Raw genomic sequence first — 144,179 nt, 5'->3', positions numbered from 1 at the left:
AGGTGCCATAGAACTTTTTTATTGGAATCTAATACTTCCTCGAGTAGGTCTACAAAAAGTGCTATGACTGAGATCTGATTTTGATCGTCAAAAAAACAGTATGTGTTTTCAGATCGATTCTCATATATTATTGAATATCTACGTTTATCATAATGTGTTATCCTCAAGTCAAGGACCATACAATAAATTCCATATCCAAGCAGCTCAATCTAGATTATTCATAAGCAGATGTCATCCAGGACTCAAAACATAGGATTTACCAACATCGTTCTTTGGGTCAACAGATAGGCTTTAGTCCTTGGCATTGTAACAATTTGAAAGAATCCCTTGATATACAATATCTACATCTTTCATTTTATGTAAAAAAAACTCTCATACTGTAGTTATGCTCTCTGTATAGGGTTTATAATCATTTCAATGTGTATGTACTTCTCACCTTCCAATTTCCTGGTGTCTGATACATTAATCACTCACTCTGTCATAGAAGAGGTCATTTATGTAGCTCCTATCTCATACTATTTAAATTTGTACCTTTTGAAATGACATCATCTTGGGTTTTCTCCCCATGTCCTGAAGCACACTATAATTTATGTTCTGTCATCACAGTAAATGGTTGGATTTCATCACCAGCTCTAAATGCCAGCAGGCTTATAGTATATATTTTTTTCAGCACAATTGCGACACAATAGCACCTCCCTTTTAAAGCCGCATCTCTCGGTTTTGCTTGTGGTTATCAAGTTAAAATCTCATCAAGCCGCCACAATGTTACACTGATTAAGGCTAAATGATTGATCCTCTTGAGAGTGAAAGCTTAACTGATTGATATTTCTTGTGCGGCACAGAAGTTGTCATTCGATCTCTACGACCCTCTTACCTTTTGTTGTGATACCAGGTTTGTTTTTGTTTTTTCTAACTCACTGGACTTTATCATTCCATGTACAGGCCAGTGTGTATTAGTACAGATTGTACACTGACCAGTGCAAATGACAGAAATACTACAAGGAAGGCTACTTTCTGACAACCGTTTTGAGGGGTCCTGATTGTCTGTGGTTGCTAGCTGGTGACGTGGGCCTCAGTGCGTCAGTTGAATTTAATGACCTCTTGCCACTACTGCACGATAGTGAACAGAGGTGCCATGGACGCCAAGGACTTCAATCCATTGAGATTATGGATGGACTTTTGCCAACGCTGTGACAGAGTTCTGAGAGCATTCTGGGTACTGCGAGAAGGTGACATGGATGTGTCAAGAGAGAACAAGAAGAACTGCCTCAATGCCAGCCGGACTTATCAGATCCCTGTGAACCTGGCTTGGAAAACAACATTATCCATTTCAATGAAAAAGATTAGGCACAATGTTACTTCTTCACCCTTCTCTTCCTGAGGTATTAAATTTTTATTTGATTTACTTCCTCCTTCAGATCAACTCTAGCCCATCTCCTCATGATGCCCGAGTTATACATTTCTAAATGTTTGGCTCTGAAACTACTTATAGAGAGGGAGAAGGAGGAAACAGACAAAGGCTGTAAGAGGTGGAATATATGGCTTCCTCTGTGATAGCCTATATCTCTTTGGAGAGTTTCTGGAAACAAAAAAACACATACCCGTCGAGGGGAACACAGCGCGATGTAAGGCAGTGAATGTGTTTGATATAAGATGTCTCCGATATTGTACTATTTCTGCATTGCCTTTTAACCATATTTATTTAACCCCAGATCCCAGCACGAAAAACAACCCTGGTTGCAGTTTAACAATTGCATGTGTGCCATTCATTTCACAATGTTATTTATACTCGACAGTGAGGGGGGAATTATTTCGTTTTGGATTCTGCATACAGAGTATGATGCCCATCAATCAACCAGAGTTATGGCTAGATATAAATCAAGAGTTTGTTTGTGGCCCCTCATTCATTATGACATAGCTTTGAAAAGCCTGGCAAGATTCTCTGCAATCATCGTAAATGCTAAAGTGCACACGGAAAAAGGGACAAACCTGTTATTTCCCACACTTACTAAGTAACTCTATTTTTGTATGATTTCTCAAATGTTTTGAAAGAGTGGCAGTCTTTAGAGAGGCGTCGAGATACTTCGGCAGCATCCAACTAAAGGGAGGTGGTTTATTGACTTACCCAAAATGCCAAGGAGCAGGTTAGAACAGATGGTGTGAATTCATACACCTTTTTCACGTCATCCCCCAAGGCGTATAGTGAAGAGAAATGGAGCCTTGAATTCTTCCATCCACAAGCAAAAGCAGCAGAACTGGGGAGCAGTAAAGATATCCTTAAAATGGTCAAAAAAAAAGTCTGAAAACAGACTGACGTTCAAATCAATCTTGATGAAAAAAAGGGAATTTAAAGAAGAGGTACAGGTAACTGCCAAAATAAAGGAAACACTAGCATAAAGTGTCTTAGTAGGGCATTTGGCCACCACGAGTCTCCAGAACATCTTCAATGCACCTTGGTGTAGATTCTACAAGTGTCTGGAACTCTATTGGAGTGATGCGACACCATTGTTCCACGAGACATGTTGTTGATGTTGGGGTAAAAACTCTGTCTCAGGCGCCAATCCACAATCTCCCATAAGTGTTTAATTGAGTTGAGATCTGGTGACTGAGACAAACACATGCGTATGTTTATTTTACTATCCTTGTGGTGACCAAACTATTGATTCCTATTCAAAATCCTGTTTTCCCTAATGTCTAACCCTAAACCTTAACCTAAAACTAACCTTAACCCTAACCGTAGCCCCAAAACCCCCTGAACCTAACTCCTAACCCCTAAACCTATATTGAACCCTAATTCTAACCCTAACCTTAAACCTAATCCCTAAGCATAAAACAGTCTTTTTCCTTGTGAGAAATGGCGAAATGTCCCAATTTGTCCAAATGTTCCTTGTTTTACTATCCTTGTGAGGACTTATGGTTCCCACAAGGATAGTAAAACCAAACACACACACACACACTTTAAACCCCCTATGCTCCTTTGAGACCCCTCTTTCAAAGTCACTGAGATCTCATCTTCTAGCCATGGTAGTCAAAATAATGGGAAACTGAGCATTTTTATACATAACCCTAAGCATGATGGGATGTTAATTGCTAAAGTAACTCAGGAACCACAAATGTGTGGAAGCACCTGCTTTTAATAGACTTTGTATCCCTCATTTACTCAAGTGTTTCCATTATTTTGGCAGTTACCTGTACATTACATTAGTAAGTGTAAAACTGTATTGAATCTACTATATCGTCCTTTGTTTTAGCTCTGCAACTAAACATTCTATTGAACTCTTTAATATACTGTCTACACCCCCAGGCCCAGGCACTTTATGGGCAGGATCCTTCCTCACTAGAGAACTCCACTACATTCTCATGCTTAAAGTCCATTCCTCTGACCCTGAGGTTTCACTTATCATCAGTAACAACACTCCTGAGCATGGTCTGTTCCAGTTCACATTCATACCTTTACGATGCAGCTGGCAAATGCGATATCCTTAGCTACGGTATGTCATAGTCCAGCGTTAGCCCTCCAATGCTTCCTCTAGCTCTAAATAATGAATGGGAATCAGTTGTGCTCGCAGAGCAAAGATCCCACCTGAAGATTATACCCCGTAGCCTGCTACTGTGCCCTGACCCCAGCGTGACTCCACCAATTCACACACAACAACTTTACTTGTGAGGAAAGGGCAGAGCCCGTGTTAGGGTGTTGTCAGGTCAGCGGTTATGAGGTGACCACATGATGAGTCAACACCTTTGCTTTTCAGGTCAGTGCTGATGCTTGACGATGAGCGTAAAAAAGGCAGATGTCGCTGACTCGCTAGTGGATTAGTGACCTAAAAAGCGCTCTTCAAAAATAATCATGCCTGGAGGGGGAATCTCAAACTTTTATATGTTTATTGAAAGACTTGTTCTGGAAAATAGCTTTGTGGAATGTGGAGAACAGGGGAGAACACGAGGTCAAGCTAAATCGCTTGAAGATGCACAGTCAGGAGTGAAAGAGGAATGTTGAACGTGACAGAGGTATCAACGAGACAGTATGTGAGGTCACTTAAAAACATCCTCCAAATGTCAGTGTTTCTTCCGCTATAGTTCTTCACAGCACTTCAAGAGTGCATTTGTGAATGAAAGTAATGACACGCAAACATGCCATGAAGGCCATGATAAAAGTGCCATGAAAGAATGACTTAGGTCCATAGTGAGATTTAAACTTTCATGTCTCGTAGATGCTTTTCACCATGTTCAGTAGCTTGTCACAAATACCTTATCTAGTGTTCACTCTTGGTTGTGAAAGGAAGCATGGATTGACGTAATGAAGGCCTTGCCTAAAGTTCCATGGAAGTATGATTTGTGAAATGTAAACTTTCATGTCTCTTAGATATTCCCTGTGTCCCGTGACATATGACACATGCTGTATCTTGTGCTCACTCTTGGTGGTTATATTCATACAGTTGCATGAAAGTTAGGGTTCGGTACATTGGGAGATTGAAACATTCCTGTCTCATACCTTTTCTCCTCCACACTGCTCAGTATTCGGTACATTGGGAGATTGAAACATTCCTGTCTCATACCTTTTCTCCTCCACACTGCTCAGTAACACTTGAAGAATAATAATAATACATTTAGGGGTACTTATATTTGTCCTGTTACAAGTGTGTCATGGAAATGTGTTTCTTGCATATCCCAACTCCCCCTGAGACACCCGCAGGGAGTGGGGTTACAGCCAGTGTTGTAACGTTGGGAGAGTGTTGGGTGTGGAGTCAGACGCAGAGAGCAGAAGGTAGACGGGAAAAAACGCTTTAATGTCCTCAAGCACAGTAACAGGGAAAAACATGGGTGAAGCCCAAAACACAGGAGCAACAAACCCCAAACCCACTGTTACCAAAATACCGGACAGCGAAAACCCAAAACCACTTACCAAAACACAGGGGCAACAAACCCCAAACCCACTGTTACCAAAACACAGGCGCAACAATCCCCAAACCCACTGTTACCAAAACACAGGCGCAACAAACCCCAAAACCACTGTTACCAAAACACAGGCGCAACAAACCCCAAAACCACTGTTACCAAAACACAGGCGCAACAAAACCCAAACCCACTTACCAAAACACAGACGCAACAAAACCCCAAAACCACTGTTACCAAAACACAGGCGCAACAAAACCCCAAAACCACTGTTACCAAAACACAGGAGCAACAAACCCCAAACCCACTGTTACCAAAATACCGGACAGCGAAAACCCAAAACCACTGTTACCAAAACACAGGCGCAACAAACCCCAAACCCACTGTTACCAAAACACAGGCACAACAATCCCCAAACCCACTGTTACCAAAACACAGGGGCAACAAACCCCAAACCCACTGTTACCAAAACACAGGCGCAACAATCCCCAAACCCACTGTTACCAAAACACAGGCGCAACAAACCCCAAAACCACTGTTACCAAAACACAGGCGCAACAAACCCCAAAACCACTGTTACAAAAACACAGGCGCAACAAAACCCAAACCCACTTACCAAAACACAGACGCAACAAAACCCCAAAACCACTGTTACCAAAACACAGGCGCAACAAAACCCCAAAACCACTGTTACCAAAACACAGGAGCAACAAACCCCAAACCCACTGTTACCAAAATACCGGACAGCGAAAACCCAAAACCACTGTTACCAAAACACAGGCGCAACAAACCCCAAACCCACTGTTACCAAAACACAGGCACAACAATCCCCAAACCCACTGTTACCAAAACACAGGCGCAACAAACCCCAAAACCACTTACCAAAACACAGGAGCAACAAAACCCCAAAACCACTGTTACCAAAACACAGGCGCAACAAAACCCCAAAACCACTGTTACCAAAACACAGGAGCAACAAACCCCAAACCCACTGTTACCAAAATACCGGACAGCGAAACCCCAAACCCACTGTTACCAAAACACAGGCGCAACAAACCCCAAAACCACTTACCAAAACACAGGCGCAACAAACCCCAAAACCACTGTTACCAAAACACAGGCGCAACAAAACCCAAACCCACTTACCAAAACACAGGCGCAACAAAACCCCAAAACCACTGTTACCAAAACACAGGCGCAACAAAACCCCAAAACCACTGTTACCAAAACACAGGAGCAACAAACCCCAAAACCATTGTTACCAAAACACAGGCGCAACAAAACCCCAAAACCACTTACCAAAACACAGGCGCAACAAATCCCAAAACACTTACCAGATCACATGCGCAACAAAACCCCAAAACCACTGTTACCAAAACACAGGCGCAACAAACCCCAAAACCACTGTTACAAAACACAGGCACAACAACCCCCAAAACCACTGTTAGCAAAACACAGGCGCAACAAACCCCAAAACCACTGTTACCAAAACACAGGCGCAAAAACCCAAACCCACTTACCAAAACACAGGCGCAACAAAACCCCAAAACCACTGTTACCAAAACACAGGAGCAACAAACCCCACAACCACTGTTACCAAAACACAGGCGCAACAAAACCCCAAACCACTTACCAAAACACAGGCGTAACTGTTACCAAAACACAGGCGCAACAAACCCCAAAACCACTGTTACCAAAACATAGGCGCAACAAACCCCACAACCACTGTTACCAAAACACAGGCGCAACAAAACCCCAAAACCACTTACCAAAACACAGGCGTAACAAAACCCCAAAACCACTGTTACCAAAACACAGGCGCAACAAATCCCAAACCCACTTACCAAAACACAGGCGCAACAAAACCCCAAAACCACTGTTACCAAAACACAGGAGCAACAAACCCCACAACCACTGTTACCAAAACACAGGCGCAACAAAACCCCAAAACCACTTACCAAAACACAGGCGCAACAAAACCCAAACCCACTTACCAAAACACAGGCGCAACAAAACCCCAAAACCACTGTTACCAAAACACAGGAGCAACAAACCCCAAACCACTGTTACCAAAACACAGGCGCAACAAAACCCAAACCCACTTACAAAACACAGGCGTAACAAAACCCCAAAACCACTGTTACCAAAACACAGGCGCAACAAACCCCAAAACCACTGTTACCAAAACACAGGCGCAACAAACCCCAAACCCACTGTTACCAAAACACAGGCACAACAATCCCCAAACCCACTGTTACCAAAACACAGGCGCAACAAACCCCAAAACCACTGTTACCAAAACACAGGAGCAACAAACCCCAAACCCACTGTTACCAAAATACCGGACAGCGAAACCCCAAACCCACTGTTACCAAAACACAGGCGCAACAAACCCCAAAACCACTGTTACCAAAACACAGGAGCAACAAACCCCACAACCACTGTTACCAAAACACAGGCGCAACAAAACCCCAAAACCACTTACCAAAACACAGGCGCAACAAAACCCAAACCCACTTAAAAACACAGGCGCAACAAAACCCCAAAACCACTGTTACCAAAACACAGGAGCAACAAACCCCACAACCACTGTTACCAAAACACAGGCGCAACAAAACCCAAACCCACTTACCAAAACACAGGCGTAACAAAACCCCAAAACCACTGTTAAAAACACAGGCGCAACAAACCCCAAAACCACTGTTACCAAAACACAGGCGCAACAAACCCCAAACCCACTGTTACCAAAACACAGGCACAACAATCCCCAAACCCACTGTTACCAAAACACAGGCGCAACAAACCCCAAAACCACTGTTACCAAAACACAGGAGCAACAAACCCCAAACCCACTGTTACCAAAATACACAGCGAAACCCAAACCCACTGTTACCAAAACACAGGCGCAACAAACCCCAAAACCACTGTTACCAAAACACAGGCGCAACAAAACCCAAACCCACTTACCAAAACACAGGCGCAACAAAACCCCAAAACCACTGTTACCAAAACACAGGCGCAACAAAACCCCAAAACCACTGTTACCAAAACACAGGAGCAACAAACCCCAAAACCATTGTTACCAAAACACAGGCGCAACAAAACCCCAAAACCACTTACCAAAACACAGGCGCAACAAATCCCAAAAACACTTACCAGATCACATGCGCAACAAAACCCCAAAACCACTGTTACCAAAACACAGGCGCAACAAACCCCAAAACCACTGTTACCAAAACACAGGCGCAACAAAACCCAAACCCACTTACCAAAACACAGGCGCAACAAAACCCCAAAACCACTGTTACCAAAACACAGGAGCAACAAACCCCACAACCACTGTTACCAAAACACAGGCGCAACAAAACCCCAAAACCACTTACCAAAACACAGGCGTAACAAAACCCCAAAACCACTGTTACCAAAACACAGGCGCAACAAACCCCAAAACCACTGTTACCAAAACATAGGCGCAACAAACCCCACAACCACTGTTACCAAAACACAGGCGCAACAAAACCCCAAAACCACTTACCAAAACACAGGCGTAACAAAACCCCAAAACCACTGTTACCAAAACACAGGCGCAACAAATCCCAAACCCACTTACCAAAACACAGGCGCAACAAAACCCCAAAACCACTGTTACCAAAACACAGGAGCAACAAACCCCACAACCACTGTTACCAAAACACAGGCGCAACAAAACCCCAAAACCACTTACCAAAACACAGGCGCAACAAAACCCAAACCCACTTACCAAAACACAGGCGCAACAAAACCCCAAAACCACTGTTACCAAAACACAGGAGCAACAAACCCCACAACCACTGTTACCAAAACACAGGCGCAACAAAACCCAAACCCACTTACCAAAACACAGGCGTAACAAAACCCCAAAACCACTGTTACCAAAACACAGGCGCAACAAACCCCAAAACCACTGTTACCAAAACACAGGCGCAACAAACCCCAAACCCACTGTTACCAAAACACAGGCACAACAATCCCCAAACCCACTGTTACCAAAACACAGGCGCAACAAACCCCAAAACCACTGTTACCAAAACACAGGAGCAACAAACCCCAAACCCACTGTTACCAAAATACCGGACAGCGAAACCCCAAACCCACTGTTACCAAAACACAGGCGCAACAAACCCCAAAACCACTGTTACCAAAACACAGGAGCAACAAACCCCACAACCACTGTTACCAAAACACAGGCGCAACAAAACCCCAAAACCACTTACCAAAACACAGGCGCAACAAAACCCAAACCCACTTACCAAAACACAGGCGCAACAAAACCCCAAAACCACTGTTACCAAAACACAGGAGCAACAAACCCCACAACCACTGTTACCAAAACACAGGCGCAACAAAACCCAAACCCACTTACCAAAACACAGGCGTAACAAAACCCCAAAACCACTGTTACCAAAACACAGGCGCAACAAACCCCAAAACCACTGTTACCAAAACACAGGCGCAACAAACCCCAAACCCACTGTTACCAAAACACAGGCACAACAATCCCCAAACCCACTGTTACCAAAACACAGGCGCAACAAACCCCAAAACCACTGTTACCAAAACACAGGAGCAACAAACCCCAAACCCACTGTTACCAAAATACCGGACAGCGAAACCCCAAACCCACTGTTACCAAAACACAGGCGCAACAAACCCCAAAACCACTGTTACCAAAACACAGGCGCAACAAAACCCAAACCCACTTACCAAAACACAGGCGCAACAAAACCCCAAAACCACTGTTACCAAAACACAGGCGCAACAAAACCCCAAAACCACTGTTACCAAAACACAGGAGCAACAAACCCCAAAACCATTGTTACCAAAACACAGGCGCAACAAAACCCCAAAACCACTTACCAAAACACAGGCGCAACAAATCCCAAAAACACTTACCAGATCACATGCGCAACAAAACCCCAAAACCACTGTTACCAAAACACAGGCGCAACAAACCCCAAAACCACTGTTACCAAAACACAGGCACAACAACCCCCAAAACCACTGTTAGCAAAACACAGGCGCAACAAACCCCAAAACCACTGTTACCAAAACACAGGCGCAACAAAACCCAAACCCACTTACCAAAACACAGGCGCAACAAAACCCCAAAACCACTGTTACCAAAACACAGGAGCAACAAACCCCACAACCACTGTTACCAAAACACAGGCGCAACAAACCCCAAAACCACTTACCAAAACACAGGCGTAACAAAACCCCAAAACCACTGTTACCAAAACACAGGCGCAACAAACCCCAAAACCACTGTTACCAAAACATAGGCGCAACAAACCCCAAAACCACTGTTACCAAAATACCGGACAGAGAAAACCCAAAAGTACTCAAACACCACTAACGTAAAATAACCACAAGCCCGCACAAACACCAGCGGGCTAAACAAACTTAAATAATACCCACCCCAAAACCCCAACAAGGATCAGAGGAAAACAATTAGACAAAAACAAACAAAAAGGAAAAAGGGATCGGTGGCAGCTATTAGACCGGCGATGGCAACCGCCGAGCGCCAACCGAACAGGAAGGGGAGCCACCTTCGGTGGGTATTCGTGACAAGTGTCCCTATTGCCCCTGGAGCAATTTTGGTTTAGGTGCTTTGCTAAAGGGCCCAGTGACAGATTTTTCAGCTCCAGGATTCAAACCAGTGACCTTACCCAATGCTCTAAACCCCTGAGGCTACCTGCACTAGCTGTACAGTATCTATAGTGCTTTCTCTTGGTTCTTATCTAACATCTTTAATTTCACACAGTGGGAATATTTATTGACTTCCTAGTTTATTATCTGAAAGCCAGAGAGCCTAGGTGGTGTAGTGAATCTGTTCGTGCATCAGACACATTTCGCGGTTCCTGCTGTTGTTGTTCTGTTTCACACGTGGACTGTTTCATATTTCTCAAGTGTCGAGACAAAGAAGAAAAAACACGTCTCTCGCTGACCCAGTCTGTAAATGTGAATGTTTTTCCCTCCATTATTCATTCACGCTTGAGTTTCCACCCTCCTACTACATGTCTCTCACCAATGATCCCCTGTGCTCTTCCGGCAAATACCTGCAAATATCTTTCCGTACCCTTATTGTGGCAATTCTCCAAAAGTCATTTTCAATTATGCTTCAATGGTTTCTGTTATTAGAGGAGAGATTATTCTACAGCTAGTGTACCTTAGGGGTGAGAAGTGTGTGTGTGTGTGTGTCTCAATGCTTCTGCGTTGTGTATATGTTCCAACAGATGAACACTCTGACAGCTTGTACAATGCTGGTCCCCTTCCTGAGATAAGGTATGCTGATGGTAGCAGGGATTAAGATTTCTTAACAGCTTCTACCCCCCAAGCCATAAGACTCCTGAACATCTAATCAAATGGCTACCCAGACTATTTGCATTGTACCCCCTCCCCACCCATTTACATTACATTTACATTTAAGTCATTTAGCAGACGCTCTTATCCAGAGCGACTTACAAATTGGTGCTTTCACCTTATGACATCAAAACCACCCCCACAACATTTTTACGCTGCTGCTATTCTCTGTTTATTATCTATGCATAGTCATTTTAACTCTACTTACATGTAGATATTACTTCATTTACCTCGACTTACCTGTGACCCCGCACATTGACTCTGTACCAGTACCCCATGTACATTATCGCTCTTCTGTTATTTTACTGCTGCTCTTTAATTATTTTTTCATTTTTTATTTTATTACATTTTTAACTGATTTATTTTTACTTAACACTTAATTTTGGTTAAGGACTTGTAAGTAAGCATTTCACCAATTACCTATTGTAATTGTCACATTTGACAAATAACATTTTATTTGATTATTAAAAACTGTATTTGCTGCCTTTGCCCTCTACCCCTTCCTCTACTGATGCATTCTCTTCATTCTTTTCCACCTCTTCATTTTCTCCATGTCTTTCTCTCTCTCTCTGTTTCTTTCCGCTCTAGCGGAATGGATTTTCATAGTCATCACAAAACTTTCAACTCAGCTATTGTCTCTGAACTCAAAATGACGGCAGTTTGATGATGGGGAGGCTCTCATGATTTGTCCCGGAGATGTGATTGTTAATGGTGTACATTAAGGGGTTTAGATTAGCCTGAGACAATGTGCTATCACAGTCCCTTTTACTGTGGGCCTTATTATCAGATAACTGTTTCTTTATGGGCCCCCGACTCTGCAGAACATTTTCTACTACATTCTCTGTGTTGACTGCCCTTCTCTAAGTTGTTTTTCAAGAAGGTAGAGATGGTTTTCTTCTTTTTGAAGTTGAAACACATTTTATTCCAGCATCTCACAATGTGATCTGCTATGAGGAATGATAATGAAGAGTTAGAACAGTTTTGGTGTTGAATAGTTCGTCAGCTTTTTTCCCCCTCAATTATTCACCGTATTTCCCTTTCAGTTGGTAATTGCTTGACCTTTTCACATGAACTCTCTTCATCTGTCTCTTTTTAAGATCACTAGCCCAACAGTCTCTCTGCTTTCCAGTACCATCTGTCAGAGCAATGAATGTAGGGCATAACCCACTTCATGCCCACTGCGGTTTGCCTCTGCCAACCAAATCTCAGTCACTAAAGTCTCATCTCTCATTTTCCTGTGTCGTCCAGAGGTCTCAGCATTGATTCATACGATTCATCGGGTCTAGGATCTGGTGTTTGGACCCATATTACATCCGTCATTCCCCTGTGGTCTGGCTAAGAACAAAAATGACTAATATTAACGCAAACGATAGCTGTAGAAATGTTTCACAGTTGATTCAGACATTGTGTTCAGACCGCTTTAAGACTGGATGCTTGGGCTTTGTCTGTGCTCAGAACAATGTTTAAGACCATCAATCAGAGGAAAGATCATGTTTAGTGCCTGAAGGCTTCATCTTGCCTCGGGGTCTTCAGCTAAGAACATTTCTGTTTTCTCTCATCTCTCTCTCACAGTTGCAATGTCAGGTAAAGTTGTTCCTTTTTGCTAATATCACGTCTGTCACCAACAACCTGACCATGTCCATTTTTTGGGCCCCGGTGGAATTTGACAGGGTTCTCCCAGTTGTTCTCCCTGGCTAGTCTGTTTAGTAGTATTTGTTATTCAATAACGCAGTTAAAATCTCTTTGGTGTGGTCAGCGGCCAGCCAAGTCAGCTTCAAGAAGCAGAGAGAGACGTCAGTCTGTGAGCTAGCGATGCAAAATAGATCACAAACCTTTAGTTTCGCTGCTGGAACAATACAGGAATAGGACCTCTGAGTCCGTTGCATTCCTGAACGCCCCAGGCTTTTTCTCTTCTGTTTTGTGTGTTACGACAGACTGAGGTGATTTGGTTTGGGAGTTTGGTCGCACTCTCGGCTTTTAAGCACGGAGCTTTTTCCTCTCTCCCCAGATGCCGTTCTCCACACAGTGCCTCTGTACACCAACCACTTATTTGTTCTGCTTTACAAACAGCCATCTGGCAAAGCCTCACAACAATGTCTAATGTGATTTGTGGTCACTGACTTTTTTTTACTGTTAATTTGATGTTCATGGAGGAACATGCACATTGTTTTCCCCCTCCCTCTCGCACCTCTCTGAAATTGATTTAGTTATACAAAAAAAGCTATTCACTTTATGTCACTGCAGATGGAACTTGGTCAAAATGCGGGGGGGTTAAATTCTGAGAAGAAAAGGCAGTATTCTGGTATTTCCCTGGACTGCTACAAATACACAACCTGTCAAAAGTTTTAGAACACCTACTCATTCAAGGGTTTTTCTTTATTTTTTAAAACTATTTTCTACATTGTAGAATAATAATGAAGACATCAAAACTATGAAATAACACACATGGAATCATGTAGTAACCAAACAAGTGTTGAAATATATTTTATATTTGAGATTCTTCAAATAGCCACCCTTGCCTTGATGACAGCTTTGCACACTTTTGACATTCTCCAAACCAGCTTCATGAGGTAGTCACCTGGAATGCATTTCAATTAACAGGTGTACCTTGTTAAAAGTTAATTTGTTGAATGTCTTTCCTTCTCAATGCGTTTGAGCCAATCAGTTGTGTTGTGACAAGATAGCCCTATTTGGTAAAAGACTGGAAAATTTCAAGAACTTTGAAAGTTTCTTCAAGTGCAAAAACCATAAAGCACTATGATGAAACTGGCTCTCATGAGGATCACCACAGGAACGGAAGACCCAGAGTTACCTCTGCTGCAGAGGATAAGTTCATTTGAGTTACCAGCCTCAGAAATTGCAGCCTTAACCTCACGGATCTACCCATCCCGGATCCGGGAGCGTAATCATCGCCTCAAACTAATTAGCATAACGCCGCGGACATAAATCTTCCTACAAAATATTCCTATTCATGAAAAGCACAAATGAAATATATTGAGACACAGCTTAGCCTTTTGTTAATCACACTGTCATCTCAGATTTTCAAAATATGCTTTACAGCCAACGCTAGACAAGCATTTGTGTAAGTTTATCATGCTATGCAGAGCCTATCATGCTATGCCAGGCTCTGCTGGCAGCTGGCAACATTTTCACGAAAATAAGAAAAGCAATCAAATTCAATCATTTACCTTTGAAGAACTTCGAATGTTTTCACTCAAGAGACTCCCAGTTAGATAGCAAATGTTCCTTTTTTCCCAAAATATTATTTTTTTTGTAGGTGAAATAGCTCCCGTTTGTTCGTCATGTTTGGCTGAGAAATCGACCGGAAAATGGTCACTACAACGTCAAACTTTTTTCCAAATTAGCTCCATAATATCGACAGAAACATGGCAACGTTGTTTAGAATCAATCCTCAAGGTGTTTTTCACATATCTATTCGATATGGTCGGAACAATTGGTTTCTCATAAGAAGCGATTGGAAAAATGGCCATCTCAGTCCTTTACGCAAGATTTTCTGAGGGAGCCACCATGTGACCACCTGCTCAATGTGGTCCCTTACAGCTATTCTTCAACATAAATGCGTAAAAAGACGTCACAATGCTGTAGACACCTTGGGGAAAACGTAAGCTCATTCGTAGCTCATTCACAGCCATATAAGGAGTCATTGGCATGAAGCGGTTTAAAAAAATGCGGCACTTCCTGATTGGATTTTTATCTGGGTTTCGCCTGTAACATCAGTTCTGTTGCACTCACAGACCATATCTTTGCAGTTTTGGAAACGTCAGAGTGTTTACTATCCAAAGCTGTCAATTATATGCATAGTCAAGCATCTTTTCGTGAAAAAATATCTTTTTTTAAACGGGAACGTGTTTTATCCAAAAATTACAATTCTGCCCCCTAGTCGCAAGAATTATTAATAAATGCTTCACAGAGTTCAAGTAACATACACATCTCGGCATCAACTGTTCAGAGAAGACAGTGTGAAGCAGGCCTTCATGGTTGAGTTGCTTCAAAGAAACCACTACTAAAGGACAATAATACGAAGAGACTTGCTTGAGCCAAGAATCACGTGCAAAGGACATTAGACCGGTGGAAATTTTTCCTTTGGTCTAGAGTCCAAACTGGAGATTTTTGGTTCCAACCACCATGTCTTTGTGAGATGTGGTGTGGGTGAACAGATGATATCAGCATGTGTATTTCCCACCATAAAGCATGGAGGAGGAGGTGTTATGGTGTTGGGGTACTTTGCTGCTGACAATGTTTGTGATTTATTTGACTTGCCTAGTTAAATAAAGATTAAATAAAAAAGGAAAACATTTCATTATTTAGAATTCAAGGCACACTTAACCAGCATGGCTACCACAGCATTCTGTAGCGATACACCAGCCCATCTGGTTTGGGCTTCGTGGGACTCGTTTGTTTTTCAACTTGACAATGACGCAACACACCTCCAGGCTGTGTAAGGGCTATTTTACCAAGAAGGAGAGTGATGGAGTGTTGCATCCCCCGACCTCAACCAAATTGAGATGGTTTGGCATGAGTCAGACCGCAGAGTGAAGGAAAAGCAGCCAATAAGTGCTCAGCGTATGTGGGAGCTCTTACAAGACTGTTGGAAAAGCATTCCAGGTAAAGCTGGTTGAGAGCATGCCAAGCGTGTGCAAACCTGTCATTAAGGCAAAGGGTGGCTATTTGAAGAATCTCGAATATAAAATACATAACACTTTGGTTGCTAAATGATTCCATATGTTTTGAATAGTACAAATAAAGTAAAACCATTGAATGAGTAGGTGTTCTAAAACCTTTGCCTAATATGTAACATGTACACTACTAATCAATCTACAGTATGAGGTGCATGGCTTTAGTGTTTACGAATAATCTCTACATGAATCTTCAAACAAGATTTAGCCTCACTCTGTCTTACCTTTTTACTGTATTTTACCCCTCAGTGTTTACTTTAACACAACAATATTACTTGGTACTTAGATACTAATCTCTTTCACTGTCGGTATATTGTATTTTGAAGCAACTCCCATTCGTTGCTTGGAAAAGAAAGCTATTGGATTGAAGCTCCTAGTATACGAGAGTTTAACTCTAGGATATGAGAGACGTTTTCTCTTGCCTCAAACTGTGTACAATTGGAATGGTTGATTAAAATTCTTCAAGCACTCTCATTTATCTTCAAGAACTGACTTCTTTACTATGGTGAAAGCATTTCATCACTAATATCCACACGACCTCAGGGTTTCTTCCTCAATGCAGGCAGACACAACAACAGCAGACAGTGTAACTACTGCAGTACCTAACCCCCTCTCCGATAGTCAAGGAATATTTCAGACTGCTGCTATCTTCCATCAGCAAGCCAAAACCCCATTAGTTTCAGATGCCTTGGAAGGCGTTGTGATATTTCATAAACTGCTACTCCAACCTCTCTGCTGTGCTACTGAGGCAACTTCAATTATGTGTTGTCTTTTTCTCAGACTCTCCTTTGACTTGCAGCAGAGCCTCTGGCTCCCTCTGTCTCACTTTCCCTCAGAAGATTTTCTCCAGACCAGAACATAGACATAAACACCTAAAGACCAAAGACCAGATAAACAATCGTCTCAGTGGACAGGGGCTGATGAGGATGAAATGACTGAATAAAAAATAAGGAAGGAAGAGAAACGCCTATTGTATGATGGTGTAGCCAGGTTGAAACACTGTAATTGCATGCTAAGTATGAGTACAGCCTTCTTCCCCGCAGACATTCATGAATATGTATTCATTCTAGGTTTTGGAATGAAAAAAAAGGTGCCTCGTTAATCAGACTAACTGTAGGAGGCATGTGCGTTATGGTTTGGAAGTTTGATTGTATGTGACACTCTCACACCAGAGCTTTAGTACTTGAGGATAGAACTAAGCGGGGGAAAGTAAAATTGATGCATAGCCTACATACAATACCACACAGCAGCTAGCTGTCACTTCAATTTAAACTTGACAAGCCACGCAGGCAACATTCTGTGTCTGGGCTGTAAATGAGGACTGCCACAGGAATGGAAGACCCAGAGAAGACTCAAACAATATAACGTGGCCCATGGGATCTCCCTCGTGCTCGGAGGCCCATTCCACATGATATTCTCCTCTCCAATCAGTCATCGCCCCATTCAATTTCCCAACTCTCTTTTAATATCCTGTAGAAGATATCAGCATGCCCTCATGCAGTTTTTGTCTCTCTCGTTATTCTACTTTATATTCGTCGTGACCGTCTCTCCCCGACATTCAGGGAAGAACTGGAATGAAAAAATGTCTTATTGTAATTTCAATCGAAACTCTATTACTGGCAGAGCTGTACTACTCTCTGCCGACTACGCCACCAGGAGAAAAAAAGCCCTGAAGAGCTATAAAATAATAATCTGTACCCATTTGTCTTTCCTCACTCATACTGTAAATTGCACCACACATCCGAAGGGAGTTACTGCTGAATGGGTATGGACTTCTTTCAGTCTTCAGCCAGAAATAATGAGGTAATCACGGGAATGTGGTAGCTATTCTTAGGCTCACGCGAACATGTACACACAATCAGTATGAAAAGGTAGCCTGTAATTACAACAATAAAAAGTGATGCATTTTCACTTTTGTTTTACACCTGCATTTTGAGCTCAAAGTCATTCATATTAGCAGCTAATATCATATATCACGTCACTTCTCTGGAGTCCAGAGCAAGCAAAATCATACGTCCAATTTTTTTACGGTGGTTGCAGGATTGGATGGAAAGGAAAGTATGTTCTGTCTGCACTGTGCCAGCCAACTTGACACACTGGAGTCAACATGGCTCAGCATCCCTGTGGTAAGCTTTCGAAACCTTTTAGAGTCCATGCCTCGATGAATTGGGGTTAGTCTGAGGGCAAAAGAGGGGGGCGGGGGGGTCTCAATATTAAGAAGGACTTCTTAATGTTTGGTATACTCTGTGTATAGCCAGTAGGCACCCAAACCAGGCCTTTCTGAAATATGAAAATTATCAATCAACTCCCCAGGTAGATGAATTAGTAGTAAACTATATTTTATGTGGATGATAAACACAGGCCTACTCTATTTTTATCAGGGGAAATGTAAGAAATTATAAAAGTAATTTTTCGTCACAAATTTGGATATTCCACGCCCACATTTGTGCTCCAATTCTGATGTCTGGTCATTGCGGCAGGGTAGCCTAGTGGTTGGAGTGTTGAACTAGTAACCGTAAGGTGGCAAGTTCAAATCCCCGAGCTGACAATGTACAAATCTGTTGTTCTTAACTGACTTGCCTACTTAAATAAAGGAGAGAATTTTTTTTTTTTTAAATTGGTCAACAATCAAGATGCGCAACCTTTTGGTTCTGAAGCATAGATGATAATTTAGATTACTTGCTGGCAGTGGGTTCAGAACAACAACAACAACAAAATATTTTTTTTGGGTGGGGCAGGAAATTATACTACCACTGAAAATGGCAGTTTGGAGACTGGAAGGGAAAAGGGGCATGTCTTCTGCACAGGTGCAGCTATTTGTGCACTTGTCTGTTAGCTAGCAGCTCATTTAGCTCATTTAGCTCATTCCCACTGCTAAATTATTCAAGCCTCCTGGATTCGGGGCACATCCACATGTTTTTTGCATTCATCATATTTCATGGTCGACATTTAGTTTGCATGTTATATGATCAAAGGCCCTCGAGCACCCTAGATTCCTGTAGTTAAAAGGGTGAGAAAGCCACGTACTTTAAGATGTACAATAACAGGAATATTTCACATGACGTGGTTCAAAGCCAAGATCTTTGAATTAGGTCAGAAACCTACCTTAAGATGTGGTTGTAAGTGGGTGTTGGTACATAACCACTGTCTGTATGTATAAGTCTGTATGTCTATATATTGAACTGCCTGTCTGTCTATATTTCTCTCAGTCTAAACACATTTTTGTTCATTTACAGATCAACAGACTATGGATCCACCTATGAGAGGATGAATGACAAAGTGGGATCTAAGACTGTGCTGAGTTATCTGTATGTCTGTCCATCCAACAAGAGAAAGGTAAGACAAACTTCAAAAGAGTGATTTTCAATAACACAATAATGACTAAGACGTAGAAGAAAGTAACTACATTTAGTTGAGCTAACTGGAACTGAATTGTTCATTGTACATTCTCTGCTGCCACTATTTGTTATTTTTGATCAAATCAAATGTTAACTCGAAGTGAAGGTTAGAAGGGTGACAAACTATAAAATAATATAAATATGGTTTGAATAATATTTTCTTTAAAGCATTGAAATGTTTTTGTAATTCATGAGATGCCCAAAGTTCAATGACCTTACAGTGCCTTGTGAAAGTATTCACCCTGTCACTATCGTTATAGTGAATGTCGGACCAAGGCGCAGCATACGTTGAGTATACCACATCATTTATTAAAGAAATGAAGCTTTAGCAAAGATAAAACAATAAACTAACTACAACACTAACTCAAAACATAAACAATATCCCATAACCCACAGGTGGAAAAAATGCTACTTAATTAAGTATGATCCCCAATTAGAGACAACGATAGCCAGCTTACACCTGTTTGAGTTGGTTGTAATTAGTTGGGCTTTATTAGTCAGACGGCCCGCCCGCTTCGTTGTGCGGGACTGTATATTGTAACCCTGGTGTTTGATACAGACGAACGTGTTGGTGTATGTTCGTATATAGTGCTGGACTGTTTTCGTTCCCCGTGTCTGGGAAATTTTGGTTTTGAGCAACCAGTGTTTAGTGGGGTGGTCATGGTTCACCGTGTGTGCATTAAAAGAGCACCTTATTGAACTCTCTGTTTTCCCTGCGCCTGACTTCATACTCACGACACCCAGTACGTTACAGAATCACGCACCCGTTAAATGGAGTCAGCAGGAGCAGCGGCCAACCACCATACCACCGTTCTCCATCAGATCGGATCGGCTATGGATCAAGTAATAGAGAGAATGGACCGATGGGAGAGGAGTGGTCTCCTCTCTCCACCTTCGGCTCCCCCAGCCCAGGACTCCTCATCCCCCGGCTCCAGTGCTCTCCGTCTTACGCTCCTGAGGGATTATGATGGAGCGGCGGCGGGGTGCCAGGGGTTCTTACTCCATCTGGAACTATACCTGGCCACCATAAGACCCACTCCCTCGGGAGCGGAGAGGGCGAGTGTCCTCGTCTCCTGCCTCACGGGTCGTGCTCTGGGGTGGGCGAACACAGTCTGGAATGGCCCAGACTCAGCGAAGGAGCACTCCGGGAGGACGTCCGCAGGGAGCTAGCGTGTCGGGACACCGCTCTTTCCCTGGATGAGCTGATTGACATGTCCATCCGACTGGACAATCTGCTGGCTGCCTGCGGGCGTACGGAGAGGGTCCTGTGCGTTCCCCTACCCAGCACCTCCTCTCCCATTCCGATGGAGTTGGGAGGGGCCGTGCCGAGGGGTACCGGAGGAGGAGGCCCCCCCTGCACCAGCTGTGGTCGGAGAGGACACATGGCCAATCAGTGATGGGGGGGTCCATCTGGGAGTCGAGATGGCAGGCGGAACACTTCTCGATCACCCCAGGTGAGTCAGCACCAAACTCACCCAGAACCCCCTGTTGGTCACATGTTTGTCTTGATTTTTTTTCCTTAATTTTTTCCCTCTTCCCAGCATAGGGCGCTAGTCGATTCAGGCGCAGCTGGGAACTTTATGGATCGCGGACTCGCCCTTAAGTTAGGTGTTCCGCTTGTGCCGATAGATTCTCCCTTTCCCGTGCACTCCCTAGATAGCCGGCCATTAGGGTCAGGGGTGGTTAGGGAGACCACGGTTCCACTGGACATGGTGACGCAGGGGAATCAAAGGGAGCGTATCAGTCTCTATATCATTGATTCGCCTGCGTTTCCAGTGGTGCTAGGGATTCTCTGGCTGGCCCGGCACAATCCTAAAATTTAGTGGAGACAGGGGGTTCTCCAGGGGTGGTCAGAGGAGTGTTCTGGAAGGTGTCTGGGAGTTTTTATCGGTGCCACGTCGGTGGAGAGTCCAGACCAGGGTCCCACGGTGTGCATTCCCCCGAGTATGCCGATTTGGCAACCGCTTTCAGTAAAAAGAAAGCGACTAAATTACCACCTCATCGACCGGGAAGCGATTGTGCGATAGATCTCCGGGTAAACGCTGCGCTTCCCAAGAGTCACGTGTACCCATTGTCCCAAGAGGAGTCTATAAGATAACATATGTCACGGAGTCTCTGGGACAGGGGTACATTCGGCCCTCCATCTCACCCGTCTCCTCGAGTTTCTTTTAAGTGAAGAAAAATGAGGAGGAATTTTCGTCCGTGTATTGATTATAGAGGTCTAAATGCCATCACAGTGGGGTTTAGTTACCCATTACCTCTCATCGCTACGGCGGTGGAATCATTTCACGGAGCGCAGTTCTTCACAAAACTGGATCTCAGGAGCGCGTATAGTGTGGTGCGTATTTGGAATGGAGACAAGTGGAAAACAGCATTTAGTACCACATCGGGCCACTATGAGTACTGCCATGCCGTATGGGTTAAAGAATGCTCCGGACGTTTTTCAACCTTTGTAGATGAGATTCTCAGGGACCTGCACGGGCATGGAGTGGTTGTTTATATCGATGACATTCTGATCTACTCAGCCACTCACGCCGCGCATGTGTCTCTGGTACGCAAGGTGCTTGGTAGACTGCTGGAGCATGACCTATACGTCAAGGCTGAGAAGTGTGTGTTCTCCAAACGAGCTGTCTCCTTTCTGGGTTATCGCATTTCCATCTTGGGGGTGGTAATGGAGGGTGACCGCATTAAGGCTGTGCGTAAGTGGCCGACTCCGACCACGGTAAAAGAGGTGCAGTGGTTCTTGGGTTTTGCCAACTACTACCGGAGGGTTTTCCAGGGTTTTGGCCAGGTAGCGGCTCCCATTACCTCACTGCTGAAGGGGGGCCCGGTGCGGTTGCGGTGGTCAGCAAAAGGTGGACGGAGCTTTCAACAGGTTGAAGGCGCTGTTCACGGCTGAACCCGTGTTGGCGCATCCGGACCCCTCTCTAGCATTCATAGTGGAGGTGGACGCGTCCGAGGCTGGAGTGGGTGCCGTGCTATCACAGAGCTTGGGTACGCCACCAACACTCCGCCCTTGCGCTTTCTTCTCAAGGAAGCTCAGCCCAGCTTTAGTAACTATGATGTTGGGGACCGGGAGTTGTTAGCGGTGGTAAGGGCTCTGAAGGTGTGGAGACACTGGCTTGAAGGGGCTAAGCACCCCTTTTCGTATCTGGACCGACCACCAGAATCTGGAGTATATTCGGGCAGCTAGGAGGCTGAACCCACGTCAGGCAAGGGGGGCCATGTTCTTCACCCGATTCCGGTTTACGTCATCTTATAGACCGGGTTCCCAGAACGTAAAGGCGGACGCACTGTCCCGCCTTTACGACACGGAGGATCGGTCCATCAAACCTACTCCCATCCTTCCCGCCTAAAGGCTGATAGCACCAGTGGTATGGGAGGTGGACTCGGACATCGAGCGGGCGTTACGGGCGGAACCCGCGCCTCCTCAGTGTCCGGTGGGTCGGAAGTACGTGCCGCTTGGTGTTCGGGACCAACTGATTCGGTGGGCTCACGTCCTACCCTCCTCGGGTCACCCTGGGGTGGCGAGGACAGTGGGGAGCCTTCGGGGGAGGTATTGGTGGCCTACCTTGACTAAGGACGTTAGGGTTTATGTCTCCTCCTGTTCGGTATGCGCCCAGAGTAAGGCTCCGAGGCACCTTCCTAGAGGGAAGTTACAAACCCTCCCCGTTCCACAACGGCCATGGTCTCATCTATCCGTAGATTTCCTGACCGATCTTCCCTCGTCTCAGGGGAACACTACGGTTCTGGTGATTGTGGATCGGTTCTCTAAGTCCTGCCATCTCCTCCCGTTTCCCGGTATCCGGGAAACTGCCGGAAGCTGGGGCCGCAGTGTGTAGGGCCCTTCAAAGTCCTGAGGAGAATAAACAAGGTGTGTCATCGATTACAACTCCCTTCCTATTATCGTATTAACCCCTTGTTTCATGTGTCTCTCCTCAGGCCGGTGGTAGCTGGTCCCCTGCAGGACGGTGAGGTGCCGGAGGTCCCTCCTCCCCGTCTGGACATCGAGGGGTCCCCGGCGTACACGATACGGGCCATTCTGGACTCGAGACACCGGGTGAGGGGCCTGCAGTACCTCGTGGACTGGGAGGGGTACAGCCCAAAGGAGAGATGCTGGGTACCGGTGGGGGACATTTTTGACCCGTCAATGTTGAGGGATTTCCATCGCCTCCATCCGGATCACCCTGTGCCTCGTCCTCCGGGTCGACCTCGAGGCCGGTGTCGGCTCGCTGCGGGAGGGGTACTGTGATGTTTATGGGACATATTGGAGTGCCAACAAAAGAAGCTCGTCAAAGATAAGGCATGGTTTATATTTTATTTCTGCGTTTTGTGTGGTGCCTGCAGGGTTGAAATATGCTATTCTCTCTTTGTTTACTGTTGTGCTATAATCAGATAATAGCTTCTTATGCTTTCGCCGAAAAGCCTTTTTGAAATCTGACATGTTGGCTGGATTCACAACGAGTATAGCTTTAATTTGCTATCTTACATGTGTGATTTAATGAAAGTTTGAATTTTTTCAATTTTGACCTAAAATCACATACCCAAATCTAACTGTCTGTAGCTCAGCTCCTAATGCAAGGAAATGCATATTCTTGGTACCATTTGAAAGGAAACACTTTGACGTTTGTGGAAATGTGAAAGGAATGTATTAGAATATAACACAATTGATCTGGTAAAATATTATACAAAGAAAAAAAACATTATTTGTACCATCTTTGAAATGCAAGAGAAAGGCCATAATGTGTTATTCCAGCCCAGGTGCAATTTCGCTTTTGGCCACCAGATGGCATCAGTGCATGTGCAAAGTTTTAGACTGATCTAATGAACCATTGTATTTTCGTTCAAAATGTTGTATCAAGACTGCCCAAATGTGCCTAATTTGTTTGTTAATAACTTTTCATGTTCAAAATTTTGCACTCTCCTCAAACAATAGCATTGTATTATTTCACTGTAATAGCTACTGTAAATTGGATAATGCAGTTAGATGAACAATAATTTAATCTTTCTGCCAATATCAGATATGTCTATGTCCTGGGAAATGTTCTTGTTACTTACAACCTCATGCTAATCGCATTAGCCTACGTTATCTCAACTGTCCCGTGGAAGGGACACTGATCCCGAAGAAGTAAACAAAAAAGTAGGAGCATCTTCTCTGAATGAAGTTTATTTTTATTCTGGGAAGCAGACATCTATTCCACATTATAACACCGGTGTCTCAGTCTCTCCTGAACCTTTTTAAGGGTCATGTAACAGTCCCTCACTAGCAAACCGTCCGTTAATAAACTTTTTTCTGTTGGTAATGTGAAGGGAAAAAGGCCCCAGCTGGCTTTCTGAGCCTCCTGAAGAGAGTCAAATCAGTCCACAGATCACTAGCCCTGACCCTGAAAATCCCTCTATGGAAAGAGAGGGTTTGTGGGATACTGAGCTGATGGACTAAACCTGCGTCAGCATTGGACTCAGTAATAACTCGGTCTGACCCTGTGACTATTTTCTCACTGGCCGGCCGGATTTAGCAATAGAACCTATGGTGTAGTTGAAGGTAGAGTATGACCATTCAGCACATTTTCCAGGTACAGGGATATAGGCTAACCGATCCAAAGTCACACAAGATACGTGGACATGCAACAGATTTGCTGCAAGTGCTTTATCATCTCCCTTTTATGGTGATAGACTTGAGGATCTTGTCGTTTTCTCCACCCAAGTTAGTCAATTACATTGCAGTCGAAGCTATTCACGAGATCCTATGATGTCCAGATGCCCTTGTTAGGGCCATGTTTTGTAGACAATCACTATTGACCTCTGGCTTCAACCGACCCACAATCCTCCTCACCTTATCTGTTATCTCATTATGGATGGATGAGCCCAACTCTCTACTGGATAACCTGGGACTTGTTTTTCCCTCATTGTATTCGAGTGGCCAAGCATAACATCTGCGTGTGTAGCATGAGAAAAACACGTAGAAAGTTCTCTGTCGAGATGAGGCAGTAATGACCCTTAAATCAACATGACAATATATTTGTGTATTTAATGCCTCAAGGGTGTTTTTTTCTCCTACAAGGAAATAGATAGCCAGAATGACAATCGATTGTTTTCCACACAACAAGATTATGTTAATGTCACCGACTATATTCTCACGTGTTGTCTTAAGTAAAAAAGCCAGAGGCATGACTTTCTAAGAGCAGGTAATATATTTGAATGATGATGCTGACATTAAACTTCAAGCTTTTCAAGAAGACACTCTTATGCATGTTCAGCCTTATTCCAAGGTCTTCTGCACAGTTTGACTCACAACCACTGCTAATAATGAAGAGTCTAGCATTCTAGAGATATATATTATATATATGGAATTAATAGACATAGAATTAATAGACATTCTATTTCTATGGTTGTAACTTGATGTCCCAATTCACCGGAAATGAGCCTATTTATACCTTCGCTATAGAGTGCTCACTCACAGATAGACCTCAATTGATCTGGGATTGACAAGATGAATCTGCTGTGAGGCATCATCTCCTCCTCTCTTCCCTTTTGTTTGCAGGTCATCAGATGGCCCAAGCACCGTCAGAGCAGGCTTCAGCCCCTTCGACAACACAGCAATGACTATCGCACTTCTCGCATGACGATTATCTCTGTCGCTGGACTGTCGTTGGAGGTTATCCCTCCAGCCAGTATTGATCTAAGAGCTGTTACCAACCTCGTTCCTCTTTGTTTCCCAGTAGATGCATTGGTGATCAATTGCCAAGTGGATCTGGAGCAAAATCTTAATTACCTGAATTATGTTATATTTGATGACCTGAAAGTTATTGATGATGATGTGAGCTGTTACGTAACCTCCCCTCGTGGTACTCAGTGCCTGTTAAAACTGATTCAGGAACAGATAGACATGCCCATATGGATCCACATAAACAATCTCAGAAGGAAATATATTCAATCTACCGAGAGATGGGTTATGAGAATGTTTTTAGTCCAGTTATGGTATTGGTCCAATACATTTGTGTACATTTTGTAAGAGAAATTATGTGTGAATAGGGTTTATTATTGAATATGTCACATGGCAAATAATATTTATCATGCAGGAAGTTAAATCAGGTTGGTTTAAGATCAATCATCTTTGGCAGTTAATTAATACATTTCTAGACGTATTCAATTCCTTTTATTGTCAACATTTAAAGTGTATGTAATGCCTTCCAGTAAATGCAACAGTGATACAGGGGATATACAGAGTACAGCTATACACACAGCTACACAACAAGCCCTCAATAGAGATATGTCTTAATATGAAATGTATTACAGTAAATATAAAGGGAGCCTGGTTGAAAAGGACTCACCTAAATTATTATTAGAGAGCTGAGAAACATTCAGTGTCTCCTTGTTCAGTGGTGAAGAAACACTGATCCACCCAGACCCTTCAAGGACCTCTAACATTTGTACTTTTCCCTCTAAGTGATGAGACAGAGAGAAAGGGCCCGACAGAATAATCAAAAATGCAAGGTGAAACACAATTTCCACTCATAATAAATGTTGTCGCTTAATACGACATTATAGAAAATGATTAGACCTGACCTTACAAACTATAAATGACATGTGACGGGGCCTTAGAACTTGAGAGGAATAGAGGGGGCCCTTTGTTGTCCCTCAGTGAGGGTAATGAATGGCAAGGTCAGGCCAACAACAAAAAATGTATGGGAAAATAAAAAAGAGAAACTGACACAGAATCCACAGTTTGTTTATTGACTCTTAATGAAACGAATGTAGCTAACCAATGTCTCCTAGTTAAAGCTGGGGAAAGAGGGGTGGGAAAGATTCCTAGTTAAAGCTGGGGAAAGGGGGTTGGGGAGGATTCCTAGTTAAAGCTGGGGAAAGAGGGGTGGAGAGGATTCCTAGTTAAAGCTGGGGAAAGAGGGGTGGAGAGGATTCCTAGTTAAAGCTGGGGAAAGAGGGGTGGAGAGGATTCCTAGTTAAAGCTGGGGAAAGAGGGGTGGGAAAGATTCCTAGTTAAAGCTGGGGAAAGAGGGGTGGGAAAGATTCCTAGTTAAAGAGGGGTGGGAAAGATTCCTAGTTAAAGCTGGGGAAAGAGGGGTGGGAAAGATTCCTAGTTAAAGCTGGGGAAAGAGGGGTGGGAAAGATTCCTAGTTAAAGCTGGGGAAAGAGGGGTGGAGAGGATTCCTAGTTAAAGCTGGGGAAAGAGGGGTGGGAACGATTCCTAGTTAAAGCTGGGGAAAGAGGGGTGGGAAAGATTCCTAGTTAAAGCTGGGGAAAGAGGGGTGGGAAAGATTCCTAGTTAAAGCTGGGGAAAGGGGAGTGGGAAAGATTCCTAGTTAAAGCTGGGGAAAGAGGGTGGGAAAGATTCCTAGTTAAAGCTGGGGAATGAGGGGTGGGGAGGATTCCTAGTTAAAGCTGGGGAAAGAGGGGTGGGGAGGATTCCTAGTTAAAGCTGGGGAAAGAGGGGTGGGAAAGATTCCTAGTTAAAGCTGGGGAATGAGGGGTGGGGAGGATTCCTAGTTAAAGCTGGGGAATGAGGGGTGGGGAGGATTCCTAGTTAAAGCTGGGGAATGAGGGGTGGGGAGGATTCCTAGTTAAAGCTGGGGAATGAGGGGTGGGGAGGATTCCTAGTTAAAGCTGGGGAATGAGGGGTGGGGAGGATTCCTAGTTAAAGCTGGGGAATGAGGGGTGGGGAGGATTCCTAGTTAAAGCTGGGGAATGAGGGGTGGGAAAGATTCCTAGTTAAAGCTGGGGAAAGATGGGTGGGAAATATTCCTAGTTAACGCTGGGGAAAGAGGGGTGGAGAGGATTCCTAGTTAAAGCTGGGGAAAGAGGGGTGGGAAAGATTCCTAGTTAAAGCTGGGGAAAGAGGGGTGGGGAGGATTCTTAGTTAAAACTGGGGAAAGAGGATGTTATTTTTGTCAGTGACAAATGCACTGCTGCTTTTTCCAATTCAAATATGTTGCAGTGAAAGAAAACACAGCAGTTTGGGCTGTGACACTATCGAAGTCACGCTTTTCCCTTCTCCTTCTCCTGTCTGGGTTTAGTAGTTAATTATCATTAAAGCCAGGTGTCAGGTTAATGTCTTATTGCATTACATCACAAAGAGAAAGTATATGTGAGCTATATATGTCTTATTAATCAATACATCTATGGATTACTTTGAGAAAATAGGCCCTGGTTCTATATATTGGAAATGCTTTTTAGGGATATTTCGGTATTTTCAGAGTAATGAACTTTAATGAAAATGTCTGCTTTACTTCCCCCACAAATAAATCATATTATACCAAGAAATACTGTAGATAGTCGACCAATACGGTCAGATTTTGTTACAATGTAGTATTTCATATTATATATCATACAGGCTTCCAAACCAAGGGCTTCATCTTAACTAAGTTGTATCAACATTGGGTACTTTCACAGTGTCTTTGGTATGATACCATGACCTTGTGCTCTAATTTACATAATTGTACTTAATACCTACATTTGTGTTCCTATTACGTTTTGAGTTTTACAGATCTTGCTCTGTTATTGCTTTCTTGAGAGTGAAATTCCTAATCAAATGTGCAGGAAAACACTAACATTTTCACTGAAAGTAGAGATTGTATTATTCCTAGCATGGAATTAGGATTCCTCCCACTATGGTAACATAGAGCATCCCACAAAGACATGATTCGTAATTGCACAAATATTTGTTCTTTCTTATCACAGATGTAGATATAGTAAAAAAAAAATCAAATGCATCGCCTGAACATGTGATCACGCTTGGTAAACGCAGAGTTATGGCGTTCTCTCTTGCTACACAGGTGTGTTACAGAATACCATAGCACAACAGCCTATTGATCTACACTATATTCTTAAAACATTATTCTTAAAACGTATCCTATTCTTTAACATAGCAACTTATTGTTGCAGTTGTGTTGTGGCCCCCTCATGGTTGACCTAAAGGTCCACAGGGCTATTCTGAACCACCTCTATCTCATTAAAGGGCATATATTTGGAAAGTGGTGACTGGAAGCCAAAGTGCACCAAAGAGCAGACCTGGAAAAGCACTGGAAGAGGCCAAAAAACCATGGCAACAGAGGCGAGAGATGAAGGTGAAGGTGTTTGCGCTAGTGGCAGCTTGATGCATGCCAAGCAATAGACCTGGAGTGTTGACATGGTAACCCCTTCACTCTCTTTCTTTCTGACTCCTCTGTATCTACATTTCTCTCTTTCTCTCCCTCTCTCCCTTTCTCTCTCTCTAGCTCTTTCGCCACTCTCTTTCTCTCTCTAGCTCTCTCTATCTCTTTCTCTCTCTCTCTCTCTAGCTCTCTAGCTCTTTCTCCTCTATTTTTCTCTCTCTCTAGCTCTAGCTCTTTTTTCTCTCTCTTTCTCTCTCTTTCTCTCTCTCCCTCTTTCTCTCTCTCTCTCTCTCTCTCTCTAACTCTCTCTTTGCTCTTTCTCTCTCTCTCTAGCTCTTTTTTCTCTCTCTTTCTCTCTCTAGCTCTTTCTCCTCTCTCGTTCTCTCTCTTTCTCTCTAGCTCTTTCTCTTTCTCTCTCTCTCTATAGCTCTTTCTCTTTCTCTCTTTCTCGCTTTCTCCTCCCTCTCGCTCTCTCTCTCTCTAGCTCTTTCTCCTCTCTCTCTCTCTAGCTCTTTCTCCTCTCTCTCTCTCTCTAGCTCTTTCTCCACTCTCTTTCTCTATCTAGCTCTTTCTCCTCTCTCTTTCTCTCTCTAGCTCTTTCTCTTTCTCTCTTTCTCGCTATTTCTCTTCCCTCTCTCTCCCTTGTTCTCTCAATATTTCTACTAATAACTTCCCTCTTTCTTTCTCTATCCCTTTCCACCTCCTCTTACCTGGCAACCCAGATGGCTATCACATAGGGAAGTCTGGTTTAGGTGGAGGAGGGGGAAGACTGACACCTTGGGTTGCTAACTGACCCCAATATCTGTCATAACAATGAAACCTGGACAGATCCAGAGGTTGTAATTTGTTGCGCTTTCGGTCTGTGATGGCCTTTGTTGGAGAATGTGGACTATATGAATTTGTAACAAACGTTTGGACTGTTTAATGCACACTATAGATGTTGGTGATTTTTGTTTACATTAAAAGGATGGGCCTTTGCGGACATGGAACTCTCTCAGAAGAAGCCTTTATGAACATGGACCACTCTCAAACGAGATGCGTATAGTTCTGATGAAATGATTAACTTACAGTTTTTCTCAGTCACTTTGGTGCATTTTTCACAACATCCCTAACATGTGCAAAATAATAAGTGCATTTCTCAGAACAATTTGTACAAACTGCAATATACAATAGATATGTTTCTAAAGCTAGTCAGTCACTAAAAATCCTTAGTACATCTCTCAAAAGTAAATATTCATGCCAATGATCATGTCAGTGTCATCAGAATGATAAGTCATTGAGTCATTGTTCACGAACAAGGTCGTCAAAATGTTTAGGCATGTTGTCAATGTAACTGTGTACTTTGACAGTATTGCCTGATGTAAACTTAGGCTACAGTTTGGATGACAGTTACTGTATTGAAAATGCACAAGGCTGCACTTCTATGGCATATATCAATTTCAACAGTACTATTTACATATTACTGTATATGGGTTATTGATTGAAAGAGACTGGACAACCCAAGGGGCACCAAGAAAAAAAAACTAAATTAGAAAGAAACACAGGAAACCACCCCTAAGGCACAACTTTGCCCGCAGCACTGTTGTGCTGTCTCTACACATCCAGACGTTTCTGTCTGTCGGCCCACATATTCTCATCCACATCACACCGGATATTTTCCCTTCCAATGCAACGTGGAAAGAATCTTTTGGAATGCCTTATCCAACCTCTGCAGACGTCTACTGTGATGTCCTCACATGCTGCATCCATTGCAGCCAGCAGGGTCATCTGTGTGTGTGGCTGACGATCGTACACCTTCCACCTCCATACTGAAAATAACTCCTCAATTGGGTTAAGGAATGGTGAATAAGGTGGGAGGAATTCTATGAGCATCCTCGGTGGGTCACAAACCATTGCCTTATGATGTTTGATCGATGGAAACTCACATTATCACAAATGACCACATACTTTGGCAAATCCTCTCTAAACAGACCCCTCTCATCATCAGGGATGAGAGCCCTGTAGAGAGTCTCTAAAAAGTTGAGAAGATGCTGGGTGTTGTATGGCCCTATAAGGGGGATATGGGTTAGGACACCATGCTCCGAAATAGCAGCACACATGGTGATATTTCCTCCCCGTTGGCCTGGCAAATCCACAGTAGCTCTGTGACCAATGATATTCCGACCCCGCCTTCTGCATTTGGTCAGGTTGAAGCCAGCCTCATCCACGTATACAAAGTTGTGAGAGAGTTCACTTGATTCCAACTCCATTATACGCTATATCCCAGAACACACAGTTGAATTTGTTTTGGTAAGGAAGAGTGACATAAAATGTACATATATATTGCATGTTCCTTCCACAGCAATGGAAATGTGTGCAGTTTATGCTTACTGTACTATGTATCACTATAAAATGTTGCTGTAAAGTAGTTATATACATATATGTTTTACCTGTACATACTGGTACCGTAGCTCCTTAACTCTGTCCTTATTCCTTTGGAATGGTACACGGTACAGTGTTTCATACTCATCTTGTTTCTATGCAGCACCCTGTCGATGGTTGAGATACTAACCGTATGGATGTTTTCAAAGACATCGTTGTCTTCTATAATGGTCCTTTGTATTTCCCTGAGTCTCATGGCATTGACCATGGTGCAAATAGCCTCCTCCTGTTGAGGTGTGAAAAGGTGTACTCTGCCACCGGTTTGAGGTAATCTTGCAGTCCTATGTGGGGAAAAATGCAATGATGCATCGCATACTTTCACATAGACAAAAACTATGCGAACACACATTTTACTGTAAAACATACAGGTGGGTGCATGTAAGGTGTAGTATGTATCTGTATAGAGTATATTTCTGTATGCTGTGAAATACAAGTGGACTACTGTAATATGAAGCATTGTAGGAAGTATACAGTATACTGCTTATATACAGTAACAGTGCACTGTACATTGGTGGACATACCTGTTCTCTCTTCGAAATGTTTGAACTATTGAGGACACGGTTGATCTCCCAATTTTCGGCTGCATCCTTCGACCCGCCTCAGCCATTGTAAGACCATGATTAACAACATGGTCTACAATAGTGGCCCTTATGTCATCAGATATGCGCCTATGTCCTCTTCTGCCTCTTCCTCTGTTTTGCCTTCCACCACACATCCTTGCTCCTCTTCTTCCTCCTCTTGGCTGTTGACCCTGTTTGTTTCCTGGTCCATCCATTATTGGAAAATTGCAACTCTGTGTTGTGGTCTGTCTATATATGCTTGCCAATTGATTCTTCATGAGATGCACCATTGAGCAATTTAAACAACTGGTTGATTGTTGGTTGAACTAACACTTTACATTCCTTCATGAGTGAGGGTCAATTTCACCTGCACGATTCATCAATTCACGTTTTTGTACAAAAGGTCTAATAGAAATGTGTAAAACTATGCTTGACAGTTTATGACAAATAGTTCAACAATTTTGCATGTAATGGCTTATGCAAGGAACTAATGCCTAGATGTTTTGAGGGGTAAGACTATTCAACAGAGAACCATCTACCATATTTTGATCAACATGACATGAGCAATTGATAATGTGGAAAAAAGCAGACACTTGTACATTATCAATTGCAATTTGTTCAAAGGAATAAGAAATTGCTTTAATGATGTGCACAAGTGCCTAGATGATTTGGAATTTGTACAAGTAGTATCAAGAATTGCACTTTTGATCTAAGAAATGCACCAAAGCGACTGAGAAACTGTAACATGGAATCCAATGGTGATTTGTAAATTAGATCATTGTCACGTTCTGACCTTTATTTCCTTTGTTTTGTCATTGTTTAGTATGGTCAGGGCGTGAATTGGGTGGGCAGTCTATGTTTGTTTTTCTATGTTTTGGGGTATTTCTATGTTTCGGCCTAGTATGGTTCTCAATCAGAGGCAGGTGTCATTAGTTGTCTCTGATTGAGAATCATACTTAGGTAGCCTGGGTTTCACTGTGTGTTTGTGGGTGATTGTTCCTGTCTCTGTGTTTTGCACCAGATAGGGCTGTTTTGTGTTTTCACGTTTCTTGTTTTTGTTAGTTTGTTCATGTGAAGTGATTTATTAAAACATTAATCAAAATAACCACGCTGCGCTTTGGTCCGCCTCTCCGTCAATGGAAGAAATCCCTTACAATCATGTAGTATATTCCGTTGGGAGTCGATACAAGTGCAACTTTAAAACAGTCTGTCCTGTACTGATAACATATAGAGTTTTTCTATATTCAAACAGCTGTGTCTCAAGCTTTGTCAGATCACTTTATTACTTGTCTTTTTGTATTCAATGCAGGTCAATCTCTGTCTCTTTCCTCAATGTCTGGAGTAAACTGTTCTATTTCGAGTTCTAGAACTCTGGGTGACCTCTTGACTCTTATCTCAGAACATGTGGGCAGTGTAAAGACATGATTACTCAACACAATACAGAACTTTTTTTCTTGTTCTTCTGTGTTCCTCTGGGTCTTTTCACCTGTTCAAGTCTCCTAATTTGCTTCAGTATTAGAGCTGCTTGTCTTATTGTCACACCCTGGCCTTAGTTATCTGTGTTTTCTTTATTTTGGTTAGGTCAGGGTGTGACATGGGGGATTTGTGTTTTCTCTGGTCTAGGGGTTTTGTATGTTTATGGGGTGTTTTCAAATCTAGGTCTTTATGTAAGTCTATGGTTGCCTAGATTGGTTCTCAATTAGAGGCAGCTGTCTATCTTTGTCCCTGATTGGGAACCATGTTTAGGCAGCCATGTTCTTTGGGTATTTTGTGGGTGATTGTTTCCGTGTCTGTTTCACCACATGGTACTGTTTCAGTTTTTCACGTTTTGTACTTTTTCGGTTTATTCATTAAATTCTACTATGGACACTTACCACGCTGCATTTTGGTCCGATCCCTGCTACAGACGAAGAGGAAATCAGCCGTTACACTTAGAAATCTTTTGACGAGCTGATATGCTAGACAACGTCAGGCCAGAGTTGTTTAGCGCAGTTCAGTTATTCATGTAAGACCCTCCCTGCCTTTGCTTCAAAGCGAGAAAGCTAAAATATTTTTCTGAATGCATTTATAGTCTGTTTTTGGTTGGGGGGGGTGGGAAGCTGGTGGTGAAAGTGTCAAGGGAGAAGTGAAGATGAACCTTTAATTTTTATTTATTTTTAAAGTCTCCTCGACTCAAGTTTTATTCCATTCTCAACATATTGTATCGCGGCTCAAACGTTAACTTGTTGGGTCCTAGGGTAGCAAATTTACAAGATTATGTTAAGATACTGTTTTTGTGCCGAATGGTTGTTTTCATGCAATAGAGTAGGGTTCTTCGATCTCTCTCTCTCTTCATTCTGAGTGAACTGAGAGGAGTCTTTTGAAGCTTGGGATGGCAACTGGATAAGTGATGGCTTGGTGATAAAACACTTTACATCCGCATTCCATTCTATGATTAGTGGTGTATGTGAGACACATGTCTCCGGTCTGACTGAGCCTGCAATCATAGATAAGACGTGGTGTTGTGTGACTCGAGATAGTAGCCTGAAGCAATAGAACATTTCATTGTTTGTTATCATCCTTGTGTAACAGTATAGACTTTACGTCCGTCCCCTCACCCCGACCTGGGCGCGAACCAGGGACGCTCTGCACACGTCAACAGTCACCCTCGAAGCATCGTTACCCATCACTCCACAAAAACGCCCTTGCAGAGCAAGGGGAACCACTACTTCAAGGTCTCAGACCAAGTGACGTCACCGATTGAAACGCCACTAGCGCGCACCACCACTAACTAGCTAGCCATTTCACATCGGCTACACTTTCATCTGGGAAATAACACCAGAAGCAGATGACCACAGGACGAACCCAAGGTGGCTTATGGGAGGTCCTATATAAGATCTGTTTTTTCATTATCAGTTAGGCTGCTCGGCCCAATAATCAAGACTGTTGGGTGGACCAATCTCATTATTGCAATAATTAATCGATTTTGAATAAAGATGATTGTTTGAAGAAATGACAGTCTCTCTCACTTGATTAGAATATTCCACGACAGACCTATTCAGTACACATTGAAATTAGTGTGGTCACTTGGGAATATGTGGTTTTGGTCCCATTATGAAGTTTCAGTGTATACAAGAGCACATCATTCACTTCAGAAAAAGCTGCTATTGTAGATAAAATGACATTAGCACAGACAGACATTAAACATTGATTGTACAAAAATATACAGTTTATGTCCATTCATCTATTGCCAGTCTATCACAAAATCTAGCAATATCTAGCCACCTTAGTTCCCTTAGCAGGTTCCTGGTGTTCGAATCAATTGGTTGTTGGTATGTCAAGAGGAGAACCCCAGGTGTCTGACAACTTTGTTTTCCCCAAATAAATCAAATCAAATCAAATTTATTTATATAGCCCTTCGTACATCAGCTGATATCTCAAAGTGCTGTACAGAAACCCAGCCTAAAACCCCAAACAGCAAACAATGCAGGTGTAAAAGCACGGTGGCTAGGAAAAACTCCCTAGAAAGAATAATAATAAATAATGTTCCTGTCAGCCCCCTGTAGTCTCCCACTCAGACGCACAATGTCAGATGAAGAACGTTCTACGCATTCTGTACAACAATCAAATCATGCTGCTCTTAGATAACAACCTCTGAAAAAACTGAGCAAAAAACTTTCCACTTCGGATGTATCAACAGAAACCAGTTAAGTTTCTTAGCATAGTCGAACAAGCACACAGTTATCCCCCCCCCCCCCAAAAAAAAAACCCACAACCAATGAGTTTGGTGTCAATCACCTGCATACACTATTTGCAGCCTAGTCACCCAGCACCACAATTACATCGCAAGCAATCCAACACACTGCCTAAGCCCCGTTTAAAGTGAATGTCAAACAACTCAGTATGTGGTTATTTGTAATTCCTTCCACTGGGGGAAATAATCTGCATTGCCAGACAGCGCTGCTTGAATAGAGCGTTAGTTTATCTCAGGTTTTTGTGACTTCTCCGGTCTCTGTCTCACTTGCCCTACAGTGCGTATGGGGATTTTATTGGCCCCTTGTCTGCATTAGGTTTGTTGCCTCTTACACGGAACTCAAACCGGCTGCGCGCGTGCGCCATCGTTCATAAATTGTGCGTGAGCATGGCAAAATAAATGTATAAATCTATATTATTCCATTATTGCACCCACACTGCTTGCGTGCGCCAACCAGCGTCTGTATCACCAAGGGCTAAAAAAGAAGTCAGTTCGATCTGTGACGCAGATCGCGCTGCAAGTCCTGCCTCTCCCATCTCCTCATTGGTTTATAGAAGCAGGTACCCACCTGCCATCTCCTCATTAGTTATACCCACGTGGGTGACTGAAAGACGAACGAGGTCAGTGGCGGTAATGCACCTCATTTATGAAAGTTGCCAATCGCAATATAAAGTCAAGAGAAGAAAAAGCCTGGAAGGAGGAGAGATGACTAGAAACGATTTGGTTAACCGCTTTATGTGTGGATTCATTGGCGGAGTAGAGGACCTTGTGCATTTCAGGTAAAATAACAACTCAAAGTTTATATCCCAGGGCAAATTAGCTAGCAACAGCAAGCTAGCTAAAAAGGACAAATTAACTAGCAAGTGCAAGCTAGCTAGCTAAATCGCCATAATAATTGCCATCCCCAAATTAATATAATTGATTCAGAGTTTGTTTTGATATTTTAACCTGCGTGTCTTGATCGCGTTTGTTGTGGGGGGACAAAATACATTTATATAGCCCTTCTTACATCAGCTGATAGAGAGAGAGAGAGAGAGAGAGAGAGATACTTAAATTCACACAGGACACCGGATAAGACAGGAGAAATACTCCAGATATAACAGACTGAACCTAGCCCCTCGACACAAACTACTGCAGCATAAATACTAAATGCACGATGGCGCACGCACGCACGCACGCAGCTGGTTTGGGTTCCGTGTTACAGATAGCAGGATTAGTGTCATTAGTCACGTGGGGGAAGGATGGCTCAAAGCCCAATACAATATACTATAACTAAATGGTGTTGTGGAGTGGGTTCTTCCAGGTGAGGAGAAAGCTGAAGAAGTTGTTGTGGAGGTGGTTCTTCCAGCTGAGGAGAAAGCTGGAGAAGGTGTTTTTTTGGATGATGTATATGTAGTTTTAGGGATGCAATCACACAAACACACATGTGTAAACACACACACACACACACCTACCTGTTCGAAAACATACAGAGCTGAAGCACAGGCCTGGTATGCATGCATACACACCAACACCAAACTTAGACAGACAAGACTAAACTGGAAAACACAGGCCTGGTGGAACGCAAACTCAATAGGATGCATGGCGATGCAGTTTTGGCAGGACCGGCACAATAAAGCAGAGAGAACAGAGAGAACAGAGGACTGAAATCAACGGGAAATGATGGATACAGTGAGGAGAGATAGAGAGCACAAACAGAGGGGAGCTACTATATTAATGGAATAGCAGATATGCATTGTCACAACAGCAGATGGATGGAGGTGTGCTGTTAAATAGAGAGTGGAGTGAGCAGCCAATGTGCCAACAACAAGGAAACAGATTGTAGCGTGTGTAAGAAACACACCTTTTTGTCGTTGCTAGGCCTCTCTTACCATACAACTGTGTTCCTTTGGTGATATGGTGGAGGTGTGACATCCTTTGTTTTTCATCATATTGGCCTCTTTATATTGAGTTTAAAGCCCCAGTTGATGGACTGCCACTTCAATTCAAATCACAATGGGTTTTAAGTCTGGAGACTGAGATGGCTATTGCAATTAACAATTTCTTTGAGGATTTTCATGTGTGGCTATCGTCATGCTGAAAGATCCACTTATGGCAAAGTTTCAGCCTCCTTGCAGCGGCAGCCGTGTTTTTGTCTAAATGACATGATGACATGAAAATAGAGCTCTTTGGCCATGCACAAGGCCCTTTTTGTTGTTGTTGCATAGCTCAGTATTTGTATTATTTATTTTATACTGTCTTTTTTGCTCATCTTCATCAAGGGTGCAAAATATTTTTGGAACTGACTGTATGTGGGCATGATAACCCAAAGGATATGTCTTATGAGTAGCCCTCTTTGCTGTTGGTGAAGACCACACGTCCACAGGGTGTGTTTAGAACTCTTATCCAATCACCTGAAGGCTTTGATATTTCAGAGGCATCATAACCTTTATGTGGAGGAGCTGTCAGTTTATTGGTATTCGGCTGTCAAGTCATGTGGGTGGGATACGTAGTGTGTAGGGGAGGTGTGTATGTTGTGTGGGAAGGAAGGATGGTGTGTTTCTGTGTGTGTGTGTGTGTAACAGGCAGAGGGAGTGGGAGTGAGGATGAGGAATTAAAGACGGGGGGAAAATGGAGATTGACTTTGATTCAATGATGATTGAATTAATATTAAACAAACCATTTAATTCAGTTTGAGGTGTTTTTTAGTATTTGGTATTTTATTAGGATCCCCATTAGCTGTTGCAAAAGCAGCAGCTACTCTTCCTGTGGTCCACACAAAACATGGAACATAATACAGAATGGCATAATAGAGAACATCAATAGACAAGAACAGCTCAATGACATCACTACATACATTCTTTAAAAGGCACACGTAGCCTACATATCAATGCATACACACAAACTATCTAGGTCAAATAGGGGAGAGGCCTTGTGCCGTGAGGTGATGCTTTATCTGTTTTGTGAAACCAGGTTTGCTGTTTATTTGAGCAATATGAGATGGAAGGAAGTTCCATGCAATAAGGGCTCTATATAATACTGTACACTTTCTTGAATTTGTTATGGATTTAGGGACTGTGAAAAGATCTCTGGTGGCATGTCTGGTGGGATAAGTATGTGTGTTTGAGATGTGTGTAAGTTGACTATGCAAATAATTTGAAATTTGCATCTTCAAAGTGGTAGGCATGTTGTGTGAATAAAATCTATTTTTATTCCAGGTTATAGGGCAACAAAATAGGAAAATTGCCAAGGGGGTGAATACTTTCACAAGGCACTGTAATAGCTCTGAATCCACAATATGGCAGAGGTTGAAAAGCCATAACAATATCAAAGGCTGCACTGCAATCTAACAGTACAAATCCCACAATCTTTATCAATTTATTTCAACCAATTATTAGTCATATGTGTCAGTGCAGTACATGTTGAGTGCCCTTCTCTATCAGCATGCTGAAACTCTGTTGTTAATTTGTTTACAGAGAAATAGCATTGTATTTGGTCAAACACAATTTTTCCCAACAGTTTGCTAAGAGCTGGCAGCAAGCGTATAGGTCTGCTGTTAGAACCAGTAAAGGCCGCTTTACCACTCTTGGATAACGGAATTACTTTGGCTTCCCTCCAGGTCTGAGGACAAAGACTTCCCTCTAGGCTCAGATTAAACATATGACAGATAGGAGTAGCAATACAGTAAGCTACCATCCTCAGTAGCTTTCCATCTAAGTTGTCAATGCCAGGACGCTTGTCATTATTGATCAATAACAATAATTTTCCCACCTCTCCCACACTAACTTTACAAAACTCAATTGCAATGCTTTTCTTTCATTATTAGTTTTTTTATGCATGAATACAATTGCTCACTGTTCGTTGTTGGCATTTCCTGCCTAAGTTTGCCCACTTTGCCAATGAAATAATCATTAAAAGAATTGGCAAAATCAAATGGTTTTGTAAAAAATAAGCCATCTGATTCGATGAAAGATGGAGTTGATAATGTCATTTAAAGTTCTCAAGTTTTTTTCTTTATATCATTGATCTTGGCTTCATGATAAAGTTTATTCTTCTTTTTGTTGAGTTTAGTCACATCATTTCTCAATTTGCAGTAAGTAAACCAGTCAGATGTGCAGCCAGACTTATTAGCGCCGTCTCTTTCAACCATACCGTTCTTTAATTCCTCATCAATCCATGGAGCCTCAACAGTTCTAACAGTCCGTTTCTTAACATGTGCATGTTTATCAATAATTGGAAGAAGCAATTTCATAAAGTCATCAAGTGCAGCGTCTGGATGCTCCTCATTATTCACATCAGACCAACAAATAATGTTTTATCATCCACATAAGAGTCACAGCAAAATCTTTTGTATGATCTCTTATACACTATTTTGAGACCCAGCTAATGTAAACGTGCCACTATATTGTGATCACTGCATCCCATGGGTACAGATAAGTTCTACAGTATTAGTAAAAAATGTGATAGATACATGTGGATGATCTTGTAAACAACCTGTTGATTTAATAACCTAACCTTTTATTTTACTTCCGCTGTTATTTGTTGATTGCAGTGAATTCACTTAGATCAGTTGATCAGTTTGTTCATGTTTGGAAACTGGGCCTTCAGAATATTCTCACCTCGATCTCTCAGTTTACACTCCAAACCCCCCAACTTTCTATCAAGGCACAAGGTGAGACCCAGATGCAGATACAGGAGGCAGATGGTTGGAGTCCTACAATGTGTATTATTCCAAAGGGGTAGGCAAGAGAATAGTCGTGGACAGGAAAAAAGGTCTAAACCAGTGAAAAGTCCAGGAGGTACAGAGTGGCAGACAGGCTCGTGGTCAAGGAAGGCAGAATGGTCAGGCAGGCGGGTACAGAGTGGCAGACAGGCTCGTGGTCAAGGAAGGCAGAATGGTCAGGCAGGCGGGTACAGAGTGGCAGACAGGCTCGTGGTCAAGGAAGGCAGAATGGTCAGGCAGGCGGGTACAGGGTCCAGAAACAAGTAAGGGTCAAAACCGGGAGGACTAGAAAAAGGAGAATAGCAAAAAGCAGAACGGGAAAAACGCTGGTTGACTTGGTAACATACAAGACGAACTGGCACAGAGAGAGACAGGAAACATAGGGATAAATACACTGGGGAAAATAAGCGACACCTGGAGGGGGTGGAGACAATCACAGGAACAGGTGAAACAGATCAGGGCGTGACACTTTCTGAGATCTCCTTGACACTGTCAAAATCACTAATTTTCAATTAAACTTCTTGGCCCATATTACAGTGACAGTGAGGGAGAAAACACACTTTTCACGGTTTTCATACATCCCTTCCCTGAGCTGGCACTGATGGTGATCTGACACTTTATTACACCTCTCCCACTCCCTCTCTTGTTTCTCCCTGTCCCTGCCTTTTGAATCCCCCTCTTCTCGTCCTCTGCAGACAGAAGTCAGTGTGTATCTCAGTATCTCGGCCAGGTACAAGGCTGACATTTACCTGTGCAAATAGGATCAGCTGGGTATCAGTGCCAGAGCTGCCATCCTTCCAAAATGGTTGACGTGATGGATTCTGCCTCTTGCTGAACCTCACCTCTTAACTAAAGTCCAAAAGCCTCGTTCTGTGGCTGGCTCCACTTTCATATGTCACTAACATGACCCGCTCTGCATTTTTTTCTTGTTTATTAGTATGATAAACAGTCTCCTTCTGGGGGAGAGCGATAGGGAAAGGGGTGGCCATTTTGAATCTAGTTTGTGGTCACTTGAAGCTGCCAGCCAGCCGTATTGGTTTCCTCATCATCTATTTGAAATAGAGGATTATCAAAGAAGCTTCCTCTTTCAGTGGAATGTCGATCTGGACTGGAGTTGGTCTATACTGGAGTTGGTCTATACTGGAGTTGGTCTATACTGGGGTTGGACTATACTGGGGTTGGACTATACTGGGTTTGGACAGGAGATAATAATAATAATAATAATAATAATAATATATACATTGTCGCAGTGGTGCAGCATGGGTCTGTGCTAAAACTTTCTATCAGATACTTAACCTGGGCGATTCTGCCTCATGTACTGTATTTGGACAGCAGGACAAATTGTACCCTCAAAGGTGTAATCTACATTATTGATATTACTTTTTCAGAGCATCAATTCCAGTATATCTAACCTGTAGTGTTATGCTACACACCAGGGAGTAATTATCTACCTTTCCCGTGACATTAACAACCAAACACAATGAAAACGCCCGGAGAATGCTTTTTCATTAGCATTTTCATGCGTTCTCAGCTGCAATTCCTTTCCCACATATATACCACTTAGACATATATTCAGTGCCAGTTTAATTTGGACTTGGGGAACCTTTGATGCCCTTGAGGTTTAGAACATACAGTATTTGTTTAATGTGGCCTGGAGATTGGCTCTTTAGGGCAACATTAGTAATGTACTAATTGGAGTGTGAAATTATATGGGGTCGTCATTGCACAAAATGCCATTACACAGGTAGTTTGGCGGGAGGGTCAAAGATCTATAGTTCAAAAGTGCTGCGTTCACCAGAAAAAAAACTTGTAATGTAATTTCCCAGCCACCTCCCCCATCTCTAGTCGTACGCCCCGTCCACTCCCCCACATTTCCCCTAATGATCATAACTTTCCCAGGAGCCTATAAATCAGGAAGAGCAGTGAAACGAAGTGTCTCATCATTATGTGATCTCCACCTATCCTCTCTCAGAGAAAATCTACCATATGTCCTAAGGAGTAGGGGCACAATCTCCTTTCCATAAGCTTTTTATAATAAAAAAACCATACATTTCGTCCTCGTGCCATTTTGTTGTCTTTGGCATGATTTGAATTAGTCAACCGGTTGACTAATGGTAATGGGTGACTGAATTTGACAGGGCCCATTTTGGGTTGTGGCATAATGCTGTTGCTGTTAGTTCATTCACTATGTGTTAGGAAACCCCATTAGAGGTCCATGTTAGGACGGTTGTTACATTAACAACTGCATGTGCATTCATAACATACCTGTAGGGGTTTTAATATGTTCACCGTGCCACCACGGAGACATAAACCAATATGTCTATATATACAAATATATAGTCCCAAGCTTATTGTAAAGCTGAACTCCCCATAAGGTGAAACAGTGCCACTGTTCCTCCCAGCACATGTGTTATTGCTTTTGTTTTAGTTGAAGTAACTGAGATGAACATCCAGAATCGCAGTAAAAAGAAATCACAGTACATACTCTGCTGTTCTATTGTGCTTGCAATGACATCAGAGGAAAACAAAACAGTACTCATTGTTTGAAGTAACTTCTTTGTTGTTGTAATATTGCAAACGGACGTTGCAGTTTCACCATTAAGGATTCCAGCTTTAAATACAAACCTATTGTTTAGTAGTAATCTACCATACAAAATGCTATATAGGAACATCACCCTTTCAAAATGGCATATTCCATGTACTCTTATGTTTAGTATTGTATTGAGTATGAAAAAAACATTGTAGATCATGTTGCCAATATGTCACAGTACAGGTCTACTTTGTAGTATACTAGTTTGTGTGACGCAGGTCATTGTGGGAAGGAAATAACCTCTGAAACCCTACAGGATACAACATGTTGTTCAACTGTGCCGTACACTTACTTAGAGAGCAAGGTGACATGGAAGTATAAGAATAGGGATTTTAAGAAACAGCAGGGAACATTTTGGATGGGGAGCAAATTAAAGTACTGTGGGCTGAATAATGAAAGAGGAAACAGCCTGAAATGTACCTTTTACCTTTTGTCTTTCATCCTGAGTAGAGTGATAGATGGACTCCTAATCCCCCTCCTCCTATCATCCTCTTTCTGTTATTCAGATAAAGTCATGAACAGGAGTTGAGTGCAGCCCAGAGCAAACCATACACTTCAAGGGCATGTGAAAATGTCAGGGGGATAGTTTGGCTTCTCTGGGTTTCACAGGGATCATACTGAACAGGAGCGGCCCACATCTGGACAAACCCATCATCAGTCTGTCAGGGTCTTAGGAGGTATTATCAGTCTGGAGAGAGAGGCAGGCTGGGAAATGATCAAATAACACTGACTGTCGAAGGAAAATGGGCACAACTTTTGTGGCAGAACTAAGTTGTATAAGTGGAGAAGACTCCGAGGTAACATTTTGCTAATCACTAAGGTGTTATATCATCAAAACAACATATGTGGTCATTCTCTTGACAGTTTCTACCTCATTAACCTTGTCGATTAGGCTTCTCCAACATTTGTTGCTTGCCATTGTTTTTGCTTTTCAAAATGCTCAGGCCACAAATACATGTGTCCGAATGTTGGCTGGTGGCGCTTAGCTTGTGTGAGGACGTTGGTAACATGGAAAAATGCAGAGTCAGGCGCAGGACACAGTTCTGAGTAATCATCCAAAATGTACTCCAAAATAAGTAAGATTCCAACAAGGAACAAATACAATAATCCCAAACACAAACAACGAGAACCCACATGACAAACAATAACGCACAAAACAGAGAGGGAAATCAGAGGGTTAAATAAGGAACATAATTAATGGACTAGAAACAAGGTGTGTATGACAAAACAAAACGAAAATGAAACAGATCGGTGGTGTCTAGAAAGCTGGTGACGTCGACTGCCGAACACCGCCCGAAGGAGGAGAGGGACCAACTTCGGCCGAAGTCGTGCCAGCTTGCCAGCAGAATGGATGGTTTTTCTCCAATCTTTTCCCCCAGGGGGGCAGCTACCAAAAAAACAAATCAGGCAATGGTAGGAATCATATTGCCGCTAAACGTTAGCCCAAATTTAACGGGGGTGTCAGAGTCATGTGTATAGGTGGCAGGGAAGTCAGGCGCAGGAGAGTCAAACGGAGTGTAAAATGGAGTCTTTTAATGAGTGTCCACGTAACATGCTCCATAACACTAATAAGAACAGAATATAAACAGACATGGGTACGAGGACCCGTCACGCACCTATACAACAAACACCACACTGACAATAAACAATCTCTGCCAAAGACATGAAGGGAAACAGAGGGTTAAATACACAACAGGTAATGAATGGGATTGAAAACAGGTGTGTGGGAAGACAAGACAAATCCAATGGAAAATTAAAAATGGATCAATGATGGCTAGAAGACCGGTGACGTCGACAGGACAAGGAGAGGCAACGACTTCGGTAGAAGTCGTGACAGGGGGACATCGGTCTCAATAAAGTAGGCGAGAAAATAAGTAGAAAAATATATTATTCAGGATTTTAGTTTTTTTTGTCTTCATTTGCATTAAATTGACTCCATAAAAATGTATTAGCATTTCCAATTCTGTGGTAATAATAGTAATATGTGGGATATTGCCTTTTTGTGGAGTGGTTTCAGCTCTTGTCTTTGGAGGAGTCTCCTTCAGATAAGCTGGTTTAAATCAAACCTTGTCAGTGAATTTATAAATCCCACAGTGCTTTCGCTTACAGGATCTCTTTTCATTGTAATCCGTGGCTGACACCTTTCTGCTGCTCAATACTGATTCTTCATTCTAAAACCTCCCGTTTCTGACATCGACAAGACTTAAATAGATGTACTGTAATACAGAGAGAGCAGTAAACCATTTTTCTGATAAAGGACATTGTGTTGTGTTAGCAGAAGCAACATCTGCCCCTTATGTGTGTTCCCAGACTTGTAGCCAGGTAGTAAACCTTTAGTATCCACCTGTGGTTGCATTATTTTATGTGGTGCAAACCCTGCAATGGTACACACTTCATGACAAAATGGCTTCCTCATGTCAGCAGTTTCACTCCTCCGCATAAACTGATCCTCGAAGGTACTGTGGAGTCAGACCCCGAATTGGTTCCTCCACAATATAAACACACTCGTGTCCATTAATGTACCCACAGTATGTGCTGATCTACATCCAAAATGGCCTCCACCACCACCGCAGTGCCTTCCCTCCCGCACCTACCTTAGATCTGGATGCGACCCTGCAAGGTGTTACTGAGCCAGAGCCAAAATGGCTGCTCCTTCTCCTCCTCCGCTGTGGTGCATTTCTAAGCTCAATGCCCCTCCAGATGGCAGGTATCTTTAGTACTCAACCCACTTGTCAGCTGAAGCTGCAACAGGTCGGCTCCCCTTGCGGTTCACTGGACCTAGCAGGTCCTCTCAGGACACCGTTAACTTGTTCACGCTACCAGGTTCCCCAAGGGCACCCCCCCCCACGCACGCTCAACTCAAAAGATGGCGCACAGAATGCAAAAATATTCTTAGAAATATTTAACCTCCACACATTAACAAGTCCAATAGCTCAAATGAAAGATAAACACCTTGTTCATCTTCCCAGCGAGTCAGATTTCTAAAATGTTTTACGGCGAAAACATAGCACATATTTATGTCAAACTACCACCAAAGACACAGCCAATATATAGCCATTTTGTCGAACAAAAGATGCAATCACAAACACAGGATTAAAAGAAAAATAATTCACTAACCTTTTGAAAATCTTCATCAGATGACAGTAATAGGACATGTTACACAGTACATTTATGTTTTTTTCAATAATATGCAATTTATATCCATAAATCACCGTTTACATTGACGCCATGTTCAGAACATGCTAATAAATGTCCGGAGAAATTATATATAACTCCGCCAGATAACGCCAGATAACAGCAATACACATCATAAACTTTGACTAAATATACATGTTCTACATATAGTTAGAAAGATACACTGCTTCTTAATGCAATCGCTTTGTCACATTTCTTTTTAACGTTACAGAAATCATTCATTTTTCAATAATCTGAGACGGCGCTCAGACATAAGCAATATTTCTCCGCTATGTTGGAGTCAACAGAAACACAAAATTACAACATAAATATTCCCTTACCTTTGATGGTCTTCGATCATAATGTAGTGGAAGAAGTCATACTTACCCAAAACATCGTTTGGTTTCAATTCGGATGTCTTTGTATTAGCATATGCTGCAAGTTCCAGCTGAAATACTACCAAAAATTACTTCTGGTCACGAACAGTTGCGCATCAAAACTTCAAAATTACATATTATATGTCGACTAAACTGGTCAAACTAAGTGCAGAATCAAGCTTTAGGATGTTCTAAATGTACAAAACTATGATCTAATCTCTCGGGCGAACGTGCTTCTTGGCAGGCGATCTAGAACAAAGGAACGTGTCTCCAAAAAGCGCGCTCTCGTAACCTTGAATTTTCTCGCGACACTCAGTCTTTTGCATACCTAAGGCTCAAAACACGCAGGATTTGCACAATTAAACACTGTACTGAATGAGGACATATAGTGGAAGACATAGAAAGTGTCTCCAGATCCATAGCTGGTTGGGAAGGGTGGGGGCGATGACGTCAAAGTTGCCCCAAGTTTGAGGCTCCCAAAAATAGTTTGGGAGATTGCCTGCACTGTGAGTTCTGCTATACTTACAGACATAATTCAAACGGTTTTAGAAGCTTTAGAGTGTTTTCTATCCAATAATAATTATTATATGCATATATTAGCAATTTTGGACAGATTATTTTTCAGTTTACTATGGGCACGCAATTCCTCCAAAGGGGGCAGTATGCTGCCTATCCTTAACTGGTTTTAAGAACTTCCTATGGCTGCAGGGGCAGTATTGAGTAGCTTGGATGAATAAGGTGCCCAGAGTAAACGGCCTGCTCCTCAGTCCCAGTTGCTAATATATGCATATTATTAGTTATTTGGATAGAAAAAACTCTGAAGTTTCTAAAACTGTTTGAATGATGTCTGTGAGTAAAACAGAACTCATATGGCAGGCAAAAACCTGAGACAAAATCCAAACAGGAAGTGGGAAATCTGAGGTTTGTAGTTTTTGAACTCAGCCCTATCGAATACACAGTGAGATATGGTTCAAGTTGGGCTACCACTAAGATATCAACCATCTTTAGAAACTTGAATGAGGCGTCTACTGTGATGTGGGGCCGGATGAGAGCTCTTTGAGTCAGTGGTCTGGCAGAGAGCCAGGTCCTTGTCACGCACATTTCACATGAGAGCGACATGCGTTCCATGGCTTTTCTACAGACAATGGATTTCTCCGGTTGGAACGTTATTGAAGATTTATGATTAAAACATGCTAAAGATTGATTCTATACTTAGTTTGAAATGTTTCTACGACCTGTAATATAACTTTTTGAACTTTTTGTCCGACATTCAGCTGGACCTGCACAAGCGTTTGGATTTGTGTACTAAATGCCCTAAAAAAAGTAGCTACTTGGACATAAATAATGGACATTATCGAACAATTCAAACATTTATTTTGGAACTAGGATTCCTGGGAGGTCATTCTGATGAAGATCCTCAAAGGTAAGGGAATATTTATAATGTTATTTCTGATTTCTGTTGACTCCATGGCGGATGAAAAAAAAAAAAATCTGAGCACCGTTCTCAGATTATTGCATGGTTTGCCTTTTCTGTAAAGATTTTTTGAAATCTGGCACAGCGGTTGCATTAAGGAGAGGTATATCTATAATTCCATGTGTAACACTTGTATTTCGATCTAAATGTATGATGTGGCTATGCAAAATCACTGGATGTTTTTGGAACTACTGAACTTAACGCGCCAATGTAAACTCAGGTTTTTCTTATATAAATATGAACTTTATCAAACAAAACATACATGTATTGTGTAACATGAAGTCCTAAGAGTGTCATCTGATGAAGATCATCAAAGGTTAGTCATTCATTTGATCTCTATTTGTGCTTTTTTGACTCCTATCGTTGGCTGGAAAAATGGCTGTGTTTATTCTGTGGCTTGGTGGTGACCTAACATAATCATTTGTGGTGCTTTTGCTGTAAAGCATATTTGAAATCTGACACTGTGGTGGGTAACACCTTGTTAGGGATTAGCTCCCTCTGTGGGGATCAAATCAGCGGAAATTTCAAGAGCGCCACGTATAGTTTTTTGATAAAAATCTAACTTTCATTAAAACACACATGCAAGGTACTGAATTAAAGCTACACTCGTTGTGAATCTAGCCACCGAGTCAGATTTGTAAAATGCTTTTCGGCGAAAGCATGAGAAGCTATTATCTGATAGCATGCACCCCCAAAGTACTGGAACGTCACCTAAAACGACAGATTTTGCGGTAGCCGGCGCTACCCAAAACGCAGAAATAAAATATAAAACATTCATTACCTTTGACGAGCTTCTTTCTTGGCACTCCTATATATCCCATAAACATCACAATTGGGTCTTTTTCCCGATTAAATCCGTCATTGTATAGCCAAAATGTCGTTTTCTGAAGACCGGTCTGATCCAGGAATATTCCCTTTTACAAGACGCAACGTCACTTTTTAAAATTACAAAAGTTGCCTATAAACTTTTACAAAACACTTCAAACTACTTTTCTAAACCAACTTTAGGTATTAATAAACGTTAATAATCTATACAATTCATCACGGGGCGATCTGTATTCGATAGCAGCTAGTCTTGAAATCAGCGTCCATCTTTTTCATTTTAACAACATCCTGTTGAGAGACTAAAACAGGAAAGGCCAAAACGTCATACAACCAAGGATTAAGTCTGCTAGAAATGCCAGCACTGGCGACATCGTGTGGAAGCTGTAGGCGTTTACAGGGCATCTTCATGTATTTGCAGTCGCCTTAACCTGTTGCTTCTACTCGGGACGCTTGCGTCCCAACTAGAGCTCTGGAAATGCAAATGCGCTACGCTAAATGCTAATAGTATTAGTTAAAACTCAAAAGTTCATTAAAATACACATGCAGGGTATCGAATTAAAGCTACACTCGTTGTGAATCCAGGCAACAAGTCAGATTTTTGAAATGCTTTTCGGCGAAAGCATGAGAAGCTATTATCTGATAGCATGCAACACCCCAAAAGACAAAATAATTAGCATTTCGGCGTTACACAAACCGCACAATAAAATAGAAAACATTCATTACCTTTCACCATCTTCTTTGTTGGCACTCCTAGATGTCCCATAAACACTATTTGGGTCTTTATTTCGATTAAATCGGTCCATATAAAGCCTAGATATCGTTATATGTAGACTGTGTGATAAACGAAAAAAACATTGTTTCAAAACGTAACGTCATTTTTTAAAATTCAAAAAGTCGACGATAAACTTTCACAAAACACTTCGAAATACGTTTGTAATGCAACTTTAGGTATTAGTAAACGTTAATAAGCGATAAAATTCATCAGGAGGCGATGTAAAGATCATTAGCTGTCCGTCTGGAAAAATGTCCGGCTAGAAACTCAACGAAAATATCCGGTCCTAGACCGGATTAGATACGGTGTCCTGTATGTGTTTGACCAAGAAAAAACTCGAAGGGAAATGACAAGACTCTAGACACCCTGTGGAAGCTGTAGGTACTGCAACCTCAGTCAATTAATTGTGGTTCACGTTTATCAATGGGTTCAAGTAGCGCATGGATATATTTTCCCCATTTTCAGTGATCAGTTTTTCCTGTGCTTTTCGATGTAAATGCCGTTCTGGTAAAGCCACAGCAGTGATTTAACCAGTTTTTTAAACGTCTGAGTGTTTTCTATCCACACAGACTAAGCAAATGCATATACTATATTCCTGGCATGAGTAGCAGGGCGCTGAAATGTTGCGCGATTTTTAACAGAATGTTCAAAAAAGTAGAGGGTCGACTGAAGAGGTTAAACAATACATTGACTGGCGGATTAATATATTTTTTTGTGTTTTTGGAGAACAGTTTTTCGAGGGATTTTTACTCCTAAACACGTTATGTTATAGCCACAGACACGATTTAACCAGTTTTAGAGACTTCAGAGTGTTTTCTATACACACATACTTATCATTTGCATATACTATATTCCTGGCATGAGTAGCAGGACTTTGAAATGTTGCGCAATTTTTAACAAAAAGCTGTGAAAATTCGCATGATCCATAAGAGGTTTTAACAACAAGATTACCTTTAAAACAGTATAAAATACATGAATGTTTGAGGAATTTTAATTATGAGATTTCTGTTGTTTTGAATTTGGCGCCCTGCACTTTCACTGGTTGTTGTCATATCGATCCCGTTATTGGGATTGCAGCCCTAAGAAGTTTTTAATTGACTTTTAATTTGAAACCCACTATCATGACAATGACAATGCAGACAATACATATTGCCTTTAGCAGTGAACTAATAGTGTCATTTTCTCTGCGTTTACCTCATAGCACTTCACAGATCAGTTATGCCTAATTGGTTAACAATGCAGACATACCAAGCCTAAGTACTTAGTTGGTGCTATTAATTTGCATTGTGAATCACCATGTTTTTTCACAGTCTAAACATGTAGAAGAAAAATACTTACGTACACATTCAAACATAACATGAGCCTTTTAAAATCTCTTTACACCCCACTAAACTACACCTATAAAAGGTGGTTGGGTCTAGGAAGAGTTGATGTTGACGAGTTTGCAGAGCGTATCCAACCAAGCGGAATAGATGACTGAGCTCAGCATTCATCACTCCTCCCCATCAGAGACTAAACATTTGGTGACATTGTGAACCAAAGCAGTTGCAGCGCCGTTTGAACGGCTGCTATCATTTGTTATTTAACTGGGTTAGTGCAGATGTTTGCCCCGTTAAGATCCATTGAGGGACGGTGGTGGGTAATACGTCACCGCAATGCGAGAGGGAATTGCTATTGGTCTACAGGAAAGTGGGCTCCATTAGCGTGTGAAGTTCATCTCATGAGATAATTGTTTTATTTGTCAAGTTCATACTACTAGCAACATGAGATTTTCTGCTTACATGTTTAGTGATACGGTTTGCTGTATGAGAATACATGCTGTTGCCATTGCAGCGTGTTTCATTTTTACACGTGTCATCAAACTCTGAAGATTATTAACTTCTAGATTCATAGTTGAGTGTTGATGTAATGCAACTCCTGCGTTGCATTCTCCTGGCTCCATAAATTCAAAAAAAAAGGCACTGTCAACCAGTGCGGTTTGATTCAGAGTACTGTACATAAGTGCTTAAGGAATTCATAGGAGGCTTAATTAGGTGTTGTAAAAGTGACTTATAGTATTTGTTCAGGACACAGGGTCTATAATATTCCATTATCATTTCCATAGCTCCACATGTTCTATTTCTGTTGGGAGGAGATTCTGCTGTTGGGTTGTTAAAGGTTGTATTTTATATATAAATATATATATATATATATATATATATATAGTAGCCCACAATATTAGGTTGGAATAATACTGAAAATGATGATAATGCCCTTTTAATGTTTCAATAGACTGCCTGAAACTTCAGCCTGTTGTGGTGGAATGTTTTTTTTGCCGTCCTGGTGACATTGAGATAAAAACGACTATATTGGACCTTTTAATGAATGAGGTTGTTTTGGTGGCGAAAGAGAAGCCAGTTGTGATATCTAGCTTCCAGGGTTCAGATGAAGAAGGAAGCAGGATAATATGAAGAACCTTAGATAACCTTTCTGTGACTGCAGGCTTGTTTTTCCTACATATCTTTGACCACAGGGGCAAGAACATTAGCGAAAAAAAGATTCAAGTTGAGTATCTGAATGAAACCCGGAAACAACTCAAGTATGTAGCCTGAAGTAAGGCACCAACAAATTGAACAATCTTCAATACTACTGGCTTGAAATCCCATTTTAAATCCTTCTATACTTGATCTGCTACAGTATGAAGTTCTCTCTCCTGTTACTAATTGGAAGCACAAGTCAAACACATTCTGCCATTTGCCTTGCAAATGACTGCGACTTTAGCCTAGGGCTCATAAATGGTTCACAGTAGGCTAAACATCCACAAGACCCAGACTGTTGGGTGGGACAGAATGACAGTCATCTTAGTCATCACATCATATCCACTACCATAACAAATAAGTAGTGATAGTGCAGTGTTCACAAACATGTGTTGGTGATATCATGTACTGTATCTATGTACAGCTACTAAAAGAGATCATGTTGAAGGGATGGCTGTCTAGACTGACCACATACTGTATAGTGCAGCTTCTATACAGGTTCTCTATGGCCAAGACACTGTCAGACTGGTCAAGACACTGTCAGACTGGCCAGTACACTGTCAGACTCTTTGTGCTAAGGAGAAATGAACTTTGCCTTGTGGAGACATGACTGACAGCTTGTGACGTATCAGTCACAGTAATATGCTCACATTCACTCATAAAAAAACACCTCCAGATATGAAATCCAATAGTCCCATCTAACTGATATCAGTCATATGGCCAATAAAATCCATTTATTCCCTCCGTTAAAGTCCAAGTCATAGCTGTAAACGTGCCGACTGCAGACAATATAAAAGCTGTTGTCTGGTGAAAGAGGCCTGTGTGAGATCTTGCAGCCTCGACCGTGATTCAGACTGCGGGATGCCCACTCTTTGGGGCTGCAACGCACCATGTGCTTAAGCGATAATGTTTGTGCTCTTATAATGTTGTGCGTTTTCCCTGAAACCACATTAGAATAAATTATTCTTTAGATGAAGACGTGACACATGCTGTGCGATGTCCTCCCCTGGCCTCATGCGCCGCGATGTTTTTGTTCTTGTACATAAGATGTTTTCTTAGTTCGCTTGACATGTTCTCAAATGCTTACATTTATAACCTTTAAATCATGACTCTCTCTTTTTCTGCCTCTCTTTCCTGCTAAACCACATGTTCTACTTTTAAAATTCTGCAGTTGGTGTCAGCATTTTGCGTTCTGAAGTACACAGCTAAACAAGCCTCAGAACACAATAACGTACATACCGCCATATAGATTTAAATTGAAATCCTCCATCAATGTGAATAGATGAGTGGAACCAACAACTGTTATCCTCAGTCCTTCAACCACCATTTAGAGAAGTTTCCCTGGCAGCTCTCACTCTCTCAGTCTCTTGGCTGTCGCCGGGCAGGACTCATCAGTGGCTCTTCATCTGGTGGGTGTTTTGATTTATCGACGCGAGTGGGAAACTATGAAGCTCACTTTCTGACAGCTCTGAGCTTCAGACTTTAAAATGTCATTGGCCTGATGAATTAGTGCAGCTTCAGCTCACACAGTGGCATTATGTCACTATCCAGAGTGATGAGAGACTAGCCTGGCCTAACTTCCTGCTCCACCTGGATGCCACCATAGACTCCTACTGGGAGGAACATGGCTCCGCCTGCCTGCCACATGCAGGATCCTATGAGGTGGAAGATGGCTTGGGACCTCTATTTAACTAGTTGCTCCTACCCTCTACTTTTTTGAACATTTTGTTAAAAATCGTGCAACATTTCAGCGCCCTGCTACTCATGCCAGGAATATAGTACGTTCATATGGTTAGAATGTGTGTATAGGAAACCCTCGGACGTTTTTAAAACTGGTTAAATCACGACTGTGGCTATTACATAACGTGCGTTACATCGGAAAGCGCAGGAAAACCTGATCACAGAAAATGGAAATAAATATCCTTGCGCCACTTCCAGCATTTGTTAACAGTGAGCCGAATTAGATAAGACCGAGCATTCAACTCCCACAGCATCCCCATGTAGTCGAGTATCTTGTGAATTTAATCCTCTTTGATTCTTGGTTGAACCGAAAGAGGGGCACGACGTACCTCCGGTCTCCGCCCAGATCATTCCGGAAGAGCTCTCTCCTGAAATTTTTTCCAAGACGACAGCTAATGATATGTACATCGCCTACGGATGATTTTTATCGCTTATTAACGTTTACTAATACCTAAAGTAGCATTACAAACGTATTTCGAAGTGGTTTGTGAAAGTTTATCGTCTACTTTTTGAATTTTAAAAAATGACGTTACGTTGTGAAATCGCTGTTTTTTTCGTTTATCACACAGTCTACATATAACGATATCTTGGCTTTATATGGCCCGATTTAATCGAAATAAAGACCCAATAGTGTTTATGGGACATCTAGGAGTGCCAACAAAGAAGATGGTGAAAGGTAATGACTGTTTTCTATTTTATTGTGCGGTTTGTGTAACGCCGAAATGCTAATTATTTTGTTTACGTCCCCTGCTGTGCTTTTCTGTTGTAGTGTATTGGTGCATGCTATCAGATAATAGCTTCTCATGCTGTCGCCGAAAAGCATTTTAAAAATCTGACTTGTTGCCTGGATTCACAACGAGTGTAGCTTTAATTTGATACCCTGCATGTGTATTTTAATGAACTTTTGAGTTTTAACTAATACTATTAGCATTTAGCGTAGCACATTTGCATTTCCAGAGCTCTAGTTGGGACGCAAGCGTCCCAACTAGAGGCAAGAGGTTAATTACTGAGGTTGTAGCTGCAGGATCAGATCTGGTACCAAGCCAGCGATAAATAACAGTATGATTATGATGATGACAGTTTAGTTATTATTGTGTGTGTGCATAACAAGTTGTTTGCATACAGAGCTTATGGCAACGTGCATCTGGTGTTTGATGATTGTTGACCTTTGTGATAGTTCGGCCTTCTGTGTGTCTACACTAATATGTTTGTAGCACCTATGTTAAGGTGCATCTGGTATTTCATGATTGTTATCCTATGAGCCAACACTGATAAAAGACACTGCCAACAACAAACACTATGGATCCAGTTTAGCTAAGCATGATAATACAGTAGCTAGTAACTCTGCTCTGAGTTACTGTATGTATGGGTTTTCTATTTAGCAAACAATGTAACACATTTTGCAGCTGTTTACTTTAATTACTATCTTCTCTGTGAAGTTGACAGTTACATTTGCACCTTAATTGAGGAGGATGGGCTGGTGGTAATGGCTGGAGCGGAATCAGTGGAATGGTATCAAATACAACCAACACATGGTTTCCATGTGTTTAATGCCATACCATTTACTCCGTTCCAGCCATTATTTTGAGCCGCCCTCCCCTCAGAAGCCTCCACTGAGAAATGCGTGTCCTTTTATTGGAGTTGAATGTCAGATTTCCACTCTGATAAAGGTAGAACATTAGCATGGAGTTTGACTGGGGCCACCGACTCTGTCTGTCGGACTAAAATAACAATACAGACAGACAGGACGATGCAACATCGGTAGCATCAATCAGTGTAATGGAACAAAATGCTCCCTGTCATTATGCACCCAGGAAGTGGGAAATTTAATTAGACCAATGAAATTAGGTCATGGGCACTACTATACCTGATTGTCAACAGGGCAATACATTTATTTTTGGACACTTATATCCATAATTTACCGTATCATTCTGGATTTGTATTCTTCCTCAGATATATAGGGGTTGGTTTCCATTTGTTTGATGCATCATTTGATATATAAGCACTCCACTTCATTTGGTCACCAGGAATCCACCAAAGGTTTTGCTGTTCCAGGAAAAGCAAACAATAATGTCAAACCTATTTTTCACTGAACATATTGGACTTGAAATGCTATATCTATACATAGTGCTAATTTACATTTAATTTACAAATGTACATTTGGAAAAGAAAACAGGGTAACACTTGTTAGGTTCTGAACAGACTGAGTAAAAACTCACGGACAACTAGAAGAAGCTCAAACCAAGTTTATTCACCCACTGGGTCATACAGCTGCAAAGACAAAGACATGTTTATGTAAGCACATATATTTATACCCTTCTAATAGGCGTGGTCAACTCCTTACATATCTAGACAACCATACATCTCTGTTGCTAGGCAGGAATTTAACCTGTTGCGACGAGCAATCCCGTATCCGGGATCCTATTTATAGCCTCAAGCTCATTACCATAATGCAACGTTAACTATTCATGAACATCGCAAATTAAATTAAATAAATATATTTGCTCTCAAGCTTAGCCTTTTGTTAACAACACTGTCATCTCAGATTTTCAAAATATGCTTTTGAACCATAGCTAAACAAGCATTTGTGTAAGAGTATTGATAGCTAGCATAGCATTGTCAGATTAGATTAGATCTAGACAACCATACATCTCTGTTGCTAGGCAGGAATTTAACCTGTTGCGACGAGCAACCCCGTATCCGGGATCCTATTTATAGCCTCAAGCTCATTACCATAATGCAACGTTAACCTCTTGCTTCTACTTGGGACGCTTGCGTCCTAACTAGAGCTCTGGAAATGCAAATGCGCTACGCTAAATGCTAATAGTATTAGTTAAAACTCAAAAGTTCATTAAAATACACATGCAGGGTATCAAATTAAAGCTACACTCGTTGTGAATCCAGGCAACAAGTCAGATTTTTAAAATGCTTTTCGGCGACAGCATGAGAAGCTATTATCTGATAGCATGCACCAATACACTACAACACAAAAGCACAGCAGGGGACGTAAACAAAATAATTAGCATTTCGGCGTTACACAAACCGCACAATAAAATATAAAACAGTCATTACCTTTCACCATCTTCTTTGTTGGCACTCCTAGATGTCCCATAAACACTATTGGGTCTTTATTTCGATTAAATCGGGCCATATAAAGCCAAAATATCGTTATATGTAGACTGTGTGATAAACGAAAAAAACAGCGATTTCACAACGTAACGTCATTTTTTAAAATTCAAAAAGTAGGCGATAAACTTTCACAAAACACTTCGAAATACGTTTGTAATGCTACTTTAGGTATTAGTAAACGTTAATAAGCGATAAAAATCATCCGTAGGCGATGTAAAAATCATTAGCTGTCGTCTTGGAAAAAATTTCACGAGAGAGCTCTTCCGGAATGATCTGGGCGGAGACCGGAGGTAAGTGGTGCCCCTGTTTCGGTTCAACCAAGAATCAAAGATGATTCAATTCACAAGACTCTAGACAACATGGGGATGCTGTGGGAGTTGAATGCTCGGTCTTATCTAATTCGGCTCACTGTTAACAATTGCTGGAAGTGGCGCAAGGATATTTATTTCCATTTTCTGTGATCAGGTTTTCCTGCGCTTTCCGATGTAACGCACGTTATGTTATAGCCACAGTCGTGATTTAACCAGTTTTAAAAACGTCCGAGGGTTTCCTATCCACACATTCTAACCATATGAACGTACTATATTCCTGGCATGAGTAGCAGGGCGCTGAAATGTTGCGCGATTTTTAACAAAATGTTCAAAAAAGTAGAGGGTAGGAGCAACTAGTTAACTATTCATGAACATCGCAAATTAAATTAAATAAATATATTTGCTCTCAAGCTTAGCCTTTTGTTAACAACACTGTCATCTCAGATTTTCAAAATATGCTTTTGAACCATAGCTAAACAAGCATTTGTGTAAGAGTATTGATAGCTAGCATAGCATTAAGCCTAGCATTCAGCATGCAACAATTTCACAAAAACAAGAAAAGCATTCAAATAAAAATAACTTCAGATGTTTTCAATGAGGAGACTCTCAGTTAGATAGCAAATGTTCAGTTTTTCCAAAAAGATTATTTGTGTAGGAGAAATCGCTCCGTTTTGTTCATCACGTTTGGCTACGAAAAATACCTGTATCCAGGAGTGTAATTATAGCCGCAAGCTCATTAGCATAACGCAACGTTAACTATTCATGAAAATCGCAAATGAAATGAAATAAATATATTAGCTCTTAAGCTTAGCCTTTTGTTAACAACACTGTCATCTCAGATTTTCAAAATATGCTTTTGAACCATAGCTAAACAAGCATTTGTGTAAGAGTATTGATAGCTAGCATATCATTAAGCCTAGCATTCAGCATGCAACATTTTCACAAAAACAAGAAAAGCATTCAAATAAAATCATTTACCTTTGAAGAACTTCAGATGTTTTCAATGAGGAGACTCTCAGTTAGATAGCAAATGTTCAGTTTTTCCAAAAAGATTATTTGTGTAGGACAAATCGCTCCATTTTGTTCATCACGTTTGGGTAAGAAAAAACCCCGAAAATTAAGTCATTACAACGCAAACTTTTTTCCAAATTAACTCCATAATATCGACAGAAACATGGCAAACGTTGTTTAGAATCAATCCTCAAGGTGTTTTTCACATATGTATCGATGATAAATCATTCGTGGCAGTTGACTTTCTCCTCTGAAGAAAATGGAAACGCGCATGGAGCTGGAGATTACGCAATAATTTCGACGGAGGACGCTGGGCAGACACCTGGTGAATGTAGTCTCTTATGGTCAATCTTCCAATGATATGCCTACAAATACGTCACAATGCTGCAGACACCTTGGGGAAACGACAGAAAGTGCAGGCTCATTCCTGGCGCATTCACAGCCATATAAGGAGACATTGGAACACAGGGTAATTCAAAATCTGGACCATTTCCTGTATGAAATTTCATCTTGGTTTCGCCTGTAGCATTAGTTCTGGGGCAATCACAGATAATATCTTTGCAGTTTTGGAAACGTCAGAGTTTTTTCTTTCCAAAGCTGTCAATTACATGCATAGTCGAGCATCTTTTCGTGACAAATATCTTGTTTAAAACGGGAACGTTTTTCATCCAAAAATTAAAAGAGCGCCCCCTATCTCGAAGAAGTTAACTGGTTCCTCTCACTGGGGTAGTCACAGCCCTGCTTGTTACTAAAACCTTTTTGGGTGTGAAAGTGTGTGTGTGAGATAGGACTGCGAAAGGAGAGACGTTGTGGTGAGCCTCTCTGTCCCCCCTCCCAGAGGTTTCTTCTTCTTTCCATATTCCTAGTTCTTTTCTACCATTCATTGACACCGTCATATACATTCCTTATACATGTAAAGTTATCAATGAGTTCTAGTCTGGTAAACATGAATCAGTACATTTCAAGCTAGAATCTAACACACTTCACTTGACACTCAGTTATGACGCTTGGTGTCTAGTTAACTGTTACCAGGAAACAGGATAGGGCCTATCTGTATTTTGGGAGCCTATATGTTAACATGAATGGTCTGAGTTATAATGATGATGGTGGTTTAAAGCCATGTCAGCCTATCTAGAGTTTATTGCTTTATTGCCCCGGGAAACTCTCTGGCATTGTCCTGCCATGACTCGAGCCCACTTCCTGTCTTGTGATAGATAGAGAACATATCAGTCTACTTATCTATTCTTTCTCTTTGTATGTTATTCTTCACAGTTGTACGCATCCCTGGACTTTGGGAGAAAATGGCAGCTGGTTCATGAGCATGTGAAGAGGTTCTACTGGTGAGTCATATGATTGTCTTCTTTCTTTCTTCTTCTCGTCCTCTCTGTTGTCCTGATTTTTTCCTTTGTTTACTCAGACTCTCCTCGCAATCTGTTTTGGAGCATCACTAGCAATGTGTGGAACAATGTGTTTTTTGCTTTCTGCAATGCAAGAGTCTGTGAAGTACATTGATAATACGTTTCAACACACTATCTGAATGACTAGTGTTGCTGGTGTTCTGTGTACCATTCTGTGTACCATTCTGCTCATTCTGCTCATTTCCACTGTTGATATGATTGGACTGAGATTAATCTACATCCAGTGTCACCATTTCGCATTCTGCCTCTCACATGTCACATTCCGGTTCATTTCTCAGATGCAGTAAACTGATATCATGGACATGGCACCTATCTAAACAATCTTTACTTTTTCATTGGGGGTTATCCAAGCATACTGTATATACATAAAATAGGAAGATACAGTATAACAAGTCATGCCCGGTGGCATGAGTAACAGATCACCCAGGAAGTTCCTGTTGCCTCTCATCTAATCACGTCAGCCCTCATCCCCCCCAACAGCCAACCGCAGTAGCCTTCCCCATTCTGAGAAAATGCACACTCATCACAAATGTAGCTCTGAATTTATTTTGCCTCATTGCTTTCCTACTTAGAGATGTAGAGGAAGCTGTGTGTGTGTGTGTGTGTGTGTGTGTGTGTGTGTGTGTGTGTGTGTGTGTGTGTGTGTGTGTGTGTGTGTGTCTGTGTGTGTCGAGCTCCCACCAGCTTTGTCCAGAGCAACTTGCATAAATCCGGTGTCACATATCCTGTATCATTTACTCGATCCATCCTTGATCCAACCCCTTCAAGGACTTTAAACTCTGACCCTCAGTATTAGTACTCTGGGCAACCTCAAGACATACTTATAGACAACGAGTTTGTCAGTCTTACTCCACCAGGAATGACATATGTCACACTATAGGAATGCCATATCGGTCCACAGTACCCAATGAAATGATATAATACGGTGATATACATTACAGTGACTTGAATTATGTGGCACAGCCTTGCCGGTGTACAGTGCCTGACTAAAGAAATACCATATTTAGGTTGCTGCGTATTTACACTTGTGACAGATACCACTTTTTGGTAGAATAACAAACCCACGGTGTCTGGCTGTTGCTGTGGGGGTTGCTTATCTCTGGAGAGAACGTCCTCACATGGAAAGGCATTGGTATTTTATGCCATCATTATTAAGACAACGCTGAAATGAGACGTCTATGTCTGGAGTGGAATACCCTTGCTGAGACTCAACTCCCTCTGTTTATTGTCTTCTTTCCTCTTTCTCTTCCCTCCTCCTCTCCTCTGCTTCCCTGCTTCTCTCCTCTTCTTCCTGTCTCCTCTTCCTCTCCTTCTCTCCTCTCCTTCTCTTCCCTCCTCTCCTCTTCTTCCCTCATCCTGTCCTCCTCTCCTCTTCTTCCCTCCTTCTCTTCCCACCTCCTCCCCTCTTTTCCCTCCTCCTCTTCCACTGTCCTCTTCTTCAATCTTCTCCCATTCTGTTCTTCCCTTCTCTCATCTTCTTCTCATTGCTTCGCCCCTCCTTCCCCCTCCTCTTCATCCTTCCTTCTCTTCTCCACTTATTTAATACAGACCTGTAACGGGTCTACACAAGGAGTCAGATCTGGTTCATATGGAGGCACACCCCCCTAATGGACGTGAGTAGCACTACACACACATACCCACGCACACACACACACGTCTCTTTTTTTGTCTCTCTCTGTCACACACAGCAGAGAAAGGCCCCCACATTTGCAGTCCAATTATCAGCCCTCGAACGATAGGAGAGGGAGAGTCTGTCAAGGAATAAAATCCACCCTGGGTTTAGAGCGTCATGTCCCAGGAGAGTGACAGTGGATTACCTCATTTATAAATGCAGTGCACGATATTGGATTAATATGGCCTTTTCCTCTCATCCCTCTCACTCTGGGAGTGTCAGCTCCATAACTCGCCAAGGCAACGCCACCCAGGGTCCTCCATAGGTGAAATTGTGAGATTGTTTATTCTAGCTATCTGCTGCTGTTGTTAGAGCCCCGGAATCAGAGACAGTTTAGTTTTCTGTACACCGAGAATGATCATAGTTGATCATGTTGAATAGTGACAAACCTACAACTTTACATACTGTATTGTATGAAACAATCACCATTATAGAATGGAAACCACAACATACTGGTCAAATTACACATATATATATATATATACAGTTAAAGTCGGAAGTTTACATACACTTAGGTTGGAGTCATTAAAATTCATTTTTCAACCACTCCACACATTTCTTGTTAAACAAACTATAGTTTTGGCAATTCGGTTAGGACATCTACTTCATGCATGACGCAAGTCATTTTTCCAACAATTGTTTACAGACAGATTATTTCACTTAAAATTCACCGTATCACAATTCCAGTGGGTCAGAAGTTTACATACACTAAGTTGCAGCCATCATACCGCTCAGGAAGGAGACGCGTTGTGTCTCATAGAGATGAACGCACTTTGGTGCAAAAAGTGCAAATCAATCCCAGAACAACAGCAAAGGACTATGTGAAGATGCTGGAGGAAACAGGTACATAAGTATCTATATCCACGGTGAAACGAGTCCTAAATCGACTTGACCTGAAAGGCCACTCAGCAAGGAAGGAGCCACTGCTCCAAAACCACCATAAAAAAGCCAGACTACGATTTGCAACTGAACATGGGGACTTTGGTCTGATGAAACAAAAATAGAACTGTTTGGCCAAAATGACCATCATTATGTTTGGAGGAAAAAGGGTGAGGCTTGCATGCCGAAGAACACCATCCCAACCATGAAGCACGGGGTGGCAGCATCATGTTGTGGGGGTGCTTTGCTGCAGGAGGGACTGGTGCACTTCACAAAATAGATGGCAACATGAGGAAGGAAAATTGTGGAGCTACATCTCAAGACATGAGTCAGGAAGTTAAAGCTTGGTCGCGAATGGGTCTTCCAAATGGACAATGACCCCAAACATACTTCCAAAGTAAAATGGCTTAAGGACAACAATGTCAAGGTGGCCATCACAAAGTGGCCATCACAAAGCCCTGACCATAATCCCATAGAAAATTTTCGGGCAAAACTAAAAAAGCATGTAAGAGCAAGGAGGCCTACAAACCTGACTCAGTTACACCAGCTCTGTCAGGAGTAAACAGCCAAATTCACCCAAATTATTGTGGGAAGCTTGTGGATGGGTTGGTTTGACCCAAGTTAAACAATTTAAAGGAAATGCTACCAAATACTAATTGAGTGTATGTAAACTTCTGACCCACTGGGATTGTGATGACAGAAATAAAAGCTGAAATAAATCATTCTCCATACTATTATTCTGACATTTCACATTCTTAAAATAAAGTGGTGATCCTAAATGACATACAACAGGGATTTTTTTACTGGGATTAACTGAGTTTAAATGTATTTGGCTAAGGTGTATGTAAACTTCCGACTTCAACTGTACACACACACACACACACACACACACACACACACACACACACACACACACAGTAGGTATACTGTCACAAGTGTAACGCTATGTCCTCTATTGCATGTCAATCACAAACCATACATAAGTTCCCTCAAGTTCAATTTATACAGACCTATAGCCTCGGTTTCCAGGCATCCTCACGTTCCCAGGAATAAGAGGCATGATCCATAGCTGGTTTAATCCAGATATCCAGTAATCTCTCTCCTCATCTTGCAGGTATTGTTTTATTTGTCTTCTTTTTAACTAGGCAAGTCAGTTAAGAACAAATTCTTATTTACATAGACGGCCTACCAAAAGTCAACAGACCTCGGGGACGGGGGCTGGGATAAATATATATATATATAACATATAAATACAGGACAAAACATATAAATACAGGACAAAACACACATCGCGACAAGAGAGACAACATACCACTACATTAAGAGAGACCTAAGACAACAACATAGCAAGGCAGCAACACATGACAACCTAGCATGGTAGCAACATGGTAGCAGCACAAAACATGGTACAAACATTATTGGGCACAGACAACAGCACAAAGGGCAAGAAGGTAGAGACAACAACACATCATGCAAAGCAGCCACAACTGTCATTAAGAGTGTCCATGATTGAGTCTTTGAATGAACATATTGAGATAAAACTGTCCAGTTTGAGTGTTTGTTGCAGCTCGCTCCAGTCGCTAGCTGCAGCGATGTGTGCGCTTCGGGGAGGATGAGGGCTGCAGTAGATGTCTCAGATAGGGGGGAGTGAGGCCTAAAAGGGTTTTATAAATAAGCATCAACCATTGGGTCTTGCGACGGGTATACAGAGATGACCAGTTTACAGAGGAGTACAGAGTTCAGTGATGTGTCCTATAAGGAGCATTGCTGGCAAATCTGATGGCCGAATGGTAAAGAACATCTAGCTGCTCGAGAGCACTCTTACCTGCTGATCTATAAATGATGTCTCCGTAATCTAGCATGGGTGGGATGGTCATCTGAATCAGGGTTAGTTTGGCAGCTGGGGTGAAAGAAGAGCGATTACGATAAAGGACACCAAGTCTAGATTTAACTTTAGCCTGCAGCTTTGAGTTGTGCTGAGAGAAGGACAGTGTACTGTCTGGCCATACTCCCAAAAACCCTCAGAGGTAGTAATCACACCTGTGGGGAGAGAGACATTCTTCTAACCAAACCACATGACCTTTGTTTGGAGGTGTTCAGAACAAGGTTAAGGGTAGAGAAAGCTTGTTGGACACTAAGAGAGCTTTGTTGTAGAGCATTTAACACAAAATCCAGGGAGGGGCCAGCTGAGTATAAGTCTGTATAAATTGCATATAAATGGATGAAAGAGCTTCCTACTGCCTGAGCTATGTTGTTGACGTAAATTGAGAAGAGCGTGGGGCCTAGGATTGAGCCTTGGGGTACTCCCTTGGTGACAGGCAGTGTCAGAGACACTGACTTCATACACTGCACTCTTTGAGAGAGGTAGTTAGAAAACCAGGCCAAAGACCCCTCAGAGACACCAATACTCCTTAGCTTGTCCACAAGAATGGAATGGTCTACCGTATCAAAAGCTTTGGCCAAGTCATTAAAAATAGCAGCACAACATTGCTTAGAATCAAGGGCAATGGTGACATCATTGAGGACCTTTAAGGTTGCAGTGACACATAACATGAGCGGAAACCAGATTGCATACCAGAGAGAATACTATAGACATCAAGAAAGCCCGTCAGTTAATTATTGACAAGTTTTTCAAACATTTTTGATAAACAGGGCAAACAGAAATAGGCCTATAACAGTTGGTTAAAGATCAGATTGATCTCCCCTTTAAATAAAGGACGAACTGTGGCTGCCTTCCAAGCAATGGGAACCTCCCCAGAAAGGAGAGACAGATTAAAAAGTTTGTAGACAGGCTTGGTGATGATAGGGGGAGCAACCTTAAAGAAGAAATGGTCTAAACCATCTGACCCAGATGTTTTTTGGGGGTCAAGTTTCATGTCAGTAATAACCACATCATCAACTTTAAGGGACATGGGCAGCTGTGAGGAGGAGGGTTTATTCTCCAGGTCTTTAACCGTTTTCCAGAATTGCTTGGGGTTAGACCCACAGAGAGAGAACTGCTCATTAAAGTAACTAACTTTGGCCTTCTAGCCTGAGTGCACTTATTTCTAATTTGCCTGAAAGAGAGCCAGTCAGCCTGAGTATGCGTGTTCCGAGCATTTCGCCAAATGCAATTTTTGAGGTGGAGTAAGTCTGCAAGATCACGGTCGAACCAGGGGCTGAACCAGTTTTTAACTCTCATTTTCTTTATTGGGGCTTGGTTGTTAACAATACCACTGAAAATATAAAAAAAGAAGGTCCGATAGTCTTCGACAGAGGAAATCAAGCTGATTCTATACCATTTTACAGAGGTCAGTTCATGAAGGAAGGCTTGCTCATGAAAGTTTTTTAGAAAGTGTCTATGACAAATCAGGACAGGTCGTTTTTATAAAACTAAAAAATAAAAATAAATTTAAAAAAAATTGCCAGGTAGGCCAGTTGAGAATAATTTCTCATTTACAACTGCGACCTGGACAAGAAACAGCAAAGCAGTACCCCAAAATCAGCAACACAGAGTTACACAAAAAAAGTACAGTTACAGTGCCTTGCGAAAGTATTCGGCCCCCTTGAACTTTGCGACCTTTTGCCACATTTCAGGCTTCAAACATAAAGATATAAAACTGTATTTTTTTGTGAAGAATCAACAACAAGTGGGACACAATCATGAAGTGGAACGACATTTATTGGATATTTCAAACTTTTTTAACCTGTTGCCTCTACTTGGGACGCTTGCGTCCCAACTAGAGCTCTGGAAATGCAAATGCACTACGCTAAATGCTAATAGTATTAGTTAAAACTCAAAAGTTCATTAAAATACACATGCAGGGTATCAAATTAAAGCTACACTCGTTGTGAATCCAGGCAACAAGTCCGATTTTTAAAATGCTTTTCGGCGACAGCATGAGAAGCTATTATCTGATAGCATGCACCAATACACTACAACAGAAAAGCACAGCAGGGGACGTAAACAAAATAATTAGCATTTCGGCGTTACACAAACCGCACAATAAAATATAAAACAGTCATTACCTTTCACCATCTTCTTTGTTGGCACTCCTAGATGTCCCATAAACACTATTGGGTCTTTATTTCGATTAAATCGGGCCATATAAAGCCAAGATATCGTTATATGTAGACTGTGTGATAAACGAAAAAAACAGCGATTTCACAACGTAACGTCATTTTTTAAAATTCAAAAAGTAGACGATAAACTTTCACAAAACACTTCGAAATACGTTTGTAATGCTACTTTAGGTATTAGTAAACGTTAATAAGCAATAAAAATCATCCGTAGGCGATGTAAATATCATTAGCTGTCGTCTTGGAAAAAAATTCAGGAGAGAGCTCTTCCGGAATGATCTGGGCGGAGACCGGAGGTAAGCGGTGCCCCTCTTTCGGTTCAACCAAGAATCAAAGATGATTCAATTCACAAGACTCTAGACAACATGGGGATGCTGTGGGAGTTGAATGCTCGGTCTTATCTAATTCGGCTCACTGTTAACAATTGCTGGAAGTGGCGCAAGGATATTTATTTCCATTTTCTGTGATCAGGTTTTCCTGCGCTTTCCGATGTAACGCACGTTATGTAATAGCCACAGTCGTGATTTAACCAGTTTTAAAAACGTCCGAGGGTTTCCTATCCACACATTCTAACCATATGAACATACTATATTCCTGGCATGAGTAGCAGGGCGCTGAAATGTTGCGCGATTTTTAACAAAATGTTCAAAAAAGTAGAGGGTCGACTTAAGAGGTTTTAACAAATCAAAAACTGAAAAATTGGGCGTGCAAAATTATTCAGCCCCCTTAAGTTAATACCTTGTAGCGCCACCTTTTGCTGCGATTACAGCTGTAAGTCGCTTGGGGTATGTCTCTATCAGTTTTGGGGTATGTCCTCCAAGTCTGTCCCCAAACAATTTGACTTGCTGGTTGTAAGTATTCAACTTTCAAATAGCTCTTTGTTGACTGTTGCTGGTGCTATCGTCCTCCATCAGCACTGGCCTGTACCCTACCTGCCCTAAACTCTCTCCTGGACCCCTATATCAAGTCTGAATGTGTAATGCTGTGTAACCTAAACTGGGACATGCTTAAACCACCTGACCAAGTCCTAAAGCAATGGGACTCCCTAAATCTTTCTCAGATTATAAAATGAAGAAGAATGAGACCTTTCTGTCTGTGGACTGAGGAAGAATGCAGAGCGCATGACTGAGTGCGCGCCGTTCGTTGTTTCTCCTTTCTATTGAATAGGCTATTTTCCAGTTGAAATATTAACGATTATTTAGACAATTGACACCCTGGGGATTAATTATAAACATCGTTTGAAATGTTTCGACAAACTTTACCGGTACTATTCGGATGTATTTGTCTGCATGTTTTGACCGCCTTTGAACCAGTGGATTTCTGAACAAAACACACCAACAAAACAGAGTTTTTGGGATATAAAGAGGAACTTTATCGAACAAAACAAACATTTATTGTGTAGCTGGGACTATTGTGACTGCAACCATATGAAGATCTTCAAAGGTAAGTGATTCATTCTATTGCTATTTCTGACTTTTGTAATTCCTTTACTTGGTTGTAAAATGTTTGTATGCTTTTGTAAGTGGGGCGCTGTCCTCAGATAATTGCATGGTATGATTTTGCTATAAAGCCTTTTTGAAATCTGACAAAGCGGATGGATTAACAAGAAGTTAATCTTTAAGCCGATGTATAAAACTTGTATTTTTTATGAATGTTTATTATGACTATTTCTGTATTTTGAATTTGGCGCTCTGCAATTCCACCGGATGTTGTCGAGGTGGGTCGCTAGCGGAACGCCTGCGACAGAAATGTTAAAAATGCAAGACCCATTCAAAAAATGTAGAACTAAGAACAGATATAGCCATTGGTTCACCCCAGACTTGACTGCCCTCGACCAGCACAAAACATCCTGTGCATTAGCATCGAATAGCTCCGACTATATTCAACATTTCAGGAAAGTCAGGAACAAATATACTCAGTCAGTTAGGAAAGCTAAGGCTAGCTTTTTCAAATAGAAATTTGCTTCCTGTAGCACTAATTCCAAAAAGTTTTGGGACACTGTAAAGTCCATGGAGAATAAGAGCAAATCCTCCCAGCTGCCCACTGCACTGAGGATAGGAAGCACTGTCACCACCGATAAATCCATGATAATTGATAATTTCAAGAAGCATTTTTCTACGGCTGGCCATGCATTCCACCTGGCTACCCTTACCCCAGCCAACATCTCAGCCACCCCTGCTGCAACTTGCCCAAGCCACCCCCACGCTTCTCCTTCACCGAAATCCAGACAGCTGATGTTTTGAAAGAGCTGCAAAATCTGGATCCGTACAAATCAGCTGGGCTAGACAATCTGGACCCTCTATTAACTCAAATTAGTCGCTGAAATTGTTGCAACCCTTATAACTAGCCTATTCAACCTCTCTCTTGTATCGTCTGAGATCCCCAAAGATTGGAAAGCTGCTGCGGTCATCCACCTCTTCAAAGGGGGAGACACTCTAGACCCAAACTGTTATAGACCTATATCCATCCTGCCCTGCCTTTCTAAAATCTTTGAAAGCCTAGTTAATAAAAAGATCCCTGACCATTTTGAATCCTACCGTACCTTCTCCACTATGCAATCTGGTTTCCGAGCTGGTCATGGGTGCACCTCAGCCACGCTCAAGGTCCTAAACCATATCATAACTGCCATCGATAAAATACAGTACTGTGCAGCCTTATTCATCAACCTGGCCAAGGCTTTCGACTCTGTCAATCACCACATTCTTATCAGCAGACTCAATAGCCTTGGTTTCTCTAATGACTGCCTGACCTGGTTCACCAACTACTTCTCAGAGAGAGTTCAGTGTGTCAAATCGGAGGGCCTGTTGTCCGGACCTCTGGCAGTCTCTATGGGGGTACTAAAGTGTTCAATTCTCAGGCCGACACTTTTCTCTGTATATATCAACGATGTCACTCTTGCTGCGGGTGATTCCTTGATCCACCTCTACGCCGACGACAATGTGTATACATCTGGCCCTTCTTTGGACACTGTGCTAACAAACCTCCAAACGAGCTTCAATGCCATACAACACTCCTTCCATGGTCTCCAACTGCTTTTAAATGCTAGTTAAACTAAGTGCATGCTCTTCAACCGATTGCTGCCCGCACACTCCCGTCCGACTAGCATCACTACTCTGGACGGTTTTGACCTAGAATATGTGGACAACTAAAAATACCTAGGTGTCTGGTTAGACTGTAAGCTCTCCTTCAAGACTCACATTAAGCATCTCCAATTCAAAATTAAATCTAGAATTGGCTTCCTATTTCGCAACTAAGCCTCCTTCACTCATGCTGCCAAACATACCCTCGTAAAACTGACTATCCTACCAATCCTTGACTTCGGCAATGTCATTTACAAAATATCCCCCAACACTCTACTCAGCAAACTGGATGTAGTCTATCACAGTGCCATCCGTTTTGTCACGTTCTCCAGCAGGTATATTTCACTGGCCATCCCCAAAGCCAACACTTCCTTTGGCTGCCTTTCCTTCCAGTTCTCTGCTGCCAATGACTGGAACGAATTGCAAAAATCACTGAAGCTGGAGTCTTATATCTCCCTCTAACTTTAAGCATCAGCTGTCTGAGCAGCTTACCGATCACTCACTGTGCCTGTACACAGCCAATCTGTAAATAGCACACCCAACTACCTCATCCCATATTATTACTTACCCTCTTGCGCATTTGCACCCCAGGATCTCTACTTGCACATCATCATCTGCACATATATCACTCCAGTGTTAATGCTAAATTGTCATTATTTCACCTCTATGGTCTACCTCCCTACTCTTCTATATTTGCACACACTGTACACATATTTTTCATATTTTTTTTCAATTCTGTTATTACAGTGCCTTGCGAAAGTATTCGGCCCCCTTGAACTTTGCGACCTTTTGCCACATTTCAGGCTTCAAACATAAAGATATAAAACTGTATTTTTTTGTGACGAATCAACAACAAGTGGGACACAATCATGAAGTGGAACGACATTCATTGGATATTTAAAACTTTTTTAACAAATCAAACACTGAAAAATTGGGCGTGCAAAATTATTCAGCCTCCTTAAGTTAATACTTTGTAGCGCCACCTTTTGCTGCGATTACAGCTGTAAGTCGCTTGGGGTATGTCTCTATCAGTTTTGCACATCGAGAGACTGAAATATTTTCCCATTCCTCCTTGCAAAACAGCTCGAGCTCAGTGAGGTTGGATGGAGAGCATTTGTGAACAGCAGTTTTCAGTTCTTTCCACAGATTCTCGATTGTATTCAGGTCTGGACTTTGACTTGGCCATTCTAACACCTGGATATGTTTATTTTTGAACCATTCCATTGTAGATTTTGCTTTATGTTTTGGATCATTGTCTTGATGGAAGACAAATCTCCATCCCAGTCTCAGGTCTTTTGCAGACTCCATCAGGTTTTCTTCCAGAATGGTCCTGTATTTGGCTCCATCCATCTTCCCATCAATTTTAACCATCTTCCCTGTCCCTGCTGAAGAAAAGCAGGCCCAAACCATGATGCTGCCACCACCATGTTTGACAGTGGGGATGGTGTGTTCAGGGTGATGGGCTGTGTTGCTTTTACGCCAAACATAACGTTTTGCATTGTTGCCAAAAAGTTCAATTTTGGTTTCATCTGACCAGAGCACCTTCTTCCACATGTTTGGTGTGTCTCCCAGGTGGCTTGTGGCAAAGTTTAAACAACACTTTTTATGGATATCTTTAAGAAATGGCTTTCTTCTTGCCACTCTTCCATAAAGGCCAGATTTGTGCAATATACAACTGATTGTTGTCCTATGGACAGAGTCTCCCACCTCAGCTGTAGATCTCTGCAGTTCATCCAGAGTGATCATGGGCCTCTTGGCTGCATCTCTGATCAGTCTTCTCCTTGTATGAGCTGAAAGTTTAGAGGGACGGCCAGGTCTTGGTAGATTTGCAGTGGTCTGATACTCCTTCCATTTCAATATTATCGCTTGCACAGTGCTCCTTGGGGTGTTTAAAGCTTGGGAAATCTTTTTGTATCCAAATCCGGCTTTAAACTTCTTCACAACAGTATCTCGGACCTGCCTGGTGTGTTCCTTGTTCTTCATGATGCTCTCTGCGCTTTTAACGGACCTCTGAGACTATCACAGTGCAGGTGCATTTATACGGAGACTTGATTACACACAGGTGGATTGTATTTATCATCATTAGTCATTTAGGTCAACATTGGATCATTCAGAGATCCTCACTGAACTTCTGGAGAGAGTTTGCTGCGCTGAAAGTAAAGGGGCTGAATAATTTTGCACGCCCAATTTTTCCGTTTTTGATTTGTTAAAAAAGTTTGAAATATCCAATAAATGTCGTTCCACTTCATGATTGTGTCCCACTTGTTGTTGATTCTTCACAAAAAAATAGAGTTTTATATCTTTATGTTTGAAGCCTGAAATGTGGCAAAAGGTCGCAAAGTTCAAGCGGGCCGAATACTTTCGCAAGGCACTGTATGAAACATGACGGGCTCTAACATCAGAAACTATCCCTTCCCTGAATACATCGACATCAGCTCACTGGCTGTCCAAGATGACTATATGTTTATTCAGGTAAGGCTCTGAGAATAATATATTGTACCATTTTGTATGTAGACCATGATGCATTGCATAGGACGTGCATCGTTAGCCTTGAACGATATGTGCATGTGTTCTGTATTATGCACAACCTGGTTTGGCTTGGACTGGGAGGGGATTTGCATATTTTACAGCACCACATGCAACAACTAGTTGATCCTCAGGTGTAAGGACAATAATTAATAAAATGTGAATATTGATGATGTATTGTTATGTTGACACATTGTATTAAAGGCTGTATGTTCTTGATTAGAATAGATAAAAGTTTTTTAATTGTTAGTTTCCAATCTGAATATGGACAGTGTATGTGGAATTTACGTCATTCTCGCCTTCAAAACCTTTACCAGTTGTTATGCTGCATGGATATTTTATTTGATTTCCATCATTTCTATTGTACAAAAAACAATAGACACATTCTGTATAAAGAAAAGGCACCTCGCGTGACATATGTAAAATATGGAAACCTTTTGTTTGAACCTTCATTCGAGAGTCTGCATTTGCACACTATTCTGATTCAGATGTGAAACCTAGGGAGTTTTATATTCTTCCACACTAGTCTCCAATATGTCATGTTATTCGCCATTTGTGCGAGAGAGAGGAATCTGCTGAATTCTAAGCAATGCTGGTGCAATTTTGGGGTCATGTTTTAAGTTCCCTCCCACCGCCTGAATATTATTTACTTTGACATTGTGCAAATGAGGATGCATGAATTGACAATCCAGTCCATTATAAATAACTTTTCCATCCATATTGAACTCCAAAGGACTACCTTGCTGTTTGAAGTATTTGAAGGGGAGAGTTATGGATGTATTTCTATTAGAACATGAATTAGGCCCACCAGTTTTTCCAAGTCAGGTCACATGGTCAAGTAAAGCTCCTGGTCCTAACTATTTAAATTAGAGCCTTGAGTTCTTTCTTGAACAAGTGGCTTCACCAGGAAAACTCTAGACTCTAGTAGCCTATGTCTGGGGTTCAGGAAGAACTCCTAGTACTACACGTGATGCCTTGAAAAAACTCTGGAATGTAGTTCTAGCCAACTCAGGGCCAAGAATTCTTCATAGTCAGGTCACATTTTCAGGAAAACTCCAGGCTCTACACGATTGGCTTCTTTCTGCCAGAATAATGGTCTGACAATATAGATCTGTGGTCTACCAGATCCCTCAACTGTGTTTGACCACACACAAGTCTCCCTAGCTAAACCCACATCCACTCAACCTAAACCTCCAACCGCATCTTCAATTCAGGAAACCTACAATGTTTTCTTGCGTTAAGTCACAGCCGAACCGATTCTGTGAAAGGTGGTAATAAAAATCCCAATTTCTGTTTCAGTTCAAAACCGCCCCTGGTTACTCTCTATCGACTTTAACCTTCTTAACTCAGTTGCATGTGGGACTATTTCTGGCGAGCGATCACTGTGCCCACTGTTCTTTCCTCACCTAATATTTATTTATCTTTCTTTCATGCTCTCTCTATCCCTCGTGCCCTCCTCTCTCTTTCTCCCTCACCTCCCTCCCTCCAATTGACCAGTACACTTAGAAGCGCACTAAGAGGCCTAATTGGTTCTGTCATAAAATAATGAGCCTATTTCGCCTCTCCCTTTTCCTACCCAGAAAGCCAGCAGCTTTTTTTTGTGGATGATTTCTCGATTAATGACATTCCGAAAGAGGAAGTGGATTAAATAAATTGCTACCTAGTGTTGAGGCTAGGACAATCACACTTTTGTTGCTGAAAATTGTTCTCCCATCCTTATAGCCTCCGAAGCCTGTGCTCTAATTACAGGTTTCTAACACTTTCTTCCCTGCTTGCAGTGTTTTACTGCATAGGCTAACAGCAGCTAACAGTTCGAGTGTTTGCTTGCTGAGGCGCTGGTATCATTAAGGTTGACTTTCCTTAGACAGGCCACTGAGCATTGCTTGGGAGAGTTAAAGATTTTTCTTGACAGAGAATAATGAGGCTATTGATTGTCCCTAAGAGATATTTACCCAAGTCTACCTCCAAAACCACAAAGGGCATCGACAACAGGAGAGGACTGAGAGGAGCAGTTTCCGCTGTATGCTAGCCAGGAGATTTTATTGTTATTTTCTCAATAGTAAAGTCCGGAAATAGCCATTTACATTTCTTATGGATCAATGTTCCTCTCTGACAATGAAGTATACATCTTTACATCATAAACAATGTCACCCATGGTCACTTGGGTGAAGGTTGCAAGATAGGTAATGATTGATACATTTCTGAAGGTTTTAGATTAATCCAAGTAGTTAATTCATGTTGACAACAATGAGTCACAGATGTGCAGCATGGACAAATGATACAAGTGAACACAAAGGGAATACTCAGTGTCGTGGCTCAATGTGTTCCAGGTTACTACAGCAGGACAGGCCAGCTACTATGTGTCTTACCAGAGGGATCCATTCCTCAAACTCAAACTGCTGAAATATTCTCTGCCTAAGGTAAGCAACATTCATGTTACAGGGATAAACACATGCCTCCGGTGATACATACAAGAGATCAATTATATTTTTCGTACTTTTTAACTCTGCATTGTTTGGAAAGGGCTCCTAAGTAAGCATTTCAAGTCTACACCTGTTGTATACGGCTTATGTGCCAAATAAAATGTATTTGATTTGAGGTAAGCAACAATGTCGCCAAGGATTTAGCTCCAGAAATATCTGTAGCATTAATACATTTTACAACTACATTTTTGTCATTTAGCAGATGCTCTTATCCAGAGCGACTTACAGTTAGTGCATTCATCTAAAGATAGCAAGGTGAGACAACCACATATCACAGGCATAGAAAGTATTTTTTTCCTCTATAACATAGCTGTCAGTAGAGTCAGACCTAGAATGGGGGGGGGGGGTGAAGTGCAAGTGCTGGTTATGTGTTTTTTTTTAAGGTGAGGAGGAGGATTATTTAAGATACTGTTTGAAGAGATAGGGTTTCAGATGTTTTCGGAAGATGGACAGGGACTCTGCTGTCCTAGCTTCAGGGGGAAGCTGGTTCCACCATTGGGGTGCCAGGACAGAGAAGAGTTTGGACTGGGCTGTGTGGGAGGGCGAAGAGACCTGAGGTGGCAGAACGGAGTGCTCGGTTTGGGGTGTAGGGTTTGAGCATAGCCTGAAGGTAGGGAGGGACAGTTTCTCGTGCTGTTCCATAGGTAAGCACCGTGGTCTTGTAGTGGATGTGAGCTTCAGCTGGAAGCCAGTGGATTGTGCGGAGGAGCGGGTGACATGAGAGAACTTGAAGGTTGAAAACCAGACGGGCTGCTGCATTCTGGATAAGTTTCAGGGGTTTGTTGGCACAAGCGGGGAGCACAGCCAACAGCGAGTTGCGGTAGTCAAGACAGGAGATTAGATCGTACTCTACGGATGTTGTAGAGCATGAATGCTTTGATGTTTGCAGTGAACAACAGCATGTTGTCCAGGGACAATGGCAAGGTTCTTTGCAATCTGGGAGTGGTCTTTGAGCAGGCAGGTCTTCCCGGGGAGGAAGAGCACGTCCATCTTGTCGAGGTTGAGCTTGAGGTGGTGGGCCGACATCCAATTTTTTTATATCTGCCAGGCACACAGAAATACGTGTCGTCACCTGGACATCAGAAGGGTGAAGGAGAAAAGTAGTTGAGTGTTATCTGCATAGCACTGATAGGAGAGACCATGTGAGGATATGGCGGAGCGAATGACTTGGTATATGGAGAGAAGAGGAGAAGTATGTGGTGCAGACACAGATCCTCTCCTCGTCACCTGGTAGGAGGTATGTAGGATGCAATCCAAAGGTGTGCATAGCCTGAGACGCCCAGCCCTGAGAGGGTGAAGAGGAAGATCTGATGGTTCATGGTGTCAAAGGCAGCAGATAGATCTAGGAGGATGAGAACAGAGGAGAGAGAGTCAGCTTTGACACTGCGGAGAGCATCCATGACACAGAGAAGAGCAGGCTCCGTTGAGTGAACCGTCTTGATGCCTGGCTGGTTAGGGTCAAGAAGATCGTTTTGAGAGAGATAATGAGAAAGTTGATCAGAGACAGCACGCACAAGTGTGTGTTTTGGAAAGGAAACAATGAAGGGATACATGTCTGTAGTTTTTGATGTCAGATGAGTCAAGTGTTGGTTTCTTGAGGAGGAAAGCAACTCGGGACATTTCGAAGTCAGAGGGATTGCAACAAGTGGTCAACGATGAGATGGGGGATTAAGGAGGGTGGTGAAGGTGGAAAATAGTTTCATTGGGTTAGAAGCGGAAGCTTGAAATTTAGAGTGGTAGAAAGTGTCTTTAGCAGCAGATACAGAGGAAGAGAAGGTAGAGAGGAGGGAGTGAAAGGATGATTGGTCCTCCAGAAGTTTAGTTTTCCTCTATTGTTGCTCAGCTAACCGCAGCCCTGTTCTGTAAGCTCGCAATGAGTCACTCAGCCACGGAACAAGAGAGGAGGCCCGAGCCGGCCAGGAGGAAAGGGGACCGTGTGAGTCATAGGATGCTGAAAGGGAGGAGAGTAGGGTCAAAGAGGCAGAATCAGGAGATAGAAGGGAGAAGGATTTAGCAGAAGGGAGAGATGATAGGATATAAGAGGAGAAAGTATTGGTAGAGAGAAAGCGTGACCATCTGAGTAAGGGCTGAGTGGTTAGATTTGGAGGAAAGGTAGACAGAAAAGGAACAAAGTAGTGATCAGAGAGCTGGATGTGGGTTGCAGTGAAATTAGTAGGCGAGCAGCCTCTACTAAAGATGAGGTCAAGCGTATTGCGCTTGGAGGGGAATAAAAAAAGGGTGAGGTCAAAAGAGGCAAGAAGGAGAAAGAGAGTTGGAAAGAAATTAATCAATATCAGACATCGGAAGTCGCCAAGTACTAAGAGCGATGAGCCATTGTCAGGAAATTAGCTTATCAAAGTGTCAAGCTCATTGAGGAACTCTCCAAGGGCACCTGCTGGGCGATAGATGACAATAATGTTAAGCTTGAGTGGACAAGTGACAGTGACAGCATGAAATTCAAATGAGGAGATGGACAGGTAAGAAAGGGAAAACATCTACACTGAGGAGAAATGAGTAGACCTGTGACACCACTGCGACGACCAGATGCTCTTCGACTATGAGAGAAATATAGTCAGATGATGAAAGAGCAGCTGGAGTAGCAGTGTTCTCTGGGGTAATCCATGTCTCCGTTAGGGCCAAAAAGTCAAGGGACTGAGGGGTAGCATAGGCTGAGATTAACTCAACGGTCTTGACCGCAAATAGGCAGTTCCAAATGCTGCCAGAGACCCGGGTACACTAAATTAGAAGGGTTGCGGCCAAAGGAGTGGGGAGCATCTGTAAAGCCTACAGGGAAGAGGTGATAACAGGTATAGAAAACACATACATAGTTGACAAAGCTACAAAATAGCAAAATGAGAATCTGTAAATTACTAGGTAAAATACTCAAGTGAGAGAGAAGCCCTCCTATCTTTCCTTGAATTTCTCCAAACAAAAACTCGGCAGAACCGTCTTACAGCTTGGTGTGTAGTCTCATACTGTGTAGTTTCACTCGTGTAGTCTCACTCTTCTATTGCAGTTGTTGAAAGACACTATATGGTGTGTAGAGTACATCGGCAGCTATAGTGTTAAGGATCAGATTTTAAAAAACAACAACATTTAAGCAGAAAATGGACATACCCAAATCTAAGTGCCTGTAGCTCAGGTGATGAGGCAAGGATATGCATATTCTTGATCCTATTTGAAAGCAAAAACTTTGAAGTTTGTGGAAATGTGAAATTAATGTAGGAGAATATAACACATTAGATCTGGTAAAAGATAATACAAAGAAAAAACATGCATTTTTTTCTACCATCATCTTTGAAATGCAAGAGAAAGGCAATAATCTATTATTCCAGCCTAGGCGCAATTTAGATTTTGGCCACCAGATGGCAGCAGTGTATGTGCAATTTTTTTTGACTGATCCAATGAACCATTGCATATCTACTCAAAATGTTCTATCAAAAATGCCCGAAAGTGCCTAATTGGTTTATTAATACATTTTGAAGTTCATAATTGTGCACTCTCCTCAGAAAATAGCATGGCATTCTTTCCATGTAATAGCTAGGGGGGGGGGGGGTTTGGTAATAGGTTAAGAAAATATTTACTAAATAAATTAAAGTTAAAAAAATGAATAAAAAGTAACACAATGAAATAACAATAACAACGATATATAGAGGGTGTACGGGCACCAAGTTGATCTGCAGAGGTATAGGTCAGTTGAGGTCATTTGTACAGGCCAAAAATATCAGCAAGGACAAGAACTACCCGAGCCGCTGCCTGTTCACCCCACTGTCATCCAGAAGGCGATTTCATTTGATTTTATCTAGGTAGGGGTAAAGTACTACTGCTACTCCTTCTAACATAGGTGTTAATGGTTTACAAAAACGGGCTTAGTATTCAAAGTGATGGTCACAGCCAGTGGGTAAAACTGGTTGAAGTTACAACAATCCAGTTTTCCATTCAGTATGATGTTGTGTTAACTAGTTTAACCCTCTGGGTATGTATGCATGTGCTAATCACAAACTGTTATAAACTGAAGTTATGCTGTATGTATCGCTGTAAAGTTTCACTTTCATCTTTTTTTTAAACTGTACGAGACAGACTACTCATTTGAGTTCCTCTGAAAAATACTGTAGATATAACTCTGACCAAAGTACTTTGACGGAGTCCCATGGATTGTTGTCACATACCCTGGAATGTTGGGCTTCAGAAGCCCTGTGGCCTAAAAGACTCAGAGAGGAATCATTCACAACGTACTTTGAGCTCAACAGGGAACAAAGAGACTGAGTGACAGCAACAGTCTTTTACTGTTCTCCCTGCTCTCGTTAAATAATTCCTTGCTTCTCGTCAGTATTCTCTCACTTTCTTTTTCTCACTCCTCTATTGTTCTCTCTTTTTCTCTCTCAAATCAACGTTATACTGTTCTAAAAAAAATCATGCTTCCCACTTTAGCCTGATGGGAGTAATTTGAGTGTCAGTTGGATTCAATCTGGACAATCTTTCCTTCAATCAAAACGTTTTTCTCTGACTCCTATTCGAGTTCAACTTCGGTTTTTGATTCAATCCATCTCCCAGCGTTATGAACTTCAACACTGAGAACTTGCCTAACACAGTCAATACTCAAGAGTGGTAGACCAACAAATCAACGACAATCCAATGTTGAACTACCTGATTCCCTACTTTCTCAGAGCTATAAATAGATTTTGAATGAGTGAGTGGTAGTAGGGAGGAAGGAAGAGACAGACGGATGGAGGGTCAGCTAGATGATTTAGGTAATGTAATAGTCATGATGATGATGATGATGATGCTCCTTTCTGTTAGCCTAGCTGTGTGTGTGTGTGTGTGTGTGTGGTAGCTCTCTGCCAAAACTCTTAACCCCTCTCCCCACCCCCCCATTCGGAGCCTCAGATTCCCTGATTCAGCAGTGGATCCATATTTCTAATAGATTGCAGAAAGCTTCATTAATGCATATTGAAAGATTGTAAAAGGCTGTCTACAGGGAGACAGAGTGCATGTACTGAGGGAAGTCTGGTTTCTCAGTGGTCGTTTATCATACTAGTGCTACTGTGCTGAAAGTTGCTGTGTTGTTTGTTTTGCATATGTAGATGGTTCCACATGCATACATCAGTCTAGCACGCATACAGGTAACTGCCAAAATAAAGGAAACACCAACATAAAGTGTCTTAATAGGGCGTTGGGCCACCACGAGCCAGAACACCTTCAATGCGCCTTAGCATAGATTCTACAAGTGTCTGGAACTCTATTGGACACCATTATTTCACAATAAATTCCATAATTTGGTGTTTTGTTGAGGGTGGTGGAAAACACTGTCTCAGGCACCGCTCCAGAATGTCCCATAAGTGTTCAATTGCATTGAGATCTGGTGACTGAGACGGCCATGACATATGGTTTACATCATGTTCATGCTCATCAAACCATTCAGAGACCACTCATGTCCTGTGGACATGTTTGCCTGGAAGAGACCACTCCCACCGGGATAGATCTGCTTCACCATAGGTTGAAGTTTATCCCTCAGAATATCTGTGTATTTATTGGGATTTACCTTGCCCTCTAAGGGGTTGAGTGGACCTAAACCATGCCATGACAAATCACCCAACACCCTAACAGAGCCACCAGAACCCTCATTTACTCAAGAGTTTCCTTTATGTTGTTACCTGTAGGTCCATATATAATATGACAGCCACACATAGGTCTACACAAATGACTAGATGTCACTCTCAAAGTCAATGAGACGTTAATGCCAACAATCATCATTGGAAGAGGCGATAGAGGGATGGGTGTGGGGGATGATAAATAATTACCGGAGGTGCCCTTCTCCCGCCTCATTAGCCGTGTCCATCCTGGCCCGCCGTGTTTCTATGACGATGTCAAACGTGGGGCCTATTAGAGCCACTCATACTGGAAGGGCCCCTAAGGCCCCTCAGGAAGTGTGATGCAACTGGAGGCCCTCAATGTTTGCTGCAGTATGGATCGTATTTAAAGCACAGTCATCAGGTTTCTCCCCCATCACACTTCCATCCTGGATGGGTTATTATAGGAAGATAGTTTGACTAAGGAGGCAAGGAGCCATGACTGCTCTCTCTCTCTCTCTAACGTCCAGCATTGTACTGTACTCACATCAGTTGTGGGCAGTTTTTCCCGCACTACAGACGGGTATATCAGTCCTCTAATACAGGACCAGTAAAGGCTCAGTGCACTACTTTTGTGAAAAATTATAATTTTCAATAAAAAAAATATTTTTTAATCTGATTTTTCAGGGGGTGCTGCAGCACCCTCAGCACCCCTACTTGCTTTGGCTATGTCTGTCAGGGGCTATTTTTGGTACTGTTTAGTGCTTGAAAAAAAACAATGGAAAAAAAAACACCATGTCATCTGTTTTGGTGGTTGGATTGGCTAGTTTTAGCGTCTGTTTAAGAATTTGTTCTCTATTTCTCCCTAGGTAGCAGGTACTGTACCAAAGGCATGCTGATCGCTAACATGAGGCTGGACAACCAGGTGAAGACCTACATCACCTACAACAAGGGTCGTAATTGGAGGTTGCTGCAATCCCCTGCGACAGACTTGGCTGGCAACGATATCCACTATGTGCTGGTAAGTTATACTGATGCTAATCAAACATGATCTAAGACTGCCTGAACTCTTTCAGGGGCTTTCCCAGATCCAGATTAAGCCTAATCCAGGAGACAGAGAAGCATACTCAATAGATCATCTCAATTGAAAGTTTATTTTAATCCAGGAATATGTGTTCAGTTCCCTTCAAGTTATATACATAAATGATAACAGTCGTGTTACATCACACACTAAAGGGAGTGGTTGGGGAATTACTTTACGTAATCACATTTAAGATATGATATGAGATGAATTGTGTACCATCTCCTTGTTACTTACAATACGCTCGACCTCATCTTTACTAGATGCTGTTCTTCCACTAACCTCGTTGCAACTCCCCTCCAAGTCTCCGACCACTACCTTGTATCCTTTTCCCTCTCGCTCTCATCCAACACTTCCCACACTGCCCCTACTCGGATGGTATCGCGCCGTCCCAACCTTCGCTCTCTCTCCCCCGCTACTCTCTCCTCTTCCATCCTATCATCTCTTCCCTCTGCTCAAACCTTCTCCAACCTATCTCCTGATTCTGCCTCCTCAACCCTCCTCTCCTCCCTTTCTGCATCCTTTGACTCTCTATGTCCCCTATCCTCCAGGCCGGCTCGGTCCTCCCCTCCCGCTCCCGTGGCTCGACGACTCATTGCGAGCTCACAGAACAGGGCTCCGGGCAGCCGAGCGGAAATGGAGGAAAACTCGCCCCCCTGCGGACCTGACATCCTTTCACTCCCTCCTCTCTACATTTTCCTCTTCTCTCTCTGCTGCTAAAGCCACTTTCTACCACTCTAAATTCCAAGCATCTGCCTCTAACCCTAGGAAGCTCTTTGCAACCTTCTCCTCCCTCCTGAATCCTCCCCCCCCCTCCCCCCCTCCTCCCTCTCTGCAGATGACTTCGTCAACCATTTTGAAAAGAAGGTCGACGACATCCGATCCTCGTTTGCTAAGTCAAACGACACCGCTGGTTCTGCTCACACTGCCCTACCCTGTGCTCTGACCTCTTTCTCCCCTCTCTCCAGATGAAATCTCGCGTCTTGTGACGGCCGGCCGCCCTACAACCTGCCCGCTTGACCCTATCCCCTCCTCTCTTCTCCAGACCATTTCCGGAGACCTCCTCCCTTACCTCACCTCGCTCATCAACTCATCCCTGACCGCTGGCTACGTCCTTCCGTCTTCAAGAGAGCGAGAGTTGCACCCCTTCTGAAAAAACCTACACTCGATCCCTCCGATGTCAACAACTACAGACCAGTATCCCTTCTTTCTTTTCTCTCAAAACTCTTGAACGTGCCGTCCTTGGCCAGCTCTCCCGCTATCTCTCTCAGAATGACCTTCTTGATCCAAATCAGTCAGGTTTCAAGACTAGTCATTCAACTGAGACTGCTCTTCTCTGTATCACGGAGGCGCTCCGCACTGCTAAAGCTAACTCTCTCTCCTCTGCTCTCATCCTTCTAGACCTATCGGCTGCCTTCGATACTGTGAACCATCAGATCCTCCTCTCCACCCTCTCCGAGTTGGGCATCTCCGGCGCGGCCCACGCTTGATTGCGTCCTACCTGACAGGTCGCTCCTACCAGGTGGCGTGGCGAGAATCCGTCTCCACACCACGTGCTCTCACCACTGGTGTCCCCAGGGCTCTGTTCTAGGCCCTCTCCTATTCTCGCTATACACCAAGTCACTTGGCTCTGTCATAACCTCACATGGTCTCTCCTATCATTGCTATGCAGACGACACACAATTAATCTTCTCCTTTCCCCCTTCTGATGACCAGGTGGCGAATCGCATCTCTGCATGTCTGGCAGACATATCCGTGTGGATGACGGATCACCACCTCAAGCTGAACCTCGGCAAGACGGAGCTGCTCTTCCTCCCGGGGGAAGGACTGCCCGTTCCATGATCTCGATCACGGTTGACAACTCCATTGTGTCCTCCTCCCAGAGCGCTAAGAACCTTGGCGTGATCCTGGACAACACCCTGTCGTTCTCAACTAACATCAAGGCGGTGGCCCGTTCCTGTAGGTTCATGCTCTACAACATCCGCAGAGTTGACCCTGCCTCACACAGGAAGCGCGCAGGTCCTAATCCAGGCACTTGTCATCTCCCGTCTGGATTACTGCAACTCGCTGTTGGCTGGGCTCCTGCCTGTGCCATTAAACCCCTACAACTCATCCAGAACGCCGCAGCCCGTCTGGTGTTCAACCTTCCCAAGTTCTCTCCTTCACGTCACCCCGCTCCTCCGCTCCCTCCACTGGCTTCCAGTTGAAGCTCGCATCCGCTACAAGACCATGGTGCTTGCCTACGGAGCTGTGAGGGGAACGGCACCTCAGTACCTCCAGGCTCTGATCAGGCCTTACACCCAAACAAGGGCACTGCGTTCATCCACCTCTGGCCTGCTCGCCTCCCTACCACTGAGGAAGTACAGTTCCCGCTCAGCCCAGTCAAAACTGTTCGCTGCTCTGGCCCCCCAATGGTGGAACAAACTCCCTCACGACGCCAGGACAGCGGAGTCAATCACCACCTTCCGGAGACACCTGAAACCCCACCTCTTTAAGGAATACCTAGGATAGGATAAAGTAATCCCTCTCACCCCCTCCCCTGAAAAGATTTAGATGCACTACTGTTCCACTGGAGGTCATAAGGTGAATGCACCAATTTGTAAGTCGCTCTGGATAAGAGCGTCTGCTAAATGACTTAAATGTAATGTAAATGTACAGTTGTTATTAATTTATGTGCCCTATGTTTCCTTTTATCCCACGTGAGGCGACTGTAAAGGATGACTGTGTAGAGAAATATCTTTGAGACATTAGCAGTAAGAGTTCATACTGTGGGATACAGGTTGAATACGATTGTGCATTCATGTAACATTCTAATTACATATTATTTTTGATTACCCTGTCACATCCCATTGCAATTGGTGCCCTTACAGCAATGTCACGTGAACAGATATAATTGTCCTTTGCTGTCGGCTCGCCACTGAGACTTGACTTAATGATTTTATTTTAAAATCCTCTTTCAGTCTCTGTATTAATGACTGATAACGACAATTACAACAAACTTTGGAGGCGCAGGAATTACTTTAGTTTAATTCATGTTTGTTTAGTTGACCAAATTTAGTTTGTTTTATAGTTAACTGCCTATGTTAGCATTGTTGTTAGCATTTGGTGTTGTAACTGTCGTCGTATGAAGGAGAAGAGGAGGACCAATGCGCAGCGTGGTAAGTGTCCATATTTAATAGAACAAACTGAACACAACAAAATACAAAAAAATAACAAAGTAAAATAATAAACCGAAACAGTTCCGTGGGGAACACACAGACACAGGAAACAATCACCCACAACTCAAAAGTGAAACCAGGCTACCTAAGTATGGTTCTCAATCAGAGACAACGATTGACAGCTGCCTCTGATTGAGAACCATACCAGGCCAAACACAGAATCCCAAATTATAGAAAAAGGAACATAGACTGCCCACCCCAACTCACGCCCTGACCATACTAAAACAAAGACAAAACAAAGGAACTAAGGTCAGAACGCGACAGGTGTAAATGTAAGTCACTAGAAGACTTCATATTCAAAAGGATTCTATTAGGCTGTATCTTCAGGCTTTCTGAGATGAAGACAGCATAGCAGCTTTTCTTTTCCTTATCTTAAGGACCTTCTCTTGAAATAAAAAGCATATGCTTTGTGCACCTTTAAAGATCAACCGTATAGTGTTCTATGTACCATTGGTGATTTGATTGACCAGTGTATAATGGCTTTGTCAAATATAATGGGCAGACTGTCATTGCTCACACTTCAGGCTGTATGTTCACTCCATCTCCAACTGCAGACGTATGAAAACCTCTACCTGTCAGGCAGCATATCATCCAAGGCCTCAGCACCGGGAATCATAGTGGCCACAGGTTATAGAATACAGAATGAACATTTGATAGATAAAATTAGATTACTTTATTGTCCACTTATGTGGAAATGAATTTGGCTGAAGATAAAGATGTCGATTCAATTTGGGTAATGGTACAAAATGAGAATAGCTCTCTATCATTTCCAGGTCAGTTCTGAAATTCCATTTAATTGTGAATATTATTGTCACGACTCCCGCCGAAGTCGGTCCCTCTCCTTGTTCGGGCGACGATTGGCGGTCGACGTCACCGGTCTTCTAGCCATCGCCGCTCCACCTTTCATTTTCCATTTGTTTTGTCTTGTTTGTCCGCACACCTGGTTTACATCCCCTCATTACTCTATGTGTATATTATCCTCTGTTCCCCCTATGTCTGTGTGTGGTTTTGTTCGTTCGTTATGTGTGTGACGCTACAGGCTGGTTTTGTGCCGGGTATTGTGTTTATCCGTGGTTTTGTTATATGTACCTATTTGTGTAATTTGTGCACCTGCTTTTTCCTTGGGCTGGAGTGTTGGCTGTTTCCTCTGCCTGAATAAAGTGTGCCTGTTCTCTGCTCTCCTGCACCTGACTTCCTTCGACTAGTTGCGCACACTGTGACAATTATGATGATTATCCAATCCCTAACATTACTGATAGGGATCTGCAAATCCTGCTACAAACAACTCATCTTCAACTGTGTGGGAAAATATTGTATCTTAGCAGCAACAACAAAAATGACCTACATCCATGAATATGCTTTCTTGATCTCTGTCCTCAAACAATATTTGTTCTGTCACCAAAACAATAGTTTGTCCTCTCCTCCTATCCTCTAATCCCCTACTGGATATGTGAGATCACTAAGCCACTGTGAGCCTGTATAAATGTACTGAATCTGTCCAGAGACACACTATAACACTTCTGATGTTGTCCTTACTCACAGACGTTTTGGTGATGCAAAGTCACTCGGTTTATTTAAGTGGGCCAGTGCAGACTGAGGACACATGACACAACAGATTATGTTTGTGTGCGAGTGTGTGTTCGGGTAGCTCTACACAACCCTTTGCTCCGGCCCAGTGAATCACTCCTCCATCACACACACACACACACTCACATACACACGCACAAGTCAGCTGGTGCATAGATCAGTTGGTGAACCAGACTAACATGATGCAGATGCATGCTTTGTTGTATTTTTACCACAGGGAATATTGAGTCTGAGCTGTCGTACAATAATGTTGGAATCTCATCTGATGCTGGTAACAACTGGAGACAGGTGCGTTTAGACTGAATCTGGGGATTAAATCTAATAATCAAGGAAAACATTGAATATTGTAGTCTGGAGATAAGGATTTTGGACATGTACTGCTGTCTCTGATCATGAGGTGTTTTGAAACTCTCAGTATTCAGCTGTAAACTGATGTAGTTTCTTACCTCCAGAGATAGATGTGTACAGTACAGTAGATATGTGGTAAAAAAAACTATGTAAATATTATATTGAATTGCATGTGTGTCCTCTTTCATATATTAGAGGAGGAGCACAATGTCTGATTTCTGGGTAAAAGAGGGGCCCTAGTGTCGTGGAAATTTCCTCTATTTACCAAATCATGGGAGCAAACCACACACACAAGTCAGAGTTAGTTATCAAAGTCCATCTTTAATTATATGAGCTCTATCACAACCCTGTGACTCTCAGATCAATTCAGTGTCTCTCAATGAATTCTCTGAGAGCCCCCTTACAATGAAACTGAGATCCTTTAATAGCAAAGAACACACATCGTCAGACAGCATAGACATAATTCATCGTTCAGCTTTGTCTCCTTTCTCAAACCCCAGAACCATAAACCAATCCTCCAAATCAACAGGCATATATCAAATTGTCATTTAGATACAACCAACTCTAAATACAACCAAACCTGGACAAGCTCACGGAGAGGAGAGTGAGGCTATAGGTTAAGATAAAGGGAGCATGAGAATGATTCCAGACACTGCCACCCTCCTTTCCCCACTAGAAAAAGGTAGGGAGTAAAAGATATGTTTACACATGATGACACTTTGACCTCTCCCCTCTCAGCGGCCCATGCAACTTAGTCTTGACATAGAACAGATAACTGCAACCTCGCCACAGTATTATACAAAAATACCATTCTGATGAGAAGTAACTTACACACATTTGATGAATATAAAACATCTTACAAATGTTACCAACAAATTCTGAATCTTCCACGACACTAGTCATTGTAAAACAACCAACCGTCCCCACCAGACATTTACAGTAGGTTTAAACCTAAGTCAGTGTTTGTATCTCTGTTATTTGGTTGCTATAATATGTTAGTACTTCTATTGATGTCAAGAAAACTTTTTTAATTTCACTTCATCTGTTGATTAGAGGCAGTTTTCAAGGTTGGAACAACTTGCAAATCACAAATGTATGCAATAAAGATACTACAGGTGCAATTCAATTTGGGGCAAATGGTTCTTCACGTAGTCCCCCTTTTAGTACTTTAACACTGACCATCCTATTCTAAATTGGAGTGCCTACGTTTTGCCTCAGTGAAGACCAACTTAACTGAAACCACATCTCTCTTCTTCTTATATCACTTTAGGAAAACATTTAGAAATTACTTTTAGCACCAGTCAAGTGTGGAAGATTCCTTCCTTCCTGGTTGTGTCTCCTAGATGATTTAAGTGCACTAGCGGAGGAAAGGAACACTGTTGAATTCTACATAGCAGACTAGGGTTCAAATAGTATTTGTTTTCTTTCAGCGTTTAATTGTGCCATTTAATTGTCTCGAGTGTCAGGTGGCTGGTGTTTGCAATTTTGGGCAGATTCCATTGGATCCATTAGGCCAGGCAAGCTCAATAACGAGCAGCTAAAGTATAACAAATACAGTTTGAACCCAGGAAAACGCTGTAGGAATCATTTCTCTCTCTCTCCGTCTCTCTCTCTCTCTGCTAGTGTAATAGTGAACATTTCCTGACCCTGGTATCCTCCTAATAGATGCATATCAATACTTTGTCTGTCGTCTGAGTTTATAACCAGGTGAAGGCATGCCGTCTGACAGAGGTTTGGATTGTAGCTGCAACAAGGGGCATTGTTGAGTGTTGTTCCCAACCTTGTCACACACAGTACTCCAGTGTTCTCACAACTGAAGTGATGTTGATGAGATGTCAGAATAAATAGAGAACAGGCCCGGAGGATGAAAGTTGCCCATTCTCTTTGTGATTACATTTACCTTTCCGCCCCTGTTTTCTAGTCGTTACATCATGAAACAGTTGTATTCTGGTTTGTTTTGAGTGTTGTGTTTTTCTTATTCACCACCTCGCTGTACTGTAAGTAAACCCAAGACCTATGACGTTGTTGTTTTCTCTATGTTGTTATGCTTCCACGCTTTGATAATCGAACACAGTTCTGTTATTTCATTCTTAATCTTTTCAGCGGAATGTGTATTAACTATAGTTCATTAGATACAACCTGAGATTCAGCGGGTGACTGTCTATGGAGACCATTCACTCCACTGATCTTCCATGAACCCAGTTGACTCACTGTAATTGAAAGCATCTGGGCTCGTATTCAGCATAGGAATGCTGATCTAGGATCAGATCCCTCTGGTCCGTATACCCTAATTCATTATGAACTGAAAGCCTACTCAGAATTACACTATATATACAAAAGTATGTAGAAACCCCTTCAAAAGAGCGAATTCGGCTATTCCAGCCACACCAGTTGCTGACAGGTGTATTCAATTGAGCACACAGTCATGCAATCTCCATAGACAAACATTGGCAGTAGAATGTCCTTACTGAAGAGCTCAATGACTTTCTGTAACGGCGTTCTTCGTTTGTGGAAAGAGAGTCGGACCGAAATACAGCGTGTTGGTTACTCATGTTACTTTAATGAAAGAAAACGTGGTACATGAAATAACTCATACTATGAAAACAACAAACAGAACGTGAAACCTAAATACAGCCTATCTGGTGAACTACACAGAGACAGGAACAAACACCCACGAAATACCAAGCGAAACTCAGGCTGCCTAAATACGGTTCCCAATCAGAGACAACGAAAGCACCTGACTCTAATTGAGAATCACCTCAGGCAGCCAAGCCTATACCACACCCCTAATCAGCCGCGATCCCAAATATACAAACCCCAATACGACAACAACATATAAACCCATGTCACACCCTGGCCTACCCAAACATATAACGAAAACACAAAATATATTGACCAATGCGTGACACTTTCAACATTATTATTTCACATTTATTTAACAAGGTTAGCCAGTTGAGAACAATTATTCATTTACAACTGCGACCTGGCAAAGATAAAGCAAAGCAGTGCGACAAAAACAACAACAGAGTTACACATGGGATAAACAAAGGTACAGTCAATAACACGATAGAAAAAGTCTGTGTGTGCAAATGTCTTAAGGAGGTAAGGCAATTGTCACGCCCTGGTCGAAGTATTTTGTGTTTCTTCATTTATTTGGTCAGGCCAGGGTGTGACATGGGTTTATTGTGGTGTGTTTTGTCTTGGGGTTTTGTGGGGTGTTGGGTGTGTGGCTTAGTGGGGTTATCTAGCAAGGTCTATGGCTGTCTGGAGTGGTTCTCAATCAGAGGCAGGTGCGTATCATTGTCTCTGATTGGGAACCATATTTAGGCAGCCATATTCTTTGAGTGTTTTGTGGGTGATTGTCCTTAGTGTCTTGATGTCCTTGTTCTGTGTGTATGTGCACCAGTATTAGGCTGTTTCGGTTTTCGTTACATTTATTGTTTTGTAGTGTTTAATATAGATACGTGTTACGTTTGTTGAATAAACATGGATCTCAATCTACACGCTGCATTTTGGTCCGACTCTCCTTCACCACAAGAGAACCGTTACAGAATCACCCACCACAAACGGACCAAGCAGCGTGTCAACAGGCAGGAGCCACAGGAGAAGCAACAAAGGCAGCAACAGCGGCGCAATGAGGATTGGACATGGGACGATATATTGGATGGCAAGGGTTGCTACACATGGGAGGAGATCCTGGCGGGAATGGATCGCTTTCCATGGGAACAGGTGGAGGCACTTAGGAGAGCAGAGGCAGCCGGAGAGAGGAGCCGGCGATACGAGGGAACACGGTTGGCAAGGAAGTCCGGGAGTCAGCCCCAAAAATTTCTTGGGGGGTGGCTCACAGGGTATGTATGGCTACGCCAGGTAGGAGACCTGCGCAAACTCCCTGTGTTTACCGTGGGGCTAGAGAGACCGGGCAGGCACCGTGTTATGCAGTGGTGCGCACGGTGTCCCCAGTGCGGGTGCATAGCCCGGTGCGGTATATTCCAGCTCCGCGTATCGGCCAGGCTAGAGTGAGCATCGAGCCAAGTGCCATGAAGCCGGCTCTACGCATCTGGTCTCCAGTGCGTCTCCTTGGGCCGGCTTACATGGCACCAGCCTTGCGCTCGGTGTCTCCGGTTCGCCTGCATAGCCCAGTGCGGGCTATTCCACCTCGCCGCACTGGCAGGGCGACCGAGAGCATTCAACCAGGTAAGGTTGGGCTGGCTCAGTGCTCCAGAGCTCCAGTGCGCCTGCACGGTCCGGTCTATCCAGTACCACCTCCACACCCCAGCCCTCCGGTAGCAGCTCCCCGCACCAGGCTTCCTGTGCGTGTCCTCGGTCCAGTACCACCAGTACCAGCACCACGCATCAGGCCTACAGTGCGCCTCGCCTCTCCAGCGCTGTCGGAGCCTTTCTCCTCTCCTGCGCTGCCGGAGTCTCCCGCCTGTTCAGCGCAGCCAGAGCCTTCCTCCTCTACAGCGCTGCTGGAGTCTCCCGCCTGTTCAGCGCAGCCAGAGCTGCCAGCTGCGGCCTGCATGGAGCAGCCAGAGCTGCCAGTCTACATGGAGCAGCCAGAGCTGTCAGTCTGCATGAAGCAGCCAGAACTGTCAGTCTGCATGAAGCAGCCAGAGATGTCAGTCTGCATGAAGCAGCCAGAGCTGTCAGTCAAATTAATCTATGATCGTATGCTATCCATTTGTTGTTTGTATGCTGTTCTTTGCATGACATTTTAATTTTAGATTATTAACCAATGATATTAGGCCACTCTTGGCCATGATTACAGACACCTGTGTCTTTTGACACTACATAAACGAGTCATCCCGCAGTGTTTGTGATTATACCCTGATGAAGACAGCTTGCCTGTCGAAACGTTGGTAATTACATTTTTGCATCTGAGCTCCTAGAGTGTGCGGCTCTATTTTAGTTGTTTGATACCTTGAGCAGGGCTGAGGTGCACCTGTGACCAGCTCAGAAGCCGGATTGCACAGCAGAGAAGGTACGGTGTGATTCAAAATGGTAGGTGATCTGTTTGTTAGGGCTTTGGGCTGTTTACTGCCCCTTCTGGAGGAATTGGGTGCCCATATTAAACAGGATACATTTTTGTCAAAAGTTGCTAATATATGCATATAAAAATTATTATCGAATAGAAAACACTCTAAAGCTTCTAAAACCGTTTAAATTTTGTCTCTATGTAAAGCAGAACTCTCAGGGCATGCATTCTCCCAAACTCTCTCTTGTCATGGGAAAAGTTGGCCCAACTTTGACGTCATCGCATACGCCCTTCCCAACGAGTTACAGCTCTGGGAACAGTCTCTACGTGTTCAGCGCGAAGCCTGCTTTCAATGGGGCTTCTCATTGTGAGAATCGCGCGCTCACGAGAGTTTGAGCGAGCCGAAAGCTCTCGGTCACGCGAAAAAAAAGGTTACTCTTATGCGCGCTCTGGTCGGGTGAAGTCTTTTCCTCAGGATCGATTAAACGATGAGTGTGTTTCTGTTCTTCCTCACAATTTCTGTGCACCTTTATAACATGTTAAAGCTTAATTATGAACATAGTTTGACAAGTTTACTCGACATATAATATGTAATTTCGACGTTTTGGTGCACATCCACTTGACTTTTGGCTACATTTCGACCGAAATGTGTCGTTTTTGAGAACCGAAAGACACAGACCTTCCAGGTCTTCTGATGGAAGAACAGCAAAGGTAAGGGAATATTTATGTGGTAAATTTGGGTTTCTGTGGACTCCAAGATAGAGGAGCCATAATGCTACTTTTGGAGCGCCGACTCCTAGTATAGACTAGTGAACGCAACCTGTAACGTTAAAAATAAATGTAACACAGCGATTGCATTTAGAAGAAGTGTATCTTCCTATACATATGTAGAACATGCATATTTAGTCAAGGTTTATGATGTGTATTCCTTGTTAGCTGACGTTATCTGCCGGAGCTATCGTCATTTCTCCGGACATTTTAGTAGCATTTTTTGAACGATGCGTCATTGTAAACAGAGAGTTATGGATATATATAGCATATTATTGAAAAAAAAATGAATGTACTGTGTAACAAGTTATATTACTGTCATCTGATGAAGATTTCAAAAGGCTAGTGAAATGATTTTTCTTTTAATCCTGCGTTTGTTGATTGCATATTTTTTCCTACTTGGCTATGCAAATGAGCTATGTCTGCGGTGGTGGTTTGACATAAATATGTGCTATGTTTTCGCCGTAAAACATTTTAGAAATCTGACTTGCTGGGTAGATAAACAACTTGTTTATCTTTCATTTGAGCTATTGGACTTGTTAATGTGTGGAGGTTAAATATTTTTAGGAATATTTCTTGCGTTCCATGCGCCACATTCCAGCTGGAGGTGTGGGGGGGTGTTCCTAATCTGGAACGTGTATCCCCAACAGGTTTTAACTTGGCTTTCGAAGACTTTAGAAGGGCAGGGCAGGATGGATAAACGTAGGTCTGTAACAGTTTGGGTCTAGAGTGTTACCACTTTTGAAGAGGGGGATGACCGAGGCAGCTTTCCAATCTTTAGCAATCTTGGATGATACAAACGAGAGGTTGAACAGACTGCTAATAGGTGTTGCAACAATGGCAGCAGATCATTTTAGAAAGAGAGGGTCCAGATTGTCTAGCCCAGCTGATTTGTACGGGTCCAGCTTTTGCAGCTCTTTCAGAACATCTGCTATCTGGATTTGGGTGAAGGAGAAGCTGGGGAGGCTTGGGCAAGTAGCTGCAGGGAGTGCGGAGCTGTTGGCCGTAGCCAGGAGGAAAGCATGTCCAGCAGTAGAGAAATGCTTATTGAAATTCGATTTTAGTGGATTTATCGGTGGCGACAGTGTTTCCCAGCCTCAGTGCAGTGGGCAACTGGGAGGAGGTGCTCTAATTCTCCATGGACTTTAGTGTCGCAAAACTTTTTGGAGTTAAAGCTATATGATGCAAATTTCTACTTGAAAAAGCTAGCCTTTGCTTTCCTGACTGACTGTGTGTGCATTGGTTCCTGACTTCCCTGAAAAGTTGCATATATTGGGGACAATTTAATCCTCGCGCAGTCCGCCACAGGATGTTTTTGTGCTGGTCGAGGACAGTCAGGTCTGGAGTGAACCTAGGGCTATATCTGTTCTTAGTTCTACATTTTTTGAAAGGGTCATGCTTATTTAAGATGGTGAGGAAATTACTTTTAAAGAATGACCAGGCATCCTCTACTGACGGGATACCTGGGCCAGGTCGATTAGAAAGGCCTGGTCGCTGAAGTGTTTTAGGGAGCATTTGACAGTGATGAGGGGTGGTCATTTGACCGCGGACCCATAGCGGATGCAGGCAATGAGGCAGTGATCGCTGAGATCTTGATTCAAAACAGCAGAGTTGTATTTGGAGGGCAGGGTGGTCAGGATAATATTTATGACGGTGCCCATTTTTTACGGATTTAGGGGTGTACCTGGTGGGTTCCTTGATAATTTGTGTGAGATTGAGGGCATCTAGCTTAGATTGTAGGACTACCTGGGTGTTAAGCACATCCCAGTTAACGAACTCCGAAGATAGATGGGGGGCTATCAATTCACATATGGTGTCCAGGGCACAGCTGGTAGCTGAGGGGGATCTATAACAGGCGGCAGCAGTGAGAGACTTATTTCTGGAGAGATTAATTTTTAAAATTAGAAGAACATGCATGAATCCAAGGCTTTTACGGTTACAGAAGTCAACAAATGAGAGCGCCCGAGGACACGCAGGGCCTGGGTTAACCTCCACATCACCCGATGAACAGAGGAGGAGTAGGATGAGGGCACAGCTAAAGGCTATCAAAACTGGTCATCTAGTGCGTTGGGCGCAGAGAATTAAAGGAGCAGATTTCTGGGCATGGTAGGATAGATTCAGGGCATAATGTACAGACAGTAGTTTGGTAGGGTGCGGGTACAGTGGAGGTAAACCTAGGCATTGGATGAAGATAATAGAGGTTGCATCTCTGGACGCACTAGTTATGCTGGCTGAGGTCACCACATGTGTGGGAGGTAGGACAAAAGATGTATCTGAGGTATGTTGAGTGGGACTAGGGGCTCCGCAGTGAACTAAAACAATGATAACTTTCCTAAACCACAGTATACAAGGCATATTGACATTAGAGAGAGACATAAAGCGAGGCAGAGAGCAATCACAGGTGATTGATTGAGAGAGCTAGCTAAGACAACAACTGGTAAGACAACAACAGCTAATCAGCTAAGACAACAACAACAGGTAAAATGGTGATGAATGGGCAGAGGGTCAGTTAACTACACACAGGGCCTGAGTTTGAGGCTGGGGCGGCAGGGTAGCCTAGTGGTTAGAGCGTTGGACTAGTAACCGGAAGGTTGCAAGTTCAAATCCCCGAGCTGACTAGGTACAAATCTGTCGTTCTGCCCCTGAACCCACTGTTCCTAGGCCGTCATTGAAAATAAGAATTTGTTCTTAACTGACTTGCCTAGTAAAATAAAATAAAATAAACAAAATGGAGTATCGTGATTAATGAACAGTCCAGCAGGCATCAGCCATGTAGCCAAGTGATCATAGTGTCCAGTGAAGAACAATAGATGAAACAGGGTGTAGTCATTATTACACTAGCAAGCGGAAGACATGGCGTTCAAAAAACAAAAACTGTTATCAGGCCGGGGCTAGTAGAAGTGGCTGCATTGACGTCCTGCAAAGGCTGGTTGAGGGCATAACGGATGGAATTACGTTGGCAGATCAGTCGTGATGGAACAGCGGGGCTCCGTGTCAACAAAGGTTCCAGGCCAGTTGGCAAAAGAGGTATTGCAGCTGGATTAATTTTGTTTGCTAGCCAGGAGATGCGCCTGGCTCGAGGCTAAATGGTGCTAGCTTCGGGACAAGGGCCTTAGCCACTATAGCCACTCGGTAGCAGCAAGCTAGCAGCGATGATCTGATGCAAAGATCCAGAGCTTACTGCAAGAATCTGATGGTGTAGTGGATTCTAGTCGTGTTAGTGAAGAGTCCGGGAGGCATCAGCTGTGTCGCTGAGTGATCATAGGGTCCACTGAGCAGGCCGGGAGTTGGTCCTGGCTCAAGGCTAGCTTCGGGGCTGGGCCACTCGGTAGCAGCTAGCTAGCTGCGATGAGGAATCCAGTGTTGTAGTGGACAAAAACAGTCCGGTAAGCTCAGAGTTGATAACGTGCTGTGCAGACTGGCAAGTATTATCCAGGCTAAAAGAGGCTGGTGTCTGTGCTAAAGGTAAAGGCCGCTAGCAGTGGCTAACAATGACTAAATAGCTAGCAGCTAATTGGTTAGCTTCTGATGGCTAGCTTCTGATGGAGGTTCTGGCTATAAGGTCTAAAAATAGCAGATCCGTATCACATTGGGTGAGGCGGGTTGCAGGAAGGTTTATTTAACTTAAAAATAGAAAAAGAGATTGAAAATATATTGAAATATATACAAAAAGACATTTGCACGGGAGAACGACAAACAACGTCTGCACTGATAAGCCATCTTGGATTTAGCAATGACACCGTCATAGGATGCCAACTTTCCAGCAAGTCAGTTCTTCAAATTTCTGCGCTGCTAGAGCTACCTTGGTCAACTGTAAGTGCTGTTTTGTGAAATAGAAACGTCTAGCAACAATGGCTCAGTCGCAAGGTTTAGGCCACACAAGCTCACAGAACGGGACCGCTGAGTGCTGAAGCACGTCCGTCCTCAGTTGCAACACTCACTACTGAGTTCCAAACTACCTCTGGAAGCAATGTCAGCACAATAACTCTTTGTCGGGAGCTTTATGAAATGTGTCTCCATGGCTCTGGACCAGTGGAAACGCATTCTCTGAACTGAAGAATTACACTTCACCATCTGGCAGTCTGACGGACTAATCTGTGTTTGGCGGACGTTGCATAATGCCAACTGTAACATTTGGTGGAGGAGGTAAAATGGTCTGGGGCTGTTTTTCATGGTCCGGTCTAGTTCCCTTAGTTCCAGTGAAGGGAAATCCTTTGTTTCCAGTGAAGGGAAATCTTAACACTACAGCATACATTCTAGACAATTTTGTGACAACAGTTTGGGGAAGGCCCTTCCCTGTTTCAGCATGAAAATGCTCCTGTGCACAAAGCGAAGTCCATACAGAAATGCTTTGCAGAGATCGGTGTGGAAGAACTAGACTGGTCTGCACAGAGCCCTGACCTCAACCCCATCTAATACCGTTGGGATGAATTGGAACGCCGACAGCGAGCCAGGCCAAATAGCCCAACATCAATGCCTGACCTTACGAATGCTCATGTGGCTGAATGGAAGTCCCCGCAGCAATGTTCCAATATTTTGTGGAAAGCCCAGAAGATTGGATGGGGACCATTGGTGGAAAGGGAGGGATGATGTTATATGTCTCTCCTTCTTGTTCTCTTGGGAACCCTGTTCCTCTTGGAGAGAAGATATAATGGGATGGGAGGAAAGAAAATAGGGGGTGGGAGAGAGGAATTTCAATTAAACTAATGATGTCTCGTCCTTATTACCAGACGTCTATAAATGGGAGATCATAAATCAAATCAAATCTGTACAGCACTTTGAGATATCAGCTGATGTACGAAGGGCTATATAAATAAATTTGATTTGATTTGACAATTCAGTGTCTATAAATGAATTCTCTGAGAGTGCTTACAAAACAATTCTTAGTATCATTTATAGCCAAGACACACCCCTCACAACTCACATGACGAATAACAGATTTTAGGAACATTACAAAGGAAGACTATTAATTGAGAGAGGAGTATCCCATAGCCAGACAGCATTAGCTATAAATTATTGTTCAGTTTGGTCTCTTTAGACGAGATTCTAATCTCGTTCCTGGTACCACTTAGGACCAAAACATTACCTCGTCCAATGGCATATATCAATGATCAATTCTAGATACTCCCATCTCAAATACCATCCCTCCTGGACAAGCTCACAGAGACAGTGAGCCCCTTAGGTCATATACTAGGTCAAGCTCAGAGGGGACATACAATAGCTACAGACACATTCCCATAAGAAGACAAGCCTCCATTCTGTCCTCCCCTTCTGATATTCTTCATAGCATCACATGGTTTAACAGATACATTGACATATGAAGACAAGCCTGACCTCTCCCCTCTCTGGGCTCCAAGTGACTTTACCCACATCTTATTTATCAACGTTACCAAACTAATTCTGATTCAGCCACAACACGCAACACGCTTGGCACACCTGTATTTGGGGAGTTTCTCCCATTATTCTCTGCAGATCCTCTCAAGTGCTCCCGAGTGGCGCAGTGGTCTAAGACACTGCATCTCAGTACAAGAGGTGTCACTGCAGTACTTGGTTTGAACGCAGGCTGAATCACATCCGGCTGTGATTGGGAGTCCCATAGGGAGGCGCACAATTGGCCCAGCAGTCATTGTAAATAAGAATTTGTTCTTTGTTAAATAAAGGTCAATGTCAAATAAATTATAATAATACTCTCAAGCTCTTTCAGGTTGGATGAGGAGCGTTGCTGCACATCTATTTTATGGTGTCCAGAGATTTCGATTGGGTTCAAGTCCGGGCTCTGGCTGGGTCACTCAAGGACTTCAGAGAATTGTCCCGAAGCCACTCCTGCATTGTCTTGTCTGTGGGCTTAGGGTTGTTGTCCTATTTGAAGGAGAAACTTCGCCCCAGTCTGAGGTCATGAGAACTCTGGAGCAGGATTTCATCAATAATCTCTCTGTACTTTGCTCTGTTCATCTTTTCCTCGATCCCGACTAGTCTCCCTGTCTCTGCCGCTGAAAAACATCCCCAGAGCATGGTGCTGCCACCACCATGCTTCACTCTAGGGATGGTTCCAGGTTTCCTCCAGAACAAACAGTTCAATCTTGGTTTCTTCAGACCAGATAATCTTGTTTCTCATGGTCTGAGAGTATTTAGGTATCTTTTGGCAAACTCCAAGTGGGCTGACATGTGCCGTTTTACTAAGGAATGGTTTATGTCTGGCCACTCTACCATAAAGCCCTGATTGGTGGAGTGCTGCAGAGATGGTTGTCCTTCTTGAAGGTTCTCCCATCTCCACAGAGGAACTCTAGAGCTCTGTCAGAGTGATCATCGGGTTGTTGGTCACCTCCTTGACCAAGGCCCTTCTCCCCCATTTGGTCGGGCGGTAGTTCAAAACATCTTCCTATTAAGAATGATGGAAGCCACTGTTTTCTTGTGAATCTTTTTTTTTGTTTTGTTTATTTATTGATATATTTTTCTCCCCAAAATCGTGGTATCCAATTGGTAGTTACAGTCTTGTCTCATCGCTGCATCTCCCGTACAGACTTGGGAGAGGCGAAGGTCGAGAGCCGTGCGTCCTCTGAAACACAACCCAACCAACCCGCACTGCTTCTTGACACAATGCCCACTTTACCCGGAAGCCTGCCACACCGATGTGTCGGAACAAATACCGTACACTTGGGGACGGTGTCTGCATGCACTGCGCCCGGGCCTGCCACAGGAGTCGCTAGTGCGCGATAGGTCAAAGACATCCCTGCCAGCCAAATCCTCCCCTAACCCAGACGACGCTGGGCCAATTGTGCGCTGCCCCATGAGTCTCCCGGTCACGGCTGGCTGCGACAGAGCTTGGGCTCGCTTGTGAATCTTCAATGCTGCAGACATTTTTGCTACCCTTCCACAGATCTGTGTCTAGTCACAATCCTGTATCAGAGCTCTAAGGACAATTCCTTCGACCTCCAGGCTTGGTTTTTGCTCTGACATGCATTGTCAACTGTGGGACCTTATATAGACAGGTGTGTGCCTTTCCAAATCATGTCCAATTAATTGAATTTACCACAGGTGGACTCCAAACAAGTTGTAGAAACTCTCAATGATGATCCATGGAAACAGGATGCACGCAAGCTCAATTTAGAGTCTCATGGCAAAGGGTCTGAAAACTTATGTAAATAAGGTATTTCTATTTTATACATTTGCCAAAATTTCAAAAATCTTGTTTTCAGTTTGTCATTATGGGGTATTGTGTGCAGATTGCTGTGAAATTTAAAAAAAAATATTCAATCCATTTTAGAATAAGGCTGTAACGTAACAAAATGCGGAAATAGTCAAGGGGTCTGAATACTTTCCAATGCCACTGTAGTATAGGCTATGGATCATTTTATTGAGGCCACACTAGGCGCACTTGATATTACGTGCCCAGGAGAGAATCAGTGATGAGGGCATCATCGGGCACACACCGAGATAATATAATAAGCAACTCATTCTCAAACCCTGAGCAATTTGGCATTTTTAATTGACTACAAAATTCATGACCCTCCTCTGGACAAAAAAAATAAAAAATACTAAACCTCCCCTGACTGAAATGTTTTTACATGGTAGATAGATTATACTTCCAGTGTTTGCGTAGTTCAAATAAGCTCAATAGGTTAGCATAAGAATTGTTTGACTTGCTGTTCTATGCTAATTTGACATTTGAAAATGACATACTGTATTCCCATGTGCGTTCACTATATGGATTCATACCCTGTATGTGTTTCACAGGGCGAGCCGTGTGTGATGGGCCAGAAACAGATTTATATGAAATGCGGACTAGGAAACTATGCATGCTGGGAAAAGACTACGCTCAAGTCCGCTTTGCTGATTCGGGCCCACAACATTGAATGGTAATTATAGTGTACTAGTATAATAACTCACAATTGCAGTAAAATAGAACACATCAAATCAAATGTTATTTGTCACATACACATGGTTAGCAGATGTTAATGCGAGTGTAGCAAATTCGTGTGCTTCTAGTTCCGACAATGCAGTAATAACCAACGAGTTATCTAACCTAACATTTCCACAACTATTACCTTATGTCCTTGCAAGTGTAAAGGGATAAAGAATATGTACATACAGATTTATGAATGAGTGATGGTACAGAATGGCATAGGCAAGATGCAGGAGATGGTATCGAGTACAGTATAGACATACACATGAACACATGTTCTTTAATCTCAAATCTAAACATACATCAACAGAAGTTTCATGGTCCATAACAGAGAGAGACATTTGGTATGATGCTTTGTGTACATTGTCCTATTTAAGCCAATTTTGGATTTAATACACTATTTCAGGATCCATTTCTTTGGGCTCATTTTCAGTGTCAGCGCTCCAATTATCAAACATGTTCGGGGATCATTTTATGCAATTTGCTCCTAACGTCTGTCTCTCTGCTTAGCTCAATTTGTAAGGAGTGACGCCGGACAGGAGAAGCAGGTACGGGGCGTCAAACACTTAATAGGGAACACGACAGGAACAGCATCAACACACGGGTAAACAAGGACATATGACAAACATCCGGTCCGAAGCAGGGAACAGAGCTAGGGAACAGACAGTTATAGGGAAGGTAATAACACAAGTAATAGAGTTCAGTCCAATGAGCGCAAATGCTCGTAACGGGGAAAGGCAAATGTGCGTACTGATGGTGGATTGATTGCGTAATCCTGAAGAGCCTGGCGCCCTCGAGGAAGAGCGGGAACAGGCGTGACAGTACCCCCCCCCCCCACCCCCTGTAGGGTCACCACCCGGCGTCTCCCCTGGGCGCTGGGCAATCAGGCGTGACACATCTTGCTATGTTTATAATAACGTAGAGACGATGAAGGGTGTTAATAGGACTGTAGGTTTTATCTTATAAAGGCAGGGAAGAAAAAAGCAATGATACATGTTTATATAAATACCAGCGGTCAGACTGTATGAGTTTTAATTCAAATTAAGTAGTCTCCTGTGATAGTTGTTTTTAATTATTTTGGGACTGAAATTATTATATGATACATTTCACAAACTTCCTGACTGTAACGGATGTCGTCAGGAGAAAGAGAGGAGGACCAAAGCGCAGCGTGGTTAGTGTTCAAGAAACTGAACACATCAAAAATACTAAACAACAAAGTGACAACCGAAACAGTTCTATCTGGTGCAGACACACAAAGACTGAAAATATAGAAAAAAAACAAAACATTGACTGCTCACCCCAACTCACGCCCTGACCATACTAAATAAAGACAAAACAAAGGAGAAATGCAAAAATAAAAAATCTCTGAGAAACTTCAACGTTCAGAGTGAATAATAATACAACTTTTGAAGTGTTCACAAAACTCAAGGACTGAAATGTTATTAACTGATTGCGTATGGCGTGACAGGGTGACAATTCACCGGCCTGTTCTGTGAACAAAAGGTCCAGGAGTTGATTCCAAAGTGGGATATTGCCTAGACTGAACAAAAATATAAAAGCAATATGCATAACAGTTCATATGAGGAAATCAGTCAATTGAAATAAATAAATGAGGCCCTAATCTATGGATTTCACTAGACTGGGAATACAGATATGCATCTGTTGGTCACAGATACCTTAAAAAAAAGGGGCCTTACAATGGATCTCATGGACTCATCACGGTACTTCTGTGCATTCAAATTGCCATAGATAAAATTCACTTGTGTTTGTTGTCTGTAGCTTATGCCTGCCCATACCATAACCCCACAGCCACCATGGGGCACTCTGTTCACAACGTTGACATCAGCAAACCTCTTGTCCACACGACGACATGCACGTGGTTTGCGGTTGTGAAGCTGGTTGGATGTACTACCAAATTCTCTAAAACGACATTGGAGGTGGGTAGAGAAATTAACATTCAATTCTCTGGCAACTGCTCTGCTGGACATTCTTGCAGTGAGCATGCCAATTGTACGCTCCCTCAAAACTTGAGACAGTTGTGGCATTGTGTTGTGTGACAAAACTGCACATTTTAGAGTGGCCTTTTATTGTCCACATCACAAGGTGCACCTGTGTAATGATTATGCTGTTTAATCAGCTCCTTGATATGCCACAGCTGTAAGGTGGATGGATTATCTTGGCAAAGGAGAAATGCTCACTAACAGGGATGTAAACAACTTTGTGCACACCATTTGAGCGAAATAGTTTGTGCATATGGAACATTTCTGGGATCTTTTATTTCAGCTCACGAAACATGGGACCAACACTTTACATGTTGTGTTTATATTTTTGTTCAGTGTATATACATAGATATAACACTTGATATATTATATTAATAACACGTGAGGAGAGATTAGTATTCATATGTAACCAAAATACCCTGGTTGTCTGTTTGACTATAATGTACTAAACTGGACACCATACTTTTATTAGACTAACTGGAAAGAAATTGAATCAATGTGTTACCAAAGCTGTGATTCAGTGGTGCTGTTATGTCCTTAACTGGACACTGTACCCTCATTGGAATCACTTGGTCCTTATAACCCTTATAACTATTATCCCGACCAACCAAACACCATAACTTCACTTGACAGCCTGTCAATAAATTGGGGGAGGTTCCTAATCACACTGAGGACAGACCAGGCCATAGTGAGTCCTAGAGGGACCTCAGGCTTTGTTTCTTCTTGTTAGTTCTGGCTAGGTAATTCATTGATAAATCATTGACAGCGTCATTATTATAATGGTCACTTGCCTAACCTGCTTTGCCCAATGTAAATCCCTTTGTGATTGGGACGTAGCTAACGTCAGCCGGTGGAAGTCAGCCAACCCTGACCTGGCTGCCTGTGTTGACATGGAGTCCCCCAGGGCTCAGTCTTCCTACCTCTGCTGATCTGGAGCATTTGTCAACCGCAGCCCAATCAATATATAATAACAATGCAAAAAATATCTATTATATGTATCGTGCTGAGGGGATAGGAAAGAGAAGCTGTAACGTAAAACACAGTAATACTGTATGTCCTTTGGATCAAAATCAAATACATTTGTATTTATCACATTCGTCAACAGCAGGTGTAGACTAACAGTGAAATGCTTACTTACAGGCCCTTTCCAACAATGCAGAGAGAAAAATATAGAACAATTAAAATATATACACAATGAGTAACGATAACTTGGCTATATACACGGGGGACCAGTACCGAATTGATGTGCAGATGTATGAGGTAATTGAGGTAGATATGTACATATACATTAGGTACAGGTAAAGTGTTGATATTGATCACATTTTGTATGTGATTTGTTATAGTGATTATGGTTTTGAACGGCGTAGAGAAGGGAACTGTCTACCAGCGTTCTGGCTCAACCCAGCTGTTGTATCAAGGAGCTGCAGCCAAGGACAGAAGTACCTCAACAGCACAGGGTGAGTTGCACATAGGGACAGAGTTTCTAAGTTGTCTATTCTAATTGAAGGCAACCCTTCTGTATATTTTTGCACAACGAAAGGCCAAATATTTGTCCATTTCATTTTGGAAAGCATTATGTTTGTCATAATGTGGTCCATGTTAAAACGCCTGAATATGTATCACACACTTCAAAAGAGAAGTACAACAACACATAAAACTTACAGTGGCTACAGTATCTCTCTGTATAGGTTGGCCAATGCTTCTTCATCTTCCCATCTTCCCACTGTAATGAAACACTGTCAGGGTGTCACACCCTCTGGCACGGCTCCTAGTGTGAATAGTGATATTGGCTATTTAGGCCTGAGTCATTCACCAGACAGTAGATCTATACTGAGTGACATAGTGTACTTCTGAGAGCTACAAAGCACAGTCAGGAGTCCTAGGACACAGATTAGGATGTCTCAGGATGGCTAAGGTCTAAGGAGAATGGTACATCCTTCATTTATGCCTATGCTTCCCCAGGGTTAAAAGTTTTGTCCAGGAGTTCCCTGTTATGTTGTCCCATATACACCAACCGCTGAAAGTTTAATAGCAACTTGCAACACAACATCACCCACACACAGCTACAGGACTCAAGCCCCGAGCTGAGAGACAGAGTAAGAGATAAAGACCTAAGAGAGAGAGGCACCCCTGGAGACCCTGTTATAGAGTGAGACTCAGTGTAGCCTCCTTCTAGGGCCAGGGCCTTGCCTCGCTCCCCTCACTCCCTAGACACTGTTCAATCACCTCACATTAAATTCAGGTGGAAGAGGTGCGGAGGCGCTCTGCTCGGTGCGGCGGTGCTTTCCCCCTGCACTGCAGATAAGAAGTGTCTCTACCACGAGGTCTCTCCCGGGCCCAGCTGTCATATTACAGTGTGATGAGTTGAGGAAATTAGGATGTATTTCTTTCATTAAGAGAGGCCTCCTCTGATAAGACAGACATATGCCATGTGGTCAAAAAGTTTGTGAAATGTATCTTATAATCAATTCAGTCCCAAAATAATTAAAAACAACTATCACAGGAGACTAATCGAGGTGAGAGAATTTTTATGGCATTGGGTCTCATGCATTCGGAAAATCCTTCAGTCCCATTGAATTCAGACTTTAATTTATATTCATGAAGCCCAAGATGGCAGTATTTCTTGAGGAGAGCAAATGGGCCTAAATATTTAATGTGTGGTACTGCTAAGTAGTAAACATGGCGGTTCAGAAAAATAAAAAGTAAAATAAATGAGAGAGGGGGGTGGAAGAAAGTTTGATGTTTTGAGAGAGGGATGAGATGTGCAGTGTCCTACATCAAGATTTCATTATCACAAAGTGACCTTATAGAATGTCATGTGTACCCCAACCAGATTTACTGAACATTAGCTACATTATAGCATGTCATGTGTACCCCAACCATATTTACTGAACATTAGCTACATTATAGCATGTCATGTCTACACCAACCAGAACCAATGGAATAGTCCCAGAAGTTAAAATCCGTCCATCTAGCTCTCCAGGCAGGCTCAATCAAACACTCAAAGCTTTTTAAAGAAAGCGAAAACTATTTGAACCCAGGTATGACACACCATCAGCACGACAGCACTGACACCACACCATTTAGGGGCCCCCGGGGCGTATGCCTTTTGGCTAACGAGACATGGTGTGATGAAAGAAACATACAGGAACTCAAATCCTTCTGTTCACCTGATTTAGAATTCCTCACAATCAAATGTAGACCGCATTATCTACCAAGAGAATTCTCTTCGATTATAATCACAGCCGTATATATCCCCCCCCAAGCAGACACATCGATGGCTCTGAACAAACTTTATTTAACTCTTTGCAAACTGGAAACCATTTATCCGGAGGCTGCATTCATTGTAGCTGGGGATTTTAACAAGGCTAATCTGAAAACAAGACTCCCTAAATTTTATCAGCATATCGATTGCGCAACCAGAGGTGGAAAAACCTTGGATCATTGTTATTCTAACTTCCGTGACGCATATAAGGCCCTGCCCCGCCCCCCTTTCGGAAAAGCTGACCATGACTCCATTTTGTTGATCCCTGCCTACAGACAGAAACTAAAAAAAGAGATTCCCACGCTGAGGTCTGTCCAACGCTGGTCCGACCAAGCTGACTCCACACTCCAAGACTGCTTCCATCACGTGGACTGGGATATGTTTCGTATTGCGTCAGATAACAACGTTGACGAATACGCTGATTCGGTGTGCGAGTTCATTAGAACGTGCGTTGAAGATGTCGTTCCCATAGCAACGATTAAAACATTCCTTAACCAGAAACCGTGGATTGATGGCAGCATTCGCGTGAAACTGAAAGCGCTAACCACTGCTTTTAATCAGGGCAAGGTGTCTGGTAACATGACCGAATACAAACAGTGCAGCTATTCCCTCCGCAAGGCTATCAAACAAGCTAAGCGTCAGTACAGAGACAAAGTAGAATCTCAATTCAACGGCTCAGACACAAGAGGCATGTGGCAGGGTCTACAGTCAATCACGGACTACAGGAAGAAATCCAGCCCAGTCACGGACCAGGATGTCTTGCTCCCAGGCAGACTAAATAACTTTTTTGCCCGCTTTGAGGACAATACAGTGCCACTGACACGGCCTGCAACGAAAACATGTTGGTCTCTCCTTCACTGCAGCCAAGGTGAGTAAGACATTTAAACGTGTTAACCCTCGCAAGGCTGCAGGCCCAGACGGCATCCCCAGCCGCGCCCTCAGAGCATGCACAGACCAGCTGGCCGGTGTGTTTACGGACATATTCAATCAATCCCTATACCAGTCTGCTGTTCCCACATGCTTCAAGAGGGCCACCATTGTTCCTGTTCCCAAGAAAGCTAAGGTAACTGAGCTAAACGACTACCGCCCCGTAGCACTCACTTCCGTCATCATGAAGTGCTTTGAGAGACTAGTCAAGGACCATATCACCTCCACCCTATCTGACACCCTAGACCCACTCCAATTTGCTTACCGCCCAAATAGGTCCACAGACGATGCAATCTCAACCACACTGCACACTGCCCTAACCCATCTGGACAAGAGGAATACCTATGTGAGAATGCTGTTCATCGACTACAGCTCGGCATTCAACACCATAGTACCCTCCAAGCTCGTCATCAAGCTCGAGACCCTGGATCTCGACCCCGCCCTGTGCAACTGGGTACTGGACTTCCTGACGGGCCGCCCCCAGGTGCTGAGGGTAGGCAACAACATCTCCTCCCCACTGATCCTCAACACTGGGGCCCCACAAGGGTGCGTTCTGAGCCCTCTCCTGTACTCCCTGTTCACCCACGACTGCGTGGCCACGCACGCCTCCAACTCAATCATCAAGTTTGCGGACGACACAACAGTGGTAGGCTTGATTACCAACAACGACGAGACGGCCTACAGGGAGGAGGTGAGGGCCCTCGGAGTGTGGTGTCAGGAAAATAACCTCACACTCAACGTCAACAAAACTAAGGAGATGATTGTGGACTTCAGGAAACAGCAGAGGGAACACCCCCTATCCACATCGATGGAACAGTAGTGGAGAGGCTAGCAAGTTTTAAGTTCCTCGGCATACACATCACAGACAAACTGAATTGGTCCACTCACACAGACAGCATCGTGAAGAAGGCGCAGCAGCGCCTCTTCAACCTCAGGAGGCTGAAGAAATTCGGCTTGTCACCAAAAGCACTCACAAACTTCTACAGATGCACAATCGAGAGAATCCTGGCGGGCTGTATCACCGCCTGGTACGGCAACTGCTCCGCCCTCAACCGTAAGTCTCTCCAGAGGGTAGTGAGGTCTGCACAACGCATCACCGGGGGCAAACTACCTGCCCTCCAGGACACCTACACCACCCGATGTTACAGGAAGGCCATAAAGATAATCAAGGACATCAACCACCCGAGCCACTGCCTGTTCACCCCACTATCATCCAGAAGGCGAGGTCAATACAGGTGCATCAAAGCTGGGACCGAGAGACTGAAAAACAGCTTCTATCTCAAGGCCATCAGACTGTTAAACAGCCACCACTAACATTGAGTGGCTGCTGCCAACACACTGACACTGACTCAACTCCAGCCACTTTAATAATGGGAATTGATGGGAAATGATGTAAATATATCACTAGCCACTTTAAACAATGCTACCTTATATAATGTTACTTACCCTACATTATTCATCTCATATGCATACGTATATACTGTACTCTATATCATCGACTGCATCCTTATGTAATACATGTATCACTAGCCACTTTAACTATGCCACTTTGTTTACATACTCATCTCATATGTATATACTGTACTCGATACCATCTACTGTATCTTGCCTATGCTGCTCTGTACCATCACTCATTCATATATCCTTATGTACATATTCTTTATCCCCTTACACTGTGTATAAGACAGTAGTTTAGGAATTGTTAGTTAGATTACTTGTTGGTTATTCCTGCATTGTCGGAACTAGAAGCACAAGCATTTCGCTACACTCGCATTAACATCTGCTAACCATGTGTATGTGACAAATACAATTTGATTTGATTTGATTTATACCATCCTTTGTGTGTTGACATTCACCTGAACAAGAGTACATTACACAGTCCTACTGTGTCTGGACCTGAACTAACAAAACCTCTCATTGTCAACCAGCACTGCTGTCCAGACCATGATGCTTACCCTATTATGCATTTTGGATTTTGAGGCCCTCTGAGTCACACACGGAGCCACGGACACAAAGCGTGACATTTAGCCAGCATGCCAGCATCAGTCACATTCAGATTAGCTACTGAACCCAGGACACCTCAATAGAGAATTAGAAATGTCCAGAGAGTGTGAACAACGGACACCAACAAAATCCTGAGTGACATCGATGCCACTGAAAACCTAAGTGCCAATTTTGAGTGACATTTTGGCAAAGGATTGTGGACCATTACAGTTCCACACAATAACCGCCGACGTTATTCCTTTTCTTCCATTCTATTCTGCCTTTCTTTATTCAGCTTATTCATAGTTTATAATTTTCGGTGTACAATGGCGTGAAATATACCCCCAGAAGCTTTCCCCCACACACAGCAACCCTCCCATGTTTTCACACTCAGCTGCGCTTGAAAGGAAGCAAAGCAGAGCGAGCGAGAGAGGGAATAAAGTGTTTTGCATTTTGCCATTGCTATTGTTGTGTTTTGTTTCTGGACCAGAGCCCCCTTGTGCTAATGCAGTGTAACAAATGAAGATCCCAATTGCATTGCGTTACAATGTGCTGCGGTGAGGCTGGGAGTTAGTTGTGTTTGCTCGCAGGGTATGGGAGGGATAAGTGGGAGGGTTTGGTCGCAGCAGCAGCTGGAGCAACAAACAACACGTGTGTACAGTTGAAGTCAGGAAGTTTACATACACCTCGGCCAAATACATTTAAACTCAGATTTTCACAATTCCTGACATTTAATCCTCGTCAAAATTCCCTGTTTTAGTTCAGTTAGGATCACCACTTTATTTTAAGAATGTGAAATGTCAGAATAATAGTAGAGAGAATGATTTTATTTCCAAATGGGGCAGAAGTTTACATAGACCCAATTAGTATTTGGTAGCATTGGTAGCATTGCCTTTAAATTGTTTAACTTGGGTCAACTGTTTTGGGCAGCCTTCCACAAGCATCCCACAATAAGTTGGGTGAATTTTTCCCATTCCTCCTGGCAACTGAATCAGGTTTGTAGGCCTCCTTGCCTCCTTTTTCAGTTCTGCCCACAAATTCTCTATAGGATTGAGGTGGCCACTCCAATAATTTGACTTTGTTGTCCTTAAGCCATTTTGCCACAACTTTGTAAGTATGCTTGGGGTCATTGTCCATTTGGAAGACCCATTTGCGACCAGGCTTTAACTTCCTGACTGATGTCTTGAGATGTTGCTTCAATATACCCACATACTTTTTTTCCCTACCTCTTGATGCCAGCTCTTTTGTGAAGTGCATCAGTCCCTCCTGCAGCAAAGCACCCCAACAACATGATGCTGCCACCCCCATGCTTCACGGTTGGGATGGTGTTCTTTGGCTTACAGGCCGCCCCCTTTTTCCTCCAAACATAACGATGGTCATTATGGCCAAACAGTTCTAGTTTTGTTTCATCAGACCAGAGGACATTCCTCCAAAAAGTAAGATCTTTGTCCCCATGTGCAGATGCAAACCGTAGTCTGGCTTTTTTATGGCAGTTTGGAGCAGTGGCTTCTTTCTCGCTGAGCAGCATTTCAGGTTATGTCGATATAGGACTTGTTTTACTGTGTATATAGATACTTTTGTACCTGTTTCCTCCAGCATCTTCACAAGGTCCTATGCTGTTGTTCTGGGATTGATTTACAAGTACATTCATCTCTAGGAGACAGAGCGCGTCTCCTTCCTGAGCGGTATGACGGCTGTGTGGTCCCATGGTGTTTATACTTGTATACTATTGTTTGTACAGATGAACGTGGCATTTGGAAATTGCTCCCAAGGATGAACCAGACTTGTGGTCTACAATTTTTTTCTGAGGTCTTGGCTGATTTCTTTTTGATTTTCACATGATGTCAAGCAAAGAAGCACTGAGTTTGAAGGTAGGCCTTGAAATCCATCCACAGGTACACCTCCAATTGACTCAAAGGAGGTCAATTAGCCTATCAGAAGCTTCTAAAGCCATGACATCGTTTTCTGGAATTTTCCAAGCTGTTTAAAGGCACAGTCAACTTAGTGCATGTAAACTTCTGACCCACTGGAATTGTGATACAGTGAATTTACAAGTGAAAAAATCTGTCTGTCAACATTTCTTGGAAAAATTACTTGTGTCATGCAGAAAGTAGATGTCCTAACCGACTTGCCAAAACTATAGTTTGTTAACAAGACATTTGTAGAGTGGGTGAGAAACAAGTTTTATTGACTCCAACATTAGTGTATGTAAATTCTGACTTCAACTGTATGTGCTGATCCTAGGGAAGTGCCAGATGTACCCACCCTGAGTAGACTCGCTGCAGATATTGTAGTGACAGAGCAGGAGGGTCCAGGACACACATTAGCAGTCACACACACAAACAAACAAACAAACAAACAAACAAACACACACACAAGGTGGGCCAGAATATTATGCAACCCTAATGTTTGGGCTAGTGCTGACTGCTTGTGTCTGTGTTTGAATCTAGCCCAGCAGTCTGTTGACTAGTGTACCTGCCACCCTACTGTCTCTTGATTACTACACTGCCTTGACCTCCCTGTGGTTCTCTCTCTCTACATCACACACACATATACACACAAACACACACACTCACACCACAGGAGCAAGACACTCCCAGTGGTGTTATGTAACATGTCAGAATCAGGATGCACGCTAATGTAGACTTGTCACAACACCAGCTGTTGGAATTTTGACAAAAACAAAGAATGATGCCCTGCCTGTGCCCATGCATGCTGAGTGCTGATTACCAAGTGGTACAGTGGTTTTAGGGCATTGTATTAAACCCCATTTCAACAATGATATGTATTTAAGTCTAGAATAAACACAAGTACAAGCATCTGTCTGGGCTCTCAAATAGAATGGAATAAAAAAAAATGTAATAATGTTTGGGACTCTTCTGTCTCTTTCTTTCTTGCTATCTTTCTTTCTTCATCTGTAGAACTTACTTGAGGCTGAACTTGTTTTCCAGGGGGATTCAATGAGAACCAACATCCATCTGGATTTCGGAAATGGCACGGCTATAATGGTCCTGTATGTAGCTGGTGTAGAGAGTCAGGCGCAGGACAGCAGATATGAGTATTCAACGTACTCAAAAATACAAGCAACATAGCGAGCCCACAAAAACGTACCGATGTACAATAAACAATCACTCACAAACAAAACATGGGGAACAGAGGGTTAAATAATAAACAAGTAATTGGTTGACTGAAGCCAGGTGTGAAGGACAAAGACAGAACAAAATGGAAAAGTGGATGGGCGGTGGCTGGAAGGCCGGTGACGCCGAACGCTGCCCGAACAAGGAGAGGGAGTGGCTTCGGCGGAAGTCGTGACAACGGCAGTCTCTTACTCCAACCTGAGCTGGATCCAAGAGAGGATCAGACACGTTTACAAGACGGCTGGGATATTCCGTGTCTCGGCCTTGGTGGAAAACACCCTGGGATTTCATACTACCACCTTGTATATGCGTGTTACGTTACCTCTATACATTCACCTATTGTGTCAGGGCTATTCAATTCCCGCCCCCGAGGACTGAAGTACTTCTGGTTTTTGTTTTTTACTGTACCCGGTAGATAATTGGTCATTGATTGGTCAGAGTGGTCGTTCACCTGGTTACGCAGGTTTGAATCAGTCCCTGATTGGAGGGAAAGGATAGAAAACAATAGTGTTGTGGTTCTCAAGGATCATAATTGAATATCTCTGCCTCATATTTATCTGTAAATAACCACCTTACTAAATATACAGCAGTGTACAATGGAGCCAGTTAAAGACAAAGTACCAGAATGCTCTGCACGTAGTACAGCACAATGATGCTCACTCTCTCTTTTCATCTTGTAATGAACCATCCAGACAAATGTCAAGTAAATAATCGTGACAAATATAACATGCTCATGTCTAAAAGGCGTCAACAATTATCCAGCTCTTTGAAGTGCTGTGTTTGAATTGCCACCCCATCTTCTGACTTGAACAGGAAGGGTTTTGTCAATTAATGAAGGCGCCTTTTAAGTGTTGCCTCTGGTCGCCATGACACTTTCAATCATTGTGCTTTGAGATTTTTGATGGCATTGAATCTGGTGATGTTTTTTTCTCCGTGGTTTGTTTAATTTTGAGGTCATTTACAGGGGAGAAAGAGTGCAGGTTGTCACACTGGCATAAATGAATCGGGAGACAGGCGCAGGAATGCGGAATAGTTTTTTTATTAAGCCCAAATTACGGTGTTCCGTGTAAAGGCACGGGGACGAAGACCCAACAAACACGTAACAAAACACAGGGTAGAAACACCAAAAAAAAGAGCGAGGAGTAACTCGAATAAATAACATACGCGTAATGATTAACACATGGGACGAGAACCGTAATTATCTACGCAATCCACAATGCCACGAATGCCAAAAACACACAGGACAGGTACTCACACGCACCAACGGACATAGTAACAATAATCAATCACCCAATGGAAACCAAAGGGCACACTTATGCATGTACTAATCAGTGGGAATAGGGGACAGGTGTGCGTAATGAAAGTTCCGGAGGGATCCGTGACACAGGTGAAGCTTTTAGCTATGTGCCAAGCATGATGCCACCACAGGTTTCCAATTGGAATCTTTTTTTACCCAAGACACAGCTTAGGAAGCCTGTCCAAATGAATCACATCATTCACACATGCACGCACACACACACACACACACACACACACACACACACACACACACACACACACACACACATACACACAGATTTAAGAGACACACAGACACACAGATTTTCTCTCTCTGTCACACACAAACACACTGCATGAGTTTCAAAGCTAGGATAAGGATAAAGATTAGTCTCAGTTAAAGAGGATAAGAGTTAACAGAAGCCCAGGCGGAGACGTACATGCCAGAAAGCCGAGTCACACCACTCTCAGTCAGAGTTTTACTGTTAAAATACAGTGTTATATCTCTCCGCTATAGGAAACTTCACTGCTTAGATCACTGAAGCCTTTGACAAAAAAAACAGGACTGTGTCTCACTTTTTATTGATCTCTCTAAGGCTTTTGATACAGATGATCATGCTATACTAAGGCAGAGATTGTCGAGTGGAGGTCTTTCAGAGCATGCCGCCGCATGGTTTGCTTACTATCTGTCTGACAGAACTCAGTGCACTCAATTTGATGGGCTTATGTCTGTCTTTAATGGTGTGCCCCAAGGCTCTGAACTTGGTCCTCTCTTATTCACTATTTATATAAATTATTTAGACAAAAATGTCCAAAATGCGCAACTTCATTTTTATGCTGATGATATTGTGATTTCCTGTTGTGCCTCGTCTCTTACAAAAGCTTTCCAGAACTTGCAAACTGCTTTTCATACTGTTCAACATACCTTGTGTATTATATTGAAGCTTATCCTCAATACTGACAAAACTAAACTAACGGTGTTTTCTAATGCAAGAAATAGACCTCTGAACTTTTCAACTACCTGTCAGGGCAAGGAGATTGAGGTTGTAACCTCATATAAATATCTTGGAATTTTAATTGATGATGGCCTCTCTTTTCTATTGCATATTCAACAATTTACAAAAACATTGAAGCTGAAATTGGGATTTTATTTTAGGAATAAGGCCTGTTTTTCTTTTAAAGACAGAAGAAGGCTAGTATCAGCTACATTTATGCCTTTACTAGACTATGGGGATATTTTATATATGACTGCTTCCGCTCAGTGTTTGAGATCAATTGACACCCTTTACCATGGCACTTTGAGGTTTATTTTAAACTGCAAAACCCTTACGCACCACTGCACTTTATATTCCAGGGCTGGCTGACCTTCTCTAGTCACTCGTAGGCTCGGGCACTGTTATAATTTTATTTACAAAGCCATTTTGGGTTTACTACCTTTATATTTGGGCATTTTTATTGTTCAGAAATGTGGTGGGTACTCTCTTTGTTTGCCTGACTTTATCCTGCTAACTGTTCCAAATGTCCGAACTGAATTTGGTAAAAGGGCTTTTATGTACTCTGCGCCATCGTCTTGGAACGCCTTACATAATACTTTTAAACTGGAAGAACTTGTACCGATTGGTATTTTTAAATCACTGATGAATGATCCTGAGACTGATTCCCTGACCTGTCAATGTTTTTAATTAGCTGTTTTTAATTTTGTTATACTCTTGTGAATTATATGGTTTTTACTAGAGTAGTTTTTCATGTAGTTTGTCTGTAATTTTTGTAATGACTTGGTGCCGCCTTTCTTGGCCAGGACACTCTTCAAAAATAGATATTAAATCTCAATGAGCCCTTCCTCATTAAATAAAGGTTAAAGAAAATAAAACAAATTAGATCACGATAATGCCAAGTACACCCACGTCAGCTCCCATTACAGTCTCAGCATGGCAGACCACAGTATTACTCACAAGGTATCACCACCAAAACAAAATAATGCCAACATGTTTTAAGTCCAGAAAAAATCTTGTTCTTCAACTAAATTCCATCAAAACTATAAAACATTTAGACAGTTATGACATTTGTTGAGTAAGATTTCTGCAACATGTACGCTGGGAGTCAGGAACAAGTACAGGGAGTGAATAATTGAATTAATAAACGAACATGGACAACACAAGAAACACGAGCAGCGTATAGACAAGAAACAGAAACAGTAACGCCTGGGGAAGGAACGAAAGGGAGTGACCGATATAAGGAAGGTGATGAAGTCCAGGTGAGTCTGATGAGGCACTGGTGTGCGTAACGATGGTGACAGGTGTACTTAATAATGAGCAGCCTGGTGACCTAGAGCGCCGGAGAGGGAGTATACGTGACAATTTCATTCACCTTCCCTTTTCAGCTAAAGTAGTCTTATTGAGAAGAATATCTCACATACAGTATTACCCCAGTGATAATGATAAGTGATACTGGCAAGCTCAGTGTGAGAGATCTTATTTCCCTTATTCTTTATTTAAAGAAGGTTGCTATTTTCCCAAGCACCTGAAAAATATTATTTGGATGTATATACTGTGTCTGAATCATCCAATATGGAGTCTGAATATACTGAGTTTGAATCATCCAACACTGAGTCTGAATCCTGCTCTGTGTTTGTATCAGGTTCTGTGGAACATGTCCAGCTGCTGGCTCTGTTTGTGGCCATCAAGAACAAGGAAGTAAACCTAACAGCAGTGGTCTGGCCCATCCACTACTATAAAAAATAAACTTTCATGAAATCACACATGCAATACACCAAGTTAAAGCTACACTTGTTGTTAATCCAGCCAACGTGTCAGATTTCAAAAAGGCTTCAAGGCGAAAGCAAACAATGCTATTATCTGAGGACAGCACCCCAGCAAACAAACACAGACAATCATATTTCAACCCGCCAGGCGCGACACAAGACACAGAAATAAAGATATAATTCATGCCTTACCTTTGACGAGCTTCTTCTGTTGGCACTCCAATATGTCCCATAAACATCACAAATGGTCCTTTTGTTCGATTAATTCCGTCGATATATATCCAAAATGTCAATTTATTGGGCGTGTTTGATCCAGAAAAACACTGGTTCCAACTCGCGCTACATGACTAAAAAATATCTCATAAGATACCTGTAATCTTTGTCCAAACATTTCAAACAACTTTCCTAATACAAATTTAGGTATTTTTTTAACGTAAATAATCTATCAAATTTAAGACAAGATAAACTGCGTTCAATACCGGAGGAAAACAAAGTGTAGCAAACTCAGGTCACGCGCCTCTAACAAAGAGTACCCTTCTCTCTACCCTCGTTCTGAACAGTGCTACTTCTTCATTTCTTAAAGGAAAAACCTCAACAAATTTCTAAAGACTGTTGACATCCAGTGGAAGCGATAGGAACTGCAAGCAAGTCACTTAGAAATCTGGATTCCCAATGAAAGCCCATTGAAAAGAGAGTGACCTAAAAAAAAATACTTCTGAATGGTTTGTCCTCAGGATTTCGCCTGCCAAATAAGTTATGCTATACTCACAGACATCATTCAAACAGTTTTGGAAACTTCAGAGTATTTCAGAGTATTTTCCATCTAAATCCACTAATAATATATTTATATATCTTAGCTTCTGGGCCTGAGTAGCAGGCAGTTTACTTTGGAGACGCTTTTCATCTGGACGTGAAAATACTGCCCCCTATCCTAAAGAAGATTTACTCATGATGTCTATGGTATTACATACATTGACCTCTTCTATTAATGAAGACGGCTATGATAGAGGCGGAGCAGTCTCTGATCTTATATTTTGTTCTGACATCTTATTAGTATTTCATAAGTTATGACCTTACCTGCATTGGTTCTAGGTCTTATGGTGAGGATGTTTTTTCTAGGGTTTTACTCAAGTCAAGTTCCAATTACTCTTAGTGAGAAGTTGAAGGAGAAGTTATTATCATCTGGAATGGATTTCTTTCATGTTCTGGGGCTTTATGTAAGTGTTTTAGGTGAAGGGATTATGTCTAGATCAAAGTGTTATCATCCATTTTGTCCATGTTCCCTCTTCCTCCAGCCGGTGATCAGCTTAGACGGGAGAATCTCATACACCTTCACCAGCGAGGGAATGAACACTGTTACGGTCCAAGTGTCTTTAGCCAACACCATACTGCAAGACACCAAGACGATAGCAGTCCAAGGTAAGGATCAGTACTGCCCCTCTCTCTCTCTCTCCCTCTCTCTCAGATCTCCCTAATCAAATGATCCTACTAATTAGCACATATAGCAGCCATCTGAGTTGGTATGCTACGTTTCAGGATACATTACATTTGAATATGTCAGGATATGTGCGAAAGGGGACATTTCCCCAATTATTTAAGAAATCACATGTGCGATCAATCATCTCCCCTTGACCACACTAACACGCACACACCAACATCTCTGTCAGCTTTCCCACCCATCAGAAGACAGTTAGAGGAGGGACACAACCAGAACAAAGGACAGTGGGGAATAAGGAGGATACCTTGAGAATAATGCACCTAGAACAGGGGCTGAATTAACGATCTGTTTCTGTTTCTCCCCTGGGTCTCTCTCTCTCTTTCTGACAGAGTTCTTCAAATCTCTGCTTTTATCTTTCTCCCCTAATCTGGACGAGTACAAGCCTCACATCCCCGAGTGGAGACAGGATGTGGGTAGAGTCATTAAGAAGGCTCTGCTCCAAGTAAGTGTGAAATCCTTCTTTTTTTCTCCCTCTCTCTCGTCTCTTTCTATCCGCTGAGATGCATCGGCATTCGCCCTCGGGCTGTCCTGTGATTCGTTATCACACAGGTGCGAGAGACTCGGCGAGAGACTCGGCTTCTTCTCAAGCGAGGCAGCTTGATGAGCACTAATAGCTTAGTTTAAGAAGTCGGCGCAATGAAGTGCGTTCTTCGGAATTCATCTGGAATGTACTTAAGTATAAATACTTTAAAGTACTCCTTAAGTCGTTTGAGTATCTGTACTTAATTTACTATTTGTATTTGAGAACTTTTACTTCACGACATTCCTAAAGAAAATGATGCACTTTTTACTCCATACATTTTCCCTGACACCCAGAACTACTTACATTTTCAATGCTTAGCAGCACAGGAAAGTGGTCCAATTCACACACCTGGTCATCCCTACTGCCTCTGATTTGGCGGACTCACTCAACACAAATGCTTTCTTTGTAAATTATGTCTGAGTGTCCGAGTGTGCCACTGGCTATCAATACATTTTTTTTTTAAAGTATGTTAAAAAACATGGTGTCATCTGTTTGGCTTAATATTAGGAATAAGAAAATATTTATACTGTTACTTGTAATTTTGATCCTTAAGTTTATTTCAGCAATTACATTTACTTTTGATACTTACTGTAAGTATATTTACAACCAAATACTTTTAGACTTTTAATCATGTAGACTTTCACTTTTACTTTATTCATTTTTTATTAAGGTGTCTTTACTCTTACTCAAGTATGACAATTGAGTACTTTTTCCAATGCTGCCAACTCCACAGTGGATTTGACATGAGAGGCGACTCAGGTGAGCTCGGCTGAGAGCCAGTGGAGGGAGCTACTGTGATAGAGGTCAAAGTGAGGCTTTGTGAGGGATAAAGTGCACTTTGTCACCTGGGAGCCTGATACTATGTTCATGGCAGTATAGCATAGCACCAGCCAATTGAATTGTGTTGAACTGAGGGGTACACTAGCCTCAATAGAGTGCTACAACACCTATTTTCATACAGAACGTTTTGTTATACAACCTTTTAGGACCTACGGTAGATACTGCATGCGGTATATGTTTCTCATGTCTCTACTGCATTCATGAACACTAGTTAATGTGTCATGTACTCCTCCATATACAGTTTAATCCTATCAAACCATCCTTCCTTTCACTCTTTCCCCCTTTCTCTAAAATAATTATTCATCCATGTACTGCTAGATTTGACAGAGGGTTCATAGACTAGATATTGTGCAACAATCGCCATACAAAGAGTTATTCAAAGAGAAATCTTCATGTATTTGTATTTTTCTGCTGTTTGCATTCCGTTCACCTTCAAGTTCAAACAAAATGTCATTGAGTCAAGGTAAACATCACCCCACAATAAGGGCGAAGGAGTCAGGGTCCATTCATCTGCAATGTTGCCGTACTACAGTACAGCTCTATGGCTGATAATAGTGACAGCCAGGCAGGCCTGCACTTTTGCTCCTCGGCTGATTCCAACCCACCTCCGAAAAGAGGTTTGAATGGAGAGTTCAGTAATAGAGGCTATTTTAAGTTATTTTCAGAAGTCATTCCATCTTCGGTTTCTCTGGCTTTTTCATTCCTCTCCCGGCGGAACATGGAAGATGACCGAAGGCTCCCTCTCAGGATCCCTCTCAGGATCCAGACAAAGCCCCTGTCTGCAAATTCATATAATTTAGTATGTTTTCTCAGAAGGCCCCGCTGGTTTCCCCACCACCTGTTAATGCACCTCTCAGTGTGGTGCAAGAGGTTAACATGTCCTCTTTCTTCCCCAATAGAGAGCACTGCTTCTGGGCATCCCTTTCTCACCCCCCATTCCTTTCCTGGGTAACAACTGTACTTTACTTCAGAAAATGAAATGATAGTTATAAGTGAATTATAAGTAACCCAGATCAGATGTGTCACTCCAGCCAATGAGTTTGGGGGTTATAAAATGCCAGCGGTACCCAAGCACACAGAGCCTTAAGGCTTTTTAGACTAACGAGTGATCGCAAAGAGAACAAACGTGGCCAGAGTGTATTGATTTATTTGCATCCCCTTCCCTTTCCCAAACCCCATTCCTTCTATGCCTCTTTTCCCTCAATGCAAGTCATTACTTTGCTCTCTGTTTGTCCACTACCTTGCTCCTCAAATAGTGACTTTTATGCTTGATAATTGATGCGCTTCAAGTGTACGTGACTCGCCGACAAACACCACTCCATTGTCCGTCGATAGCCCCATAAAGAATCCATGAAAAAATTAGCGGGTTTTAAAATGGACACCGATTGCTGGTTTGAATCCTCTGCCTTGCTGGTAATCTGAAGTGGTTAAAAGCCATTATCAACAAAAACATGAAATAGTAGCTATTTTGAAGTCATGGAAAACAGTTGTTTGGCAATAAGTACTTTTTCCATAAAGAAAGAAATATACTTTTGCAAAACTCAGAGGTTGAGATTGGATTTAAAAAAGGGTCAAACTCTATTTGACACCTAGGGCCATAACACATTATGACACGGTCATAACCATGTCATAATATGCCATAACAGCTGACAAAACGTGTCATAACCTGTCATTATATATTCATAACATTGTCATGCACATATATTTAGACCTGTTGTGTCATATCGCATTATTTTATGGCTGGTTATGACTCCTGTCAAAACCCACAAAACCTACCGCACAAGGCAAACTGTTCCGTTACACCGAAGCCTACTTGTAAAAGTTATATTTATGTTATATATCATTTTCTAAAATTGACCATATTAAACTGCACACACATTGATATCAGACATGACCCAATGCTCTGTTGCTCATGACTAGCATGAATGCAGTAGCAGATTTCAGGAGCTGGACAAGACACCTTATTTGTGACCGATGACTGACAAAAGGGCATGTATGTGATAGGCCTATCTGGATTTAAATGATTATAATGGTCATAATGCTTCTTGAAAGTGTCATAAAGTGTATTTCTTAGTCCAAGTAAAGTGGCACAGGATGGTCATAATGCTTCATGACAGTGTGTATTTTCCACAAGTTATTCAAAATACGCAGAAAAAAATACATGGCTTGAAACATCAAAGGAAATAACTCAGTAAATAACTCAAATAAATAACTAAAATAAAATGTATTATTTATTCAAATGTGTTTTTTCCCGGCCTAGAAGCTTTCCTTCCCCCTGGATGCAGCAGACGCATTACTTTCTCTGAAATCAGAATAGAGTATGCTACAATGTAGTGAGACCTCTAAATAAATCTAAAAACGTAAACTTCATACCAAATATACTGTATTACGGCAATAGCAAACACTTTCACAAATTAAAATCCCATGTTCCCAATATTGTCATAACATAACTAAAGCTAGCTCTCAACTAGTCATGCAGCTAACTACTTATGCAGTTAGCTACCATCAAGTTAGTGTTTGTTTAGCTAAGGTTAGCTGCCCTATCGCTAAAATGATGGTGTTCCAAACAACTTATTACACACATGCATTGAGGCACAAACAGTACATCAGATTCACTCTAAATATAAATATAGTGCTAATTGTGCAAACAAAAACCCATGGACAACTAACAACAACGAGCTAACTACAGTATGGTAGGCTAGCTAATATTAGCGTTTCGCATGCAACCGTTAGATACACATTTCATAAAAAGTAAGCTTCTAAAATACATTAGCGTGGTTTATGTACTCATGTAAATACAAAGCCCCACCTGTTTTGAGCACGCCATTTTTTGCACAAAAAAATCCTTCTAGCCCGTAGGCAACTTTGCAGTATTTTTTTTATGTGTTTTTTCTTACATTATTAGGCCAGGATTTTTTGCATTATTACATACAGCCATGAAGAACATTTGGATATCAGAGCGGAGGCAACTCACCAGCATTACCAGCATTATGATCAGGAATACGACTTTCCCGAATCGGATCCTTGTTCGTACCCCCCAGGACAATTAAACTGAGGAGGCGTGCACACCACCCAACGCTTCCGAGTATTTTACTCGCTAATGTTCAGTCTCTGGATAATAAAGTTGATGAGCGGAGGGCAGGGATTTCCTTCCAGAGAGACATCAGGGAATGTAACATACTCTGTTTTACGGAAACATGGCTCTCTCGGAATATACTGTCTGAGTCCGTTCAGCCATTTGGGTTCTCAGTTCATTGCGAAGACAGGAATAAATATCTCTCTGGGAAGAAGAAGAAGGGCGAAGGGGGTGTTTGTTTCATGATTAACTACTCATGGTGGGATTGTGATAACATACAGCAACTCACGTCCTTTTGTTCACCTGACCTAGAATACCTCACGATAAAATGCAGACCGTATTACCTCCCAAGAGAATTCTCTTCGGTTATTGTCACAGCCGTGAATATTACCCCCCAAGCCGATACCACGATGGCCCTCAAAGAATTTCACTGGACTATATGCAAACTGGAAACGACAATTATTGTAGCTGGGGATTTTAACAAAGCAAATTTGAAGAAAATGCTACCGAAGTTCTATCAACCCCTAGACTGTAGTACTCGTGTTGCTAAAAAACTCAATTACTGCTACTCCAACTTCTGGGATGCCTACAAGGCATGCCATGGCTCCATTTTGCTCCTCCCTACCTATAGGCAAAAACTCAAACAGGAAGTATCCGTGCTAAGGACCATTCAATGCTGGTCTGACCAATCGGAATCCATGCTTCAAGATTGTTTTAATCACGCAGACTGGGATATGTTCCGGGTAGCGTCCGTCAATAACATCGACAAATTCACTGATATGGTTGAATAAAAACAGTGTAGGTATTCCCTCTGTAAGGAAATCAAACAGGCAAAATGTCAGTATAGAGACAAAATGGAGTTGCAATTCTGACACTGACGTCTTGCTTCTGGACAAGCTAAACACCTTCTTCACCCGCTTTGAGGATAACACAGTGCCACTGACGTGACCCACTACCAGGGTTTGTGGGCTCTCCTTCTCAATGGCCGATGTGAGTAAGACATTTAAGCGTGTTAACCCTCGCAAGGGTGCTGGCCCAGACGGCATCCTCACAGCATGTGCATACCAGCTGGCTGGAGTGTTTATGCACCCCGTAGCACTCAAAAATATCACCTGGTGCACGATATCTAAGGAAGTCTCGAGCTATTGCTCGCCTGAGGTAGAGTATCTCATGATAAACTGTAGACCACACTATCTACTTAGAATGTTTTCATCTGTATTTGTTGTAGCTGTTTACATACCACCACAGTAAGAGGCTGGCACTAAAGACAGCATTGAATGAGATCTATTCTGCCAAAAGCAAACAAGAAAACACTCACCCAGAGGCGGCGCTCCTAGCAGCCGGGGACTTAAATCCGCTTGACCAAATTTCTATCATCACACAGAGACGCATACAAAGCTCTTCCTCGCCCTCCATTTGACAAACCTGACCATCTATCTATCCTCCTGATTCCTGTTTACAAAAATTAAAGCAGGAAGCACCTGTAACGGCGTTCTTCGTTTGTAGAAAGAGAGTAGGACCGAAATGCAGCGTGTAGGTTACTCATGACTTTAATGAATGAAAAGGTACATGAAATAACTCAGAATTACAAAACAACAAACAGAACGTGAAACCTAAATACAGCCTATCTGGTGAATACTACACAGAGACAGGGACAAACACCCACAAAATACAAAGCGAAACTGAGGCTGTCTAAATACGGTTCCCAATCAGAGACAACGACAAGCACCTGACTCTGATTGGGAAATCGCCTCAGGCAGCCAAACCTATACCACACCCCTAATCAGCCGCGATCCCAACTATACAAACCCCAATACGAAAACAACATATGAACCCATGTCACACCCTGGCCTATCCAAACATATAACAAAAACACAAAATACAATGACCAAGGCGTGACAGCACCAGTGACTAGATCAATAAAAAAAATGGTTTACTAGCACAGACTGGAATATGTTACGGAATTCCTCCGATGGCATTGGAGGAGTACACCACATCAGTCATTGGTTTCGTCAATAAGTGCATCGATGACGTCATCCCCACGGTGAACGTACGTATATATCTGAACCAGAAGACATGGATTATAGGCAACATCCGCACTGAGCTAAAGGCTAGAGCTGCCGCTTCCAAGGAGCGGGACTCTAACCCAGAAGCTTATAAGATATCCAGCTATGCCCTCCGATGAACCATCAAACAGGCAAAGCATCAAAACAGGACTAAGATCGAATCGTACTACACAGGCTCTGACGCTCGTTGGATGTGGCAGGGCTTGCAAACCATTACAGACTACGAAGGGAAGCACAGCCGAGAGCTGCCCAGTGACATGAGCCTAACAGATTAGCTAAACTACTTCTACGCTTGCTTTGAGGCAAATAACACTGAAACATGCATGAGAGCACCAGCTTTTCCGGACGACTGTGTGATCACACTCTCAGCAGCCGATGTGAGTAAGACCAATAAACAGGTCAATGTTCACAAGGCTGTGCGGCGGGACGGATTACCTGGACGTGTATTGTGAGCATGCGCTGAGCAACTGGCAAGTGTCTTCACTGACATTTTCAACCTCTCCCTGTCTGAGTCTGTAATACCAACATGTTTTAAGAAGAACACCATAGTGCCTCACCTTAGAAAAGGTGGGAAGAGCCTTCAAGATGTTTCAGAAAGTGGAAGTATATGGTGCTGATTATAATATTCAACACCTCCATCTCACCCTCTCTCTGGGGTATTACATTGACTTTGAAATGCATATTAATATCTATTAACAAAAGGTAGTGCACACTATATTTATCGACGTCACAGGCCGCCTCTCAGAGCTGGGTCTGGAAAAAATACAAAGCCGAAAATATAGTGTGCGCTACCTTTTGTTAATAGATATTAATATGCATTTCAAAGTCAATGTAATACCCCAGAGAGAGGGTGAGATGGAGGTGTTGAATATTATAATCAGCACCATATACTTCCACTTTATTCCACATTAAGTGTTGCTATGTTGCACTTTATTTGTGACAGTTGTCATTATAAAAGGCCTGTTTTTCCATTAATTTTGCATTTACCTCGGCAATATGTGTGTTGCTATGCTTGTTTTAATCATTTGGCTTTTAGTTGGAGAAAGGCAACCATTTAGAAATAGCAATTTCATGCTATCACAGTCTTTTAAACGTGAGATATTAAAAATGCACTATCATTGCCGTGGATCTACCCATAATCCATAGCCTGATTTATTTACTGTTGAATAAACTTGGCGACGGAGACGTCGCTTGTCCCAGCTCTGTTGTTTCAGGCCTAGACAAATCCAATTTGTTGCTGTTTACTGGCCACTGGAAGGGAATAGTTTTTGACAATGTTGTGGTGCCAAAACTCAACTGTATTGTACACTGTGGTCCTGTATAACACCATTTTGTTTTCAACAAATTCATTCAAGTTAAGCATATGCATTGACTGTATGTAGCCCTACTGTAGCAGACTATTATGATGCAAAATATAAATTTCAACTGTACTCCATGGGTGTTATTGGTGATACAATATAGTATAGGATCAATTTTGGCAATGAAGCAAGAACATCTCCAAGGCATTCCCAGATTAGTCTTTATTGTGTTGCTCTGTTCTTGTTATGTTTAATGTCCGTCTTCCTCTACCCTCTGTTACAGCACCCTTGGTGGATTCCATGCCGAGACACAGCAGTTCAGCCATGCTGATGCTCCTCTCAGTAGTATTCCTGGGTTTAGCAGTGTTTCTCATCTACAAATTCAAGATTTATGTACAGTACATTATGATTATATCTTTGAACACTATATCGAAGCACAGTTCAAATCACCTGCCATCGTCGTTAACCTTTTCACACGTACCAACAAACAGGTGTGATCATTCTACAGTGGTGCCTGCAGCGTACGCTCAAACCAGTGTGATTAAAATGCTTATTTAAAACGCCCAGTTTCGATTGACGCAAAAGACAGCATTTGAGCTGGCCACACTGTTTTTTCACAGAAAAATTTAGCAAAAACGAATGTCCAGAATGTGACCAGTTTATTTTTGGATGCAATGTTCAGACATTTACTGAAGTATCTACATCATAACGCAATCATCCAAACCGGAAAATGTAGGGATGTAAATTAGCTAATAGCAATGAACATGTATACATAATCACATCACTGTCGAGCTCACCTTTGATCAAAATAATTGAGTAAAAGATTTGCTAGAAATTGAAAGAAATCTGACGATGGGTATTTTGTGCTCTACCATGTATGTTTTTTGTCTCGCATCAACCAAAGATAATAAGAGGAGACAAGATGAGTTGTGTCTGTTTATAGTATGCATGTTGAAGGGGATGTGTCGTCTACCAATGAGTGCACCCTCCCTCACCATATTATAACATATATGGTCTAACAGACTTTTACGTGAAACCCACATTGCATTGTATGTCAGCAAACATGGCTCTACACATAGCTGGCAAATAGATTAGCATTAGCTCATTAGAATCACGACAACAAAATACCCCAAAAATATTTTAGACACATCATAGGTGTCCATTACAATCTATGCATTAATCGGAATGCATTATTTGTCACTTGAAGTACTTGAAAACATGTGAATAAAACTGTAAATACATACATACATACATACATACATACATACATACAGTTGAAGTCGGAAGTTTACATACACCTTAGCCAAATACATTTAAACTCAGTTTTTCACAATTCCTGACATTTAATCCTAGTAAAAATGTTCCCTGTCTGTGAAATGTCAGAATAATATTCAAATCAAATCCAATTTTATTTGTCACATACACATGATTAGCAGATGTTAATGCGAGTGTAGCGAAATGCTTGTGCTTCTAGTTCCGACAATTCAGTAATAACCAACGAGTAATCTAGCTAACAATTCCAAAACTACTACCTTATACACACAAGTGTAAAGGGATAAAGAATATGTACATAAAGAGAGAGAATTAGAGAGAATGATTTATTTCAACCTTTACTTCTTTCATCACATTCCCAGTGGGTCAGAAGTTTACATACACTCAATTAGTATTTGGTAGCATTGCCTTTAAATTCTTTAACTTCGGGTAGGCTTCCACAAGCTTCCCATAATAAGTTGGGTGAATTTTGGCCCATTCCTCCTGACAGAGCTGGTGTAACTGAGTCAGGTTTGTAGGCCTCCTTGCTCGCACACACTTTTTCAGTTCTGCCTACAACATTTCTATAGGATTGAGGTCAGGGCTTTGTAATGACCACTCCAAAACCTTGAATTTGTTATCCTTAAGCCATTTTGCCACAACTCTGGAAATATTCTTAGGGTCCTTGTCCATTTGGAAGACCCATTTGCGACCAAGCTTTAACTTCCCGACTGATGTCTTGAGATGTTGCTTCAATATAGCCACGTAATTTTCCTGCCCCACGATGATCTATTTTGTGAAGTGCACCAGTCCCTCCTGCAGCAAAGCACCCCCACAACATGATGCTGCCACCCTCGTGTTTCACGGTTGGGATGGTGTTCTTCGGCCTGCAAGCCTCCCCCTTTTTCCTCCAAACATAACAATGGTCGTTATGGCCAAACAGTTCTATTTTTGTTATATCAGACCAGAGGACATTTCTCCAAAAAGTACAATCTTTGTCCCCATGTGCAGTTGCAAGCGGTAGTCTGGCTTTTTTATGGCGGTTTTGGAGCAATGGCTTCTTCCTTGCTGAGCGGCCTTTCAGGTTATGTCGAGTTTTAATGACTCCATCCTAAGTGTATGTAAACTTCTGACGTCAAATGTATGTACAGTACAAACTCGTTTTTCAACCACTCCACAAATGTCTTGTTAACAAACTATAATTGATTGTGGACAACAGGAAAAGGAGGACTGAGCACGCCCCCATTCTCATCGACGAGGTTGTAGTAGAGCAGGTTGAGATCTTCAAGTTTCTTGGCATCTACATCACCAACAAACTAACATGGTCCAAGCACACCAAGACAGTCGTGAAGAGGGCACAACAAAACCTATTCCCCCTCAGGAAACTGAAAAGACTTGGCATGGGTCCTCAGATATTCAAAAGGTTTTACAGCTGCACCTTTGAGAGCATCCTGACTGGTTGCATCACTGCCTGGTATGGCAACTGCTCAGCCTCCGACCGCAAGGCACTACAGAGTGTAGTGCGTACGGCCCAGTACATCACCGGGGCCAAGCTTCCTGCCATGCAGGACCTCTATACCAGGCGGTGTCCGAGAAAGCCCGAAAAATTGTCAAACACTCCAGCTTTCCTAGTCATAGACTGTTCTTTCTGCTACCGCATGGCAAGCAGTACCGGAGCACCAATTCTAGGTCCAAGAGGCTTCTAAACAGCTTCTACCCCCAAGCCATAAGACTCCTGAACAGCTACACAAACTGCCACCCAGACTATTTGTATTGCCCCCCTACGCTGCTGCTACTCTCTGTTATCATCTATGTACAGTGGGGCAAAAAAGTATTTAGTCAGCCACCAATTGTGCAAGTTCTCCCACTTAAAAAGATGAGAGAGGCCTGTAATTTTCATTATAGGTACACTTCAACTATGACAGACAAAATGAGAAAACAAATCCAGAAAATCACATTGTAGGATTTTTTCTGAATTTATTTGCAAATTATGGTGGAAAATAAGTATTTGGTCACCTACAAACAAGCAAGATTTCTGGCTCTCACAGACCTATGACTTCTTCTTTAAGAGGCTCCTCTGTCCTCCACTCGTTACCTGTATTAATGGCACCCGTTTGAACTTGTTATCAGTATAAAAGACACCTGTCCACAACCTCAAACAGTCACACTCCAAACTCCACTATGGCCAAGACCAAAGAGCTGTCAAAGGACACCAGAAACAAAATTGTAGACCTGCACCAGGCTGGGAAGACTGAATCTGCAATAGGTAAGCAGCTTGGTTTGAAGAAATCAACTATGGGAGCAATTATTAGGAAATGGAAGACATACAAGACCACTGATAATCTCCCTCGAACTGGGGTTCCATGCAAGATCTCACCCCGTGGGGTCAAAATGATCACAAGAACGGTGAGCAAAAATCCCAGAACCACATGGGTGGACCTAGTGAATGACATGCAGAGAGCTGGGACCAAAGTAACAAAGCCTACCATCAGTAACACACTACGCCGCCAGGGACTCAAATCCTGCAGTGCCAGACGTGTCCCCCTGCTTAAGCCAGTACATGTCCAGGCCCGTCTGAAGTTTGCTAGAGAGCATTTGGATGATCCAGAAGAAGATTGGGAGAATGTCATGTGGTCAGATGAAACCAAAATAAAACTCAACTCGTCGTGTTTGGAGGACAAAGAATGCTGAGTGGCATCCAAATAACACCATACCTACTGTGAAGCATGGGGGTGGAAACATCATGCTTTGGGGCTGTTTTTCTGCAAAGGGACCAGGAAGACTGATCCGTGTAAAGGAAAGAATGAATGGGGCCATGTATCGTGAGATTTTGAGTGAAAACCTCCTTCCATCAGCAAGGGCATTGAAGATGAAACGTGGCTGGGTCTTTCAGCATGACAATGATCCCAAACACACCGCCCGTGCAACGAAGGAGTGGCTTTGTAAGAAGCATTTCAAGGTCCTGGAGTGGCCTAGCCAGTCTCCAGATCTCAACCCCATAGAAAATCTTTGGAGGGAGTGGAAAGTTCATGTTGCCCAGCAACAGCCCCAAAACATCACTGCTCTAGAGGAGATCTGCATGTGGGAATGGGCCAAAATACCAGCAACAGTGTGTGAAAACCTTGTGAAGACTTACAGAAAACATTTGACCTCTGTCATTGCCAACAAAGGGTATATAACAAAGTATTCAGATAAACTTTTGTTATTGACCAAATACTTATTTTCCACCATAATTTGCAAATAAATTCATAAAATTCAAATAAATGCAAATAAATGCAAATAAATGCAAATAAATTCATAAAATTCAAAAAATCCTACAATGTGATTTTCTGGATTTTTTTTCATCTCATTTTGTCTGTCATAGTTGAAGTGTACCTATGATGAAAATTACAGGCCTCTCTGATCTTTTTAAGTGGGAGAACTTGCACAATTGGTGGCTGACTAAATAATTTTTTGCCCCACTGTATAGACACTTTAATAACCCTGCTGCATGTCCATAAATACCTCTACTACCTCGACACATTGACAATGTACCGGTAACCCTGTATATATCCCCGCAATTGTTATTTGCTGGTTCTCTTTAAATATTTGTTTTTCTTATCTCTTACTTTTTTAGGTATTTTCTTAAAACTGCATTGTTGGTTAAGGGCTTGTAAGTAAGCATAAGGTGAAGCCTAGTAGCCTAGCGTAGCCTAGTGGTTAGAGTGTTGGACAAGTAACTGAAAGTTTGCAAGAGCTAATCCCCGAGCTGACAAGGTACAAATCTGTCGTTCTTCCCCTGATCAAGGCAGTGTTCCTAGGCTGTCATTGAAAATAAGAATTTGTTCTTAACTGACTTGCCTAGTTAAATAAAACATTTTTTTAAATGTCTATACCTGTTGTATTCAGCACCTGTGACAAATACAGTTTGATTTGATACATACGTACATACATACATTCTGGATGCTACAGTAGAAACGACAACACGATAAGAAAATAAAGCACTTACTTTGATAGGAACGCACACATGTTCAAAGTTATTATTTGTAAGGAAAACAATGCAATAATGCGAGCGACAGACAGAAAATTTGTCAGTTTGTGGAAAACTGTGCAAAAATGGTGAAGGGCTCTCCTCGAAGAGGGACGTTTTGTCCTGTTCAGTAAAGCCTCAAACATAAATTGTCCACATCACTGAAATGGGCTAATTCTATGTGAATTAAGGAGTAGGCGGAACACACCCCAATTCAACTTGTTAGAAAATAATTTTGAAATTGACAAGTTAAAACATAGCCTATTGATAATTAGCAGATAGCGCATGTTAACTGTCCTATTGCGTAATAATCACATTTTGGAACAGTGACTGCATTCAGACTTCACGTGCATAAAATAACCCATTTCAGATATTTGGAACTCAAATGTCAAAAAGTTAATAATAATTATAAGAATATGCTATCTTGGTAGGGCCTGCATCAATCAATGATGAACTAATGATATTCATTTAAAATAACTTTTAAAATGTCCTTTATACTGTAGATGTAGTAAACAGATTTAGAGTGATTTGGATGCATGATATGTTAAGAAAACTATCATTCAATTGCTTAATATGCTGTTGCTTTACTTTGGCTGTTAGTAGCTGAATCATTAAAATGATTTTCATCAAATCTGTGGAAAATGCAACAATTATGGAAATGGAATGACCCTCATTAATTTAAAGAGGAACAGATTGATTGAAATGTCACACATGACAATGCAAAACAATTAAATAATAAAAGGACTTGTAATTTGAAGTACGAGTGGAGGACACACATATTTCTAATCATAAATATAAATGGTGAAAGATTTTTCTGAAATTACGCAAAATATTTACAGTCTCTTTTCGCTACTAGACATTGGTGTCATATGGGGATTTAATGATGGATATATTCATTTTTTCTTGATAATCTTTGAGAAATGTGCTTGTAGTAAAAGTACAATGCTGAACACAGGAGATCCTATTATCAGTTCTTAAAAGTGTGTTAAAAATCAAGATGTTACTTATAGAAAGAGATCAACTTTGTTTTTAATGAGGTCCTTGACTTGTGCATGTTATTATTAAGGACAGATGATAAGCAAGTGTTGTAAATAGTTCATTTTCATTGATTAAAAGAGCTCAGCCATTTTTACAGAGTATATATACAGACTCGCATATTCTTCATTTAGTTAATTTATGTACAATGGGTTTAAATGTTATCATTTAAAAACAATTATCAAACCAGGTTTACACAACGCCACCCCTGCTTGAAATGAAATAAAACATAGAATTGGTGGGCAATTTTACAATGGTTAAACTACTTGTAGCAGACGACACTAGTCAAAAACATCATGGGATTATTTCGATTGTTAGCCCTTTGAATGTAATGAGAAAAGTGTAATCAACCATTTATGATCCGTGTATATAATTTGTGTCTGAATCATCAAGATGATCACACATTATTGTACATGTCAAATTGTTATTACTGATGAGTATATTGTACAAGGTCTATCAACGTGACAAGGCCAAGGAGATTGGGAGTATTTTGCAGCGATATGGTTTATGTTTTATCTCTGTAAACCATATCAACTCTCATAGAGTTTCATGGTAATCTCCTCAAACATTATCTCTCAAACAATATCTCCATACAAGGAGGGAACAAAACAACTTTGTGTTGACTTTCCACTCATCTGATAAGGTGTCTGGAGTAAAAACTACACAATAAAATGATTTTAACTTCTTATGGCTGGGGGCAGTAATTGAGTAGCTTGGATGAATAAGTTGCCCAAAGTAAACGGCCTGCTCCTCAGTCTCAGTTGCTAATATATGCATATTACTATTAGTATTGGATAGACAACACTCTAAAGGTTCTAAAACTGTTTGAATGATGTCTGTGAGTATAACAGAACTCATATGGCAGGCAAAATCCTGAGGATAAATCAAAACAGGAAGTGAGAAATCTGAGCTTGCTATGTATTCACCACAGTTCCCATTGAAATCCCCTTGAGATATTAATAATGTTGCACTTCCTAGGGCTTCCACTAGATGTCAACCGTCAATAGAAATTTGAATGAGACTTCTACTGTGTTGTGGGACGGAATGAGAGCAAAATCTATCAGGTGACTGGTAGTCAGCCATTTTCTGATCACACGCATTCCTCATGGTACCCACCTGCGTTCTATTGCTCATCAAGACACAAAGGAACACTCCGGTTAGAACTTTATTGAAGCTATATGTTAACATCCTGATGATTGATTCTGTACTTAGTTTGAAATGTTTCTTCGACCTGTAATATAACTTTTTGAAGGTTTTGTCCGACGTAACGCTGACCAGAATGAGCGTTTGGATATGTATACCAAACACGCTAACAAAAGGAAGTATTTGCACATAAATAACGGACATTATCAAACAGAACAAACATTTATTGTGGACCTGGGATTCCTGGAGTGCTTTCTGATGAAGATCATCAAAGGTAAGGGAATATTTATCATGTCATTTCTTGTTTATGTTGACGCCAACATGGCGGCTATTGTGACAATTTTTCTGAGCGCCGTCTCAGATTATTGCATGGTTTGCTTATTCCGTAAAGTTTTTTTGAAATTAGACACAGCGGTTGCATTAAGGAGAGGTATATCTATAATGCCATGTGTATAACTTGTATTATCATCTACATTTATGATGAGTATTTCTGTTGAATGATGTGGCTATACAAAATCACTGGATGTTTTTGGAACTAGTGAATGTAACGCGCCAATGTAAACTCATATTTTGATAAATATGAACTTTATCAAACAAAACATACATGTATTGTGTAACATGAAGTCCTATGAGTGTCATCTGATGAAGATCATCAAAGGTTAGTGATTCATTTTATCTCTATTTGTGCTTTTTGTGACTGCTATCTTAGGCTGGAAAAAATGGCTGTGTTTATTGTCGTTTGGTGGTGACCTAACATAATCGTTTGTGGTACTTTTACTGTAAAGCATATTTAAAATTGGACACTGTGGTGGGATTAACAACAAGATAACCTTTAAAATCGTATAAAATACTTGTATGTTTGAGGAATTTTAATTATGAGATTTTTGATGTTTTGAATTTGGCGCCCTGCACTTTCACTGGCTGTTGTCATATCGATCCCGTTAAAGGGATTTCAGCCCTAAGACGTTTTAAAGCACCATCCCATGCATGAGTCCTATCAAATTATCCCACTATCAACACATTTCATCAGCTTCATTTAGAAGTTAGAAGTTCAAGTTCCACCACTTGAATTCCCTAACGTGGTGAAATACACACAATAGTGTACATGATAGCTAGTAGCTAGTTTCCCCCACTACACTGCTGTGCAATGCAGTCCTCCGAAAGCTGTCATCAGCAAGAGTAGGAGCAGGAGCTCCAGTCAGCCAGCGGCTTGAAGGCACGCACAGGTCCCTGGCAGCAGGTGTAGCCAGTCTGGCGGTAAGTGGAGATGGATGGATGGTTAATGGCACCTGTTTGAAGTTGTTATCAGTTATCAAAATGTGATTTTCTGGATTTTTCTTTCTCATTTTGTCTGTCATAGTTGAAGTGTACCTATGATGAACATTACAGGCCTCTCTCATCTTTTTAAGTGGGAGAACTTGTACAATTGGTGGCTGACTAAATACTTTTTTGCCCCACTGTAAGTGTGTGTTCAGCAGTAAAGTAAATAGGTGGAGCTTCTGTATCTGTAGTCCCTTGTTACATTGTAACAAGAGTGGTGCTACATTCTATGAAGCCAGCTGTTTGCTTAGTGACAACTATCGTTGTTATGATGCATGAAACTCCATCCACAGAGGAAGTTTTTTTCCGCTCTGGTTCCGCTCTTCCTGACACAACATATCAAAGCAATGCTTTGTTTTGTTGCATGATAATTGCGTCATCCTTACTCATCTCACTGTCCCTTTTTGGATTGTTGTTGACAACTCATTTTGATGTTCTCAATGTCACGCTGGCTTTGTTCAAATACTTATTAAAAAGAAAGATTAAGGTAGTGACAGACAACGTGAACATTAAAATGTTTTTTCTTTGTGTTGTCTCTGCCACCACCAGTTCCTAAGGCAACTCCTGCACTGCCTCCACTGCAAGGCAAAGCTGAACTAGCTGAGAGTTTATCCACATGTACACTACCGTTCAAAGGTTTGGGGTCACTTAGAAATGTCCTTGTTTTTGAAAGAAAATCACTTTTTTGTCCATTAAAATAACATCCAATTGATCAGAAATACAGACGTAGACGTTCATGTTGTAAATGACAATTGTAGCTGATTTTTTATGGAATATCTACATTGAAGTACAGAGGCCCAATATCAGCAACCATCACTCCTGCACACTGGCACGTTGTGTTAGCTAATCAAAGTTTATAATTTTTAAAGGCTAATTGATCATTAGAAACCATTTTGCAATTATGTTAGCACAGCTGAAAACTGTTGTTATGATTAAAGTAGCATTAAAACTGGCATTCTTTAGACTAGCTGAGTATCTAAAGCATCAGCATTTGTGCGTTCGATTACAGGCTCAAAATGGCTAGAAACAAATAACTTTCTTCTGAAACTCATCAGTTTATTCTTGTTCTGAGAAACGAAGGCTATTCCATGCAAGAAATTGCCAAGAAACTGGAGATATCGTACAACGCTGTGTACTACTCCCTTCACAGAACAGCGCAAACTGCCTCTAACCAGAATAGAAAGAGGAGTGGAATGGCCCCGGTGCACAACTGAGCAAGAGGACAAGTACAGTCGTGGCCAAAAGTTTTGAGAATGACACAAATATTTTCACAAAGTTTGCTGCTTCAGTGTCTAGATGTTTTTGTCAAATGTTACTATGGAATACTGAAGTATAATTACAAGCATTTCATAAGTGTCAAAGGCTTTTATTGATAATTACATGAAGTTGCTGCATTGAGTCAATATTTTCAGTGTTGACCCTTCTTTTTCAAGACCTCTGCAACCTGCCCTGGCATGCTGTCAATTAACTTCTGGGCCACATCCTGACTGATGGCAGCCCATTCTTGCATAAGCAATGCTTGGAGTTTGTCAGAATTTGTGGGATTTTGTTTGTCCACCTGCCTCTTGAGGATTGACCACAAGTTCTCAATGGGATTAAGGTCTGGGCAGTTTCCTGGCCATGGACCCAAAATATTGATGTTTTGTTCCCCAAGCCACTTAGTTATCACTCTTGTCTTATGGCAAGGTGCTCCATTCTGCTGGAAAATGCATTGTTCATCACCAAACTGTTCCTGGATGGTTGGGAGAAGTTGCTCTCTGAGGATGTGTTGGTACCATTCTTTATTCATGGCTGTGTTCTTTCGGAAAAATTGTGAGTGAGCCCACTCCCTTGGCTGAGAAGTAACCCCACACATGAATGGTCTCAGGATGCTTTACTGTCGGCATGACACAGGCCTGATGGTAGCTCTCACCTTGTCTTCTCCGGACAAGCTTTTTTCCGGATGCTCCAAACAATCGGAAAGGGGATTCATCAGAGAAAATGACTTTACCCCAGTCCTCAGCAATCCAATCTCTGTACCTTTTGCAGAATATCAGTCTGTCCCTGATGTTTTTCCTGGAGAGAAGTGGCTTCTTTGCTGCCCTCCTTGACACTAGGCCATCCTCCAAAAAGTCTTCGCCTCACTGTGCATGCAGATGCACTCACACCTGCCTGCTGCAATTCCTCAGAAAGCTCTGTACTGGTGGTGTCCCAATCCCGCAGCTGAAACAACTTTAGGAAACAGTCCTGGCGCTTGCTGGACTTTCTTGGGTGCCCTGAAGCCTTCTTCACAACAATTGAATTGCTCTCATTGAAGTTCTTGATGTTCCGATAAATGGTTGATTTAGGTGCAATCGTACTGACAGCAATATCCTTGCGCGAAGCCCTTTTTGTGCAAAGCAATGATGACGGCACATTTTTCCTTGCAGGTAACCATGGTTGACAGAGGAAGAACAGTGATTCCAAGCAGCACCCTCCTATTGAAGCTTCCTGTCTGTTATTTGAACTCAATCAGCATGACAGAGTGATCTCCAGTCTTGTCCTCGTCAACACTCACACCTGTGTTAAAGAGAGAATCACTGACATGATGTCAGCTGGTCCTTTTGTGGCAGGGCTGAACTGCAGTGAAAATGTTTTTTGGGGATTCAGTTCATTTGCATGGCAAAGAGGGACTTTGCTATTAATTGCAATTCATCTGATCACTCTTCATAACATTATGGAGTATATGCAAATGCCCAGCATATAAACTGAGGCAGCAGACCCTGTGAAAATGTATATTTGTGTCATTCTCAAAACTTTTGGCCATGACTGTACATTAGAGTGTCTAGTTTGAGAAACAAACGCCTCACAAGTCTTCAACTGGCAGCTTCTTTAAATCCTGCAGTACCCGCTAAACACCAGTCTCAACGTCAACAGTGAAGAGGCGACTTCGGGATGCTGGACTTCTAGGCAAAGTTGTAAAGAAAAAGCCATATCTCAGACTGTCCAATAAAACGAAAAGATTAAGATGGGCAAAAGAACTCTGTCCAGTGTCTGTGTTCTTTTTTTTCACCTATATTTAACCAGGTAGTCCAGTTGAGAACAAGTTCTCATTTACAACTGCGACCTGGCCAAGATAAAGCAAAGCAGTGAGACACAAACAACAACCACCAAGTTACACATGGAATAAACAAACGTACAGTCAATAACACAATAGAAAAGTCTATACACAGTGTGTGCAAATGAGGTAAGATTAGGGAGGTAAGGTAAATAAATAAGGCCGTAGTGGTGAAGTAATTACCATTGATCAATTAAACACTGGAGTGATAGATGTGCAGAAGATAAATGTGCAAGTAGAAATACTGGGGTGCAAAGGAGCAAAATAAATAAATAATAATAACTCTGCCTAAAAGGCCAGCATCCTGGAGTCGCCTCTTCACTGTTGATGTTGAGACTGGTGTTTTGCAGGAAATATTTAATGTAGCTGCCAGACTTTTGAGGCGTGATGGTTGCTGATAATGGCCCTCTTTACACCTATGTAGATGTTCCATTTTAAAAAATCTGCCATTTTCAGCTACAATAGTCATTTACAACATTAACAATGTCTACACTGTATTTCTGATCAATTCAATGTTATTTTAACGTCTTGCGTCGAGCCATCACGGATCCGGGATCGTGACTACAGCCTCAAGTCCATTACCATAACGCAACGTTAACTATTTATGAAAATCGCAAATGAAATGAAATCAATATGCTAGCTCTCAAGCTTAGCCTTTTGTTAACAACACTGTCATCTCAGATTTTCAAAAATATGCTTCTCAACCATAGCAAAACAAACATTTGTGTAACAGTATTGATAGCATTCGCAGGCTAGCGTAGCATTTAGCGTTAGCATTCAGCAGGCAACATTTTCACAAAAACCAGAAAAACATTCAATTAAAATCATTTACCTTTGAAGAACTTCGGATGTTTTCAATGAGGAGACTCTCAGTTAGATAGCAAATGTTCAGTTTTTCCTGAAAGATTATTTGTGCAGGAGAAATCGCTCCGTTTTCTGCATCATGTTTGGCTACCAAAAAAAAACGAAAATTCAGTCATCATAACGCCGAACTTTTTTCCAAATGAACTCCATAATATTGACTGAAACATGGTAAACCTTGTTTAGAATCAATCCTCAAGGTGTTTTTCACATATCTCTTCATGATATGTCGTTCGTGGAAGTCTCCTCTCTCCTCTCAATCACTGGATGACTGCGTGCAGCTTGTAGATTACGCAGCAATTTCAACAAAGGACACCGGGCGGACACCTGGTAAATGTAGTCTCTTATGGCCAATCTTCCAATGATATGCCTACAAATACGTCACAATGCTGCAGACACCTTGAATTAACGATAGAAAGGGCAGGCTCATTCCTGGCGCATTCACAGCCATATATGGAGACATTGGCAAACAGAGCCTAAAAAATCCTGCTCATTTCCTGTTTGAAGTTTCATCTTGGTTTCGCCTGTTGCATCAGTTCTGGGGCACTCACAGATAATATCTTTGCAGTTTTGGAAACGTCAGAGTGTTTTCTTTCCAAAGCTGTCAATTATATGCATAGTTGAGCATCTTTTTGTGACAAAATATTGCGCTTAAAACGGGCACGTTTTTTTGATCCAATAATGAAATAGCGCCCCCATAGGTTGAAGAGGTTAATGGACCAAAAATGAGCTTTTCTTTCAAAAACAAATATGTTTCTAAGTGACCCCAAATTTTGAACGGAAGTGTATAATTCAATTTATTTCTCCTAAATTTCTTTGGAAAGACAATCCTTCGGCATGCAAGGCCATCATACCATGGAGTACAACCTTTCATCCCAGGAGTCTCGAAGCTCCTTTCGCCCTATGAGCGGGAAACCATGGGGGAAATTTCCTGAATCTCCTCATTGCCCAGGAATTAGCATTTAGCAGTCGCTTCTTAAAAGTTGAAAAGGGACAACTTCTAAATGTTAAGTAGGGGAAACAGCCACATATATGCAAATTGGACTTTAGTACCCATATTGTGGGCCTGTTACAATACATCAATCATGACGGATTTGACTATCTACTTTGTTAGGTCAGATTTGATGAATGTGCGCTAATCTCCGTTGTCTGCGTTCCATTGACCTCTTTACCACATGTATTATGATTCTAAGGGCAGACCATTGTAATACTCTTCATTGCACAAATCCTACAAATGCATGCATCATCAGTGCTGTTCTGTTTCATCATTTGAAATAGTTTCAAATAAATGCATTTTTCTACATCATAAGGTAAGATCATTAGAAGAGTTGATAATTTTTAAAAAGCATGTAGGCTAATTAAATTGTTACGGAACGGAGTGCAGACCAAGCCTCAACATTTTGAACCCAAAGCATGATGCAATACTTAGCTGTGTCATCACACAGTTCCATAGTTAGTGCAGGCAATAGACAAGGCTATAGCCTATTATTGTACACTATTGTCCCTATTTTAATTCTATGTACACAAACCCACTAATCATGGGTTAACCTCTTCAGTCGACCCTCTACTTTTTTGAACATTCTGTTAAAAATCGCGCAACATTTCAGCGCCCTGCTACTCATGCCAGGAATATAGTATATGCATTTGCTTAGTCTGTGTGGATAGAAAACACTCAGACATTTAAAAAACTGGTTAAATCACTGCTGTGGCTTTACCAGAACGGCATTTACATCGAAAAGCACAGGAAAAACTGATCACTGAAAATGGGAAAATATATCCATGCGCCACTTGAACCCATTGATAAAGGTGAACCACAATTAATTGACTGTACCTACAGCTTCCACAGGGTGTCTAGAGTCTTGTCATTTCCCTTCGAGTTTTTTCTTGGTCAAACACATACAGGACACCGTATCTAATCCGGTCTAGGACCGGATATTTTCGTTGAGTTTCTAGCCGGACATTTTTCCAGACGGACAGCTAATGATCTTTACATCGCCTCCTGATGAATTTTATCGCTTATTAACGTTTACTAATACCTAAAGTTGCATTACAAACGTATTTCGAAGTGTTTTGTGAAAGTTTATCATCGACTTTTTGAATTTAAAAAAATGACGTTACGTTTTGAAACAATGTTTTTTTCGTTTATCACACAGTCTACATATAACGATATCTAGGCTTTATATGGACCGATTTAATCGAAATAAAGACCCAAATAGTGTTTATGGGACATCTAGGAGTGCCAACAAAGAAGATGGTGAAAGGTAATGAATGTTTTCTATTTTATTGTGCGGTTTGTGTAACGCCGAAATGCTAATTATTTTGTTTACGTCCCCTGTGGGTCTTTTGGGGTGTTGCATGCTATCAGATAATAGCTTCTCATGCTTTCGCCGAAAAGCATTTTAAAAATCTGACTTGTTGCCTGGATTCACAACGAGTGTAGCTTTAATTCGATACCCTGCATGTGTATTTTAATGAACTTTTGAGTTTTAACTAATACTATTAGCATTTAGCGTAGCGCATTTGCATTTCCAGAGCTCTAGTTGGGACGCAAGCGTCCCGAGTAGAAGCAACAGGTTAAAGAATTGAATGTGGCAATTTTCTGAATGAATCAAAGTACTGTATTTTTGATTAAAGAGTATATTTAGTGCGTAAAGGCTCTCCAAACCAGATTCATCATTTTGTTAATTTTTTATTATGGGGTACATACATTCTTTCCTAACCCTAAAATGTGCCTAAATAATCGACAAGATCAGAGTATTTCTTAATCTACAAGTTGGTGTTGAAACATAGATGAATATACCTGTATTTAGATAGCTTTCTTTCATTGATCCCTATTTTCTGAACCTGTTTTCTTGATGTATTCTAGTCTGTCGACAAAATTCGAATTAAATGTGCACTGTATTTAAAGGAATGGATCAAATATAAATATACTGAAAATCCTATTGAATAAAAACTGCACAAGAAAATCTGTTCAGCTAGTGGTAAGTTTTTCAGGGGTTGAATTCCATTTGTTCAAGACATGCAAGAGAACCACCCTGTTTACACACCTTCATAAGGTAAGTCTGAATACCAGCTACTGAGAAGTGCATAGGAAAGGCGTGATTTCCTATGTCGGAATCGGGCCCTAAGTGACAACTGTTGATGTAAAAAGGGATTTGAGTGTTAAAATGATGATATGCAGGTCATTATGTCTTCATTACAGTTGTCCAAGTGTTAGTGTTAAAAAAAGTGTTGAGAAAATACAGTGCTAAAATGTGTCAAAAGTATCGGGGAAAAAAGTTTTTATAAAGCCCAATTTCAGCACATACCTTTACTCAAAGTCTAGCAACTCCAGTTTCTCCTAATTCATAAGCCATGAAGTCACTAAGGAGCTAGCAAATAACATCACTGTGGACCGTCTGACAGCTTGTCGTGACTAAACAAACCTTGATACATTACTTCTGATTCAGCCAGCTACAGAAGCTACAGCCAGGGGCTGATGTGTACACAATGCTCTCCCAAGCACCAACACTGCAGATCAGAATCAGCCATCACTTACTTACACTGCTGCAGGCATTTAGACAGTGCACTGCTATGGGACATGGAAGAATAATGTACTGCTGTATTCCTGTCTGTCACAATGTTACTGTGTGGAGAATACATTATCTACAGCTATTAGGGAGATATGTGTGTGTGTGTGTGTCTCTAGTGATGGGCATGCCATTATCAAATAGCAGCTTTACAACAGTTGTTGTAAAATACTTATGGTAAATGCAAAGGCTGCAAGACAAAGGTTGGGCATACATATTGTCAATTAGATTAATGTTTGTGAATTGCTGTCACCTATACTTCTTAACAAATGATGAAGGCAGTTGTTTGTGTTACAGGGTAATCTTCTGATAATGCAGTCATGCTATACAGTAAGTTCCTGTTAAAGCTACTGTATTTTGTTACTGTAAATACTATATGTCACGATCTTGGAAATGAGCGGACCAAGGCGCAGCGTGAGTATAGTTCCACACATTTATTTAAGTGAAACTAACAAAACCAAATAACAAAACTTACAAAGACCGTGAAGACGTAATGCCCAAACACACTAACAAACAATCAATATCCCACAAAACACAGGTGGGGAAATAGCTACCTATAGCTACCTAAATATGATCCCCAATCAAAAGCAACATTATTCAGAAACCACCTACAAAATGTTCACTCTTGTCCCGACGATCCTCTCTTTGACAAAGACTGGAAAACCATCGTCGACAGAGAAATGCAGAAAACAGTGTACTCCTCAAATCCGACACCAGTAGACCATCCCCTCACCCGCTCTGTTAGCATTGAAGAAATCAAGACTCACCTGAAAAAACAAAAAACAAAGCACCAGGGGAAGACAACATTGACAGCACACTCATCAAACAAGCACCTGATGAATACCTGCACCTTCTTTCCAACCTCTTCACAGCATGTCTCACGGAAGGCTACTTTCCCCTACCTTGGAAATCTGCAGTTGTCACAATGATCCACAAACCTGGCACAGACCCATACAACTTCACAAGTTATAGACCAATCAGCCTCCTCAGTCATGTCGGGAAGCTGTTTGAGAGAGTACTCACCCAAAGACTGAGCGGCCACACCGAGGAAATGGGCCTCCTTGGAATCCACCAAGCTGGCTTCAGGAAAGGAAAATTAACCACTGATAACATTCTAAGACAGCTACATCAGCTACATCCGATCCCTCTTTGAATATGCCCTGCCAGCCTGGATAATAGCTTCACCGCAGCAGATGAACCGGCTATAGATAGTCCAAAACATGGCAATAAAAATGGCTTACAGACTACCAAGATACATCAGCAACCACTACGTTAACAGCATATCTGGACTGACATCAATCAACAATAGACAGTCAATCATTGGCCAGAAGTTCATCAACAGAGCCACTCACAACCCATCATTGAAGGAAGCCGTGGGACAGGCCAAATGGACCACAGATACCCCCATGTCCATAATGCTGAAACTGACCTAGAAGAGAGGAAAGGAGAGAAAAAATTAATTAATTAATTAATTTAAAAAATACAAATACAAAAATAGAAAATAAAATAAAATACAAAAATACAAAAATTACAATCATTTGTGTGTGTATGAAAATGTGTAGATATATGTGAATGCACTCCTTAGCGCCCCCACCCCTCTCCCCCTGCACAGTTGTGAGCTATAATTTTAATGACGTTTTTTATCCCTTATTTTTAAATGTTTATTTTTTACTTCTATTTTATTTTTAAAGTAAAACACCATGAACTCATGTCGGGAAAAGAAAAAAGGCGAAACTAATCTACGCCCGTTCTGATAAAAACCTTAGGGCATCTAGCCTCGGGGGATGCCTTGCTTGACCACACCCTGCTTCCTTGCTCCTGGCCTGCCCTGCCTCTTCCACCAATCCAATTGTTTTTTATGGACAGAAAAGAGCAGAGGCTCTGAGCTGTCCGATCAGGTCCATTGTCTACTGAGTGGCAAGGATAAACAGCTGCCTCTAATTGGGAACCACATTAGCACCAACATAGAAATAGATATACTAGATCACCGCCTAGTCACGCTCTGCCCTACTACAGGGCGTAACACTATGTATATAGACTTGTTTATACTGTATTATTGACTGTATGTTTGTTTTACTCCATGTGTAACTCTGTGTCGTTGTATCTGTCGAACTGCTTTGCTTTATCTTGGCCAGGTCGCAATTGTAAATGAGAACTTGTTCTCAACTTGCCTACCTGGTTAAATAAAGGTGAAATAAATGAAATAAATAAATAAAAATAAAACTATACTGTATCTTGTTATTGTAGATACTGTACTGTATCTTGTTATTTTAGAGATGTTATATTTCTTTAGAATATTTTCTCTACTTCACTACGGTAGCGAAGTTGCTGCGTGCCTCCTTCCTGAACCCAAACAAGTAAGAGGTACTCCTACGAGGCACTGGTTTAATTATAACGACGGTGACAGGATGACTTCACGGTATCATGGCATGCCACCTCCCCTTCTGATCTGCTCCCTTGTTATTCTTTGGATACTGACAGGTAAATTGTCTCTAATTTGACATCTGCGCCGTGTGACACCCGCTACCACTCGAACATCAACAATGAGCGTCGTCTAAGTGGCCATGTTTTTTTATCTTATCCTCGAGCCGCCTGTAGACGGTATAAGCTGAATAAGCGGTGAAGAATTGATTGGAGGCAGAATATTTGCTCTTGATCAAATACCCTTGTCAAGAAATATGGCAAGCATTGTCATCTCCAAAGCCACCGTCCCCTCAAGGGATTGGCACTTCACCAGACTATAAAAGTACTCTGTCACTTAATAGCGAATAAAGGCTCGTCATCGATTACAGTTTATTACACTTTTTCAGTTTTCTGGTGTAGTTGGCAGATGGGCCAATTTAGACATGAAATGAATACTGC

General features: G+C 42.1%; 1 protein-coding gene across 3 annotated transcripts; it reads left to right on the top strand.

The window, feature by feature from the left end:
• The first annotated feature begins 60,049 nt into the window (after positions 1 to 60,049).
• LOC115103700 (VPS10 domain-containing receptor SorCS1-like) lies at positions 60,050 to 128,118 on the top strand. 3 transcript variants are annotated; one of them, XM_065006208.1, is made up of 7 exons: positions 60,050 to 60,174; positions 61,801 to 61,865; positions 74,799 to 74,888; positions 81,391 to 81,542; positions 117,048 to 117,171; positions 117,580 to 117,692; positions 125,337 to 128,118. In XM_065006208.1, the coding sequence occupies exons 4-7, from the start codon at positions 81,414 to 81,416 to the stop codon at positions 125,382 to 125,384; spliced, it is 414 nt and encodes a 137-aa protein (XP_064862280.1). In that variant the 5' UTR covers positions 60,050 to 60,174; positions 61,801 to 61,865; positions 74,799 to 74,888; positions 81,391 to 81,413; the 3' UTR covers positions 125,385 to 128,118. The 3 variants fall into 3 exon arrangements, with proteins under 3 accessions (XP_064862280.1, XP_064862278.1, XP_064862279.1); XM_065006206.1 differs by lacking the exon at positions 125,337 to 128,118 and having other exon boundaries at positions 117,580 to 118,208; XM_065006207.1 differs by lacking the exons at positions 61,801 to 61,865; positions 125,337 to 128,118 and having other exon boundaries at positions 117,580 to 118,208.
• The last annotated feature ends 16,061 nt before the right edge of the window (positions 128,119 to 144,179 follow it).

This window comes from Oncorhynchus nerka, linkage group LG21 (genome assembly GCF_034236695.1).
Source record: "Oncorhynchus nerka isolate Pitt River linkage group LG21, Oner_Uvic_2.0, whole genome shotgun sequence".
Lineage (NCBI taxonomy): Eukaryota > Metazoa > Chordata > Actinopteri > Salmoniformes > Salmonidae > Oncorhynchus > Oncorhynchus nerka.
This window is presented reverse-complemented; position numbering and strand designations above follow the sequence as displayed.

Coding starts and splice junctions, on each gene's coding strand:
- LOC115103700 (XM_065006207.1), top strand. CDS start 81,414: ATGCTGATCGCTAACATGAGGCTGGACAACCAGGTGAAGACCTACATC. Junction 81,543..117,047: donor ACGATATCCACTATGTGCTG/GTAAGTTATACT, acceptor CTCTTCCTCCAG/CCGGTGATCAGCTTAGACGG. Junction 117,172..117,579: donor CAAGACGATAGCAGTCCAAG/GTAAGGATCAGT, acceptor TCTTTCTGACAG/AGTTCTTCAAATCTCTGCTT.